This window comes from Necator americanus, chromosome III (genome assembly GCF_031761385.1).
Source record: "Necator americanus strain Aroian chromosome III, whole genome shotgun sequence".
In the NCBI taxonomy this organism is placed as follows: Eukaryota; Metazoa; Nematoda; class Chromadorea; order Rhabditida; family Ancylostomatidae; genus Necator; species Necator americanus.
In genome coordinates, this window is record NC_087373.1 from 35,973,707 (window position 1) to 36,079,216 (window position 105,510).

The window sequence follows — 105,510 nt, forward strand, 5'->3', positions numbered from 1 at the left end:
ATAAATATGTATGAATCATGTGCTTCGAAGACTTTTCTAGGAGGGTTGTCTCGAGTAACGCCTAAGTGTCAGCGGAATAAGTATACGTGATCTCAAAATAGTTCATAATAATAATAATCCATACTGATACAACAGGTTCAACCTAGCAGAAAAGGGTATTCTAAAATAGTAGCTATTGGGCTTGTAATGCTAACGTAAACTACATCCTACATCTACTACAACATATCGAATATTTTCCCGTACAAACTTATCCGATATTTTTTTTTGAATGGTTGGGTTTGTGTAGGGTGGTAGTAAAAGATTTTGCTGTGTTTGCTGCATGATCGATAGTTTGACACGTCCACCTTGATAAATATGTATGAATAATGTGTTTCGAAGACTTTTCTAGGAGGGTTGTCTCGAGTAACGTCTAAGTGTCAGCCAAATAAGTATACGTGATGAACGGTTACACAACACTACAACTAGGAGATGTTGAACGAGTTTGAATTGAAGTTGAATGGATTAGCATAATCCTAAGGGGGACACCTAACCCTCTTTGCACTTAACACCCATCTAATTGCCAAAGAAGAAAGATGAGCTAGTAGATGTTTTCAAAATGGTCATCAATGTTGTTAGCCTAGCCTTTTTAAATCAAAACATTTTCCTCGCGTTTGTTTCCTTCTAAGCCTAACTTTCTCGGGTTCTTTATTCGCTAATATTTCGCACCTATTTTGATGTAACCTGTCGATGTCTTGGGTTACCTGTCGATTAACTCAGATGTCTATGTAAACAACGTTTTCCGAAAGCTTAGACCTGAGAAGAAGTGGGATAGGATGCGAAGATAAATTACCTTTGATCTGCGACGAAAGCAAACTGAGATAAGACAGTGGGTTCTGGAGCATGTGCGCGACCATGTTCAACCAATCCAAATTTTTTGACGGTAAATTGAGTGTGATCACACCCATAGTCTTGAACCCACATCCCTTCCTTCATTCTATTCATGTAGAGATCCCAACATCGTCAGTCAGAAGATTCGATTCTATGAACCTCGGCATAGTAAAATGTTGGATTAACTAATAATTAGTTGTACACTGAGATTATTAAATAAAGGCGATTTTGCAAAAACGTTAACCATAAAACTATTTAACGACGTCGTGTTCAGCTTATTAACAATTAATGCAACATCGTCAACATCACTATGCGCTGCCTTTAAATTTTCTTTTCGAAGGAAATAGATGGAGGTGGGAATACAGCAAGAATGCAAATGTGTGAATAGTTTCCTATGAGTGGAGAATACAAATTTTACATCAAAACTGAGATAGTGTCCATAATATAATCATCAGGATTCCTTCATCTTCTTCCACGAAAATAGCTATTCCCTTTCCCGAAGAACTCGTTTCGTTCCGATCCAAAAAAAAAAACAAAATAACACTTCCATTGTGACTCCCTTACGGTTTATGAACTTTCAATAACTACAGCAATAGTGCAATACAGCTAACGCCAGATCCATTAGAATAAAACGCTCTTGACCCTTCTGTATTTTCCAATTAGGCAATTCTAAGAGGTGTACCAGCAAGCTGTTTTCGACTCGTGAAGAAAGTTCTTTTTTCAAGACAAAAAATCGTCTCAGAAACACAGGCCATCACTTTTTCCGCCGCTGTGAATAACATGAAGTCACTCCGAATTTCATAGCCGAGCAGTGTCTCCAAAAAAAGCCGGCAGATCCACAATGTCAACAACAGCAACCCCTGCGCATGGGATCGAAGGCAAAACAGGATCACATGCTCTCGGTAGCCTTGTTGTTCCCAGTGTTTCAACCAATACCCTATTCAGAGGGCGATATTGCTTTCTAAATTCGTTGCTGGAGGATGGAACATTTAGGGTTTCATCCTCAAGATATTGCCTTGTTATCACTATTCTAGTTCACGTGACAAGACAACAAATTCCCCTCCATTATCCTAACGGAGAACTTGATCTTCCCTGCTGTACAAATATTGCGGATCTCGCGGGGGCCTCAGCGTTCCGCAGTAGAGAGGTTGAAATCTACGTATTTTTTCGAGAACCGCTCCTTAACGGAGTACACTGATGTTGGAAACACTCTAAGTTGTCTACCGTAAGATGGGGGTCCGGTGGTTTATACATCGTACGTGAGAAGGGTATAGAGGGTAAGGATACTCGCTCAGCTATTCTGTTTTCTTGTCTTCGCTCTTCTTTTGCTCTCGGTCGCAACCTATCATGAACTAGTTGGAGGCCGCCACAATCTTGCGTGATACCTCCGAACTTATTGATTGGACAGGCGCGAAACTAGTGCTGAGATCCAAAACGGAAAGCCTATCAGCTGAGATGAGTACATCGCTAATCACAGAAACACAAAATGAACTCTGTGCGCTGTTGTTGTCAACACTAGTGCCTTTGTGGTAGAGGTAGATCTAGCAGACTCACTAACCTTCTGATGTTGTTGATGTTCTACTAATCGTCTGAACTTTTTCTGCAGTCTAGGCTTAGCACAGCGAATACAATCACAAATGGACTTTGACCCACTATTCTCCTCCAAATGCGTTCCAGCACACCTCACACACTCACCTCACAACATTGTTCTTTATACATATACTGCTTGAGCAAAGAGAACATGTGATTTTATTTTGCCTTCAGTCCCATGCGCAGGAGTTGTTCGATATTGTGTATCTGGCAGCTTTCTTTGAAGACATCGCTTACCTCGTGAAGCCATTTCATTAGCTATGATATTCATGTTGTTCACAGCAGCAGAAAAGCTGGATGGTATGTCTTTCTGAGACGATCTTTTGTCTCGAAGAAAGAATTTCCTTCACCAGTCGAATACAGCTTGCTGGTACAGCTCTTAGAATTGCCTATGTTCGACTGTCCTTAAATTTTGGCATAGTGAATACGTAGCTTTTATTACCTGATTTGCTTGAGCTGTGACCAAGATATTAATTTATTGATATTTCTAAAAACAGCTAACGTTTCCACGCTCCCGGCTTTGTTGAATAGACACTTTTTCATTCTAGATTTATAACATTATGGAACAACTTAAGAAAGTCAACAATAAAAAAGTTTCTTTCTAGAGATTACACTCAATCTACGCTTGTGAATTGTCGTGCAGGGCAACAACAAGAGAAAAAGACATAGAACCGTATTTTGGAACTGAGAAGAACTGGACGGTGCTCAAAGTCGAACGCGACGTCCCAAACAGCTCTAGAATTTCGGATACCTAACTGAAGGTTGTTCTTCGTCAGAACCTAATCGAGCTAAAGTTAAGGAGTCCTCGTTTTCCACGTAAGCTGCTCTTCAGGCGTCAGAAGAGTTGCCCACTGCGACGTGATCTGATATCGTCGATGATTCCTCTTAAATGTGGAAGCGACGTCTGTTCAACAAGTCGAAGAGACGGCCACCATTATCCGAGGTGCGCTCCGCTGGATAAAACCACTTATCAAGCACATCGGATTGTTGTTCCTATCTTCGCATTTGCGTCGATTCCAACAATGAGCTCCCACTGGCTGGGTATTTTGGACATCAACGCATTGAGTTCATCGTTGAGGGCGTCCTTACTGTTGCTCTCACCGGTTCTCGTCGGTGCGTGGGCACTTACGATCCAGAGTTTACATCTCTGCAATCCCGCAGTCGTACGGAGGCGCAGGGGTTCACTACATCGTCGATGCTCTTATGAGCTCCCCAAGCCGCTGTTCACCTCGGGGTATAGGTCCTTCCTCTAATTTTCGTTTCCCGACGCAGATAAACGTAGCGAGTGCATTCGGTTGTTAGTTGCGTTAAGCCGTCCTCATAGCCGATCATAGATACTCATAGCATCGATGATCCATCCGTTTCTCATCAACATCGTCTATTGCAGATTTACCTGAAGACCGATGTATCCACATCTTTCGTCGACTATGGCGACAATTTGTTGCGCTTAACTGATGCTAGATGTTATCACAGCGATGTCGCCACCAAATACGTAAATGGTGCAGGCACTGAGCATTGACGTCTTGGTTGTCCAAGGCTTCCATGACCGCTTTCGTCTCAGCCGAGTCGAAGAGCTTCTTTAAGTCAACGAAGGTGAAACATAGCGGTATCTTGTACTCGCCCGATACCTAGATGAGTTTCAGATCATTGGGAATGTGGTTAATCGTGCTGAATCCTTTTCGAAACCTTGCTCGCTCGCTTGGATGTCCTTAATCTAACCCATTTTCAATCCTGCTAAGGAATACTCTTGTAAAGAGCTTGCAGATGACAGACAGTAAGCTGATTGGGCGGTAGCTGCAGATTTCATGCCGATCTTCCTTCTAAGGTGGCCCGGACACGTGATGCGTTTTACGACAACCGTTGGGCCATAACCGTGAGCAACTGGATTCCACGCGGTATCAGGCGCACTTATGCAAGACCGGCTACCCGACGGTCCGATCTCTTCACAAAGTTCTTCGAAGTAGAGTTTGATGATCTTCGTGTTCCACGCGAATGTAAAAACCACTGTCTGACTCTGGCACGCGATCGGAACAAGTGGAAGTATTATTAACGCTCGCTCGAGCTCAGCGAACAACGGGAGACAAGTTGATAAGGATGAAACTCTTACAATGCTTAAACGGTTAAAAGAAACCCGTTAAGCACACTAAGTACCGTACTTTTCTTCCTTCTTAGCTATCCTTCAAATATAGAGGTTTTCTCAAAGTAGAAAACAGAAGAATACAAGAAGCCGGGAAAAATTGGATGTCGATTGATTGCGTATGTTGGTTGCCACAAGACATGTAAACTACATTAATTAATTGTGAAAAATTGCGGCTGCTATACAATTATGAGAAAAATACATGATGTGATTTGAATCTCGATTCACGATTTTAGTCTTTACTAGTGAACATTACCAACCATCACTAGTGCCAACAAATATTCGAATAGTTCCACTTGACTTTTTAACGACACGGGTCAAGTTTGAAACTTGCTTTTTTTGATCTCGAATTGAAAAAAAAGCATACATTGGGGAGCACATCATGAGGGAGAAGGATCATTCCAAATTCTGCGAGAAGAAACAAACTAATTTTTTCTACTGGGCAACTCTGGCACCTTATCGGCACAAATGGAAATATTACTGGCGTCCGCTCGAGCAATTAGACGAACAATGGGAGTCGAGATGAACAGGGAGAAGCTCATACAGTGCTTATTAAATGCACCAACGGTGTTAAACGAAAGTCGATGAGAATCGAATGGTAGGATATAAGAAAACCGATTGACAACGAATTTCGCTTCGTCTAATTTATGGGATTACTACATGACCTTACCCAGAGACCTTACTCACAAAAAAAACCGAGGAGTTCCTCGTCAACCGGAAATGGCATAGCATACGAAGAATGCAGAACGAAATTGAGCCAACGTGTGTCTATTCACGTTGGAGTTTGGACTAGGAAGAAGCATGGCGATGCGGATTCCTTCAGAAAGTGCATTCAGGACGCTGCAAAGGAGACGCTCCCGGTTCTAATGCGGTGGAAGGAGTTTGCCTTCGCATATGTGGAGGCAAGATCCGCGTACAATTCTGAATGTGTCGCCCGCAGTGCCGGTGATTTTAACCAAGAAAAGCATCTGAGCAGGGACACTGGGTAAACTGCAACAAAACCACGATAATGAGTGGATGTCAAGAGCGAAGGAGCTTGAAAAGGACATGGAAAGACAAGAACCCGCGGAAAGCCTACGTTTTACTAAAACAGCATAGGCATAGCATGGCAAAATGAAAAGACGTTCTCTATTCCTCAACACTGCCGAAGGGGTGCCTGTTGGTGAAGCAACCCTTCCAATTTGGAGGGACCACTTCAAGACCTTGCCGAACCGGCAAGCGCCCTCAGTTCCTAGACTCGGGCACGTTCATAGACCGACACATGCGATTAACTAGCAACCAGCGACCGAGTCGGAGGTTCTCTCTGCGTTCGATCCAAAAGACGAAAAGTGGAAAATTTGGTGGAGACAACAGAGTTAGCGCAGATATGGAATAATCCTCCGTCTGGGATTCGTGAGATGACAAAAATCATCCGTTCAATATGAATAGACGAAAGGATACCTGACTAGTGGAGACATGCTATCAAAATTTAAACGAAGTATTTATTTAGTAATTTAGTAAAAATTAGATTTAGCATTGCTTCTCTCCGATTTAGTAAAAATTGCAGAGAAGCAATGCGCGACGAGCAAGCTGGCTTTCGTCCTGGCCGATCTACGATTGACCAGGTGTTCATCGTCAGGAGATTGATCGAAATCTTGCAGCGGTATTCGGAGCCAATGCAATTAGCGTTTCTAGACTTTGAATGAGCTTTCTACTCTCTTCATCGAGGCCGTCTTCTCAACGCACTCCGCCCCGATGGAGTTACCAGGAGAGTTCTTTCGCTTGCTTGATGACATGAATCAACGAGGAACTGCTGCACACACTACCCGGATTTACAACACCGTTTGAGGTGGTAACTGGAATAAGACAAGGGGCAATGGGAAGACCCTTCCTGTTCAACTTCACCATCGACGACATTGTGCGAAGAATTGTAGATCAGCGTCCTGTCATCCTAGCACAATCAGGACGCCCCTTGACCAATCTGGAGTACCCTGACGATGTTGTTATATTCGCGGAAAGCAGTACGAAAACATGTTGTTAACCTTGTAAAAAAGCAGGATGCAGCCTATAGACTAAATGCCTTGATAAATGCGAGCAGATGTGGATATCTTCAAGAGTTCGATCGGGATTCAGTGTGAACGGACAACAGATAGAACTCGTCGACGAGTTTTGTTACCTGTGCTGTATGCTGAAGAACGGCAGCTACGAGAAAGACATTCAGCAAAAATACGCTAATTCCATACCTACATTTAACTCCCTTACGAAATCCATGTGGTTTACCCCTATCGTCAAAGAAGTCAAGGACGACACACCTCGGCAAAGATGTGGGTAATCGCATCAGGCGATGACATCAGCCCACCGCAAGTAAGTCACTATGGATCCGGATTTTCGCGTCGCTAATATCGAGAACCACCAGATCTCGTTTTATGTCATCTTTTGTTTTGTTTTTTTTTTTAATAATGTTTCACTTCTCATGTACTGATGGCACTATGGTATTTTATGGTGAACTATAACTAGATATATACTACAACTAAACGGAATCAGAGTAACGGGCACTTTTTTTTCGCCGGCTTTACCAACTAGAAAGCTTATCAGTCGTTTCCGGTAATCGATCGTAAGCGAACTAAAGAAGGGTGCCATATTTTCCCGAAAATTCTAATAGTTTGTTTCTTGCAGTTTGATACATAGCAAAAAATCTGGACATAATGTATTCCAAAAAAAAAATTATGAAATGACATCATTTATTAACATCTTGTATTAATACAAATGACTATTGGAATAATCACAATTTTCGCAGCAATACCTACTTATATTTTTAATCTCTTCTAAAAAAAACCACATTTCCATCAAAACAAAAGACTGAAAAAATCAGTGTCGAAACAGGAGCATGATCACGCACATGGGAGAACAAATCGATTATCGATTAGGTCAACTTATCATACACAATAATAGACATAGTAGCGCGAAAATATACCAAACATATACCTTTACATATGCATATTTAGATGATGTGACTCGATGATAAAAAGAGAATATAAAAGAAAGTATAGCAAAAAAAAAAAAGAAAAAAACAAGCCAAACAACGATCTTAACGATACTATGAAAACGTGTGGTGACGTGGTGGTACCATACCAAACCCATTCTATGATACATTATACGGAAATATTCCTGAATTTATGCATTCTATCGATGTGTTATATCCATAAATGAATGAACTGAGGAATATCTACGCTCGTCACATTATCGTACATTTGGCGCTACGGTGTGAAACTTGGCACATTTCCACTAAAATGCGCACCCACGCCGACAATACTGCGATACTGCTACACATGTGTAAGTACTAAGGTCGAACCGACGTATTGGAGATCACTAATCAAGGATAAAGTAACGGATGGGTGGCTGATCGATTCGGTGAAAGGATCAGAGATGACGTAGTTGGGCTAGGATTGGGCTACGTGTATCGTGTGACAAACATCTGTTTATTGCGTGTGTGTGTGTGTGTATCGGCCTGTAGATGGGTGGTCGTAGATCATTACGTGACTGATACTGATGGTGGGGTCAGAGAGCTTCGGAAAGGCTCTCATCCAAAAGCAGGATGATCGCATCGCGTCGTTTGGCTGCATTGTGGTCGATCAGCTGATCTCAACTGAATATCGAGATTAGCAAACCGTTCGATAACGCATGTTTTCCACGGGAAATTTGTATGTCCGTGTCAACGCCGACCCGCTTTGTTGACTTTTATCAACAGGATGTCTTAGGTGCCCTATCTTACCACATTCGTTCTGATTTGTGGATAATTTGAATTTGCTGTCTACACGGGACACTATATGCTATGAGGCAATCTAGTAGACCCGGTTTCATGTTACCTACTGTTCAAATACGGTACCTGATCTACTATAAGTATGTATGCCTTATTCGAAAGTGCATTATTCAAAATTCGCCTACCACCGAGCTTCTGAGATTGACCAAACATAACAGTTTAAATGGGTTTAGGGAAAAGCTCGAGGCAGTTTGAACGAACCACACGTGTACGACGTCTTTTTTTTTTTAAACATTACAGTGGACCGTAAGACGATTAAAAAGACCCTGGCTAGACATAGTAAGTTTGTATATATATGTATATAAAACATTCAATCTAAGCGCATAATTCTAACAACAGAACACCTAAGCGACAAGAATAACGTAGGAAAGACAATGGGAAGATAAGCTGTGATGAGTTGTGTGAGTAGTTGTTTTTTTTTTGTGGATGTATAACTAACGGTTTATAGTTGCTCGTCTCCACTTGCCGGTGTCAATTCGTTTGGTGATGTTCGTACAATCATTGGTGGATCCAATGGCGGAAGCTTACGAGGCACATTCTCTTCGTCTAATGGATGTTGTGCACTCACATCCGGACTTGATTTTCGAATTCCGAACCATCGAGCGAACTTTTCCAGACGACCCTCCTGTAAAGAAATGATTTTTTTTAGTCGGCAAAAAGCAACACCTTTTATTACTTTTTTTTGCACTCATAGTAAGAAAAAAGCAAAAGAGGTGATTCTGCAGAGGAAACTGACGATAGAATAACAAGACAAGGAAATTTAAAAACAGGAAACTAAAATAGTGAACCGATATGATGAAGATAGAAAGATATTAGGATCTGCTCATCGGTCATCACTACAGGTTGTTTACAATATAAGTATCGATCGGAATTTATAAGAGGGAAAGAACTCTGAAAGGCAAACGGACGAAACAGGGAGGAGTTAGCTAGAAAGTAAAAAGAGAAGTGCGTAAAGAGAGAAAGGGAGAGGTTCTCGAATGGAATGAAAGTGAGAGAGCGGATTTCTAGCGATGGATTGCAGTTGCCATTTGGAAGAAAAATTCGGTTAATGGCAAGGTGACGACCACGAAAAGAGTAGATACAAGGAAAAGAAAGAAGGGAATGAGAAACAAAATAAAAAAGTTAAGATCCTTCCCAGAATGTTAAAGGAAGAAGTTAGGGTAAGGTGAACAACCAGTTCATTATCGCATTTCACTAATGGAAAAAAGGAGAGGATCCCACAGTAAGAGTAAAATATGGTTCATATTACCTTGAACCTTAGCCAGAAGAAGTAGTTTTAGCTAAAAATAAGAAGAAAAAAAAAACAATAAAGATGAGCAAAACTAAAAGAAGCATCGATAATTCTTGCTTGCCTTCAGTACGTCCATATCAGACAATGTATGCCTTCGAGTTGGATCACGTGGACCAGTTCGACTACGGATTCGAATTTTTTGTTGACATCGAGCTTCCGCTAACACACCTAACACTTGTGGACGTTGACGCGGTGATGCGGACGCATTTCGAGCGCAAGGACTTGGATCGCTGAAGCTAAGATGAGGCAGATCAACAATATCATAACAATGAGCTGTTATTAAATTTACTCTCACCTTGATGCGTAGTCCGATGAAGAGGCAGCGCATGCAACTGCAAGTGGAGCAGTCAGTGGAGCGGAACTGGTCGTAGAGTAATCCGAGGTGCACGATAACGCATCAGTCATATCCTTTGTGGGTGAACCAGTCTGTAAGGAATGTATCCACCATTGGAGAAGATGAACTGCAAAAATAGCCACAAATACCTTGGGAACTTCTGCGGAAGGATTTGGCGGATGAGGTTCCGAATGAGATGTTGGTGCAGGTGGGGCTGATGTCGGCACCGCATGACTAGTATTCGCAACAGGTGACGAAAAAGTAAGTGGTAGCGGATCCATCCAGTTCTGGCGCCGCTGCATTTTGCGAATCTTCTCCCTGGTTTCTTCACTTAGGACCTGGAGAACATTAGATATAGAAAATGACAACAAAAAAAAAACCAAACCATGTTGGAATCACCTCCAATGCCGGACTATTGGCCATATTCAGATGCTGAGTATGATTCGCCAACGCATCAACAGCGCTGCTATCATCAGCTGCAGCAGCTGAGCCAGCGATGAAGATTCGTCGAGCAGAGTAGATGTCCTGAAAAAGCAGGAAAGTTTCGGTACGAGGACTAAAAAACAAGGTGAAGTGATGCCTAGAAATGCAACTACCTGCTGTCTCTTTCGCCTAGCTTGAATATCACCAGTGTCGGACGGTGAGGTTGTAGCACCGGGATCAGTTCGGCTTGTATCCGGAATACTACCGAGGCTGGATTCCACTGATGGGCTCTGTTCTAGGGTGCTTGATGAGGCAACGGCTAGCGGAGAAACGGTTTGTCGTGACATGATTTCCGCATCGATGTCACGTTCCTGGAAAAAAGTTATTCATTATTTATTTACTTATTTATTATTGATGAAACAAACAGATTTAAAATCATAATTTAAAGGATACCAGAGAGCCACGGACCTGATAATTTCCGCAGAACGCACTTTCCACGCTGCTCTGCGCTGTAGGTGAATGCGTTAGTGCTGGTGCCGGTTGGTGGGCAGTGTTGTTGGCGCTCACGGCAGCACCACGTGGATTCACAGCCGCTGGCGCCGTGGATTCAATTTTCAATTTTGATTTCGATTTGTCTCGCCGAGAATTTCGTCGCAAAATATTCTTGATCTAAATTTCATCAATTTTTCTTTTTTTTCACGATTAAAAAACATTTGTGTCAGTTGTCCTTTATGGAAGCGTGCGCTCACCTTGCCCGCTTTTCCTTCATTCATCATTGCTGCCGCTTGATCCTCGTTAGCTTTTCGGATCAAATTATGCATATCGTTAAAGGATGCAGCGGAGACGCCTGTTGGGACACCAACGCCATATTGGGGCGCTTCTAGCGGTGGTCCACCTGAAATATGGAATCGGCTGAAGATTTTCTGCATAATCACACTTGTTGATTTTATTCTTACCTGTTTCCGATGGATGTTGCTCAGGGACACTATCGTCAGCGGTCGAGTTATCATCAAACATCCAAGCATGCTGAAATAAAAGCAATGATTACTGTATGTTTGGTACCCAAATAGCCTTTTTTTTTTTTTGCTTGTTTGTGAATTTGTCAGAAGAAAAGAAACAACAGGAAATAATATTATATAAAATGAAACATTTAAATCTTCCTAGAGATACTATAAAAAGGCAGATTCTTAAGGCAGTTCTAATCGTAGACGGGAAAAAAAGAAAAGATGGAAAAGAAAAAGAAAAATAAACTTTTGAAGAGGAACCTATGAGGACAACACTCACATAATGTATAAGCGTCTCGATTATTTTACATTGATCACTCATATGTGTCACCATGGTGGCCATATTATCATCGGATGGGCGCACAATTGATGGTCCAAACATCAGAGCCAAATTCCGTGTTTCCATCTGTGAAGAAAGGGTAACGTTTAGACAAAAATCAAGAAATCAATCAATCTTTAAGGTTCAGAAATTGTTTGGAATTTTTTAAAAAGTGTTTGAAAGAAAAAAAGAGAAGAATTCAACCAATTTTTAAGATACAAAAATTGTTTTGAGTCACTAGAGAAGATAAAAATATGTTTCCAATTAAAAGTTGATTTCACACATGAGCTAGATGACCCAAATCATCGAATACTAGCTAAACAATGTTTTTTTTTGTAACGATGAATGGAACGCTAATAAAACTTAAAAACTAAAAGTAATAGAAATTGCGAAAAAAAATTGAATTGAAATTTTTTCTGCACTCAGAAGAAGGTTTTGAAATGTTAGGTCACTTCTTATAGGTACAAGAAGATGGTCACAGCCCACAATATGAAGATGAATATGAAGGTGAAAGTTGAAAAAAGGAAAGAAAAAAGAAAACAGTAAAAAAAATAATGTAAACACGTACAAAACCACAAAAATTTTACCTTATTCACTTGACTATTCTTAGTGATCTCCGACAAATGGAATATTATATACTTAAGAGTGGCATAATGATGTCGTGGCAACTTTCGTAGCTGAAACAAACACAGTAAGATTTCTAGGACTACGATCGATATCAATAAATCAATAACTCAAATCAACTAACCAAATTTCTCAGCTTATGTAGCCGATTATGATGATTTGCTATCCGATTCGCGTCAATGAAAAATGGATAAAGTTTATCGGTGAGAAGTGGTTCCGGTAATTTTCTTAAGAACATTTTCAGCAAACTCGATACCACATTCACATCACGCCATCGTGGATCACTCATGTCCAACTGAAATTGAAATTTATACATATATAATATATAAAATGTATTTAGCGAAAATAATGGTGTTACAGGTGATCTTATCTAAAGAGAATGAATACTGCCTATGACATTCTTTTCATTTTTTTTTATTTTCAGCGCTTAGGCATCAATTCTAATATTGCGACGACAGAAAACTAGGATTTTTTCTTTGCTTAAAGGCATCACCCCCACAAATCTGAGGTGGTGCGGGTTTGCGATTATGCCTATAAGAGGTCGTAGATTATGGAGAGGAGGGTGATTTCGTTCATTTTTCCCTAATAGCTGTAAAAAACGGTCCGGAAGATTCGGTGCGTGCACAAGGTTGACGCGCTCCAATCGAACTCGTTGTAGAAAATAGCGCGTCGGAACGCTCGAAGCCGTATTTTCCAGGAAGTTTTTTTTTACAGCAATTAGGAGGAAATAGAAGGGATCATCTTCTTCCCGATAATCTACGACCTCGTATGGGAATAACCCACCTGAAACCCGTACCCCGGAGCCTTTAAAGCCTTTAAAGCACGTTTCCAACTATTCGTACGTACACGTACGGTATTCGTACGTATACAAACTTTAGAAATTTCACTTTCAACTCTAAAACAATTAGAAAAAACTTCATAGTGTTTTTGTTTTCAAACATTTCCATGAAGAAAATGTTAATCTTTGATATAAATATCTAAAAAAAAAACTTTTAAAAAAATGGATTGGAAACGTAAGAAGAGAAATGTGGGGAAAAAAAGAGCAGCTCGTGGTACTACAAACAGAGATTAAGCATTAACCTAAAAAAAAAGGAATTGTGGAAGAACTCGATGGAAAAGATTGCGTTCAGGGTGTACTAATGGAATTTCATATAATAACATGGTTTTTTTTTCTTTAAAAAAATAGAAGAAGCAATTTCTAAGCACCTAGAGTTCCCGTAAATTCCAGTTAACAGATGATACTCACATTTTCCATTGTCATCGTATCCAAACAATGGCTAAGCGTCTCCTTAAGTGCATTCACAGCGGCTGTATTCCCAGGTATACGGTATATACCAACGGTATCCAAACCGTTCGCTTCAACAACACTTACGCAAATCCGTACCAATAAGGGGACGAGCTGTAATCAAGTTATTCACAATATTACATATGATAAAGATTTAATAAACAAGCTAATAAGCACAAGCGAAAGGTATACAATTGTAAATATTATTGTAAATTTATTTCTAGTAGGAGTAGACAGAGTATAGAAATATGAAGTAGAACGTGAAAAAAATTGATAAACTCAGAAAATCCAGAAGAAGAGCTGTAGAGGAAAGAAAAAGAGAAATCGCTGAATTGTGCGGTTACTTGAATTTTCTTCTTTTTTCTTCTCTTTTCATGAAAAGGCAGATCACATCATTGTGGTTTACGTTTACAGAAAACATTCTTTTTTCAAATATTCAAACAATCGATAGTTCCAAGTGAAATGAAATATTCGAGCTCGCCGCTGAATGTGTGTCAGGAAGACAATTAATGCAAAAAAAAAGCATAATTGCAGTCTTGTTTCGATTAGTGCAAGTTCTAACACAAGAAAAAAAAAATCAAAAAACGAAAACGGCAATTAGCAAAGTTCTCTACGAGATTTTTTTGCTTGTTTAAAATGTATGCAAAACTGTGCGATTTGTAGCGGCTCTAAAAAATTTGCCGACCTCTGGAATGGGTGACCAGAAATTGCGGGTGTATAGTAGGATTTTATGAGAAATATACCATTACAGGTACGAATAATTGCGCAGAATTTTTTTTTTCAAAATAACTCAGTTTTTGTTGTGAAGAACTGTGAATCAGCCTTTAGTTTCTTTATATGATAAAATAATTTCCTTTTAATCCAGGTTGCTCGTGGAATAATTTCGAAAATGTGTTTCATGCATAGTGATGAATTTTTTGAGAAGAAAAAGAAAAAGAGAAGGTTAACTGCAAGCTAATGGAGTCCACGCACAAGATCTCCAAGGAATTATAAGCCCAAAAATCTCCTTTCTTATCCGTAACTAGATCAATATTGGTCCTCGTGTAATCACAAGCGCTATGATCTTCGATCTGTGATCATACTATCGGTAAAGGATTACAGCTAAAAGAAACAATTTACTCTGCGGACGTTAAAAAGGGTTCGTTAGTCATTTTGTGAAGTTTTCAACCTTCCGAGAACATCAATATTCAAATTTCTACGATTTCATGAAGACACAAGCATAGGCGCGATAGGGAGGAGCCAGGCCCTCAAGGAAAGGAGGTCTAGCTCAAGTGTTGAGGATCCTTTACCAACCGTCCAAAAGTGAACGGGTCCCTTTGGCAACTGTCCAAAAGTGAAGGAGGTCTGGGAACCGGCTCCAACTATCGCATCTATGCCCACAAGTGAGTTTCTCGGACTTTAATCCATTAAAATTGTTTCAAAAAAATATTTCTTAAGCAGAAACAAGTCAATAACGCTAAGCATTACCCACTGTAACCGCGAAAAAATGTCAAAAATTTGATATATAGAGGCTAAATGTAGAGAGAAAATTATATTCAACTCACATCTTCTGGACCAGACATCGCACAATCCGCAAGTCGAATTCCGAGCACACTTTGTGGTGTTTGTACGCCAGATGCCGAACTGTTAACGTTAGTGTTCGCTGAACTGCTTCCACTTCCACCCGCGCTTCCAGTACCGCCACTACCCTGCTTGCCCGCTTTCGTTTTCTTCCATTTTCGGCCTGATTTTGGCGTGGATGGCTCTTTAATTGCGGTGAACACTACAGCTTCATAGAGCCGAAAAAAATTTCTAGAATAAAAGATACTCAATGAGTTCTATAATACCTCCATTCTCTCCGGAACTACTATCCTTGCTTGTGCCTGGTTGTGCACAGTGCACATCATTTGCCATTGTACGTTTTGCTGATCCTGGTGATTGCAGCTGTGATGATTTCGCTTTGTACCTGAAAAATTTCCATGTGACAGTAAATCCAGCAAGATTATATCCAACTGATTTATTCCAGTTTTTCCACGAATTCTAAAGAATTTCTCGCTTACTTTAGCGCTAATGAAGTAGCAATAATTTTTTTTACTAATTGTTATTCATCCTTTCATTATTTATTTTATTCTTACTTTTTTATTTATTATTATTATATTATTTATTATTCAAGGAATGAAGTATCATAACGAAAACGGTCGGATCTCCCTTGAACTTTTTGGGGTAACAAAATAAACACGTCCATATCTCATTAAATTAAAATAATCTAAGCTTTTTACCATCTTAAAAAATTATAGAATACAGATTTTCAAAAAATTAAAAGTGGTTAAGCCCGGGGTGAATCGTGTCTGCATTAAACGAATCCACCGTATCCGTAACCACGGACACTACGAAGCCTTCCGTTACGAAAAGTGGTTAACATATTCTCTAATCACGTGTAATTACGAGAAAAAAAAAACACGTTCAATCGCGAAAAAAAACAAGTTCGATCACAAAGAAAAAACGTAAAAACGCGTTCGGTCATGAAAAATCTCGTATAGTCACGTAAAAACAACGTAAATTTAGAAAACCACTGGAATTTATGGAACACACCGTAATCGTGTTTATTTATTATGTGTTAAATTTTCCAAGCACTGAAAATCCAACAGCAATAGTGGAAATTTCCTCGTGAATACTCGAATTCTATACGATTCGACTATATTCACCTAAGGACAGTTGAACCAATCATGGAATCATACCTCTACGTCACCTGTGAACGGAACTAAGGGCAAAATAGGTAATTTTAAAGAAAAATATAAACTACTGTTTCTAGTACTACTACTGGTAACGGCATTGATTTTCTACATATCGCATTAGTATTAATCATTAGCTAAAACTTCACTGAAATATTATTAGTATTTGAAGAGCTTAGGATCCCAAAAATGTTCCGATGGGAGATTTTTTAGAGTGAAAATTGTCTCCTGGGCTAAATACGTAGCTCAAATGCTTAGGTAGCCCATTTTTACTGGACGTGCGGGCCTCAACATTTTTTCCACTCATTTCGTTCCCTCGCCATTGTCATCTAGGGTATTCTCAAGTTCCGTGAGTGACGTTGATGAGGTATTTGAGCCGTACCCGACTATGCCTCTCAACTGGTCCATTTATCAGTGCAGTGAATACATCAGCCCATCTCGTCGAGGATCTCCCTCGAAAGCGTTTAGCATCTCTTTAGGTCCACTTTAACGTTCGTTTACTCCATCTATTGTCATCTATCTCCTAATAATGTGATCGGCTAATTTATACACAGGATTTCGATATATATTCCGCTGAGTCGCAAAGACGGTACATCACTCTTAAAGGCAGCATACCACGAATCTGGGGTGGTGCGGATTTTAGGTGGAGTATCCGTATACGGGGTCGTAGATTATGGAGACGAGGGTGGTTCCGCTCATCCTTCCCTGCATCACTGCAAACAACCGCCTCCAGAAAGCTGTTTTGTACGACGCCATCTATTGCAACGCTCCACCCCTTGCGCCGCCTCCGCCCTGCGATTCGTCGAAAATCAATTCGGACTGCCCCGATAGGCAGTAAGGGACGCTAACCGTGCAAGGGTGGCGCGCTACAATAGAAGGCATCGTACAAAACAGCATTCAGGGGCCGGCAGCTTGCAGTGATTCAGGGAGAGATGTGCGGAACCACCCCGATCTCCATGATCTACGACCCCGTATACGGATACTCCACCTGAATTCCGCACCACCTCAGATTCGTGGAATACTGGCTTTAAATGCAGCATACCACGAATCTGATGAGTTGAACAGGATGACAGTCTCCATAAAGAACAATTCAACCATAGTATAGAATTAATTAGTAACTCGTTTCTAAGGTCAACACAATTATCAGCACAGAACTCAAATTTTGACAAAAAAAAATCAATTTTATAACGAAAACTACTTCACTGCGTAGATCATGAGATGTTGACTTTGAATATTTACTCTTTTTCTTTTTAATCCGTCATAGGTGAAGGAAATTACGACAAAGTAGCTAAAAAAAAGCACACAAAATTGTAAGCACTGAGTAAATTTATAAAAATTTAACCGTAAATTAGTGATTATAACTAATTAGTCAGCCGTTAAAACTCCGTAGAACACAGCACAGGAAAAAATTTCCCAAAAATTTAAAAAAATTTTTTTAATTAAATAATTTTTAAAAAAAATTTAAAAAAAAAAAATTTATAATTATTCTTATTATTTTAATAAATTTTTTTTTTTTTTTTTTTTAAAAAAAAAAAAAAATAAAAAAAAAAAAATTTTTTTTTTTTATTTTTTTTTTTTTTTTTTTTTTTTTAAATTTTTTTTTAATCATCGAATAGCATGGAAGTGGTAATGATGAATGATGATCATCTAATAATCCTTAATCTTTGAGAATTCACAGTAGGCTTAGTCCTAGCTTCAATAGAATATACTAAAATTACGTTACTTTAAATTACTTTGAATTTAATTTTAAATTACTTAAAAAAGAAACCAAGGTGTCAATCATTGGTTTCTAAAATTGAAATCAATTACCTTAAAAAAATCTAAATATCTGTCGGGGTCTAGGAATTGCTGGGAATGCTAGAGATTTGTGCACTTGTGACTAAGAGGCTAGTAGGTACCCAGAAGAGTTTTTTCTGCCTTTTAAGAACGCCTCAACTCTTTAGAACTCTTCAGTAATTTTAAGAAATTTAATCTGAGGGTTTTCTTTATTGTGGGCTAATCAGAAAATCCAGAAAATCCTTTAAATGGTTAACCGAATCACCTCTACTATTCCCTCGCAAGAACAATGATCCAAAACTCAATAAAATCTTCCAGAAAAAAATAATAAAAACCAATCACCACCAACCTATGCATAATCAGCTGATTGGTGGCCGACGCTGTATGTCCATTGCGTTCGGATGGTGTCGATGAGGACGAGGCCAGTGAGGCGACCTAAAACTTGTTGTTGAAGTGGATCCAATTATGAAATGGTGAAAGATTTTCGGGATTTCTCGCCGTCTATGATGAACGGGGACGGCGAACGAGAGGACGGGAAGCGAATACAGTAAGAAGTGGAATAAATGAGGTTAACATGAAAGCAAAGTGTTTTGAGGGGAAGAAAAAAAAGCGAAATCAACGCGACGTCACTGTGATGTTTGTCGGAGGATCGGTGGGTGGAGGGCGCAAGCTGGGGAAATTGCGGTACGGATACGGGGAGGGAATCGATGCATAATTGTGAAGGACGTCGGTGAAGTGAAATGCACAGTATTAATATGCATGAGAGGTGCGCAAAACCATCCACAATAGGAGCACATGGATAATGATGATGATGATGATGATGATTGACATTGAACACGAGTAAACATACATACGAATATATGTATGTATAGAGGTTTTGAGTGAATTCTAATCAATAACAACATGGCTACGGTGCGGTGCATAGTTTATCGAATAATTTGTCGAATTATCCGCGAAAATCATGGAAATGTGACGTCATCTTGGCGTCAATCACACACGCACACACGCACACATACGACGTCGTGCCTGCCGTACGTGGATCAACGCTGACATTCGTCTGGGGGAATGATCGGCATCACGCTAAGTCGTAGCACAAACTAATCGTCAAGTAAATGCTGATGCATTAGCCGCGTATTTCAAAGAAAATGAGGCGGAAACGCCGGAGAAAAACAGTTTCGTGTGAAACAACCGGTTCGCTGCTACTATCTTCCCTCACTGGAAAATAGTAAATGTTCAGGCGCCAGAACAAGGAATGTAGAAAACTCACAGGATACCATTTCCGATAAGGAGGAATCCATAGCTCTTTTTTTTCTTTTTAGAAATTTACAACGACGGTCGCATAATTTAAAACCAGCTACACAGCTAAGATGATGTGAAGACGGATTACAGAAAAGTGATATTACTTCAAGAGGATAAGAAAAAAAAAATAAAGAAATGTGATAAAAATCCAGAAAATATATAAAGAGGCAGAATTGAGGGGATGCACTTTTTCGAATCGTCTAAATAGTCTCACATATAATTTTTTTAAACAATTAAAATTTTCTACTCTGACCCCCTTAGCTTGCCGAAATATTCGAATCATGCGGATATTTCAGGGATTCTTCAAAACGACAGCAAATAAAAAATCCCCTGAATCTTGTAATTCTAAGGGAAGAATCCAAAGAGGTGTACTCTTGATGATTTTAGTATAAAATCCCAGTAGATGCCAGTGGGCTGTAAATCTACGACTACGGCAAAAATCACATAAAAATTATTTCTGTAGCTGGCAATCATTGACCACTGTTGCCTGGAAAATACGGAAATAATCCTGAAGATTCTCTAGATTGCAGCAAATAAACGATTGATGCCATCAAAACAATGCATATGCTAGCCATCCTATCAGAGTTCTTCAATAATTCTCAGATTAATTTCCTTCAGCATACTTCTAGGATCGAGAAGCTATTTGAATAGAAAGAAGTTAAAGAAGACAAAGTGCTCCAAGACAAGAAATGCATTTCTAAAAAGATCAGAAGTTTCTAATTCCAGATTTGTTAAACAAAAAAAAGAACACTTAAAAAAAAAACGTGACAGCGTTTCTTAAAGGTTGTCCAGTAATAACGTCAGAGATAGCGTTGTAAAATAAAAAGGAAAATTCAACTGAATTCAACAGCTCTTTTCGAACACTTTGTGACTTCAAAATGTTACACATTTTACGTTTGAATATCCGAATATTCGCTCGAATCATAACACATGACAAAAATCCATTTTAAACGTGAAATTTTTCCAAAAAAATGCAGAAGATGCTGCGCAAATCGATATTTCTCTTCGAATGAGAAATCCAAAAAATTACGAAAATTCTGATGGGATGGTAAAATAAACTGCTTGAGCAATTATTTCTACGAATTATTTAAAAGACAGTAGTGCGAAAATCTAGCAATTAGCATCTAGAAAGACGATTAAAGAAAGAAGAATACAACAAATATGTTCAAAAAAAGAAAAAGAGAAAGTACAAGACTCAAAGAAGTAATCCTTACAATGTCGAATAGAAATCCAGAAAATTCGATGCAGAATTTTGCAGAAAAAAAAAACGAAAACAAGAACTGAACCGGCTTAATTTCCGCAACGTTTTATTTATGCATACTATGCAACCAAATCCCACTAAATAAGTACCGAAACAAGTTTATTATTGTCCCCTACAAAGTAATGCAGTAAAAACTGCTTGATATCCTCGTAAAACATCCAAGAGAAGACGAAAAATGAAAAACAAGGTAATAATGTTAAGAAACGGTGCTGCTGTTGCTGTTGAAGAACTGGATTTGTGAAGTCATATCGGAGAGACCAATTGAATTCATGGAATGTGAAACTGAACAGGACAAAAACGTGAAAGATAATGGTTAACGGAGAGAGTTGTAGACGAACAGAGGAGTCATTTTCAATGAATGAGAAACAGGTAAATGTCAAGGTGAACACGGGACACCATCAACCATCGGCGGTAAACGGCTATGTGCTGCTACCGCCGCTGCTGTCGCTCAATTATCTCACAAAGAGAGCTGACTTGAAGAAAAATGGATGAGAATAGTCTGTCGTCGTCGTCGTCGTCGTCGCCATCAACGATGACGACTGTGTAACACAGGGGGGGGGGAGTAGGTGTAGGGGGAACAACGAACATAACACATCAGAATTACGAGCGATCTGATCGATAAGTGTGTTACTCTTATCAGGATTGTAACAGTAAAGTAGTTAGAAAATCGAGAACGGTGTATGGAAAAATCACGTGGGAAAATTGAAGAAAAAAAAACCGTTCAAACCAGAACTACACCACATAAACTCCGCAAATTGATGGCGCCACTCGAAAATTTGGGGTGCAGAACAAAGGCGCGGGAGGGGAAGAGCCGGATCCTCCTCAGTTGAAGGGAGTCTAGCTCATCGGGTGAACCTCAAGTGATGAGGGTCCCATCGCCAACCGTCCAAAAGTGAAGGGGAGCCAGAGCACAGGCTATGACTATCGCATCCACGGTACAAAAGGACATATATCGCATAGGGCAGGAGCTCGGGGTGCGACATCTCGCCCACGCTAGTCCCAACTGAAAATTTTCAGACAATTTATGACGTCCTTAGAAAAGCGGTCTTCGACTCATAAGACCGGAAAGCCCAAAAGGGTCAGAAAAAACTAGGACACAAACCCATGCACTCAATCTTAGAGCCTTTCGGATTATGCGGAGGTTGTTGAAAAAAGGATTCTCATGGATAAAATAGCATATACTCGGGATTTCTGTATCAATCAATGGATGAATCTGTGTAGGACGGATTGACAAAGAAAAAGAAATATTCAATTTTTTTCCATGTGAAATCGTACAACGTCTCATTACAAACATTATAAACGTCCAAAAATTGAACTTTTTCAAATTTCTCTCAATTTTTGCCATGACCGCCACTTTACTGCTAACAAAAAAATAATAAACAAATAAATAAAGTAACTTCAAAGCTTACAACTTTTGCAAAGGTATTGGGCAAGCAAAAAAAAAACCACTAGCAACCAACTACATATTATTCCAGTGAGGTTTCTCGATTCGGATTTCGGAAGTATGAAAAGAGTGGAAAGGACTGTGCACAAAATGCAATCGCCCCACCCATATACACAGCGTCACTACGGATTTTTGATTTTCAACCTGTAAAAGTAGGTAACTGTGGGAATTCTTTCTCTTTTTTTCCAAAAATGCTCTTAAATACACAGTTGCAAAAAAAAAAAGATATCCCACACCTCCATTTCCACCGTCTTACAGTAGAACATATTCCGAGAAAAAACTTAAACAAAAGAATATTTCTGATTTCAAGTTTCTGATGTCACAATACTCCGGGAACATTTCCTTCATTGCCGAAAAATTTGTTGTGTTCGTTTTTGTTTGAAATTGGAAAAGAGATAGAATGAAGACGAAAGAAATAACAATGTATAAAACCAATTCCATACATTGCGATTAGATTGGGTCCCACAGCGAAATCGCACGTGTAGATCGCAATTTTCTAGCGAGACTTGAATTCCTAGTCAAATTTATTTTTCAAAAGGAAAACAAAATTTTCCAAAAGAAATGAAAACTCAGTGAATTTTTGAATAATCTCATAGATCTCCAGAAAAAGGAACTATTTCATTTTCTGTCCTTTAAAAAATTGGAACTCGACTCGAAACGAACGGTTGATATTTCGAATGACTCAATCAATCATTCAAAATAAGCAAAAAACAATGAGCAAAGTAATTTGAAATTCGGCCATTCGAACACTCGAATAGTGGGAAATATCGATTGTCGACGACAGAGAGTCAAATAGTGAATAGTTCGAAATGTTCGGTACCATTCGAAAAAGAGGTCATTCGAAAAAAATGAGATCTGGATAATGAGTCGAATGAATACCTTATAAACAATGTTATTGGGATAAATAGTATGGAATAGGAAAAACCATCGCGTAAAAATTAATGAACAGCTCTAACGGAACTAAATTAAGGAACCATTTAAGTACATCCAGAAATCGGTAGCGCTAATGATGTGTTTAGCTGGAGGAAATCTTATTATAGGTAAACTCGTTTGGAACACTCTTTTCCTCTTTTTTTCTCTTTTAATCCTTTAAACGTAGAGGATTAAACGCGATGTACGATTATCTAAATAGAAAAGTGAGTCTTCACGAAGTGTCATGTCGTCTGGCGGAAGGAAAATGATCCGGGGATGGGCGGAGCTGATCATGATGATCAATCGATCCGGATCGCGAAATGAAATTAACGCGTAAAAACATCAGGACACAAGTGAACACGGAGTTTTTTTTTCCGGAGATTCTATGGGAACTAAAGGATCGGAGATCAATGAGCAGTGTTCATGGTACGTAATCACGGAATACACATACACATATTACAAGCAACATAATCAACCTCTTACGTTATATTTGAGAAGAATGAGTCGAAGGCTCGAAATTATTACTTATTACCGTTTACTTACCTATTTCCTTTACTTGTTCCTAAACTTACATTGACAACTACCGTATCGGTCCCCAGTAACTGGACCTATTCCACGATCATGAGCCATCTACGTATGTATGTGAGTGGGAGGGGCGTGGTCTTGTTTATTGACACTCACTCAATCACGGCATGTGTGTGTGTGTGTGGTGTGTATGTATGCTCAGGAACTGTTCGTTGGCTCCACTCCGTTCGCTCCGCTCACCTTTCAGTGAAGTTTTCCGGTTTCGAGCCGAAGAATAGAGGGAAGTGAGCGAGGAGATCAAGGAAATATGGCAACTATCTATTCCAGAGGGGTCATATTTCAGCCTTAAAGGCATCACCCCCCTCTCCATAGTCTCCCATCCCGTACACGAATACACCACCTGAAATCCGTACCACCTCAGATTCGTGGAGTGACGCCTTTAAATGAGTTTAACTCTCTCGTATGAATAGGCAATAAAAGGTAGAATTTAGTCCAAGAAAAAGTGATTGGCGAGGGAGCTTAAAAAAAGTGGACGAGTTTGACTGTTAGTGGACGAGTTTGCCTCCAGCGTCCACAGCGTCCAATTTTGTTGTCTTTGGGAGGATAAATATGATGGAAATAAAATCATCGGCGACGTTTTTTTCCCAATCCATGCCATCCATTATTTTATTATTTAATTGATTTCCAGACACATATTCGGTGGAATTGTGGGACTTCGTACAGGATTCAGCCGTTAGTTGGTTAAACATTTCCAATGGTAGAAAGAGCGGATATATATTTCCGGTGCATTTATCCGCGGACAAATTTTTGCACACCAACATATCCATCGGAGGCAGGCGTAGCCATAGCGCATTTATCCACTGGGTCAATGAGATTGGATATGAGCAATGGACAAAACATATCCTAGGCGGAAATCCAAAAACCCTGGAAATACCTCGGAAAAAGAGAGTCAGGAAAAAATAAAACAAAAGAAAAAGAGCGACATTCAAAAAGAAACTAAATAGGACTCGCGGCGAAAAGATATGAAACCCGTCGGGGACTCAAACATTGAGGTGGGCGTGGCGTACAACAATGTGAAGGACGTGCCGTACACGATCATTACACGATTCTGTGCGGCGAGCAACGATCGCACGATCATTAGCGCGCATCGCAGCGAATTTCTCCTGACGGTGCGGGTGGTGTGAATCGAAGAAAGACGAAGATTCTCATGCCCGAACAGGAACTAAAACACTATGCTACAAAAATCTAGCACGGAAATCTCGTCCAAGTTGCACGAAACGTTCCTAACTTCGAAATTCGTTTTAGATGTCATGTCAAAGATGCAAAAAAAAACAACAAGAAATCTCAAAATATAAACAAAAGATTTGTTGCGCGATAAGCGTCTGAACCAACGCTATCAAAAACAAAGGTAACATGAAAAAATGACCATTAAAATAGGATCAAATCCACTCAGCCTTTTGAGGAATATGGACGAGTTTCCCGACGGCAATGTTTGTCGTTCCAACACGTCAATACATGTCCATATAAACAGATTATTTGACTACGGTAATGCTGCAAACTCGTACACTAACTGGACTGACATACGTCCACGAATGAATTTTAGCAAAACTGGAAAAATTTGGTGCCACAGGACCGTTGATGTGAATGTTGTACGTCAGATAACTCGTCCAAATTCATGATAATCTACATGGATCCCATCGTTGATCCAGGATTTAATAGGCTAGGAGTCGTGTTAACTGTGAGAAAATGGAAAACAGTGTCAAGAATGGAAAATAGTGGAAATAAGAGAGAATATCAAGGAATTAGAAATGCAATGATAAAAAGAGTGTGATAATCTATTGATCTATTGATTCATTCCTTTTAATTCAGAAAATCGGAGAGAGATACTTCGAGAATGGATGGAAAAAAGGAGGAAAATAGGAAAACTTGAAGTAGGAAGGAGAATGGACGAGTAAGAGAGAAATACAGGTTCACTCTCTACAAATATTTAGTAAGTATTTATACCTGGAATTCTTGCAAAAGACTCTTTTTAAATATATTTTTGAAAAATCACATTTATCCAAGATAAATAAACAAATAAGTCAATAAATAACAACATTATTATTATGTGTTATTATTATTACCAAGTTATTACTATGAAATCATGTCATATAGTTTAAAGCCTTAAATTTTTAATTCCTTAAAAATTTCTGATTACGAAAACAGTAAACTATATAAACTAACTATTTCATTTACTTCATTTAGAGTAATTTTTACAGAATAAAAACCCTTTTACAAAATTTTGCAGCTTTGCAAAATTGTAGCTTCACAAGTCCATATAAGGAGCCTGAAAATTGCTGATAAGAGCTCGGATGCTGTGTCAATATCACTTTTGGAAGTAGCTACTTACTGAGCTCATGTCCTATTTTAGTAAATTGTGTGCTAAAAGAAAATTAATCCAGAATAGCTGAGGAAGAGAAGAAATGAGCAAAAGAACTTGGTAATGTGATTTTTCTCTATGAATTTCAATTTGATTCCACCCAACACTTCATGAAATGTTCACTGGAAAGGGAAGTATCTGGAAGAAACTATTCAAAAAGATACTACTCATTCAGATCAATCAATAAGATCACTTACATGGATAGAAACTGGGTTCTTCTTTCGTTGGAGGAAAAGGGATTTAACAAAAGCCAACAGACTTCTGTACGAGGAATTTCTAGTATCCTAGGAGTGCACCTAAATGGAGCCGGAGTAGCATTCACCGCTATTAGCGGCATAAAAACCCCCCAAGTGAAGTTGAAATCGCAAAGAGTCGATGGGAGCTGGGGGCTGGATACCAGAGGGATGGTAAATCCTAATCCAGTTACAGCACTAAAAATCCTTCACCAAAACAGGTCAGCCTTTTCCTCAACGATTTCGCCACCATCGTCCGTCATTTTCGGTGAAGTGGTGGGTGTAAATGTTGTGGCGATGTCCACGAAAAACTGTTCCAAAGTGAATCAGCAAAGAGCGGTCCGACTGGAACAGTTAAAATGGAGATTTCAGGGTGACCATATGTGAATTGCAATAGGAAAGATTGTAATGGATCATTGTTACTGTAATTCAATCGCAACTATTCCAGTTATTCAAAAATTCAAGTCGAATTGAAGAGAGAAAAGGACAAAAAATGATTAGAATTTGTACTGGGCACCAGGATTAGAGATCCACGAAGATTTGTTCGGGGATAATCGTCTCCTAATTTCAAAGAATGAAAATTTGTCAAGTTTGCGTTATTTTTCCCGATCTTTCAAACATTTGAATATTCAAAAAGTAACTATTGAGTAAGTCAGCAGAAAAAAAAACGAAACTAGTAGAAAACGTGATGAATAAGAAACTCATACAGCGAGAAATGGATCCGCTCCTTTTTTCGAAAGAAAAAAAGGAGAAAAAAACGAAAGTCAAATAACAGTACCGTGTCACGCGTGGTATTGGAAAAATGTTTCGAGCATTTTTTAAAGAATAGAAAACCGAATTCATAAAGTACGTTTCCAATTGTATTTTTTTTTGGAATCTTAAATAGATAAAAGAATAAGAAAAAGCCAACAGTCAACTACACTCACATAACTGAGCAGCGACTAAAAAAAGTTTATGTAAAGAGTAACTACCTTTAAGAATAAGGGAACGCAGTAAATCCAGGATTCAGATCCATCCAATCCTCGCAATTACCGTAAATCCTTCCTAGCAAGTACAGTAAATTCTTACTAACATTCATACAAAGTCTGTTAACCCCTTTCAAAAATCCTAAAAAATCTCAAAATGTCAAAAATCAATACTATGCAGTATCTCTGCGACTAAACTGCAATATTTTAGCCTCGATTAAATTTTTCACTAAATAACATACAAGAGTTTCCGCCAAGCAGATCTTGTAACTATGGAAATCTTAAAAATATTTACGAGAACCAGACAACACAAACTTAAATGAAGTAAAATTCGCTTTAATTCTAAGTCGTAAGTCTCTAAGCATCCAGCGAAAAAAAATAAACTCTTTTTTTTTAAGTAAACTACGAAAAAAAAAACTGAAATAATCGCAATTTCATGTGAAAATCATGCAAAAAAGTACGTTCAGGTGAGAAAAGCCGTACTCGAATCTGTGAAGCTGTCCGAGTTCCGCAGTTTAATGAAACGTGCCAAAAAATAATCGTAATTTGAATAGCAAAGTCTGCAATACGGTGACACAGCGGAAAAAAAAAACCAAAATAATTGCAACTTGCGCGGTAAAGTCAGTAATTTTATTAGCTATATTAGCATTTAGCTTTTAGCATTTTTTTCAGCTATATTAGTATATTGGCTCATCGTATAAATAGTACATTTATTAAAAGAACAATTTTATTTCTAGAAATTAATATCAGAGGATTTTTTTTGTCAAAAATAACATCCGCCTGTTTATTTGTGATGCGTTTTCCAACTTTTTTTGGGACGGATTCTTCTTCTATTTAAGGATTTTGAAAATCGAAAATAAATAAGTTGTAATTATATAAGATAGTGAGGTAATGCAAGATAATGTAAATAATAATAAGCTGTAATATGATAAATAAGGAATTAAGTCAGGAAGAAATTAAATGCAATCAGAAAACCTTGAAATATGAGGGAAGAGCTATGCATTGAATGGGTTAGCAGCGAATTCCAATAGTTTTATTCAAAATTTATTTAAGGTCAGGATTAATGCTGTGTCACGATCCTACACCTCATCCCAGCACAAAGACAACTACTAGGATAAAGGGGGACATGGGTAGAGGGCATCGATTTCGAGTGAGAGAGAGTTCTGCTGTTGCCCGGATGGCTGGCTGGCTGGCTGGCTCGACTCGACTCGGCTCGGCTCGCGCTAACGCCGACGAGGGGGATAAATAAACCACGGCCGCGACATGATGAAGGAAATTCTAAACAAGATACGGAGGAATGGGATGTCGTACGCCGTGTCGTCGTCAATGCTGGACAACAACGATGCTACTCATTGACGGGCGCGGAGGCGACGGACAACTCGGTCGGTCGGTCGGTCGACCAATGAGCACACTAGTGACGCAGCTGAAGCTCGTCCGTCCGTCATCATAGTGGAGACAATAAAATAAACAATTCGACCAGAAGTAAGGATCAAATGGACATTTCTGGATTAAATACATATCCACCCACTTTGTCCGTCATCGCATATATACATACATCTGTTACACGCGCGTGTGAATGTAATGGAATCATACGCTCTAAGCCAACCGGTCGGTACACCTCCGCCGACCGACCGACCAGCAGCCAGGCAGCTAGTCCTGGACCCCCTCGCACGACGTACTAGTACGTATGTATCGTACGCACTGTATCGGTGGAGAACATAGGTGAACAATGCGGCGGCGGTGGCGGCGGTGGTGGAGGCGGTGATGGTGGCAGCAATTTGAGCTGCACGCGAATCTGGAAATCTATGTTCCTGCGTGGCGCGCAACACCGCAGCTAGTTTGTTACGCGGAAAAACACAGCAATCTGGGAAAGGTTCTATGTTCCGAACATGAACGTCACGAAAAAAAAACAGGGAATGGTGTCATGTTTTTAGCTGAAAATGTGGTGTGGTAAGAGATGTAGTTGATGTCCGAACGATCGTAGTAGAGAACAGGGAACTTGTCCATAATCGATGCTAGGATCTTCTACAAGCACTCATCATCTGAGGAAGAATTAATTTTTTCGTTTTCTTCATTGTTTTTTTTTTCTTTACTTTTTTTTTGTTCTCGGCATAAGAGAGGTGGAAGCGATCCACTCTTGCTAATTTATGTATAATTTTATATTATTCATATTCTAGTATGGAACCGTCCTGATAGGGGTGCCGAAAAAAATTTACAAAAATTTCTATCCAGGCCTTTTCCCTCACCCCAACCCTACATGACCTCTGTCTATGACTTCTCACCAAAAAAATTCGCTAATATGAGATTTTTTCGTTGAAATTCCACCCTCCAGAAATATTACCGGATATCGACCAGCAATAACCAGAACCGTATGTACATTTAGGTGCTTCCTTAAACAATTCTCTAGCGCTAACTACACAAATTTTCCATCTATCCTATGTTCGCCTTCCTAACAATTCCGGACACTTTTTTTCTTTACGAGCAGGTTCGATATTTTACATTATTTTGCTGCAATACATAGCTGCTTCGTCTGAATCCAATGCAGAATCAAAAGGAAAAATAGGATCCGATAAAAAAAAAGAAAAAAATCGGTTGAAAATGATCCAATCGAGTAAAGTGAAGGTTGGAATATAGAAAAAGTATGATTTGAAAGAAAAAAAAAGATGAATTCTAGGAAAAATCCCACTATTGGTCTTATCGTTGAAAAATTCAAAACGAAGTAAAATTCAATCAAAAAAGATGAAATCTTACAATAGCCTCCTGAAGTTATCCTTCAATTTTCTTTTCATATTCATACTTCTTTTTCTTTTCCTTCCATAATCTACCAGTAAATTTTTTCTGAGTAAAACTTCCAGTGAAAAAATATTTGTTGGTATTATTCGAGCTTTTCTTTGAACTGCTTGAAGGCAAAGATTCTATGTTGAAAAAGCTGTTTTCTTATGTTTATCTATCCACAATTTTTCTCCAAAATTTCCTCTAACATGAGTTTTTTTTTTAAATTTTTTTTCTTTTTTTTCTAACGGTATCTCAAAGTTGCATGCACAAATCCCTTTAAAGCAAAAAAAAGGAGCTCCCTCTTGAGGAGGTGTGCGAATTTGTAGTCGGAGCACTAAAACGACAATTATTTCATATTGTGGTATGGCACAAATTTTTGTAGATATACCGTAAACAGTTTTTTTCTCTCTGTCAGAAAAAGTCAGCGATACGATATTTCACAAGCTAGTCACTATTATCAACATCATTTTTCTAGGTCATAGCAATTTTCTCGTCAAAATAAATTTTTCAAACGGAGGTGAAAGTTGTCACCAGTAGCGAGTATCGTTGTGTAAAACAAATGTCATTTTAAAATAAACCAGGAAAAGATACGAGATTTTTTGTGTTAGGACGAGTTATCTCACTACGTTTTCATCAACGAGTGACTGTATGAAATTCATCGCAGCGATCATATTTTGCAGCCGTGTTAACTCGTCCAAAGAATCTTTTAAAAAAATAATTTGGAATTTTGTAGCGAAAAATTCGGAAGACATCCCAGACTGATTTCATTTTGGCATCAGCTGGTAGAAGGATTAGGGCTGAATACCAGAAAATTAAGATTCCAGAAAAAAAGACCCCTCACATCCTGAAAGTGTGCTGTCGTTGGACTCGCCAGACCATTTTCTCTAGCGCGAGAGAAAAAAAAATGCACGTTGACACGAATGTTGTTAAGTTTCGTGGTAGAAAAACACAGCAGTTGTCGAAGGTAGGAGTGAAAATCCAATCCGGGAGCCGGCGGGGGAAAAAAAAAGAAACTCGCAGTGGCACACTCACTCAGTACATCCGAGAAATTCCAACAACGAATGTGGTTCGCGATCGATCCACGGCTGAAGTTAAGCGGATCCATGGCGATGAAAAACTGCGACGAAAAGTTTCGAGGCGCATTTCTACGACAGCAAGTGCATGAGAACGATTCAGTCTTGGATTCCCCGAGTTTCTTCCTCATATAGGTCTTATATACTCCTGGGGCGGAAAAGATCAAAGGGATCACTAATCCTTGTTCGTTCATCAGTGATTAGTATTCTTGGATTTGCACATTCCGACTAACCGTGGGTGAATGGATGAGGGCATCCATTCACCCACGTGCTATCATTGCAGGACAATACAATACCCGTGCATAGAAATATTCCAGAAATAGCTTCTTTTGCAGATAAAGCAGTTATAAGAAATTTCTTTGCAATGGAACATGCATAGAGGAATTAATTTAAAGGGCAACGATATGTGTTCCCGCACAGAACGAAAAAAAAAAACCTGATCGTATTGGACTCAGCTCATTTTAGTCGAGAACTCACTCGACCTCATTTTCAAGAGATTCAATGCGTTTTGTCAAGAATTCGGCCGAAAATGGTAGATATGGAAAAGGTTTTGCACGAAAAATACACATTTACCGCACATAGAAATGAAAACGATACGGTTGGGTCCTGTAAAGAAAGTCAATTTAATTCTAGAGTGTGTATAACATTATGAAAGACAAAAAAAAAGGTTATTGATGAAAATAGGGAACTCAGCCGTAGTAGTTGATTACTTTAAAGGTTTCCACTGCATGTAAACGATTCAAGGAGTATGAATATTCGAATATGAATATTCATAAAAATTTTCCGCTAAAGTTGTATGTGTGTGTGTCCCTGCAACAGGAAAATAAAGGCTGACGAATCTCACATAACAATGACATATAAAAGGACTTTTTTCCCCGGATCTACGGAATAATCGTTGATCGTTGACGTACGACCGAGATCCAGAGGCAATCGTAAGACGGAGTTGATCTACTCCCGATAAGGATCTATTCAGGATAGTTTCAATTTATGAGATAACAAAAAAAATACTTCTTGAATCTTCCAAAAAAAAACAAGGGATACAGTGCTGATTGATCATTTTGGCTTTCGAGTTTCGAAAATCCTAAGGTAGAATACGTTGGTTTCCAGAAGAAAAAATTCCCTAGTGATTTCCCAGAAAATCCTTTAGTTTCTCTTGAAAATCTTCATTAATTGCATATATATCGAACCGTAAGTTTAACCGCATACGACAAACGGGTTACATCCTTTAATTTGTCTTAGAAAAAACAATAAATACGCAGTGTATAAGTGTATAAACTGAGCGCATCATTGATTAGCCTTGGGTCAGCGCATTAACAATGGGTCGCAATTTGTCCTGTTAGCGAGTAATTCCACTTATTCATTGCAGTGCTACAGTAACTGTATATATATTCACGAAGCAGAGGCAGAAGGATAGTGTGCTTAACGAGAATTTCTCGGCTATATTGGGTTTATCGAGAATTTAGGATTTTCATCGCTAACGAGTTGAGGACAACTCGTCCGCGCATAACTTTTCTCAATTCTCTTTTTGCAGGAAGAAAAAACAAGAACTTCTCGTGATAGGTGGGAAAATATCCATAAAATCATGATCGAATTCATTCAAATTCATTTCTAGTTTCCATAAAGGATTCTTTTCAATTCTCTTTCCAACGAAAAAAAAAGACAAATTTTCAAAGAAAAATGATTCAAGTGAACCCGATCAACTCATTTTATACTTTAAAATATCTGGTTTAACGTTGAAAATTAGTTAACGGAACGCGTTCGCAGCACGGTAATCCCTATAAAACCGCTAAACTAATCCAGAACGGGACGGGAAACGCTCCCGCCGGCGCATACATCATCAGCGGTAAATGATAATGTGGCAGCTGGACGTGCTGGACACAATTGCGTGGACATTTCAATCTCATATAAATCCAATGATCTTCTCTCGGATGTTCTCAAATTTGTGGATGATGATGAATTAAACGGTGGTGTATGATTGCACATGCAGAAAATGCACTGGAAGAGAGCAGGAAGTGATAAAATATCCGAGCTGCCGGAATGTAATACATTTAGGCGCACGGCGGGCATGACGAGAACGATGAAAGCGGGAGAGAGGCGCGATGAGAGATCACCACAATCGCCAGCAGCGCACATCTACGACGCTGACCACACGCTGCACACCGACAGACAAACAGACGAACCGAGAAATCTACGTAACGACGCTTTCGGATACCTTAAATGGGCATGTCGTGTGGATATGATCCATGGAGAAAGCGGAGGCGAGCAGGCAGAATTAAGCGAGTCGAATCGATACGCGGCCGGCGGCGGTGGCGGCGGCCGTCGCTCTGCTGCTGCTGTCGCTGCTGCCACCGCTGCCGTCGTCGTCGTCGTCGACGACGACGACGACGACGTTGAGAGCCGAGCCTCACTCGATTGCTGGCCATTGTTCCTCATAGTGTCCACATATATACATAGAAAGCCCATCCATCGACATGCGGACACATAGATATCCGGGCGGAACAACTTCGAGCGTTATGAACGACAGCAGCGAACGTTGCTAGGATGAAACAATACCGCCTATGGAAGGGAATACTAAAGAGTAATGAGTGACCCATGCGGCCATAGATTTTTCCCAGGATTTCCTATGGATCCGATAGGAAAGATGAAAATGTCGGAGAATTCATCACAATTCATTACAAATCCAGAAAATTCCTGTACAACAGATCAAAGAAGATAAACGGAGCTATTTTCTATATCGAGTAAGAGGAGGAACTCGTGGCCCCATTTCTACGCCTGTTCATTTGTAGGATGGTCCAATTAAGAGATTGGTGGGTCATTTGACTCAACAAGTCAAGAAAGACAGTTTCGGAAAAAAGTGAAATACTCTATGATTTTCTTCTAGGATAAAGATAAAAAAGTCACTGGCGTAGGGGGATGCGCCAACGCGTTTTACTGGAATTCATAATCGTTGAGGTTTTTGGACGCGTATTGGCCCATACAATGACTTGCAGGGGCCAGCCGATGATCAAGTCAGTGTTTTTGTCCTCCCAGACAAGTCTGGTACCAATTTATCGACCCCGAAGGGATGGGAGGCTTGGTTTGCACAAGGGCTGTTTCGAACCCTCGACCGTGTGGCTACAAAGGACCTCTAACCGACTGTGCCACACCCGCCCCATAATTTTTTTAAGTGATAAGAACTCATTAACTCCTTAAATACTGAAAGATTGCTTGAAAAGGAAAATATGAGGTTTTTTTTCAGGAAAAAGTTCAAGAAAATTTCTGCCAATAAGTGCGACCAACTTACAGCTTGCAACCACAGCGAGACCACAGAAAAATTTCTAAAAGGTGAGAAAAATCACAAAAATCAGGGAATTTCTGTCATGGGGAAAGAAAACAATCAGAGGAAAAATTCTTTCTCAAAAAGATTCTAACAGATGATAATAATATTCATTTAAGGACCTTAAAAATCCATTAGAAACGTAGAAAAAAAGGTCGAAAAAAAAACAAGAAGAGGAAAAGGTTATAGAACTCAAAACAAAAACTGAAACTGTTCTTGCATTCTTTTTTTCTTCTAAGGGTTGGATTAAGAAAATTGCGCTGGATTTTTTTTTCGTTTTGCACAGCTAGAAAGGCTATAAAATAATTGTGCAGAAAGAATTACTTTTCTATTTTTTTTAATTGTTCAAAAAAAGCTACTTTTCACAAACTGCTTTGAAGCAAATGTAAGGAATAAATCCAGAAAAAAAAATCGTCCAAATCCTGGCATAGAAATAGAATTCAGTATTCCTTTTTTAAAGAAAAAAAAATGACTTGTGGAACTCTCGTATTTTGTGCAGGAAATCCATCTCGTAGAAATTTTCCGTAAATTTCTAACATCCACAGCTTTTCCTATTCTAGCATGATTCTTCAATAGGAATTTGCATGTCTATACGTATATATGTATCGTGGGTATCGCTCGGGTCATGCGGGTAACCTCATTAGGGCGGAGCGTTGAGGGGGGAGGAACTCTCCCCTCCGGTCACGCCCCACAGTGTGTGTGTGCAGAAAAGCGAGGAGAGGAGGAGGATGCGTAGCAGGCGGCGAGTAAATCAAGTGAGTAGCGGAAATTAAGGCTCGCTCCTCGTTAGTCTTGTCATCCTCCTCGTTTCTTCGTAGACGATTTTCGTTCGACAAACATTCGTCTACGACGATGACGACGACGACGGGAAATTTTGGTTCAGGATCATTTTCACGACGTAAGCATGGCTTGTACGATTCTCCTGGCGAATACAATCTACTAGAAGAAGAACTACTGGAAGAACGAAGCGCGGAATGAAAGGACGACAATGTTGATGAGGAGGACGACGAGGAGGAGAAAGAGGAGAAGGAGAAGGAGAAAGAGGAGAAGGAGGATTAGGAGGAGGAGGAGGAGGAAGACAAAATAACACGCAATCATCAGTCAGTCTGCGGCAATTATATTAGGACTGCTGAGGAGGCAGCAATGTCGGCCGGCCGCCTGCAGGCCAGCCGGGCAGCCGAGCACCCATCCGCCGCCGCTGTCGCCTCGGGTCTCCGAATCTCTATTTCCTAAACGAAGAAGGAATCGTCCGCTAGCCTCACTGCAGGGCAACTCCTCAAATAAGTCAATTCCCGGGTTTCGAATCAATCCACAGAGAAAATTTATCCCGAGCACTAGCAATTCTCCCGCACATATCGATCGAAAGTACAAGGATGTGGTGGAGTATCATTAAAGTACACAGCAATAAAAAAAACATATAAGTTGCATATTTCTTCAACATTCCTTCGCATCCAACCACAGAATCCACAGAAATTTCTAGAATTCTCAAAGAATTTCCTGGACTGAAAGTACAATACAGATGGTGAGTCTGCTTAGGCAAATGATCCTCTCAGCCCTGTGGATTAAGATGAACGTCGGATATAAGTAAGCGAACCATTTGACAATAACACTGCACTAAAATCGTGAGCAGATGTTGGTTCGGTGGAGAAAAAAAAACAGAAAGTGCTTAGAAGTGGGCCAGAGTTTATTCTCCAGGAATTTTCTTCAGCATGTGGATGAGAAACGGGGGTCGGGAAACAAAATTTTGGAGAATTGGAACAATTTTCGTGGAAATAAAAAGGTGCGGTCAAATCCATTCCTAAACGTCAATGATAAAATAATAAGAAACACAATTAATGATAATTTTAAAAAAATATCGTTAGCTAGAGAGCTTATGAATGTTAGGTATAGAAATCACGACCTACAGAATTGTGGTCCAAATTTTTCGGGAGCAAAATGACTTCAAAAACATTTCTATGGATCAAAATTAGAACAACTTTGAAGAGGATGAGATAATTTTAAAAATCTTCATAATTGAAAAATCAAATCAAGGAGTCAGTGTTATAAAACAGTTAAAATTCACAAAATTAAAAAAAAAAACAAAATTTTTCATACACTAAACAATAGAGGAAATCAAGCAAAAATACTGTAGAAATAGGAATTTTTAAGGATTCTTGCTTGTTTTGCTGCATTACGGTTCTTTCTGTTTCCATTTGTTTCCAGTTAATTTTAAATAGTTTTTAATTTAATTTGATTTTTCTATTATTTATCTTTTAATTTTTTAAATAATAATTTTACAACAACATGAACTCGGACACAACCGAAACGGAATGTTAAAGGACACGGAAACTGTAACTGCCGTGGATTACGATGGCTGCAGTTAATGAATCTGGTTAGGATTCTTTTCTTTTTGGAGAATTTTTCGCTTAATCCAACAAAAATTGTTTTATATGAAAAAAATCGAGGATAATAAAGAAATATATTGATATTGATACGCTATATTATCATATGTACATAAAATTACTACAAAAATTATGACTAAATCATCCAGGAATTATTTAATTTTTACCTCATTTCAGTACTTCTAAAATAAACTATACTATAAAATATTTTTTTCTGAGCTGCTTAATAAACTATCTATTTTGTCATTCTCGCTGGCTTTTTCAGAACGTTTCAGGAGGATTCTAACCAATTTGTGGTCAGGAAAAATCTTTTCACAATTTGCAGAAGAACGTTGAGTGCTTCAGTGAAAATGAATTAAAATCAAAAGGAAAAGCTAGGTGTAGAAATTCCTACGAATAAAATTTCCTACGGCTAACATGTCTAAATAGCCATATTCATGAAAATAAAGGAAAAAAGTTAGGATATGAACGTAAGAGAACGAATCTGGACATCTAAAAGGCTAATGGAAGCAAGGAAGCGTGTTCCAACAGCGAATAAACATTGTTTCCTGCACTTGCTCTAGGAGAAAAAAAAATTGGAAGAGAAGAGAAGGAGGAAAAAAGTAAAGGAATGACTTGAAAAGGAATGTGGGCCGCGCTGAAAATATTTCTGCAAAAATTTTAATAATTGACGCCGATTCGCTTTTATAGCGAATGAAGAACGCATGTAAATTTCAAGGAAAGCAACTAAAATGAAATGAGTGAAAAGGAAGAGGAGGAATGAGGAAATGAGAAAAAAAAGATCGTATATGGATCGAGGGATGGCAGGATACAGTTTGCCCAGCTTTTCATACTTCACATACATATTGATTGCCTAAGGAGTTCATAAGACTCCATTACTATTTCCAGAAAGAAAAGGTGGAATAGACATCGGGACGGCGAGATATTCCGAAAAAAACTGTCGAAGAAAAATTATGAAGAAAAAAAAATCGAAAAGAAAAAAATACATGAACGAACCGAACAAGAGCTGTGCAATTGTGGTGACATCGTACCTTCGGCACATGATTGTAATGTGGCAATCCATGATAGCATGTCAGCTTCGCTGAAAATCGATAAATCGATAAGGGAACGAAGTTGAAGGCTACTATTGGTCAGCATAATGCAAATTTTCTTTCTTAAATTTTTTACTCTTTTCAAAATTCCTTAGCACATTTCGCAAAGGATGTTTGAGGAAAAAAAACACAAAATAGAACTTAGGTGTAATTAGGTATTTTGAGTATGTCCCTAAAAGAAGAATTTTCTAGGCCGAGAAATGTAGGGAAATTCCCCATCTCTTTAGAAAAACGATAAACTCCGGATGGAACATTAATTTTTGAATCTTCAATTTCTTTTTAATTTTCTACTTCAACGTCTGCTTCATTTGTTTCCCCTCGATTGGAGCCATCAAATCCAGCCATGACGCGACCGTAACGCTTCCCGAGCACTCCCTTACAGTGGTGGTCAGATAACGGGGGAGTATAAACTACAAAGTTGTGGGAAAAGTTTTTTTTTTTAATTTACTCAATAAGAAGGCTGCAAAAGACTCTATAAACCTAAACCCTATAGGGTGTCATGGTGGATAATTATTTATCATATTATGGTAATAAGGCTATATTATTATATTATGCTTGTAATGAGAATGTTTGTTTTGTATTTTTTGTTTACAAACTCTTTCATGTTTTTGAAAAACAACAGCCAAATTTGCCCCGACGACCGTGTGCGTCTGTGGTATCCATGACTGATACCCTCCACCCCTCCGCGAATTCCATCGAACGCGTGTCGCGGTCGTCCAGGTGGACATAGGTACCATGAGTGACTGTAACTGTATTGTTTCTTGAATAAGACTTGAAACATTTCCGTAACTTTCTGATGTTGTTTTTTTTTTCAAATTATTATGCTCCATATAAACGTCTCCGAACAACAAACAAATAAACAAAAGCTGGTAAAAAAAGCAACTCAGTCCTAACCAAGGACGCAGTCAGAGTTAAGGAGAGTTCGATTAATCTGAATCTCTCCGCATAGAAATGTGCTAATCTCTCGGTTGATCGCAAATTCAGTCTTTATTTATTTATTTATTTGTTTATTTGGTACGCTCAACCGCGTGCCAAATTACAGGAAAAAAGCGAAAAAAAGGTGCATAAAAGAAGACAAGCAAGAAAACCAAGGTTAGTTCCAATGTACGATTCCGTTTTGTAAAGCTTTTAATTATGATCCGATTAGATTTTTTGAAGAAATTTGGGTGTTTATGATATTCTGTATGTTGTTATTTGTTTATTTGTAAGAGTTTTGCATTCAAAGCATGAGGAAACCAGATGTTCATTGGCATCCACCCACATCAAACAGCAAAATGCTCTCATTTTTCGTGGTCTTATCCTCGAAATTTCTTCGGGACCTATTCTGGATACTCCATATCTATCGCTATTTTCCTCGCAATGTCTCATTTTGAGAAGGGCGCGGCGATCGCGACGTGGTCGACACTTGAAATGTCGATTACTCGGTAATTGTTGCCGATGAGGTGAAGAGCGGTGGTGGGCGGTTGAGGAGGTGCGAGCGCTTTCATCGAGGACCCCAGCTGAGCGCACAGCGATGAAAGAGCGATGAATGAGCGGGGTCTAACCGTAGGTAATTAGTTCGTAAATTCACAACACGTAGACAACAGGTGACCTTCAACATCGCATCGTCGACACACCGCCATCGTTGACAAGAAGAAGGAGATCAATGACAACTCGGACAGGAAGTCGAGCGGTGCGGGAGCGACCAGAGGGACCAAGGAAAGAAAACAAGGCAGCGGATGCTGATACCGTGCCTTAGGAGATGAGGAAATAGAAATTTCTTATGGAAAGATCCATAAGAAATCCACAAGAATCCAAAAGAAAATGTGGAGTCTTTGCTTTTGTGCTGTGGATGGAAAAAGAAACTTACAATTTCAAGGGAAGACATTAGAAATACTTGCAAAGAAATGGTAAGATTCTTCGAGACACATTTATTTTTATTTTTATTTTTATTTTTATTTTTTTACATTTGACTGATACAATTAAGGGACCGAATGAAACATTTGAAAAAAAAATTGTGGAAAAATAAATTATAGAAAGGTGTGGAACTACACTTATTTTAACACCCTGGTTCTTCTTTTAACATTTACTTCAAAAAAGGTTACTTTTATTTATATTACTTCAACCTGCTTAAAGAGATGCTTTTTTTCCAATAAGATTACAATCAAATCGAAAATTTTCTATTGATGGGACCCTTATATTGAGTACTTTTGGTTGAACATTTCGCGGCAGGACCCAATCCCCGCCCATTGATCCCGATGTGGTAGGCGGAGCAAGTTGCAAAATTGCGCGCAGTTAACGATCCTCGCGTATAAGGTGAAATACGAGACAAGAGTGAGTTGTTTCAGTACCATTAACACATTGTAGGATTTTACTACTCATTTATTTAGAAAAATCAATAAAATCAATAGCCACCCACCTATCCAATTCGAACAGATGTTCAGTTCTTGTTTGTGTCACCAAACGAATCACGTGCTTTGTACGGCTCATCGCCAACCATTCATAGGCGATATCGATAATCGATGAATGTACATCCACTCGGGCACATGGAGGCAAATGAATTAACTAGAAAAAAAAGCAATGAAAACATGTGTTGGTCCTGGAGCGAAAAAAATTGTAGGTTCTGTCGCACTTTTTCGCCAGTATTCTCCGCAGTCGTCGAACGAGGTTCATTTGGACATAGATAGAGGCTTTGGTCAAACAGTACCGCATAGCATTCTTCCCAATGTCGTCGTTTACCGGTCTTGCCCAAGGCAAGTTCCTGAAAACTCGTACCAAATTTATCCCAATTTACTGTCAGCGAGAGCTAGGACCTTCTTAACACACACACACGCACACTAACCTGATGGCGTACCCATCCTTGTCGTACGAGTTTACTTGCTCGTAGTACCGTATCCGGCAGTGGAGTACGTGATGTGGGAAGCGAGGTACGCGATCGTTTCGCTCGTAGTTTCACTGGTGAATTCTGAAAAATGTGTACGTGGTGGCAGGGTTACGGTATTCTTTCTAGGATCAAACTATAGTGAAACATACCTGATGGCTAAATAATGAGATAAATTTTTGCATTCGATGTCCATGCGTATTATGTTGCGCTTGGTTGTTGGTACGAGATGTCCTATCGATTGAGGACAATGATCCGAGCGAGGACAACTCTCTGAACAGAACTTATGCTAAGTAAGTTCGGATGACAACAAAAAAGACGGCATATGTGCTGTGCTGAAGCTGAAAATGACAAACGCGATCGATATTCGTACGAGAAACCGATACCTGCTGTCATCATGACTGAATGACATCGGATGCTCCGTTTCCGGTAAACTGGTGGACGTGGCCAGCACGTAAGATTTCGGTCGAGCTCGTCTCATTTTATTTTGCGCTGAGACTGAAAATTATACGGATTCAGATGTGCGGATGAGAATTATTTAACATCGCAAAACTACAAATATTGTATATTTCAAAAACGAAGAGAATTTGTGATGAAAACTTGATGAAGTTCAGGGAAATCCAGCGCCGATCCAAACGATACGAGAGAAACCTCAAGATTTTATTTGAAAAAAAGTGCCGAGAAATTAATGTGGTCAATTAAGCAGAACAGCTGCAATCGATCAAACAGGTGAGATAAAAGTCGACTGACACAAAAACATTCCTGGTCCGTGGGTTCAACTGCAAGCCCCGCCCATAGTCGTCGTTAGATATTTCAACCGCTACAGATGTGATTGCTACAGAAATCTACTACTACTCAAGGATATTTCTCCATGAAAAAAACAAGAATAAATGCCCGGTAGTCATGGACCATTGCAATATGCAACGATCCATAAGTTTTATGCACTAGTCAGCTGTCAGCCAAACACTTAGCACCTCGTTTTTTTTCGTTTTTCTCACAAAATTGATCGAATATGCAACGCATCTGTTAGGTGCATGGAAAAAAGCAACACGTAAGTCTATTTGGATAGACTGAGAGAAATCAAAATGTTTAAAGATTAATAATTACCATAATAATTATTATTTATGACGTTTATAATTACTATTCTAGTGTTCTCTGCATTTTGCCACGAATAAGACTTTTTTTTTCTGGACCCTAACTTTCAGGGATCTGCTTCTGAATCTTCTGGATCACTGCAGTAGATAAATAAACTAGTAAATAAATATGAATTTTCTTTCTTTTTTGTGCTTTATTTATTTCATTCTAGATAGTACCTCAATACCGTCTAGGATCTAAGCGAGCGGATAAATCTTCTTGCTTAGCATAGAAGAAATCAAAATTTGAAAAATTGCAAGCAAATTTCCAGGAAGAATGAGATCAAAGATCAAACTACAAACAAAACTTTATGTTTATGGTCTGCATAAAAAAAGAATATTGGGTAAGTATAATAAAAATAATTAAAAAGGAAAAGAAAAAGAAAAAAGAGGTGGAAACGCTGGAGGAAATTTAAAAACAGTTCAACCCGTGAACCGTGACTAGCGGATTCGTACTCACCCTCAAGGAACGATTATCTCAGAGCCTGGTTTCCTAATTTCATGGTGATGGTAATTTCGAAAGCAATTATTTTTGTAGGAATTTTCCAAAGTTCAAATTAATCCAGAAAAAGGAAAAAAGGAATCGGTAGAGAGGTATACCTGTAAACCAATGTCTGACGGAAAATACGAGCATGTCAAACGATACGCGTCGTGTATCGCATGTATGTACATCAACGTAGCCAACGGTTCATACATACACAGGTATAATCGGGTTACGGGATGCTGTCGATACATGAGATTTGCATATGATCGTCATCGTTGTCGTCGTCGTCGCCGCCGTCGTCACTTACGGAGAACGATGCGCGATGACTAATATGGGACCCGTGCGTTGAGCTTTATTTGCATTGAAATTGTATTAAGTTGTGCGAAGAGGATCAATATTTGTTCAAATGGATTATAAAGGTGTAAAAGGTTGGGGGTGTAGCGCAGTTGGTAGGAAGGTTCAATGAGTGGGGTCCCACCCGTTTCTGCAATCTACGACCCCTTATAGTTCTGACCATCGGAAATCCATATCACGTCAGTTTCTTGGGGTGATGCCTTTAAGGAATGGGGCAGGTGTGGCACAATCGGTTAGAGGTTCCGCTTTCTGCACAATCGATCGGAGGTTCGAATCCGCCGTAGTGCTCACCAAACCCTTCATCTCTCCAGGGTCGATAAATTGGTACCGGACTTGTCTGGGAGGATAAAAACACTGACCTGACACATCGGCTAACCCCCGTAAGTCATTGTGCGGGCCAGTTACACGTTCGTAAACCTCAGGCGATTCTGGATTGAAGTGAACGTGGTGGCGCATCCCAAACAGATTGATTAATGGGAGACACTATCCTTTGTTTGTGTGAAAAAAAATGAAAAATAGGGGGGGGGGGGGGGGAAGAATCGATCTGGTTACAAAAAAAACTATAAAGCACAGAATAAAACCGAAGGTACGATTATTGTTCTTTTAATTGTTTTTTTCTTACTAAGACCATATATTATTAAGATAAATAGTTATGAATAACAAACCCGTAAATAAGAAACAAAAATCAAAAATAAAAAAATAACAAAAAAAAACAAAAACAGAAGTCAAGATTATTTACTGTTAAGAAAATGAGACAAATATATAAAAAAGTTAAATAGATAAGTAAATCTCAGAATAATGAAGTGAAATTATATTATTTATCTACGTAATAAATATCTACCTAGTATCTATGTAAATTTTTATTTTATTATACTATCAATATTAAAATTTACTCATTTATCTCGTCTATTTATGTACATACTTATTGCAGCTCTTGGATTGATCTTCAATCAATATCTGATCATCGACACAAAATAACTCCAGTGTCGGCACTTCAAAAAGGAATCTCAGGAAAAGGCTGCGCAAACTATATCTGCATAGATCCAGATCTCATATCAGCGGTGGGAAGTCATGGGGGCGGGAACAACCGCCAGCAACGTTAGCTGCGGTAGGTGAGTTCACACTTTTTATTGAGGTCACCTAATAACGTAGGGTAATCAAAGATAACAAATTAAGAAAAATCAAATAAATAAGATAAATAGTTCATCCTCATAAAACCTTTTAAAATGAAGTAATAAAAAATAAATAAATAAGGTTAAACGGGTCTAGACGAGAATAGCATTGTGACTAATGGATTTTTCCATGAAACGCCAAAAGAAAAGTAGGTTGTAACATGAGAAAAAAAGATAAGTCTTAGTTGATCGATTAATCAACTAATTAGCGCATTTTTTTTCTACAAATTTATCCACTAATTTATGGATTATTTCCTTAAAGAATATCCAGAGGAAAAAAAACCAGAGAATAGGAAGAGAAGAAGAGGTGTAAATTGAAGATAATAGATGTGCAATTTGAGGGAAATTAGGTCAGCGAACTTACAGAGACTACACATTTGTAAGTCTAATTCACTATTATTATAGTTATTATTATTATTGTTATTATTACTATTATTATTACTATTATTACTATTAATATTAACTAATACTATTATATTACTACTGTTACTATTATCATTATTATTATCGTTACTATTATTATTGTTACTATTACTATAAATAACAAAAATCCTTTAAAAAAATTGTATTAATGAATAAAATAATACCAACAACTTAATAACCCCATAATTATTTTATAATAGCAAATATAATAGCCCTTAGGCAAAAACAAAGTAGAATAACATAATACAAAAGAAAAAAACTTAAAATAAGGGTAATAATAATTCTGAAAATAGTAACAAATAACAATAATTAATTTAATTTTTACTAATTTAATTTCTAATAATGACAAGAATAATAAGTAATTAAAGTAATAGTAATTAAAACGGAAGTAATTGAAACCAGGATATTCAATTTTAAAGAAGTTTCAATTTACTCTATTTAAACCTCCGAAATTTCACCCGGACGACCTAGGAAGAGGAAAATGAATAGTTTTGTTTGCTAAAGCATGTACGTCCTTCATATTGGCAAGGTCATGTGCGGCGGAAATGAAATGAAATGGAAGAAAAAAAGAGAAAAGAAAAGGAAACGCTTCGATAGTTTTGCAAATAATTTCCAAGTTATATCACAATTTTGAAACCTTACCTACTGATCCATAACGATTGTTTTTCCGTTAAGTATATTTGTTCCTTGAAAGAAAAAAAAAACGATTTAACTTTTTTTAAATGCTCTTTCTAATGGAATTCCCTTTGCCTTAGAGTCTGCTGAGACAGAAATGTTTCTGAAATCTACGGCTGTTTTTCCGGAATCTACAACAAGAGAACTTGTAACTCGTAACTGTACTGTCACTTGTTGTAGATTCCGGAAAATCTAAAAAAAAGAGGAAAAAGCTTATTTTCTTCGTAGATTGAAGACTCCTTAAAGCTATAAGCGTTCCACAGCACTTATCTTTTCGAAATTTGCATTTTTCTTTGCAAATCTAGCTCTATGATTAGTGTAAATAATAATAATAATAATAATAATAAATAATATTCTGACCAATCACAACAGAATGAATTCAGTCAATCATGGGTGGCACGACGGACTGCAAGCGTAGCTATTTTTTTTTTAAGTTTAATTTATTCGTACAGATTTATTTGATATATTATTATCTATTATATTTGGTCGGAAAAAAAGAAACGGATAACATGGACCTTCAGGTCAACCCCCACCCTTAAACCCTCACGCTATCGCAGCACATAATTAGATCGCTAAACAGCAAAAGTTTGTCATGACTTCATTTTGAAAAAAAAGTGGAAATAAAAATAAATAAAAATTAATGAAAAATAAATGGAGAACAAGTGAAAAATATTAGAGGTGTATGGACTGAACCAGACTGTATACAATTGAACAACACACAAATGAGGTCCATGTTCTCAAGTATGCGAAAGTTCACGGACAACTCATACTCGGCCAAGGTTACATAAACAAACTATGGATTGGTCCGTAATTGAGACATACATATATCCTAGAATATGGTGCCGATAAAAATCATGGGAAAAAATACAGGGCAAGGTCTAAATTTCTTGAAATTCTAGCTAAAATTAACAATTAATGATTGACGGACGTTAGTCCGCTAAAAATTTTGGAAAATTCCAGAAAATCTTCGGCATACGGCATGGGTGGTGGAACTGAAATTACTAATAATATCCGATTGTTAATAAGCTCGGAGGATGCTGCGGATCCGCCACCTGAACTGTATGAACATCTGCGGCAGCTTACGGAGGCTTTCAGTGCTTGGCACAGCCGTCCCGTCCTCGGCAACCTTATGATTAACCTCGTTGATTATTGGGTTCATTTACCGAAGGCAGGAGAATATCGATATTAAATATTGGATTGGCTGGGCACATCACCTATCCTGTACGCTTCCGTTTACGGATTACGGATAGATTTGGACAAGGAAAATTCCAGATTGTTCACCATTTCTCTGTGAAAATCCTACATGTCTTTTTCGAAAAAAAAGGAGAAGAAAAGAAGGAGAAAAGATATTTCTTGTGATACTAATTTCTAGAAATTCCAAGACCACTAATCATCCTTTAATCAAACCAGTTTTCGACAATTTCAGTTTTCTCCGGTAAAATTCCAGACATTTTTGTCTTCCTAAAGCCTCTGATTTACGGCGGAGAAAGCAAGAGCCGGTTGTCCGCACATATTTCCTCAAAATAGGATAATTATGCTGGATGAGTGAAAAAAACACATAAAATCCCCTCAAAGCGGTGATTTCGTGAAATTACACAGAAATTACGGAGATTCCACAAGCAATAATAATAATAATAATAATTAATAATAATAACAATAATAATAGTAATAATATTAATAATGGAAATAATAACAATAGCAGTAAATAACCCCAGACAGTTTTTTGTGCCTTTATTTTGCCCCTCAGGACATTGCATTTGTACAGCTGAACTAAAACAAACAGAAAAATAATCACATAAATAAATAGGTAAACAAACAAATAAATGAGTGAATAAGGAAAAAATCTGGCTAGATGATAAGAAAATAAAATGCAGGAAAGGATGCAAATAAATGATAGTATTTAATAAAAATGTAAATGTATCCTGAATCAAATTTAAATTATTACAAAAAAAAATAAAATAAAATTGTTTATGAAATGACCTGTTTACTGTGACGCATTTCGTTTATGCCGATGCGTTCTCTCTGTACCCATAATCCATTGCTACAAATTTCCCTTCGTATAAATAAACAAGGATGAACGCTAAGGAATCAGGCAATATAAACATAGAAATGTTCAAGAGGTTATCCAGAACCTCATAGTAACCTCGTATTTAGGATTGAATAAATAAATAAACAAACAAATAAGTAAACAAATCCAAGGTAAAGTTGATCCTGAGATTTTTTCTTTGGAAAAATTAGCAATTTTGCTAAATTTTTCATGTGGGACCTAAACAAGATGACTAAAATGGAGTCACTAGAGATCTGTGAAGTAGAGGAATTCGTTAATAATTCCCATTCAGGGTAAATTCGCTGATGATTACGGTAAGGGTTAGTGTGGTTAAGGTTAGTGAATTTAATGGTGGCTATAGGAACTGGTAACAAAGGCAAGGTTTCAATTACAACAAAAATACAGTAAAATGAAGTAGTGCAATCGTTTTACTTATTCTTATAAAGTTTAGGCAGACACACACACCACATATGACCGGGTTCCAGAAAAAAAATCCCTTTCCGACTGATAACACTTATCACACACCCGAAATGAGTAATCTTATTTGTCAGAACTGTATTTCTTTGAAATCACCGCCAAAACTGGGACGAGACCGCCTCATTGAACAAGTCATCGAATGAATCATTGAGTGAGGTTCCCAGAACAAAAAAAAACAGCAATCATGGATTTATAGCTCTAAGCTAAAGTTCGATTTTCGGAAATCACGAAAAAAAAAGAACAGGATCTGTGAAAAAGGAATCGGAGGATATCCACGCCACATTCAGACGTGCGCCGAGAATTTCACAAAGTGAATCCGTGTGAAGAAATTCGACACTTTGCTCCGGTTAGCGAAAGCGAGAGGTCAACATGGAATTCTATGGAATCCATGACAACATAGTGGATCACCGAAATATCCGGGATAATAAATGGATCAGGATATAAATATTGTTTTCATCTCTTTTGTGGACCTTTAGAATACGTACATATGTGAGTAAATAAATAAATAATAAGTGAGTAAATAATTAAGGAAATATACGTAAATAAACAAATCAAAAATCGATAAATAACAAGAAATCGTTAACAAAAATATGTATTTGACTATTATTATTTGGAGGTGGTCAAAGTTTAAGAGACTCTATTTTTTATTTGCAGAAATCCTGCTTCACACATGACACAAAAATTGTTTTCTTCTCTCTTACGCACTTTTAGACTACGTACATATGCGAGTAAATAAATAAATAATAAGTGAGTAAATAAATTAGTAAGAAGTGAGTAAATAATTGATAACTGATGAGCAAATAATACACAAACGCCGATCTGGACAGATTTTTTTTTATAAAGAGGAAATATATAAAAAAAAGAAAAGAACTACATAATCTTGTTAATTCCATGATTATATTATCAAAACTTATTAAAATTATCTTGAAAATAGAAAGAAAATTCTAAAAAGTCAAAAATACAACAATATGTCACTATAAAAACTAAAGACATTAACTCACAGACACTATATAGTAACTTTAGTACCTTATACAATATTTAGGGATCCAGAGAATAAATTTCTTCTACCTCAGCGAAATAAGTGAAAATTTAAAACGAAGGCAAGAGAAAGATAACAGTAGAGAAGAACTAAAATTATAATTTCGTTTTTTTTTGTCTAAAATTACTGTAGGGAATTTTTTTGTCTGGAATTACTGTAAGGAAAGAAATCTGAGCAACAAAGAAAACTATTGTCAGACATGATTTACAGTCTCTGGATGGTCTTTTTCCGAAAAAAAAAAGAAAAATGAAGAACAAAACTAAACGCCAACGCATTCTTTAGTGAAAATGATCTCTTAGCCGCTAATGAGCACTTTTATATTAGTACATCTTGAATGCAATCAAACGGGTTTCCACGATACCGATAGAATGGGATTTAAGGGGCTGAAAATTTCTGGGAAGGAAAAAATGGAGAAAAAATTGGGGAAAAAATCACATCATTCTATCGATGTGAATATATGTAATTTAATAAATTTGCATGTGTGTCCTATTGTACACTCGAAAATTGAATGAGGTAATTGCTGATGAGGAAAGAATTGATCGAAAGCGGTTCCCGCAAAGGATCCAGAACTTAAGTTAGAAATAAGAAAAAAAGGTTTGTGGTGCATAAAAACTGAAATATGAAGACCGACAGAGGTAGGATTCAAGAAATGAGAAACGAAAAAGATCCGTATTTTATGACCGAACACGACTCCTTAAATGCGGAACTTTTAATGTGGTAATAAAAGCAATACTGGTTTGAATCTACCATCAACGGGAAGAATTTAAGGATTACTGGAATGTTTCGTTGAATGAGGTTGACGCTGTCTGTAACCACGGTACAGAGAGGGAAAAAAACGAGAATAAATGATATGTGGGCGAACAATGGCCGGCATCAGTAGGCGGAGTTTATTAAGAAAATTGAGAGGAAAAAAGGAAGGAAAAAAGTCAGAGGGAGAGAGAGAGAAAGAGACAAAGCAATTCCTTAACGACATCGTCGCCTCCGTTGTCGTTAACTATCCCAAAATTCCCTGTAATAAGCGGAGAGTCCTTAAGATTATCGATCGGTGCTTAGCTAGCGTTGTTACTCACCTACCTACCTCTACCTCTCTCTACCTTTACCTCATATTAACTTACTCAAGCGTAGCTTATCATCTCACCTCAAGCCATGCATGAGTAATTGGAGAGCACTTGCTCGCTCAGCTCAACTACCTCACCATTAACCCTCAACCCACACCTCACAATTGATTCTCGTCGTAGCTTTAGGCATAAATTGACAGCCTATTAATAGTAATCATAGTCGAGTAGAAGAGCACTGCGTTGTGATTCGGAAGAGACGCAGAGATACGAGACAAAAGGAGATTTGTTGTTGGCTCCATGCCAACCAGCAGAGGACCACGCATCGTCCTCCTTATTGGGACTACGACGAGTACAAAGCTGAGTAATCTCTCTAGGACCATTCCAGCCCTATAACGTGGACTGAAAATCGCCTTCGTCTTGTTCACTCTGTTTCCCCCCTCCCCTTTCACGCAAAAAAATTCTCCTCCCTCTACAAAAGAAAGAAAATTAGAAAAACATAACAGAAAAAAATAGAAAAATGGACGTGGTTTTCCCTCGTTCGAACGTTCGAAGATTCGTTTGAAAACGTGCCACAACAAAAAAAAATCCGAATGCGAAAAAATCCAAGAAAAGTTGAAGAGCTGAATGTCGGGCATAACGTGGTTTTGACCAATCCGTAACTAGTAGTAAACGGATTTTACTGTCAGCAAAATCAAGCAATTTTTTAGCCGAAAAAATTTCCTTATTCCAAAAAATTTGTGCATGAAAGCAATGATGGAATAAATGTAGTAGGTGTCATTCTAATTTCAACCTTTTTTTTTGCCAGAAAAGAAAATCTGAGCAATTCATAATTTGCACGACATCAAAAATGATTTATTTCTTTATCCTCCGAACAAAATGTTTTTTTTTCTTCAAAACAAACTCGTTTTATTGGTTTTATTCCCCTGAAAATTAAAGAATTCCAAACTTTTGAATAGAAATTCAAATTCTCCTTACAATGCTCCAGAAGACAATCGAGATTTCCTCATCCTCCGACAAAATGTTTTTTTTTCTTCAAAACAAACTCATTTTATTGGTTTTATTCCCTTGAAAATCAGTGGATTTCAAACTCCAGAAGACAATCGCGATAATTATGTCGTCCAGAACATATGTACACACCACAACGAGATTCCTACCATATAACCTAATCAATATTAGGAGAAGACGTCGGCATCGTCCTTTCTTAATTCTTAACAATATGAGACCATCATATTGGTCCGAATAATTAAATCGTGTGTCCGTTCCGGACGCCGCCCTGCGTATGCTGTAATGACATCATCAATTATATTTTCCACATATATATAGACCACAGGACAAGATTAGTATATCGCTACAGTAATCCATAGCAATAGTACTGTAGCCTCAAAGATGATGGGCATCGTAGAGTTTCTGTCGACTCTGTTTGTCGAATATGCTGATTTTAAAATCGAATTCCCAAAAAAAAAAGCGCAGGAAAAAACGGAAACGTCTTTAAAGGACACCAACTTGTGCTGTAAAACACGCCTAAACACCTGCGGTACGGAGTGATGGCTTTGAAATTTCGGATTTTTCTTTTTCGGATCGGAGAGCTATTGACAGATCTCTTATATGTGTAGAAATTACTCAATTCCAATTGAGACCTCAATCTTAATTACTTATTTCAAAAAAATTGATGTAAATACAAACAATAATAAGTAAGATTTAGTAGGTTTCATTCTCATTTCAATTTTTTCTTCTTTTTTTTGAGTACTAGAGTCATGCGTGTAGATATGGGCACTTATGTTTGTTCAGTGGACCGCAGCGCGCGTCCGCGTGCGCGTGACAGAATTTTCTGGGTTAATGTGGATGCGACGCTGTCGCACGTGCAAACACAAGCGCTAGTGGTTAGAGTATCACTCAATCAAAGTATATTTTTAAGCATTTTAAAAGAATTTCCCTGACTGCAAGGAATCTGAAAAGCACCTTTGATAAACCTGGATAAAAGCTCTCATGGTCTCTCTCTCCTGGAAGAGAAAAATCTTGAACGAAAAGAAAAGTTAGGAATCAAACCAATACATCAAACACTAACTGGTCATATGTATAACATACGTTATTAGGAAACCGAACATAAAAATGAGGTCGGGCAATTAGAAAGAAGTTCCGCGTATAGCAAATGAAACTGGACGCTACGTATGATGTAGCCGGATTCTAATGGATTTATGTGTATGCCCTACAAAGACATTACTTCGTATGGCGTGTATAGGATTTGATTTGAGGAATTTGAGGGAATTTGAGAGGATTTACAAGGAAGGAGGAGAAAAAACCCAAAAAGTTTGCATAAATTCCGCAATTCCAAAGCAAAAATATTCATGCAGCTTCCAGACGCGAATTATTTACGTTCCTGGAGAATAGTCTTTATTGTTCTATTTAAAAACATAAATCATAGGTCGGTCGTAAACAAAAACAAAAAAAAAACAAAAAAGGAAGACAATTCACTAAAATTTCGACTAAATTATACGAATTATATTATTATGAAGTAAAATTAGTCTGTTTGAACATTCATTTGCTGGTGTTTTTTTTGCGCTAAAATCAATTTTTGTTAAAAACAAAAAAAAAATCCATTTTATAGATCTAAAACTGAAAATAAGTCCGTCAGACGATAGACGCGGTAATCGATAGTGACAGTGACGATTAGATCACTGGCATAGAACAAAAATTATGTAAATAAAATACATAAAATATTAATATAACAACAAAAACATATAAAAAGTAACCTTACTAACCATATAAGTAATAGTACAAACAAAACAAAGCAACATAATGTCATACATATAAAAATATGTGGATCCAAAAAATAAAAAAAACAAAGATTTTGATTCAGTTTGTCGAAAAAAATCGCATTATTTCCTGGGATTTTCATTTGTTTCTGATTGATTATTTTTTATTTATCATTATTAATGATTTTATTTTTCACAATAGTTCCAAAAAGAAGAACTTTGACAGCAGTCTGCTACTAAAAAACGGGGAACTTTGGCCAAATTTTCCAGAAATAACAATATCGCGGGGCCCATATGTCAGACACGGGGAACGGTAAGCGATTTGAAGCGACAGCATATGTACATACATAATCGGAACGGGGAATGAGTTCCTGATAATTTACAGGATACGGTGGCGCCACATAGACATACATACGGAGACTATCTAGACTATAATCGCCGTAACCAACTCGAATTCCAATTTTTTTATAGCTTTTAAAGTAGGTTGAACGATGTAATGAAAACAAACGCATTCACCTGTTTTTTTGCCGAAAAAATACCATCCTAACTCTCATCCAGTTCTTTATATATATACGTATGAAATGTCACAAGTAATTTCCTTCCAGAAATCAGTAGAATATAATTGCATAAGACGACGATGTACACTTTTTCCCCCCTCCCCGCAAAACAATTACATTTGAAATGTTTTGATGCGTTGATCCAGATGTATGTCCAGGTTAAGATTCGTCGGATGACTTCAAACGAAAAGAAAAATGTAAGGATACTGTATCAAATTAGCAACGTTGTTTACACAATTAATGGGTTTGATAATAAAAAGAGAATGATGGGAAAAGAAATGAATGGAGGAAAGAAGAAGATTCGATGAACGTTATTCGTTTCCCTTTGGATGTAACGTTGGGGATGTATTCCTGAAGAAGCAAGTGTTCTTATGTCTATAAATCCTATAGAATAAGGAAAAAGTACAGCAATTCCTTAAAATTGTACTTCTACAAATTTATTAGATATAAATTTTACTTTTGAAAAAAACCACTACAGTCAGAAAAACTTAATTGACGGGAAAAAGTCAAATTTAACAACTAGTTTCGAATTAAGAGCATCGCCATGAGGATAAAATTAGTAGAATTATTAGAAATACAGAATAATAAAGTAGATATAATAAATATAGAATAAAATAATAGAATTAGAAATTAGAAAGTGATTAATCTGCGGAAAAACTTTTCAAAAAAAAAATGAAATTTAACCACTAATTTTGAAGAGCTTTTTCACTATATTTTAGGAGTATATTTCAAGGAAATTATCAAAGTTTTTTATCCGTATATAATCGTATATATCAATTTCATGATATTAAAAAATCAATTATTAATCATCAAGTAAATTAAATCAATCAATCAAACTTAAGTAATCAAATCAAAAGTAATTAATCATTAACACAAAAAAAACCGTTATCTGAAAATTCAAAACCATTTTCTAAAAATCCCTTATTTTTGTTAGTTTTTTCTGATAAAAATCTAGTTTAAGAGTCAAACTTATTTACTGAAGAATTTATTATTTACTGAGGAAATAAAGGATTTTAAGGTGTCGTTGTAGTTGCGTAGTAATTGCCTTAATTTGGAATAAGACAGGAAAAACTAGCAGTTGGCTAAGATGTAAGATGAGCAGCGCATCCGTCTGCCTATATAAGGTCGCCCGAGTCATCCGAGAACCCATGTACTGGGAATCGAGAGGCGGAAAGGAAGCGCTCCCCAGTGATAAATGTGATGGAAGTAATCATCCCTCGTGCTGTCTCGTCGTCCAGGCATCACAATTTTCTCCACACTGATAAATCGAAGGATAATTAACCAACAGGTTTCTCATCAACGATGAATCATCTCAAAGAACATATGAATTCAACGTTGACTAACAATCGAAGGTTGTTCAGTAAAATTAGTAAGTTCTCAGTAAAGTGCTATCCAGTAATTCTGAAAAAAAAAACGTCTAAAGTATCCTTTAATCAAATTTGATAAAACTGATTTGAAAATTACGGAAGATTTACAACTTTTCTTTTCGCGGATGTCTGGACATTTTTCGGGTGAGATGAATCAAAAGTGCCGCCGTAGTGTAGGTTTCACATTTCCTTCACTTCTCCGAGAACGTAACGTTCATCAAACGTTTACATCCGGATTTATGAACCATTCGGATTTATTCAAGGAAAAGTATGTGAGAACGGAGGTGGAGAAAAGCTCCATTCATACACAGAAAAATAATATAATAATAAAAATTAAAATAAATGAAAATAAAGAATAAACAAATAAAAATGAAAAATAATATAATAACAAAAAAAATGATATATAAGGAAATATATACAGAAAAATAGATGTCCATGGTAAAAATAAGTTGATATAATATAATTAATGATAATTTTTAACCGTACCGCATAATATTAATTGAAATAAAATTAGCTATTAAACTGACAATAATGAAACACTGAAGTCAAATTCGAGAAAAGAACACGTTTTCGCTGATAACCTTAAAAAATGTTTGAAAGATGGGTTTTTTCAAAAAATATTTTTTTATTCACTTGATTTGGTTCACATTTAGGATACGATCTGTTTGAAAAAATCCTTTGAAAAACTGTCACAACAACAAGGAATGAGAATGAAAGGACGAAATCATGAAATAATTAGAAAATATGAATATATAATAATACATGAATAAAAAAAATATAATACATAATAATATATAAATGAAGTATAAGATTGAAATTTTGTTGGAACAACTCGAGAACGTCGCGTTACGAATGACCGGGGCATAGATGAAAATGGGCGGGATCAGTTCACAAAGATCCATGTAGGAACGTGGATGTTCACTCCGTGATGACGCACGGATATAACATATACGATAAAAAAACATGATAAACATATAAACAACACAACAAGCGGAAAAAAAAGAAGAAGAACGAAGGAATACTGTTGAAAAAAAGAGGGGAAGAATGAAAAAGAAAGAGAAGGAAAAAGAAAGTGAATGTTAGTGTAGGTGTTAGTGTAAGGATAAATCCAAGAATTTCCAGTACCTGGCTAATAAATAAGATATATATCTAATTAAATAGATAAATAATAAAAAGTAATAGATAAATAATAATAAATAAGAGAAATTCGATTATTGTAGCAATACTCATTCATATAAGTGTATTTCTTTGCTTTCTTTTTTTTTGGGAATAGGTAAAAATAAATAAACAAATAAATAAATAACGACATTTAGAAAACACTTACAGAAAGCATGCAACGTATGAAAAATCCTCATAAAACCGTAAGATCATAAGCTATTATACGTGGTGTCATAAAAGACATTACCATATGGTTGATGCATGTGTTTGTGTGGATATAAGAGCTGCTCTCTAGTCACAATGGATCGATGTAAGGTCATTAAGGCATTTGAGGCGTGTGGACAACGGGGACGGGAAGAAGAAGGCGACGCCGGATCCCGGATGGGTTGCGCAAAATTGCCACAGAAGAACGATCACAACGTCGAACCACAGGAAGTTTTCCTCCTCCTCCTTAACTTCCCCAGGTAGATCGTAGGGAACTTCATGGATTCTGGGCGAATCAGCTCTAATAACGCCTTTCGCGGGCCTAGAAGAATGCAAGAATGCAAATGTCCAAGAAATATCGATCGTTAATGCGTTGACAGTCGGCCTCTCCTTAGTCGGAAGTGGTAATTAACAAATCGCTAATTAACGACGGTTCAGTGATCTCAGCTGCCGCCTGAATCCAACGCGCGTTGACCTCAACTCATTTAGCAACGTCCTAAAATTAGCTACACAGCAGATATTGACCTACTTAATTGAATTAGGCTCAATTAGGCTTAGGTCACCGCAGTCCTCAGGCCATGTTGCTGACGTAGAAGACGGAACTGATCTGAATCTAAGCATGACATGGATGGATTCATCCTACTCGTTTCCTCCTCCTCTCTCCGAGCGCAGTACAACCTCGTCCACTTCCGGATGACCGATAAGAATCCTGTGGGAGCTTTTGGAAGCTACCACCACCACCACCACCTCCCAAACAAGCTCAACCTATTATGAATAATACAAATAATTCCTAAAGGTCGACACGATAAAAAAAAAGAACAAACAATGCGATCCCGACAGAAAATGGATCCATCCGAACAATGATGCCAGAAAACGAGCACAGGTGGTCTCACGATGGCTGGCTGACCTCAACGCGAAAAGCCAGGAGGCTGTTGTTGGACAAAATGTGCAGGCAGACGGTGAGTGTGAACACCTGCACACACACATACACGCACACGTAAACCACATCCTCATCGTCACCGAGGGTAGATCCAGCAATAATTATGGCTAACATAATAGATCGTTAAGGTCATCAGAGGTTAAACGGAACGATTCTTTTATAGTGAAATTTTAAACAAAAGAGATTTGATCTACACGATCGAAGACGTGGAAAAATTAGAGAACTTCTCAATAAAATTAGAACAGAGATCATTATAAATTCTATGCAACGATCTATGGAAAAATAAAGCATAGATTTTTTAAGCTCTTCCTCAGGTCTCTCAAAAAATTTAGTCGTCTCTGAGTTCTGTTTCTATGTTCTGCTTATTCACTCTTTCAATTTACACAATTCACAGTTTAAAATTTGATTTTTTTTAGTAACAATTTAATAATTTAATGATAATAATTAACAGCTACACCTGTCCCAACAATAATTTTTGGAGAAAAAAATTAATAATAACTATTTAATAAATTACAACTTGTATACATTTCCTTTCTCGTTCTTTTATTTTGAGGATGAATTTAAAAAAAAGGAGAGGAATGACTGGATATGCACTTATTTGCTTACTTTCTCTTTAATGCTAAATTTGATATTTTATTCAATTTCTCTTTTATTTCCGTTTATGTTTCCCGTACAGCTGAATAAACATGAAAAAGATCAATTTGCTGGTGTTAAGGTAGCGTGAAAAAAAAAAAACCACAACTCAATAAATCTACAGGTGTAGATCAATTATAGGTGCAGAACTACTATAATAATCATAGATAGTGAATGAAAGAACACCTTGCAAAAAAAAAAGAGAAAAATAAAACCTCCTATCATAAAAAAAGGAAAATTTTTTTTTCTTGAAAAGGGACATGTAGACTCTTCTACCTACACGAGTGTTACTGTTCTGTTCTGTTTGTTACTTGTTATTACTGTTACCGTAAGTCATACAGGGCCCTTTTCACCAGTATTCTTTGGGAAAATACAAAAGTATAAAAGTGTATAACTAAATTCACCTTTTCCTTCCCATAATCCACCATATAAATAATTGAATAAACAAACAAACAAGCAGCTGAACATAAAGATAAAATTATTCTTTTAATTCAAGACTCATCGAAGTTTGAAGAAAAACATCCACAGAAATTTTTAGTTTATGCAGAAAATTCGGAAATTTATCCTCAAAAAATAAAATTTATCGGAAGCAAAATTTTCAGTTTTCTTTTTAAAACTCAAAACATCACTTTATTCACATTTCCCTTCTTAAGGAAAAAATTTCCAGCAAGAAGCAAAAATCATCTCCAAATCGCAAAAAAAAAAACTCGTCACTCAGTAGATAGCAAATCCTTAAACGCCAGAGAAAAAGATTTTTCTGGCTTTTCTTCCAAGAAAAAACGCCAAAACGTTGGTAGATTCGAAGTAAAAATTTGTTAAACCTTTTAAATACATTTGCCGCCTTTTCAAACAAATTCTTTTCGTTTCGAGACCACGCCCCAGGTAGGATTGGCTTCTAATCTTTGCTGAGTGTGTATGTGTTTATTCCCAGCGATCACTTGAAACCCTGCAACGATTCTCTCGTGATTCCGCGCAGGATTAACGTGTCAATTCTACGTTCAGGATGGGCTTCTATGGCAACAGATGTTGTCGATAATCCAGAATAATTAGAGACATGATTATGGTGGATAAAAGCTGTGCCAATGTTTAGGATAAAGCTGAGTGTAAGTAATTTTTAGGCGTGGAGACTCTGGATGATTTTCGAGCGTTTGAATTAGTTGAAATTCAACAAAAAAAGTCGTGGATTGTGGACGATGATGTGACAAAAAATTCTAGGTCCATAAGGAACATGAAATGCTTTTTGAAAGGTTAAAATACAAAGATCAGAAGTTGAAGTGCAACTAAAACCGGTACCTACAAATGGATTTCGCGGAGAAAAACTCGACTCGAGGTTTTTTTTTGAGTTCCAGGAGTTTTCGAAGGCCAAAAATCGATAATTGAAAAGTGATCAGAAGCAAAAATTTAACGTAAATGTAGCTAAGTAGTGGCAACCTTATCGTTTCTATTGTGTCTTTACCAATCAATAATTTCTCTCAGTACAGTACTACAGAGGCCGAAAGAAGACAGAAATCCAACAAACCCAATATGTTGACCGACAGTACCGTATTTCAGCCGAGATCGATCAATACTACTTTGTAAATATTGATAATATATTCTAAACCAAATATCACGAAAAATCATACCGCCGAATGTCACAGCTGTGTAAACAAATGTTCGTACACCGAAAAAGGAACCAATAGTCGAAGCAACGGAAAGAAAAAAAGAAAAATCAATTATTGATCGAGTGCGGGGATTTATATATTTTAAAGAGGAGCTGAAGCTGCCATAGAGATATTCTATGAATATTTTAAGTCTCTATGGGTGTAAAAAGGGTCAAATATTGATATTGGTACTATTCTCTTCTGTTATCGATTAAATTTTTAATATTATTATTTATACAATAGGTGAATAACCAAATATCCAAATACCACTTAAAAATGTCGTAGTTGAGAAAAACTCGATTTTTACAGTAGTATTATTTAATAAAGTTTTATTCGTTTTCATATTTATCACTGCATTCTTCACTCAAAAAAATTTAGTTTGTTAAGCCAGATTTTAAAGTTTTTCTTTAGTTTGAATTCAGCTACAGTAAATAAAACTCCTGAAACCCAAACTTAATCGAACAGTGCTCTAATTGGTCAACACAACTAATCAATGAATTAGTAGCGATCGATCGATGAAGAAAAAACGAAGAAATCGTCGAATTGTTATGAAATAGATGCGCTGCCACGAACGAACACCCGAGCAGCTGGCCGGCGCATCGCGAAACAACTTATTCAATTTAGTGTCTGGAAGTGTGCGTTCTTTGGAAGAAAAAAATTCACCGAAATCCCGTCGTTATTGATTAGTCATCCTCGTCTCAGTATCTTTCTTTTGAATCCTATGGATCATTTATTACCTAACCGCTCCTTTTTTCTCTGCTTCCTTTATACCTACACCTGTTTTTTCCATTTCTTTATCTTCATCCTTCATTAACTCCACTCCTAGAAAATACTTTTACTGCTTTTATCTCTTAGAAGTTATTGCTGAATTTTTCTATCCATTTCTGCATCGTTAGAAGACAAACGACTAATGAAATCCCAATTTCTGTATCATTAATCCATCATTTCTCTTTCTAAGGACTGGATGGGGCTTCAACTAGCATGATTTTCAAGTAGAAGAGAATAAAAAAGGAAAAATAGCCACACTCTGAATATCCAGAGTTTTTTCATTTCCTTGAAATCATGACTTAACGGTGTTGGAAAGGTACGAGTTGGATATTTTCAACTTATTTTCAAATAACTTAAAAAAGATGAAATCAATGGCATTTTTACTGAACATCATCTCATCCAGGAAGAACATTATCTACTTTTATTTGCAAAAATTTTTATATTGATTCAATTAACGACTAAGTAGTATAAGACAATAAGTAGGAAAATAAACGAATAATAATAATAATAATAATAATAATAATAATAATAATAATTACAATAAGTTCGCAAATAAACAAATGAAAAGCTGTAATCTCTTTTTTGTGCTAAAAATTATACTATAAAATGAGTTGAAAGTATGAGATTGGTTTTACTTTCGCTTCCTAACTTTTCTTTTTCCTTTTTTCTTTGCTTACCGCTTAAGGATGAGTAATTTTAAACTGGAAAAAAATTTGAGGAAAATAAAATAGTAGAATAATTGGAAATGACCCATCGGTTGGTTGTGGCGAGGCGTACTTTGACTACATACTTATGTATGTTATTTCGGATAGAAATAAGAAAAATAAGAGAATGACTGAATAAAAACCTAAAAATAACTAGTTATGTTTAATTTAAAGTAGTGTTTAATTAGAGTCTTACAAAGGGATTTATCAAGTATCAATCCCTTTTCTCCTCCTTGCTAACCTCACAAAATCACCATGAGCCACCGCAACCTCTTAACCTCCTTCTAGACCCCTACATAACTATTTCGTGCATCCCTCTAATTCCTGAGTCCTTCTCGAGAACCTCATAACCTCTTAGTATTTCCCATGAACTCATAAAATTCGATATGAATAAAAGGAAATCTCATCGATCATGGTCATAAATCAGTCGAGTCGAGCGCGGCGGAACTCGTTCCACTTCGAGCGGCGCGCGTACGCTCCAACTCTGCGTCGAAGCGTTCGGAGCGACGGATGACGGATCATTATTGGAAATTATTGATGACGATTACGGTTCGAAATATATGTGTGTACGGGCAGTTGGACGGACGAATGCACGGACGGACGGATGGACGGCTAAGGTCAGAAACGTTCGCTGGAAACGATGACGATTCTTGACGATGATGGGACGATGTGTGTGTGTGTGTCCTTCACGGACGATCACAACCACAAATAAAAATACATAGCTGAATTGTGGATTCCTATGGGGTTTATACGGTGGAGGTCATGGACTACTCAATTAGGGTACGCGATACGCTTATAATCAATGAATTTTTGGAAAATCTCATAAATTTCCCGACGAAAAATGATCCCCGCTGCATTGTAAAACTTTTGGAAATACTCAAAAATTTCCTAAGAAATCGAAACAAATTCTATTTTTTCTTTGGGAAGAAAAAGCGTCCAAATTCCAAGCAGACAATGCAAATATGGAACTGTTTGCACAACTTCTTCCTCGTTCACTCCGAACTTTGGACGAGTTTTCCAGGTAAAGGCAAAATTTCGGATACGAGCGATAGAATTTTTGCTTTAAAATTTCAATGGTAAGTGAGTTTGAAATGTCATATCAACATAGCTTAGTCATTTCTTATCTTTCTGGAAAATTCGTCAAAAAACCAAACTAATCTTTGATATCTTTCGCCATCACTCGTATTCGTTGAAAATTATCCAGTAGATCACAATTTTGCGCTCGGATTTCGGAAGAAAAAGTAGGAACATGATTCCTCCTAAATCCTAACTCATGACATTTTAACTAACAAAACACATCAAAAAGCATCAAAAACATTATTTTATGGAAATTTAGATTAACAAAAAAACCCATAAAAAAGCCAAAAGCAGACTTCGGAGGACGAGTTCTGCAGCTTGAATTGGAAGCATCAGAAATTGAAGTTTTTCATTAAAATCAAAATTCCATAGGAAGAGGTCGCAACGTTGCATCATTAACCGCATCCAAAGACTATATTTCTACAATTTCTGAAATTTTTTAAAGGATCAGACCGGCTAGATCCAGTGCTAATCCAAGACTATACTTTACATGCCCTCCACGTTCCTCTTAGTGGAGCTATCAGCAGTGAGAACGCTAGAAATTTGAAAAATGATTTTTTCTTTCCCAGAGAACGTCAGATCTCTCACGAAATCTAGGACCTGTAGCACATCTCTGAATATCTTGCTTATTTACTTATATATTTATTTACTATTACTCATTTGTCAAAGATCGGTATGACTTCCACAAATTTCCTGGTTCTAAACCTTGTCTAAAATTACGAATTAAGGATTTTTTACGCGCCTACCATTTCAAAATTTCAACAATTGGATCTTTGAAGAATCAGCTATGCTAGGTTTTTTTTTCGTAAAGAAAATTTCTGTGGGCGATAATTTGCGGATCCAAAAATAATTTAATAGCAGTAACATTGTTGGAAGATATAATACAATAAAAGAGCTTTCTTGGCTGATGCAGGTATCCTTTTTTCGACGAACAAATTGGATTTCAAAAATTTTCTGGAAGAGTGGCAGGATTCAATTTCTAAGAAATTTTGGACATTTGTGAATGGGAAGTAAAAATAATAAAATTTAGTCGAAAAACATTAAAAAATATTTTTCACACGGAATATCACTGAAGGATATTTTTCTTTAATGTTTCTCATGAGAAGAGAAACATTAAAGAAGAGTGGAGGAGAGAAGTGAGGGCGTGGCTTGTCCGAGTAATTTGAAATTAGTGCAATTAAGAAACTTATACTTCCCTTAATATAGAGCTGTTGGGTGGACACGTCCAGCACAATATTATTGAGAACATGAGAATTTAAAGTAAGTACATCACGAAGTCTGGATCTTTCCAGGAAAGATAAGGTTCGAGATGTAGATGACGAGTATGAGCGTGTTTACTCTGAATTAGCTCTAATCGTGGAGAAAAACAGTCGTGGGAAACGGCCTTCCTGCACGAATTTCCCAACGAGCCAGCTTTTAACGACGCCTCTGTATACAATTCGTTTCCCTCAGCAACCTACACAATACTCTTATTCGAATAAGCCACTAATTATCATCCTTTCTTTCGCAGACGCGTGCACGTCATAAGGGGTCCCGTAGGAAAATTTGTTCAGGCAGGCCGTTTCTCGCGCCGTTTTTCAGCGGCCAATCGTGTCCCAAAGAGATCCAGGCATCGTCAATTTTGCTGCCTTTGAAGTAAGAAATCAGTTTTTACGAATATCAGATTCAAGTTAGAAGATAAAGTATTTTTTAGTATGAGGAAATTAAAAAAATCCAAGCCACTGATATGAAACGATAACATAAACAAGTTCTAAAAAATAAATAACTTAACAAAATGGTTCCATACACCAACCGACAGCGAACATTCCAAAACTAATTGAATAAAAGTTTCAATGCAAAGTTTTTGAATTTTAGTAATTCCCGTCACTTCTGGGATATTTAGTTGTCTGGCGCGCACAACACAATATCACAGCATTCTCAACAAAAACTGTAAAAATCTATATCCATCCAGCCCAAAAAGGACGAAATCGATTTATCAACTGAAAATCTGTTAATGTGCAACTGTTTATTATACTAAACGTATTTTCTATGACGAAAAATGAATTTAAGAGAAAAGAGCTTGCAATGGAAATTTTTCCAAGAAACCCACCGTTATGATTCATGTCACGATGTGATTCATGTCGTGATTGTTTTGAGAAGATTTGGTCGCCTGAAATGAAGACGTATTGAATTTTTCAATGGGACAATCAATAATCGATCGCTACATATACAATTCATGGAAACGCAAATGCATAGAGAAACTGTTTTTTTTTCACCTACAAAAAATGATGGGAAAGTGGGACTTGTTACAGTACAAAAAGGGTCATTTTCGAGGAATCGTTTAGAGAAAGCGGCTGTAAAGTGTCGCAAATAATTTCTGGGATTTTCTGGAGACATATTTTAAATTTTCAACTCCCTTCTTGCCTCCTTCCCAGCGGAATGGAGATACCAAACCATCCAAGGTTAGCTGCCGAAAGGTCTCATACACGGGGCGGCAAACTCTTTAAGGTAGTCGAGGAAAAACTCCTATCTAACGCAAGGCCATTGTCGTAGCCGAAAGATTGGGAACGTTCCTTGTGAACTATAACGACTTTCGGCATGCGAAGAAGTTACGGTACAAGTAGCTATAGCTACTATATTCTAGCCGATACGGTATCCATACACGGTATATGGGAATTTCGTAAGCGTGCACATCCTATATTCTCAAGGATTTCTTAGTATACCTCGGCCTAATTAAAATCGTGCAGGAAATACCTCCTAAAATTAAATTGATTGAAATTAAAACTAAATAAAATCATTAGACTATAATAAACAATAATAAAAAAAGATATTTGCAAACAAGATGTTGTTGTTGATGTAGCCGATGACTTGGCTCAGATAAGAATCCGAGTAAAACAAATTTAATTCACAAGTTCTCACTTACCAATTAAGAACAAAAAAAAAATAAAATAAATTAAACTAAAATAATTAAATTCAAATAAAAATTTTGAATAATAGTTAATCAGCTTTAATGATAATATGTAACTAATTTAACGAAGATCAAAGAGATATTGCGGTAGTTTTAAGAGATATGAAGAGAATGATTTTCTAGAACATCGTAGTAATTAATAAACAAATTTTAGATAAAATTTGAAGAGATTGTCTATTAGAAAAAATATGTTTAAAAAACAGCCAAGATTGTTAACAAAATTTATTACGGCTAACGTTTCGGCGTTGTCGCCAGATCTTGGTGCGCAGCAAGAATATGCCACAAGGGTTGAGTCGAATAAGATCAATTTCTGCCTGCCCTTCATAACCGACGACCTGAGTAAAGCTATACGGGCTAGTCTGGTGAAATGCGGTCTCGAGGACCAAGTGAGAGTTGTGGAAATACCTCCAACAAATCTCAAAAAACAACTAGTTCGAAACAGAATGTACGACCGCTTCTGTCTCACTCCAGACTGTGTAATATGCCCATTCGGGAAGGAAGGGGACTGCATGGTCTCTGGTGTAGTCTATCTATTTTCGTGCAAAACATGTGGGGACCAATACATTGGCGAAACAGGGCGTCCCCTTTGTATTCGCATTAAAGAACATCTAAGAGGGATGAAACAATCGAATGCAGCAACTCCCCTCGGAGTTCACCGCAGACAATGTCATGAAAACGTTCCTTTCTGCGTAGCAGTCACAATTCTATCGTACGAACCCGAAATTATAGCTCGCAGAACTTTAGAAGCGTTTTGGATAAATGCAAAAGGTCCAAAAATGAATAGAAAGGAAGAGTGCTTAGCCGTGACCAACGAGCTGGCTCTGTATCAAGACCTTTGCGGGTTTGATCTACGGGGTCATATGCGGGTCGCATCCTAATTAGTATCAGGGGAGCGATAGCACCACGCGGATATCCGCTAACATCACGGCAACGCGGCTACTAAGGTAGGCACAACGATTTGGGCTTTTTTGGTTTTTTTTCCCGACTGTAGTATCCTAGGGGATGATGACTTGTTCTGGATGAGGCATTTGAGAGGATATATTGCAAATGTTCTTACTTTCCAGGCTCTGACGAAGGAGACAACGCCGAAACGTTTGCCGTAATACATTTTGTTAACAATCTTGGCTGTTGCTTAAATTCGACTATCAACAAGTTGCAATCTCTATGCCAAGATTCAAGGAAAGTCGAACTTTCGCACTATATTTGAAAAAAATCAAAAGCTAGGAGTAAAATCGGAAACTTCATTTTAGAACGGTTTATTACGCCTTGTCTCGCTAAAAATGAGAAACATTTCTCAATGCGAGAAGATAAAGAGGTAAAAGTATAGAGGATGGTGGAAGATGGATGGCTTCCAGACGAGGTAATGAGGAGAAGTGATGACGAGTAGCATGGAGAAAGAACAAAAAAAGTCCTCTAGAAAGAAAAAGTGAAGAAAATGGGATTTCATGGAAATTTTTTCTTTTTTACTTAGTTAATTAATTAGTGGAACTTACTCAGGCTGGAAAATTAGAAATGTATTTCAGGAAAAAAATACTGAACAACATATCATATCCGGAGGAAAAGTTACCATGGAGAAATAATGAAAATGAAGAAAAACGAGGTAGTAGCGGAGCACCGAAAAAGAAAAGGAATCTACAATAATTCAGGATAATTTGTGGAGTTCAGGATTTTTAAAGCAGCAGAATGGATGGAAATTTGTAAAAAAAAGTAATGCTATTATTACTCCAAAATTATTTATTTTTAAAAGGTTCATTCATTTTTTCCTCGTCGATTTATTTCTTTTCTTTGTCCATTTCATATTTCTTTTTTCCTCCGTCATCATTTTTCAAACTTTCTTCAAGATAAGATGAAATTTTGCGACTGTTATTACTTTCAGCTCCCACTGTAAAATTCTCGATTTCCTCTCAGAATAGGATGAGGAAAAATCCAGAAAAATACGAAAAATCATAGTTACACTCATTGACGTCGCAGAGTAACATATGTGGTATGTAAAAAATTCTAAGAGTGTGTTTAAGAATGAGAGAACACTAGAAGTGAAACGAACATCAGGAGAGAAAATTGTAAGAAATGAAACGATACAACGACCACAGGCGCTACACAAAGGATTCATGCTTCATATTCCAGAGAATAATTTGTCACAGCGAAGAACAAGCGCGAAAAATATTTGCTTCGCAAAGAAAAAAAAAGTGGTGCACAGCGACGCAGAACAAGCTCACTAATTCAACGAATACAACGAATGAGGAGAAGAAAACGAAGAATTATTCCGAGAAATGTTGAGAAAATAGCAGAATTATGAATGTATGTAAAGATAAAGGAGTGAGAAAGAGAGAGAGAGAGAGAGAGAGAGAGAGTAGAGGAAACGAGGACGACAAATGAAGAAAGGAAAAGATGTGTAGGCTGGAAATGAAAGGAAGAATAAGAAAGGATGATCCGACTGATTCGACCCAATTTTTGATTTGATTTGAGTCAATTATTATGATAACAAAGACAAAGAAAGTGATCAGTTAGGAGGAAAAGTCAAGAAAAAAAGAAGAGTAAAAGTAAAAGGAATGAAAAAACAACGGTTATTGCCAAGGAGATGTTCAAATTTCTCAAAATACGGTAGGACTTATGAGCCTGTAGTACATATGTAACATTGACTTTATTGGCAGTTGTGCAGATTTTGAACGAAGCAAAAATTTTAGAGGAGGAAGAAAAAAGAGAATGAGAATTCGAAGATGATAAGAACTAGAAGAGTAGATTAACACTGTTAGAATTCTACTTAAAGATCACAGATAGAAAGATGACAAATAATATGAAATGGATAAGAAATGAGGATAATGAGAAACGTGAGGAAAGAATGAAATCAAAAACGAACAAAAACTTAAACTCCGCCATTTTCCGTAATTTCTAGCAATTTCTCAAATGATATCCATGAGTGCATGTTATAGAAAGCTCGATGAAATGAGAACAGATAGAAAAAAGAAAAAAGAGAGAAGAAAAGAAAAGAAAGAAATGTAAATCCCGTCAACAGAAAAGGAGGAAGCGATTAACGAAAACTATGACTATTTTATGCGATTTTACAGTGTTTTCGCGAAATTTCTGCATTCAGCATCAAAACGGAAACGAGACAAGTTGGATACGTAAGCGAAAAAAAGATGATGAGCTGAGAGATGATTAAATAGGAACGGAGGCGAAGGTGCATCAGAAAAAAAAGAAGAGAAAAGGGATGAAGAAAAAAGCCTCAAGCGAATATTAGGAGGTGCCAGAGATCAAGCAGATTCAGTAAGAAGAGCTCTAAAAAAAAAGAGAAACGAATAAAATGAAATTGAACTGAAAAAAATGTTTAGAGGCCAATTTATGTCAATTTTGATCTAGTTTTTATCAATTAATTTATCATATAAATCAAATTATAGATTATTATTAGCTATTTAAATCATTTTACTAGTTATTTGAATGTAAATATAAGTTATTTAAATCATATTATTAGTTATTTAGATATAAAAATTGTTGAAGTCTTACCATATGAAAAATGAAATATGGACAAAATAGGAAGGAAATAAAAGAGGAAGAGAAGGAAAAGAGGAAATGATGAGAAATTGAGAGGGGTGCACCTCATTCTGAGGTATACATGCGATACTTGGAGCCGGCGCTTGGGACCCTTTCGCTTTTGGTGGCTTGGCGATGGGACCCGCTCCACCTTTGGACGGTTGGCGATGGGACCCTTTTCACTCTTGAACGGTTGCGGAAGGGGCCCAGTTCATTTTTGGGTGGTTGGTGAAGGGATCCTCATCTTACTAGAGCTACTCCCCATCCCAGCTAGACCCCCTTTACCTTCACCTGAGGAGGGTCCGGCTCCTCCATATCGCACTGAGGTAGGGAGGAACAGCTGGAAACACCGACCGTTCGTATGTCAATGTAGAGAACGTCGGCACGGCTGAAACCGCAACCCGCGACATTCACGAAAATTGTCGCTATTGACGCTTTGTTCTCATCAATGTGTGTGAGAGTGTAATAGCAGGAAACTGCTGCCTTGCTCCCGTTTCTATCGTTTCTGTTGCTGCTGTTGCTGTTCGGTTTCAACCGGTGCATACAGCAATAACAAGTGAAGTAAGCAGTAAGCGAAGCAAAGCAGAGCGGACGTTTATTGCTTGATTCTGATTCAAAACCCCCGGATACACGGTATTCATAATGATAGATACGCGCAAAACGTTGCCGATCCGATCAATAAAAATGGAAAGAAAATTGTAGAAAATTGCGAAAAATCGGTGCGAATGAATTCCATTTTTTCTTACAAATTTTTGTTATTATTTGTTATTAATATATTCATTGAAAATGCCCAAAACATTCCAACAACGTCTGTAGAACCCAGCTACGGTGGAACGTTCTAGTGCTAAGTTACTTTCCAGCTAGTGTCTAGTGTTACTGACGTTGTCCACAAGTTTCGTAGGACTAATCCAAACTACTGGGATTTTTTTAACTCTTGTAAGAGTTAGGAAACAGCTGCCTATATAGTAATACTAAAATGTGATGGAAAATGAGATTTACAGCTTTTTGTGACAATGTCCATTCCCAGCTTTATATCGATTAGCTCGAAGTGTAGCCAAGATTGGTATTAATATTTATTCATATTTATACATTTATGTTATTATTCATATTCACTCATTTATTTCTTCATTTTTCATTTATATTATGATTCATATTCATTTTATTCATATTTATTCATATCTACGTATCCAACATGTCATGATCCAAAGAGAGTCGAACATGGGGAATATCCAATCGATTTTGTGAGTTTCCCTAACTATCGATCGCTGTGCGTTATGATACGAATGCGGGTGGTGAAGCTTTTAGTCGTGGTTTGCAAACTACAAACTATTAGAATCATGTTTTTATAAGTTCAGGGAATAAACTCTCCCCTCAGAGGATCAAAATTCAGGAACTGATGGGAAGAGCGTTCATTTTGCCCTTTTCCAATCCTCTTTAAACGCACATTTCAGTTAGGAAAGATCCAACGTTCCACGTTCTACAGAATCCAGAGAACGAAAGCACATAGGCGCATAATTTCATTTTCCTTTTCCTTTGATTTTATTAATTCGTTTTTCTTTTTTAATCATTTCTTTTTCTAATCTAATCGTTCTAGTTCTACAGAATCTTCTGGATGCGGCACTGAATATCTGTAAAAATCCATAATTAAATATTATATTGACAAATGGAGGCTTTAGTAATTAGTAAATGGTGGGATGCATAGCAAACATCGCTAGATAGATGAGCAAATAAATAAATAAGAGGGATAAACGAATAAATAAAGGGAGAAAAAAATGTTAAGAGGAAGTAAGAGTGATAATAGTGAGTTATAACTAATAAAGCTATATTTTAGCCATGAATTTGCTATATAAGTTAAAATTAGCTACACATAAAAAAATAATGTCTGATAATTCACGCAGAATCGCTCTATCGTGTGAAATTTCGGGAAAAAATCTAGACAAAGACCGTAAAAAGCATTAAAAACTCTTTTCAACAAATCTATTCACCTTAGTTAGGAAAATCCAAGTTAGGAATGTAGTTACCGAGTCAATAGCTCGCTTACATAACGCCAGTTGAATAAAAAACCAAAAATATTGCGAACGAGCCATCTGAAAGAGGACCCCAATTTGTCGAAAGAGAATTGATTGATTGGCAAATGCTGGACTAATTACTAATTGATTATGATTAATTGATTAATTGATTGAGTTACTAATTGATGCGCAAGTTTGCGAGACGGCAAAAAAATGTGAAAAGAAAAGAAAAACAACAATGAAATATAGGGAACAATCCTCGAAGGATCCTTGAAAAAGGAAAATAAGGAAAAGTTAGGCGCATCCTAATTTTACTAACTATTTTTCTCTTCTGCACTTCAAACGGTTTAAACGGGAGGTACACAATCCAGATTCCGAAATAATTCAATAATTTTTACTATTTGCTTCGAATTTGAAGAAAATAATCAAACCAAAATGAAAAAAATAGATAATAAAGGGTACTATTAAATAATAATTAATAATGGTAACGACAGCGGAATTAAAAACAAAAAATAAAGCATTTTTTACTGACTTATTTCTTTATTTATTTATTTGAAAACGAATCAGAAACACTGAAAGCCCGTTTAAGCTTATTCTGACCAAAAGTTCCACATTAAAATGGTTGTTCTACGATATTACCGTAATTATATGGGTGTAAACCCTATTTTCTACTGTATACTTTCCTGAAATGTAACCCTTATTGCGATCCTCCCAAACACTTCCCAAGAAACCCATCGGTAAATCCCTAATCCGCATCATTTCATCGCTTAAAACTCAATTAATGTTTTATTGTCCCATGAAATGGAATCTTTTAAAGGATCACTATTTAGCCAGAGCTCAAATGTGCTCTAACTACGAAATTTTGCTCAAGTCCTCAATTTTGCTCAAGGGACGGGGATAGATGGTGTTCGGAAGAAAATGCACAGAAATCTCGTAGCCTTTTTTTCCGGGGGAAAAAAATGAGAGGTACACAAAGAGAACCAGACAATCCCAGTTCGACTCAGTAAGAACGTTGCATTTCATTGAGAGTGGACGAGTTTCAAGGAGGAAAAAAAAACATGGGACGAGAACCAGAAGCGAGAAAAAAATACGTTCTTCTCAAAGTTTTGCAGCGGATGCGGACAGATGATGAAAAACATTAAGAACGAGCGATACCACCGACATCGCAAGACTACCATCCCAAAAATTCACAAGAAAAATGCGCATCGACTGGTGATACGCAGCAATTTCGTAGGCAGAGGTCATTTATCATCTACAGTGAATCAGTGAACGTTCTCAACTTCGCATAAAGACTAGAAAAAAAAAACCCAGGATGTATCGCGGGATGTGCAGGCACCCAGAACAAAGTGAACGAATCAATAACTCAATTACTCCGATCAATAAACAGTGAAGTATTATAAGAATAATGAAACGGGAAAAAAATAAAATATTTCGATTTCTTTCATCTCAATAGCTTGTCACCTCTAAGTAATTAGTAAAGTAGTGTTGAAGTAAATAAACAAGTATCCAAATAGGAAAGAGATAAGAAAACCTTGAAAAGATATCTTTGAAGTTTCGTGATATTCGTGATAGGACCCAACAAATTATTAACAATTGTACTCAAAAAATAACTAAATATTATAGAAATTAGGGCACAAAAAATCATCCATGTAAATTCTTTCCAATAAAAATATCTAAATAAATTAGACGAAAAGAATATGAGCGAATTTGTTGTATTATACCCTTTTTTATTTTATAATATTATGGTCCTTTATCAAAATATTTCATTAATTACTGAGTATAATTAAATAGTTGGTCCCAACACGATCATCCCCAAACGACATCTTCGATTACTTCTTACTATATCCTAGAAGAAAACTCACTTAGTTACGGTACGAAGATACGAATACGATTTTTTTCGGTCGCAAAATGTCCAAAATTGCAATATATGGCTGTCGAATCTATGGGGTATGTTGACGAAAAAAAAACACACACCGTCCGGATGATTCACATGCACGACGGCTCCGATATTCGTCACAACATTCACGCGTTTCAATAGCATACATAAAGTGCCCGAAAATATATCGTTTGAAATAAAAAAGAAAAAAAAAACAATACGCTCCTTTCCACTAACACCTAGAAACTATAGAATGATGAAATCAAAAAGAAAAAAATCCGTGAATTTTTTCCAGCGAAAAAAGATTTTTTTTGTAGAAAGATGGGGTGGATTTATTTGAAAGAAGAATGGAGGAACTCAAGTTTTCTCGAGAAAAATTCTCGAAAAATTTCGAATTCTTGAAGCTGGGTTTCAATTTGGAATAGAAAAAAGTATAAAATGAATAAAATAAATGTTTAAAGTGAAAAAAATGACGTGATTTAAGATTATATAAATAATTAAAATATAAAATACAAGTACAAAATAGGAATTTCAGAGGTCAATTCCTACAAAAAGCTGCTACATTTCATTTTTTTTAAAACGTTTTAATCGCTTTTAACGAATTATTTCATTTTTACAGGAAAAGAGTCTGAAAGGAGGACTGCGGCAAAAATTATTATAATTTCAAAGTCTATTTAATAATTTGAAAAAAAGTATAATTCTATAGTACACAGTGAGTAAAAGTGAAAGTAAAAGTTAGCTTTTTTAAGTAAATAATATATGAATAAAAACATTCTCCGCTCTCGTATGGACTCACTTTTGGTGGACTTGTACAAGAAAAAAAAAGGTTATATTCATATTTTTGTCGTAAAGCTCATTTTATTTCATTTATTTGTTCCCCCCTATTTGTTCTCGTTTTGCATGGATAAAAGATATTTGACTCTAAAATAATTCCGCAACCCTACCTAGCCACAGAAATAAATAAGAAGCAGATAAAAAATATTTATATTATAGAAATAATCATCAATAATCAAGTAATAATTAATCAACCTTACCTAGCCAATGAAATAAATAAGAAGCAGATGAAAAAATAAAATAAAATGCCTGTACATATTTTACAAAGAAGAAAAAGAAGTTAGAGTTGAAGTAATGGAAATAACAAGAACAGTGGTGATGTGGCATTCTGTCAGTTCCACTCTCATATTCCCGGCCGCTCTAATCTTCCTCGTTACCCTCGGACTCGCCCCGCACGAAAACAAAATCTCACCTCACGATCACAACATCTTAACGGATTTCAAAGATGTCGATTCACGGAGGACCGGAAAATTTTCCTCTAAGAAGAAAGGGATCCTAATTCTCTGAGGAAAGATATCCTCTAAAAAAAGTTCCTCCGAGGCTATGGTTTAGGGTAATTAAAAGTGGACATTGACGGAAGTTCTCAACGGGAACAAGGAAGTATCACTGGAAAATCAATGTAGGACCCAATTGTCATTATGTTATTAAAATTAGTATTCTATTACAGTACCAGTTAGACCTAATACCTATGTAACCAACATTTATTCCACAATTAATTTAATAATCAAGTGTATTTCACATTAATTAATTCAAGCTCGTTTAATCAAATGTTTTGGAATAAAATAAAAGGCGAAATGTCTTTTTCCTTCATTTTGTCCTAAATACATTTGATTAAATGATAATATGAGCATAATAATAGATAAATATATCTGATTGAATGACTACGTGATTGAAATTTATTAAATCAGATATTTTTAATATAGAGATATAAAGATATTATATTTTAAATTTTAAAAGAGGAAGAAATCCTTTTAGAACTGAATGGCAAAACCTTCTTGAAAGCAACCAGGACAGCTTCAGAATCCGAACAGAATATCGAATAGCGCCATCAACGATCCACGTTTCGCAATTTCTTCGACAGAAATCGTCCAGAAAAAAACAAACGTCTCATGCGAAATTACACCATTAAAGTTAGCGTTTCTGGCAGGGAAAAATGCTAAAAAGGAAGTGAAAAGGCGAGAAAAAGGAAGAAATGCGAAGGACTATGGAAAGATGTTGGTGTGGAGCTCATAGATATGTAGAAAAAGAAAAGAGGAGGTGAAAAGAAGGATAGGGAAGGAAAAAGAGGAGGAAAGGAAGGAAGGGGAAGGAGTGGCTGCGAACCGATGCTGGTGTAGTGTTCAAAGAACGTCCTGGTTGTTTTCAAAAGAAAAAAAAAGAGGTGAAAGGAAGGAGAAGGAAAAGGAGGGTGAAAAGAAGGAAAGGGAAAGAATATAAAAGGATGATGGTTCATAGATACCTACGTTCAGCTGCAGAAAATATGTGGACATGATTTAAAAAATGTATAGATATAAAAATAAAAAATGAGAAGGTTAGAAAAAGGTTAGGAAAAAATATGTAAAAACACATAAAAGTACAGAAAAAATATAAGTGAAAAAATTCAGATCCTTGCTTTTTTATGCTCGTGTTCATCCAGCTGTCCTGTCTCTTTAATCGTCTTTGAAAGAAAGAGAAGAGAGGAAGAAGAAGGAAGTAAAGAAAGGAATATGAGCAGATGTTGAAATGAGTTCCTAAGCAGTCTGGAGTTGCTTTTGAACTCATCGTCGGACGAAATTTAAGCGCGCCGCGTTTGGCGCCAATAGCACGCCGCGAGTCAGCCGTCGGTCGGGCGGCGGGTTCGATTCCGGCTGACACTGACTCCGGAGATTGGGACGTTGGCTGGATGGTTGGATGGCTGGCATCGGCAATGTCGCTTAGCCGACGACAACTGTCGTCAACGACATACGATTCTCAAATACACAAACGCGCTATGAAATTCATTGCATAAATATATATGTTCGTCGTAAGGAAGTGTCGTCGGTTTTCCGGATGAAAATGTCTGGAAAATTTCAGAATAAGCTTAGTTGAGATGCTTTTGAATGACTTCCAGATAGATAAATTTTATCTATTTATGTTAGAATTCAATTTCACTGCGTCAAAACGTACGCTAACACAAAATGACTCGAAAAATTGCGTTGTTTACCAAAAAAAGATCAAATATATATTATTTATCAATAATTATTGTATTAAGTAGTAGTGGTATTAATTTGACTAGCAATTAAATAAGATAAAAAATAAAATAAAATTCAAAAAATAAAAAGGAAAACTTAAATTACAAATTTTAATTTGTTGAGGATCCTAACTCTCATACAACTTCTTGCAGATGTCTCTATCTACGTAGGAAATACATAAAATCGAGCAGATCCTAAAATATTTCACTCATCAACTCAGCGTAGAGGTTGACCGATGTGACGTCGTTGTGACACAAACATCGCGATACGATCGCTACTCGCGCGCGTACGTTCGCATAAATTAGATTAGATCAACGAAAGCGTGACGGAATCAGGTACGTGAGTGCCGGCGAACCAACGAGACCGACTGCTATGCGTTCCGCCGCCGTCGTCGTCGTCGCGTTCGTGTCCGTCCGTCCGTTCGTGCCCGACGATTCGCTCTGAGTATCATATTTCGAAGCTCACCATCACCGATGTTATAATGACACAAGCTCAGCAAATATGATCGCGAACAAATCGCTTGCGATGGCGACAAAGCGGTTCATTCACGTTTGCCGAGAACGAGGTCACGATCGACGTCGCCGCTGCCGCCGCCGCGGCGGCGGCGTATGCGATGATCCGCGACGATTAAATAGAGTGAAATTTGAGGTTACAGGACAACGAGCCAACGATGGCTCAATGGAAATTTTGATGAAACTTTTCAATTAATTTTTAATTAAAGGGAGAATATAACGTTTTTTCGACGTTACACTCGGTATTTCTCGACAGAACTACGGTACAACCGGCACTAATTTTGCATTAGCGCTATAAATAATGAAAACGAAAAAACCCGAAAATCAACCATAAAACAATTTCAATCAGTAATTTTCAAAGGAAATATCTTCAAGTGGGCATCCTACGAGTTTCAAAAAAAAATCTCACTTTTAATTCCTAAAGAGGTCTTTTCCAGAATTTCGAGATAATTTTAACGAAGAGTTGCCCTATTAGGTAGGAAAACCTGTCGTACAGTAGATAAATTACAACAAAAAAATTAACGTTTAAAAATCCACGAAGTTTGAAGGAGTATCTTATTGTGGAACGCTACGAATAAATCAGTTATCTATGAACATCACAGTAACTAGAAGTTATCCGTGATTAGAAATAAGCTAGATTGGGGATGTATTCATGGTTTTTTTTTTGAAATGATCAACTCAAAATCTTCGATCAAAATTGGAGAAAATTCTGGAAAACCCGCGGAAGTTATTCAAATGACCGTCAGTACGAGGAAAAATTAATTTATTGATAACAGGAACCGATAAATAGGAACCCCAGATCACGAAATGAATCGATTCCGATTATGTAAGGGAATGAATCAGCCACCTTAGGATGATCCAAGAGACTTGGATTGCTCATAGTGGAGGAATAAAGCGGATAGGGTCACGCAATTCGTGCGGTGCGACCTTTCAACTGGGTCAACATTACTTTTTTGAGTTTACAAAAAGGTGCCCAGTATTAACAGCGGGAGAACACCATTAACATTAGTAATATATGGGGAGTATACGATAGAAATAGGGGTACTGTAGATGATACTTGAGGTTTATCACGGAGAAGGGTTATATTCATATTGCAAAAGGTTATGGGCTCATCCACATGGTGGATGTTCAAGTGGATTCCTGACCGAAAAGCGCCTGGTGTTCGGTCGGTTGTTCGATTGCTGTTTTTGTTCACAAAGTGGAGATAGTATCGGCTAGCGAGAAAAAAAAGAAGTGTGACAAGATCCATAGAAATCTGGAACAACGGTCGTTGTCATCATTCGTTCGTTCGGTAGAACGATGTGATGTTTTTCTCACAAGGGAAGTGACCGTGGGATACAGTCAAACATCATCGTTCAAAACGTGTGCTACACCCATTATGACAATCTTCGTGTGCGCGATTTGTGGTTGAGGTTGAGGAGGTACTTATCCACTATTCTGAGTAAAAGTAGAGCGCTCCATTTGATGAGTGCATATTTAGAAGTGAAGTGTTGCTAGAAGGGGAAAAAAACAAGACATGGATCTTAATGTAAGAGCGAAAACCACCCAATAGTCAGCCATCAAATCAAAATGGGCATAACTGTGATCACTTGCACGTGCAATGCACGTGCACTGACCACAAACATTAGTTCAAACTGAACGTATTGGTTATTTGCACAGGGAAAAAAAAAAAAAAAAAAAAACTGTTGGAATCAGAAAGCGGTTTTTGTTTTTGCAAGCACATATAAATGTTATGTTGTTATCATATAGTTTAAATTTAAAATTAAAGCTGAAATATATTTAAGCTTAATTAATATAGTATTTGATTAATTTTAATATAGTACTTGATACATATTGTTTAGCTAAACCATACTGTAATATAAAATCTAATGCGTATTACTTTAAAGTATATGTATATATCACTGTGATTTGTTTGAGAACAGGAGCTAATTTTTGAAAATCCCGAAAGTTTGCTCCCTAGAGGACACTGATTTATAGTTGGTCTTCAAAACCGGCCAAACCCATCCAGGGGAAAGAGGGTTACGAGTTAAAATTTTGCGTGAAGGTCGAAGTTGAAGTCACCTGCTGAGCAATAAATGAGCAGAGGACAAAGGATGGATGCGATCGTGCGCACTAAGGACCAGCTTTCAAGTAGAGAGTGACCCAGAAAAAAATGTCAAAGAAAACACATCCGTTGAGGAATGGACACTTAAATCCGATAAAAGTATTATAGCGTACAATGTATAATACTTTTTTTCGCACTTTCAAGGAAAAAAGAGCGATTTTCAAAAGTATTTTTTTCTGGAAAAACAAAGTTTTCAAATGGCAACAAAGTGCATGGAAAAAAGCGTTACATCAATGTATTAGCATTTTCTATGATGTTGCTTTTTTCTCCTTCGAAACAAAGGTTTTTTCCAGATTAAGTCAACCCAACCGTTTGATGATGTTTGGTGCTGACAGAAAAAAAAGACAGAAAAAAAAAAGAAAGACAAACAGATAAGAATCGTGCGACTGGATGGGTGGTCATGCTATTTTTAAACACCTGTAAACGTAGATTTGCTTACTCCTTGAAAGAGATACTGTAGAAATAGCCTCAACTAAGAGCTAATACGTTATTATTTGTGCTTTGTTAACTCTCCTTATTCTCGTTGGTGAAGTTCCAGAAATTTCTGGAGATAGATGGAAAGAAAGAGAAGAGTGTAGTTTAAAAAAATGCAAGTGATCATTCTCACCTCTTTCTTTTTTACAGAGAAAAAAAAGAGGGGAAATGAACTATGAGTGGAAACCAAAACAGAATCAGTTGAGAAGTTTCCATTATTTTCAGGATCAACAGTCAAAACCATGTTTGTTTGTACTACGAGAGCCAAAATACTCCCTGTCATTAGATTTAAAAATGAACCTTACCATTGTTCGCTTCATTAAAAAAAAAAACTATTCGAAAATTCTCCGAACGAGTAAAAGCGACAAAATATAAGATTACTGGAGACCGATCAATATATTGATTTTCGGAATTGACTGCTAATCTGAGGTATTCAAAATAATTGAACTAATTTAGGAGCGCCGTAGCTGACACTCTTCACCTCATTAATCACGTCAACTCCGAAATATACTATTCTCATGCAATGTGCGGCTTAATCTTGAGTTTTTATCTGGGGTTCTAGATAAACGAGGTCACAACATAACTATTGGGGTCCCGAAGGGAACATTAGGTCGAAGAATCGAAGACTACATATAAGAGAAATGTTCGTTCTGAAATACGCATATTAAAATATTCTTTATTCTCATATTTTTCTAAATCGAAGCACGTCAAGGGCCAGTTTCTAGAGCGATAATCTCAATTTCCAGTGTTTCCTGGTCGCCGATCGATATATTGATTTTAAAGGAGGAATTGTCGAATGATGTCGGTTTTACGCGCTATTTTTGTTCGTTGGTTCGGCAAGGGAACAGCTGTCCGCCCATGACTCTGCAGGACAGACGAGGGCAAATGTCTAGCTTCGCATGTATAAACAGCATTGTAACCGAACAGACTAAAAACAAGAGAAGATCAATAATCGATTGTTCGGATGACAGTGATTAGTGCGAGAAGAGTGCGGTAAAATGCTAACTAATAAGAAAACTCGGTACACTTCTTACAAAATCTTCTCGAAAATTCATTAAACTGCAGCGGAAACGTAGGTGAGCACACGGAAAACACTCTGGAGGGTCCTGAGTGGAAAAACAACGAACTCGCTACTGCTGTTGTCGGCGAGCGATAATGAATGCATAGAGAACGAACGTTTCCCGCTGAACTGCTCCAAATGGTCCCCATTTCGTATTTGTCTAGCTGAGTTCCTCGGAAAAGCAGTGTCATGGATCAAAACTGCCCTATTCCCCGAAGACCTATTGATATCATCCCGAAATGGAGAGCTTGAATTTCAGACAAAAACGCAAACGAAATCTTCTCTTTCGAGGAAAGATGTCAGATTTGAGTTGTTGGCAGTAATTTTTCAGAGGATTTGATAGAATAGCTTTTATTATTCAAATGTAACCATATGGAATGCGATGTCAATTTTTTGGTTATAAAAAAATCGAAAAAACCAAGATTCTGTAGAAAAATCTAAAAGAAACAAAATAAATATTCTCTTGGTTGCAAAAATAATATAAAGAGTATTTTTAAAAAGTTTAAACCTTCAAGGAAAAATTTTTTACACAAAATTCATTCACTGCGCTTTTTTTGAGACTGGAACACAAACAACTATAATTTATCATAAACTAATTAATAAAACTTTGTTGTAGTATCTTCTATACTGCCTATAAGTCCTCCTGATCCTTGAAAATTTTGCTAGGACATCTTAGATTACGTATTCAGCTATCTAAGAACATGTTGATAGAGTCTGATTGATAATAAATGGTTGTATTAAAACCGTGATTCGAGGATTTCCGTCCTTTAATTTAAAAAAAAATCCTAGAGGACGGAAATCGTTCTTCTCTTTCATTTAAATTAGAAGTTTATTATTTATCGGAAACGTAATCAAGAGACACTGAAAATTAGCGATAAATGGTCTCCAGTTCCAGTAACACTCTTATTTTTATTATTTTCCTGCATACAGTCTTTCATTCCATCTTTGATGCATATTATTTAGTTTAGTCGATAACGTAACATTTCAGGAATAGAGAGGAAACGAAAGCGAAAAAATCAATAGTAAGAATAGGGAAGCAGATAGAAATAGAGAAAGCGATGACACTGTGGAGAGTAGAAACAACAGCAATGGACATGAAAGAACCGGGGATCAGTTCTCGTTCAACCAAAAAAAATATCCACCGAAAAAACTAATAGATTAGCATAGAAAAGTGGTAGATCATTTAGAATCACGAGCTGAGGACAGTAAAAATGTCTCAAAGCTCGGATTTGAAAATTTCAACTATCGAAATGGGCGTGGCATCCGGACTAGCCTTATCTCCTCTCCTCTTCGCGTTTCGGATAAGCCAGTTTGCATACCGCGAGGCCGCATAAGCCCCAATGTAGACGACGACGTGAAACATGAAATGTATCCAGAATTGACGTGACCACGCCCATTTCCGCCTGTTCCTCAAACATACGACAAATGCCGGGGGCCCGGGGATTGCTACGTTTTGCTGACATCAATCACATGGATCGTCTGCAGTTGTTGGTCGTTTCATTTTACTTCTGTTTTTTTTTTCGGATTTAAATCAACCAATTGAAATCGTAGTCATGAAAATCGTGCCGCATTTGCGATTGCGGCACGTTTATGTCCATCCCACGAGAACTTTGATCATTTGTGGTTTATTGTGACGTTTAATCATGGAAATCATGCCCACTCTGATTTAATAGGACCAGTTTTATTTTAAAAAAAGAAGACCTTTACGAATGTTTTGGTAGTCGCGGCCTACAGTAACCATCTATGGTCAGCTTAACTAAAACAAATACTGATTCAAATGTCCCGCAAAAAGTTGAGCGTAAACGTGACGAAAAATCAATATTATCGCTGTAAAAGTACATATAAGTATACATCTTTACATACACACGCCTTCACACGCATATTTTCTTCTTTCGCTTATTCTTTTCCCTTAAGCTGCAGTGGGATAAGCCTCGCCCCTCAAAACTAACCCTCCCGTCCGGATTACGGTAATAATTTCAATTGATTTAAACAATTAACACAGTTGTAGAAATTGAGCCGAACGTTGTTCGTTGCCCGAGAGATTTCCAAATATAAACTTCCATCAGTCTATTACTATTTAATCAGGCAATCGATCAATCAACCATTGGTTCATTCGACCATTCAATCATTCGTTCATTCGACCATTCAATCATTCATTCAATCGCTCATCCCTTCGTAGTAGATTATATTCGTAAAACTAATCACTACCACATGTAGACGTTCGTCCTTTGCTACCGTACAAATCAATTATTTTCAATTCATTTCACAAAGGGTTTTTCCGTCGAGACAATTTCCATTGACCTTGCGGTAGCTCCGCCCACACGCGATCGAAGGTCATGTCAACATCATGCAACGAAAAATATGTCGTTAGCAGCGTACTTTTTCTCTGGCAAGGAAAAAATATTCTGGAGAAAACTAGACTAAGTGAAAATACTAGAAAAAATGAATAAAACAGAGATAAATTAACTAATAATATAGAACAGTAATATATAATAATAAAGAATAATAAATAATAAAATATTGAAGAAATAAATTGTATTGGATACAAGGTATAAGTGAAATCTAAATAAATAACAAAACAAATAAAAAATACTCCAGATCCCTGTTTTCACTAATATTGAGCGGTTCAGTTCAGTTTTTTCTTTCAGTTTTGTACGTATGTACAAACTGAAGAAGTACAAAAAACACACAACAGATTAAACCTTAAGGATTACGGTATATGTTTCATCTAAACCAACATTGGGATAGAAGTCGAATAGGGGCTAAAATTTCAGAAATTTGCAAATTGGCAAATTTGCTTTCTTTGAAACATTTTTCCTCGGAAATTAAATGTTTCACTGATCATCCATGTGACTCAATTTCGAGACAGAAACCAAAAAACGTTCTGGAAAGAAATTGAGAATGACGACTTAGTCTTGCAAAATTGTTTTGACCTTTTCAGGATTTCAGGAGGGTCAATCTGAAAAGAAAAAAGAAAGAAAACGATAATCGTACTAAGGATATCTATCTATCTATGGTTTCCGTCTGTAATATACCGTAATCTGTGAGTTTTGTTAATGTACATATGTCTGATTGTATGTATAATTCCAATAAAAAGAGCGGAATCAATCAACGCATACACGTTCATAAAGTTCAAACGATTTTGAATAATTGAAATTATTGATTATTTGAATGACTGATTGGTTGAATAATTCAATTGAAAATTCATACGAGCGAAACAGATATCGATATTTTAGTAAGTGTATTTTTACGTAAAGGTGCGGATGTAGCGCAGTCAGAAAGAGGTTCATCTGCACGGTCGATGTCTCAGTATCGTTCTGGACCCAATTGAACCAGGATCAAAGATCAGGGTTAAAGAATTTGGCTATGAGGACAAAAAACCTTTCAAAATTTGAAACATCTACTGGATACTGCTAGTCATCGAATATTCCGCATACGTTTATCAAGTTCAAGCGGTATTCAATGATTGAAATGGTTGAATAATTCGATTCGAATCGAAGGTCGAATGTCTTGCCGCATCCCAAGAAGGACTGATCAAATCCAAACTCATTTTATCTTTATTCTTTTATTTTTACGTGCACCTTACAAAACGAATCAGGGAAAATGGGAAAATATCCACCTTCCCCGATCGATATTAATCAATTCCACACAGCGACTGATCTTCATTCCAGTACCTGACGGAACGACCCTCGAGTAATTCTAGGAGCAGGCGCCGAAATTAAATCCATTAATTGTCCGCAAATAAATTGCTATGTGTGAATAGCTAAGCTTTTTCACCGCCGGTGGCACCACGGGGTCCTCTTATTTTCATTAAATTTCGGTACTTTGATCTATTGATTCCTAGCACTATTTTGATCTACTAGGAACGGATGCACTACGGCTGTGTGTAGGTTTAATGGAAAATCGATTGTGTTCGCTAGGTGTTAGGCTCTACTTTTCCTGGTAAAAGAAGAACTATTAAAGGAATTTGATTGTGTACTACTTTTTAAGCAGAATCAAGATTGCTATTGATCCTGGTTCTGCTAAAAAAGTAGCACCCAATCAAACTCTATGATGCCAAGATTCAAAGGTCGAACTTGGAACTTATTAAAGGAATATATAGTATAGAAATATTCTAATTATTCCTCATAAAAAAATTTAGTTAGTACTATCGCCTAATAATTTTCCCACGCAATCTATTCGGTTCTAAACGCCACTCAATGCTCCTAAGCGAGCGCAAAATCATGAATATTCAATTTGTTGAGGAATCAATCGAGAATCGCTACGTTGGCGTTGTGATTCTATGATTCCATACGAAAAATATCGGAAATATGTCCTGTATCCAAGAAGTAGGAAACAAAATGAAGAGAATGAATGAGAAAAAAATATAGTTTAAAAAATTTCCCCAAGAAAAATTAAAAATACTCAGACACACACAAACTTTCACTGCTTCTGACTACGGTACACATTTTATTAATTTCAATTCAAAGAGGATACGTGATGAGGGTTGAGGAGAAATTCTACAAATGTAGGTAAGAAATAATTTTACGGAAATCTCTGTGTAATTTTTTCTCTTCCAGAACATTTCCAGGGTTTTGAAAAGACCAAATTTTTGAAACGTTAAGCTAGTAATGAAGTTTCACCAAAACCTCGTTGACATATCCGTAAAAAAAACATAAATGTAGGAAAACATATAATAAACAAAACATATAGCACAAAACATATAATATAGAAAACATAAATATTTTCCAGAACTGTTACACAACCTTGATGGAGAACCGTAGTGATTAAATGATCTACTTCCGGATAAGTCACAGTCACATTTCATTAGATATGGAATAATAATAATAATAATAATAATAATAATAATAATAATAATAATAATAATAATAACAAAAATAATAATAATAATAATAATAATAATAATAATAATAATAATAATAGTAATAATAATAGTAATAATAATAATAATAATGAAGATGGTAGTGTTGGAAAAATTTTCTGACGTAAAGAAATTTTAAAAAATTCGCTAGAAATTTCCGAAAAACGTTGTGAAGTCAACTAACCTTGTTTGATCCATGGAATTAACGAATAGAACTGTAACAATTTCCCACTCAAACACACCATGGCGATCTATGGTTGATGATGCGAAATGGGGAGGAGGTACGACGAAATGACGGGTGAAGGTGATGGCGTTTTTCCCTGTCCACACCTACACACAACGACACGACTAACGTTCGTGTCGCCCGTGTACGCTCGTCCCGAACAGAGGCACTATCGAATAAACATGGGCCGAGCCGGCCGATAACGGTGTCGTCCGACGACGACGACGATGAGGATGACGATGACAAAAGGACGACCCCCCACATCAATGATGATCAAATCGTTTAGAACCCAATTCTCCCCATGTAGGGATGGTGGAGGAGGTGAACAGTGTTGAGGGGAATGAGGTAGAGAGAGAGAGGGAATTCGACAGCTTATACCTAGAAGGACTACTGGACAACGAAGAACAGCAGAAATACCCGGAATCACTTTACTTCCGTCGAAAATCCCCAGAAAAAAAGAAGTGTAGTATAGTAATATGGAAGTATGATCGGGAACTAAACCTATACAATCCGGAACATCCTGAAGCAATAGAAAAACTAACAGAACCATCGGAAAAACAACACACAAAAAAAAAGTTTCTAAGAGACTGGACGGATTCTACAGGAACCTGTTCAAGGGGTAGCAAAGAAAAAAAAAAGAAAGAAAAAGCAAAAAAGCAAAGAAAGTTCAAGTAAAATGATCATGAAAAGGTTCCCGTCTGAAAAAAACAACATTACGACCATCAAATAGAGACCGGAAAGTGTAACATACTCGGAGTGAATCGGCCATTCCACGTAGACACAGAAAAACTGCTTCTTCTCCAAGGACATGTCTCTTTACACGTGGAAAAACAATAAAAGAGGTGTAAAGAATGAATTAAAGGCGGGAAAAAAGATTGAGAAAGCAAGAAAAGGAATAGAAGATCAGCTATTAATGATAGAGAGAATGTATAACAAAAAGATAAAAAGATTTTAGAAAAGAAAAAAAAGGAAACATGTTCCGGAATCGAATGAAGCGCAATGAACCAGAAAAAAAAATGGCAAAGGAATAATAGAGATGAACGTAGGACAGAAAATATTAAAAATATATAAAAATGTAAAATTTAATATTAAAAATAAATAATGTAGATAAATAAAAATAATATAATACTGAAAACGAAATATTGTAAAATACACAAAAATACAGACACGATGGGACAGAAAATGTCCAGAATCTTCTATAGTTTCGAATCATGGCCCTGTTCACAAATAAAAAAGACTAATGTTTGGGCGTTGGTGTTAACATGTCATCCATAATTCGGTTGGCGATCCATCAGGATGATACGGAAGTGTTTGAAGAAACTAATATGTTCATGTTGGTTCAATTAAAAGTCAGAGGTACACAGTTAGTTTAGAACTAAATAACAGATTTACTGTTGTAAAAAAATTGTGTGAGGATAGAAGATACCATAACAAAATCGCGCAAAAAAAAGAAAAATTATTCAAGTATCGTGCGAGAACTGTTCCCCGAGCTACGTCTAAGCACGCTCCGAGAGGATATGTGAATGAAAGATACCCAGAAAGATAGAACAAAGCAGTGAATGACAGACGTATGAGAGAGTATAGAAAAAGAAAAGAAGGAAACGGGAAGAGAACAAGCGAATAAAAGAGAAGTAGGATGCAAAAGAAAAAAGAAACAATGAGATGGCGGGGAACTATTCTCGTCTGGATACTTGACCCACACAATGATGGAGATGGGGTATTTTTCAGAACACTGCTACTACCAACACTCATGAACGAATCAGCAAACAACATGTTGTGCCTGAGGCGAAAACTACTCTCCTATGAGTGAAAATAAACACTTATGTGGTACTTGAGGGCAAAATTCAACGCACTTGACAAAAATTTTTAAATTTTCACAATATCTATCTCTGAGTGGGAGATACAATTCCAGGAAATTGTATATACTTCAGGATAGTGGAAAAATAAATAGATACTGACTAATAAATAAATAAATAAACACTTGTAACTAGAATAACTAGAAAACCAAAACTAAAAAAATGTAACTAAAATAAAAAATATTACAAATTATAATTACCAAAGGAAAGTAGTAAGAATAGTACTAGAAATAATTATAAAATAAAAAAAAATATTTTCTGAATATAAGATATCACAATAGTAAAATAAATAGATATTACCCTGAGAAGGCAACAATTCACAGAAAATCGTTGGAAAATCCAGAAAAGAAAAAAATATGTCAAGTCTAGTCAAACCAGCCATAGGCAAGAATTCTGTAACATTCTATTCTGCAAATTGATTTTTTAAAATTAATGAACTTTTGATAAATTTTTCTTTTTCTCCGAAAAATCCCTACATTATCCCTGAGGACACAAAGGATTCTTGATTCCCAGGGAAACATCCATTAAGGGCGCTCTTTTTACGGGTTTAGCGACTAGAATAACAGCGCAACCAAAAGCAAACATAGGACCTCGTAATACGATCTCTTTGTATGTACGAATTCACACATTCATCGCACCTACGTGACTTAGATGGAATGAAATGCTCCGTGGAGTAGATCAAATTGATCAATCAATAAACGTGCGCAAGTGCAGGACTATGAACTCACATATTCATACGTTCACATTCGCACTTAGGTCCCATAGATGGAATAAAATACTTTTTAGAGTAGATCAAACTGATTAATTTATAAATATGCTCAAGCGAAACATTATGAACTAACATATTTGGACATACATATTTGTGTCTACGCCCCATAGATGGAATGAAATGCTCAATAGAGTAGATCAAATTGATCAATCAATAAACATGCGCAAGTGTAGGACTATGAACTCACATATCCCCCCACATTCACATTCGCATCTAGATGCGTCGTAGACGGACGGAAGAAATGTGCTCTTTAAAGTAGATCAAATCGAAAATCAATCAATAGCGGTTGAACTCACCATAGATAGTCGTACGTCGATTTTCTCTTGCAATCGTAACACTATCATTGGGATTTTTTCTGAACTCCTTACGTCGTAACACTTGTGGAGTTGTTTGTTCCTGTACGCAACAGCGCATCGCTGTTAACGTCTCTGAAAAAAAAATTCTAGTTAAATAAATGTGTGGATGAACGAAGTTGATTTTTTTTTTCTGTTCACAAAATTTTATTGTGTAAGGTCCGCAAATGTAGAGAATTCAATAAAAATCGTCGGGGACGTGCGGTGCGTAAGAAAATTGCGATGGCGTAATACGACGAGTGTTCAGTGTGGAATGTTGAAGGTGTAGTTGTTCTTTCTTTCGTAGAAAGTCGATGATGGGTGTGGATGGGTTGCTGGTGGTTCTGCGTCTATGTGATTTGATGTGTCGTCTCCTCTATATGTGTGTGTATGGATATGTGTGTATGTATGTATGTATGTGACATTGAATGAACACAGCGGGAACGGAACTAACCAGATCTTAAAGTAACTAGTTTTGAGACGTATGATTGATGTTATTTGAAAGTTACAGACACATTATATGAAGAGTAGAAGATCATTTGGGAATGAAGAAGTATGAATGAGTTCCTGATTTTTTTTCTTTCAAATAACTAACGATGTCATCCGGGAGCATATGGGAATATAAGGATAAAAAAAAGATAAAGTTTCTGGCGTTAATCAGTCCGCTTGGGATGCGCCCCCACGTTCACTTCAATTCAGAATCGTTTGAGGATTAGGAACGTGTAACTGGCCTTTACAGTGACTTGCGGTGGCTAACCGATCTGTGAAGTCAGTGGTTTTATCCTCCCAGACAAGGCTGGTACCAATTTATCGACCGTGGAGAGATGAAAGGCCTTGGTTGGCACTAGGGCGGATTCGAACCTCCGACCGATCGTGCAGGAAGTGGAACCTCTAACCGCTACACTACACCCGTACCCTATATGGGAATAAGTAATACAAATTTACACTATAAAAAATTACCAGTACATGCATACTATTACTATTTAGTTATTTACAGTGAAAAGTTGTAGATCTGTGCCCTTTAATAAGCATACTTTGGGTAGGACAAGTTTAGCTACCCCTTCTCTCTCCTCCTCCTCCTCCTTCCCCTCTAAACCTCACAACTCCCTCCGTGTTTACTCATTCTGAATACTGAACGGTGAGAATGAAAATACATAGGACAATAAATAAATAAATACATACATACATAAATAAATAGCTAAATAGTAATGTATGTATGTACTAGTAATTTTTTATAGTGTATATTTGTGTTATTTGCTCTTATATGCTCCGTTCATATACATATTTATACTGTAACGTATCATATAATCAATAAATAAATATATAATCAATAATATATAACCATGTAATCAATGAACAAATATATAATCAATAATATATAACCATGCAATCAACAAATAAATAAATGTCCAAATAAATACATAAGTAAACAAATTAGCGTCACCATCCCGAGGCCGAGGTAAATTCACTGATGACCCCGCCCGCCGCTTCTTCCCTTCGATATTGCATTTATTGAAATTCCAACCGCTTCTAACCCATTCTAACTTTTTGATACGGTAATTCACATGGAAAACTACGCAATGCTACACAGAAAATCGAAAGGTGGCCAGTTTTGCTCTGCTATGCTTGGTTACTCGTTCATAAATCTCAATCCTAGATCGCGTATCCATACTTCACTTAAGTACCACAAAGAAAATTACTGAAAGCTTTCCCGTACCCATTTCTATCAGCACATTAGTCAAGCTGATTTCCCGAAGCTGGCTTCTTTTAATTGGGTCATTTTCTGGGAACAAATCCAAGATGTTTTAATGGTTTGATCGAAGAATCAAAAATATATAGAAGTGGCTGGTATGCGCCTTAAAAATCGATCAAAACACAACAATCGATCAATAATCGCTCGGAAAAAAGGTGTACCATTTGCAGGAGAAGCATTTTAGAGTGGGACTTTTTTGGCGCACAAGAAATTCGCTTACAACTACTCACGGATGTGAATTATACAGCAAAGAATAGGAGAATTTTTCACTTAATTTTAATTTTTTTAAAATTGCATTTAATTTTTTTTTCAGTTGCAAAAACAGTTGAATGATGTTCAATGAATTTTATATGAAAGTTCGATTGTTAATGAGATGTGAAATTAAACTCCAGAATACAAATTAAGTCAGGAAAGGTCACAGAAAAAAACTCCCATAACTAAAGTTTTCTTCTAGTTGGAAAAAATTTTTACATATTTTGGAAGAAACGCTCTGCATAGCAATGAAATATACACATTTAATATTCTGGAAAAAAATCCCATTTCAAATCAATCATATAGTCAGCGTAAAAGAGAAGGCACATCCCGAAAATCTCACAACAAATTTTTTCCCTAATTTGGAATAAGTTCGCATCAAATTTAAAAAGAATACTATGTATAGAAGTGAAATATATACATATTCTGAGGAAAAGATCTTAATTTAAGGATATAGCTAAGTTTTAACGGAATAAAGTAAGCAGAGATTAAATTCAACACTAAAGCACGGCACGGATGACACGGCATATGGTACTGGACTGAATATCTGGTCGTTTTCACCCCGAGGCGCGGAAGCATACATACACATTCCCATATCTTTTCCCCGGATATGCCAACGATTCTTCTCGTCAGCATGTTTTTACAACTTTCGATGGATAGGATAGTTTTCGAAGAAAAAAAAACTACATTTTCGAACGAGAGTGACTGAAAAATATTGTTCGACAAGAGAGATATGGACTTCTTTACGAAAAGCGCAGACAAATTCAGAGACTGAGTCAAACGTCGTATGAACTACACTTTTCTCTCGAATTTTTTTTATTTTTGTAATTTTTACTTTATTTCAGCTATTATAGCAAAATTTACTAATTTTTACAGAATTGCTTGAGATTGCTCTGAGTGTATAGGCGTTCATTTAAGAGAAAAAAAAACTTAGAATAGCCAAAAACGCAGAAATAAGTTATGATTCGATGTGAAATTGTGAAAAATACTACTTACTTTATTATTATATTAATTACTAATAAAATGAAAATCTTAACTTATAACCTATTGAAATTAAAGCTATTGAATACTTGCCGAAAAAGAATTGTATTTTTTTAAAACGACGATTCGATTTTTTCCTGGTACTGCAGATAAAGACCGAAATAGCCAAAAAAAAATTAAAGTAAATTCCTAGTCAAAAATTAAATTCTTTATAAAAAAAAAACGCATTCACTCAAGATCGGAGCTCACCAGAGTAATCATCAATGATCATTAATCAATCAGTCAATGACTAATAAAGCAATCAGTAATGGAATCCGATTACGGTTAGCCCACAGTAACCACCTAGAACACACAGAGTGAATGGTTGTTTTTGTGCAGCCTAGTGTTAGAAAATCCAGAGAAAAGCGCACATGCATAGAATTTTAGAGCATTTTTTTGTCGAAACTTTAAAGCTTCACTTTGCAGGTAACTCGGAGGCAAATGTTGTTTCACGTATTTGAAGTGTGCTATTGGCGTGACACATTAAATATAACATGAATTTTTTACCTTCATAGAAAATGGACATAGTAAATGCGGTCTATTGCAAAAAATTTCAATTACAATACGACAATAAATGAGAGGAGATAGAATCGAATCTAAATGACACGCATGGATGTAAAAACAGCAAAGTATTAAGAAATGTGGACATTTCGACAACGTTAATCGCATTTTCTAGGCCGAACTCAAAAGAAGTATTGATATGTTAAAAATCATGGAACTAACCTGAGCGGGACAGAAAAAATACAGTTAGATGAGCGTGTGAACTCTGAGTTCAACTGCTTAGACTCAGCCGATCAGGGTCTTATTAATGATTGAAAAGAAAAGTTTCGTGAAATTTTCTCATCTTCAAACAAGATTTTCTTGAATCAATTGAATCGGTAATTAATTTATTTTATTAATTGTTTATTTTATTTATTCATTTTAATTGTTTATGTTTTGATTATTTACTTATTTTAATTGTATTTTATTTAAAAAAAAAGAAAACATAAATTCACATCCCAGGGCAGGTGTGGCGCAGTCGGTTAGAGGTCCGTTGTAACCACACGGTCGAGGGTTCGAAGCCGAAAACCAAGCCTTTCATCCATCCGGGGTCGATAAATTGGTACCAGAGTTGTCTGGGAGGATAAAAACACTGACTTGATCATCTGCCGGCCCCCGCAAGTCATTGCATAGGACAACACGCGTGCCAAAAACTTCAACGATTACGAATTCCAGTAAAACGCGTTGGCGCATCCCGAGTGGATTGATACGCCAGTGACTATTTACTTTAAATTCACTTCCCTATGCCGACTTGAAGATTGTTGAGTCGGAAATGTCATTTAAAAAATTGAAAAAACAAAATAAAAATTGAAATTAAAGAAAAAAGGCGCACAAAGCGTAACAAAAAGTTAGGAGGTACACCCACAAATTCAATAAGCACAAAATTTTCGCAGTTCAATGGTTCCGACGATTTTGACGAAAAAAAATTGAAAAAGATTCAACATTCTTTCAATGGACAAATGAAGAGCACTATGTGGCTACCTCTCTTCAAATTCAATTTTGCAAATCAATTTGAATCGGTGATGTCAGTACTTTGAAGAAGATAGGTCCAGACACAAAAAAAAACAACTCAATATTTTCAAGACGTTGCTATCTAAACGCTGCACGTTTGTGTTGTAGCAAATTCAACAATTCAGAAAATCTACAGATTACAAGTTTTATTTGAACTTTTATCTCTCAGTCTCAATATTACAGCACGACATTTTTTCATCCTGAAAATAACGATATTCCTGGCATAACAAAACACCTGGTGGTTCACCTCAAATTTTACATCTCAGTCAATGATCGATTTCCTTTTTTTATTTCCAATCTTTTTAAAACTTTCATGTACTCCGTTGAGAAAAATCCAGGGATAATTTATTAGTTTATTTCAACTTTTTACTGCATATTATGTACCAATATGGTTTGATGTGCGATTTCAGGCGAAGCAATATCCAGGAGAAATTTGATACTCAATACTTTCACTCATTGAGTTCACTACAAGGATGAAATTGCGAGTACGTTTGAAATTTTCCAAGCAAAAAAAAATCCCACAAATTGAACCTTTTTTTACTTTTACTTCAATTCTTCTACCTAACCAACTTTTAACTCCTTTTTTCCAGATTTTCGCTTATTTTTTCTGTTACGAAAAAAAAAATTAAACTGGTCCTGTTTTGTTTGTTTTGTTGAAGTTCGAAGAAAAAATCTTCATGAAATTAAAAATTCTATTAATTTCACAACTACAACTATAAAAACGACCATTACTGTATGTATTTGAATTTCAACAGCAAACACATCATAGAGCTGAACAAATCAAAAGCTAATAAAAAGAAATAAAACAAATAACCTGTCAGTTTTTCGGATATATTAATAAAATATTAAGAATGATGAAAATTTGAAGATGTAGGAGAGCTGAGAACGTCCAATGACACTTTCAATACTGGGCAAAGAATGACATCTGTTGTCATATGCGAAAGTCTCTTGGGCGTTCAGCGAGAGAAACAAAAAATCGACGCCTTCTCAAAAATATCCCAATTTTATAGGCGAAATAAGGAAAAACGAGCAGAACGAACATCAGGACTATAAACGCTAGAAACATTCGCGGAATTCCATCTTGGAAAGAAAATCTATTCAAATTTACGACCTTTCAACCTAACGCTACGGATGCGTCCGATTCAGGTAGCGTACAGTTTTTACCCGTAAAAAGTTGTACGGGAAAATTGCGGGCAATTTCCCCCTACAGCGCTCAACTTGGAAAGCACTAACAGGAAAATTTGTATCGAACCAAACGCTGCAAACGGCGTTAACGTGGTCGCTTTTTCTGGAACGTTTCCGCCAAATTTGACTGACACGGCACGATTTTCGGAATGAAAGTCATCGCACGAAATCTGTGCCTTCGGCGCCGAACCCATTCCAGATTCTCTCATCGATAACGTCTGTCGAGTAATTCACGCTGTTATCGGATCCGTAGTCCGTTCTATATGAGGATGAGCTCTTACCATATCTTTCCGTGAATCTTTCCAGCAATCAATACGTACAACATTACAAAAATAAAATAAAAATATAAACAATACAAGGAATACTAAATTCTAATGAGCACTGCTCTTTCTTGTTTCTGTTTTATGGCACAATTACGGGCGTTTTTTCAAATGAATAACTAAACACAGTAAAAAATTAACATAACAACATTAGATACAGTAATATTAGTGAAAAATTATGTATAGATGTCCTCGCTTGAAAATTGCCTATAATTGCTGTCGAATTTTTACCGTAAACCGAAGCGCAATTATTCACCTTTGTGGTGGTGCAATTGGATTCCGTTTTTGATAAATTCCCTTACCCATATCTATAAAGTTTACAGAATGATTTTCTTCTCAGAAAAGCGATAGTTCTTAGGCTAACGATCGTCGAAATTTCTCTCAACGAGAATGGGCTCCACCAAAAAACAAAAAGATTCCGAAAATAAGCCCTTCGAAAATGAATCAACAATAATAAAAAAAAAGAAATTCAAAAATAGAAATTAAAGGATAAAGTCTCCGACGTTTCACTCCAGTATGGATGTGCCTACTCCGGATTTTACTGCAACTCGTAGTCGTTGAGATTTTGGAAGGCGTTTTGGGCCATACAATGACTTGCGGGGGCCAACCAATGATCAAACCCGTATTTTTATCCTCCTAGACAAGTCTGGTACCAATTTATGGACCCGGAGGGATTGAAGGCTTGGTTTTCGGTTTTGAACCATCGACCACAGTGTGGCCACAGCTGAGCCTTTACCGATTGCGCTACACCCGCCATAAAGTGAAAATATAAAGAAATTTAAGAAATTAGTATATGAAAGATATAAAATAAATAGACCAGAAAACAACAATAGATTAAACGAATGAAAATAAACCGAATAGAAAGAAACACTTATCAAGTCTTCATAAATTTTCGAGAAACTTTATGACTTTCTTCGAGAATTGTCCTCCTACTCTCGGAGAACCACGAATATATAGGACAATTTTTCATAACATTAGCAAATTTATTTAAACAAGCTCTAGTAAATGTATTTAAACATCAATAAGCAAATAAAAATACTAATAATAGAATGATGGCAGCGATTTATTGCTTTCAATGAGTGATAGGATAATCGTACTACGTCAGCTGTTCTTCTTTTTTTTTCGGCAAACTTTTTTCTCAAACGTTTTTTTTTTTCGCTCAACGAAAAGTGCACAAGTGGAAAAAGGATTAAAATTATAAAAATGAATTATTTTGATGTTAGCTTACATTCAAACATCTGCAATGATAAAGAATAAAGGATTTAGCATTGAACAATCCCCTTAAGACGACACTGCTGTCGCATTCAACTTCACCTTTTTTTCTTCAAAGCCGCTCTAGCGGAAAAATTGAGGCGAAACGTCAAAAAAATCTCTAGAACTTCAACGAAAAAGTGACTATTTTGCGACCAAAAAAAAAAAAGCGAGGAAAAACTGGAGGAAACGTAAGGTAGGTAATGACCAAAAAGGTAAAAATTACTAATTTTGCAAAAAGTGATTAGACGTCTACGAGGAACATATGACAGAAATCAACCAATAAAACAAATAAATAAATAAAAGAAATAGTAAGGAAAACAAATATGTGACAGTAGAAAGCAAGCTAAATGATTTGTTAGAGATTTCTCATGAGAATCCCGTATGAGAATATTTGTGAAGATCCCGAGAAATTTGATCCATGAGAGATGGATTGAGAGGCTGGACGTTCTGGCTACATACACACCTCCAAGCGCCTACCTCTATACTAATGTGTACTATAACATTTTGCAAGCTTTACACAATTCCGCGAGGGGATTTTTCAAAACTTCGCACATTGTTTTGTAGTCTCGTTATGAGAAGTTTTAATGAGTTCGAATGACGGAAGTTTTTCAGTGTTTACAGATTTTCGCCACCTACAGCTGGTAGTGGGACACGGAGGAGCGGCACCGACCGGAACAGAGAAGTTAAAAAAAAAATGAAAAAATATACATAGTCCTTAGAATCCTACCATACATAACTGTGTAACAAGCAAAAGAAACTACAAAGACTACAGTTTGCTGAAATTTTTCAAAACAATTGTTGACATGGAATCGCTGTACGGAGAAGTTACGGATATTTATAGATTGATTAAAGGAAAAATCACAAATGAATCCAGAGGAAAACCTTTGTATAAAGACAAAAGAGAAAGCGTCTAATTCCAGCGTCTAACTAAAAAAAACCTATCTCAGCCATCCTGAGTCTATCCAAATGAATCCCGAACGGAAAAGGCTGAAGCCCACACAAAAACACTAAATCACTCCCCACAACGACGGCCCCAGCATCAACGATCCTCGCATATTTTATTGGTCACCGCCGCCAACGCCGACGCCGCCACTGCCCATCAAATCCTTAGGGGGCATCAATTTTTGGAAAATGGTAGGGGAAAAAGGAATCCTTCAAATGACGTTGACATTATTTAAATGGATGGTGAATCCAGCGCAAAAATTGCGTATTAGAAATAATGTTAGGGAAAAGTTCATCCGCGCTATCAACCCGTTTCACCTCAGTCAGTAAACAATAAATCAAACGTAAACAGTATTCAGGTAAATATAAACAACACTAGGGTCACAGTCACTAGTGACGCTACTTAGTAGAACAACAAAAACTATTAGATAAACCCTAGGATCGTCCCACTCCAGAAAAAAAAGAAGCCGTTTAGGCTTAAATTTTTTTTTAAATGGAAATACCGCAATGAGCGAGACTACGCATTTCAGCGGGAACTGCAATGGAAAACGTACTAAGTGGCGAAAAGTATCGATGAGATCCTGAGTAGAAAAACAAATCAAATTTAAGTGTAAGACGGGAAGTTGACTTCTATCGCAACGATAGAGAAAGCAAACCGTGAAAAGTTCCGGGAATTTTCATATTTTTTACGTATACCCGAAAATTCGATCCGAATAAATTTTCTTGAACTTTCTCGAGAACAAGGATTTCTAGAAACTTCGGAGAATTCTCTACCCGACATACCTTCGTTCTCGCATAATGCTTGTCGGCTCATCGCTGCCATGAAACTTGCTTGCCGTGGAGCATTTCTTGGCGTTAGAGCACCATTTTCGGAAGAACTATCAGGAAGTGAAAAAGTTGATGTTAAAACGTCAGGAGTTGACGGTTTTTGGATCTTCTGAACAAAAAAAAAAGAGAGAGGGAATTATGCGGAAGAGAATTGGAAAAACAGAGAATAGCTAGATCGACAGGTACCTCGGGTACTGTATGTACACTTTTTCTGTGAGAGTCGGAAGGCGACACTGGAGGAGGGTATGCGTTACCACGGCGTCTATCGTAGGGAATCAGGTACGGATTCTGGAAATGAAGTGTTAGAGAGATACAAAAAAAAAAAACAAAAACAAAAAGAGAATGGTGAAAAATGCATGAACGAATGATCGAATGAGTGGATGGATGAAACGGTGAGTGATCGAATGAATGAGTGAACGAATGAATCAATGACTGAATGAATGAGTGATCGAATAAATGAATGAATAGATGAATGAATGGAAGGATTGTTAGTCGAAACGTGAAAACCAGTGAAAATAGTTTACAACTGAATACCAGGTCGTATGTAACTGTGTCATCCATAGTTGTTGTTTAGAATAGAAAAGTGATGATGGGTGTATGAATAAATGAGCAAATGGATGAAATAATGAATAAATGAGAGGATCTTTATTTAAAAATGAAAACAAGTAAAAAAAACAAGCAAAACGAACAGTTATCAATTAAAGAACAGATAATACATGATAATATAGATATATGAACGAATGAATGATTAGATAAAATAATAAATCTCTTTTTTTGTTTTTACAACTGTAGATATTATTGATACATATAATATAACAGTTAAAGGTGATAAGATGATGACTTAGAGGAAAAATCGTAGAAAAAAAACATAAAAACGAGTAAAACACTTGAAATGAAAAGTTAAGTGTTAAAGACCATATCATATGTGACAACATCTGTAGTTGTTAGAACAACGAGAAAATAAGAAAGTTGACGAAAAATTCTGGGATAAAGATATGAAAAGCGAGAAAAAGACCATAAAAACTGATTATTTCGAAGTGTTTGACAAAAACCAATCAGTAAACGTAAGCAAATTTCTTACCGTCATCGGTTTCGGATTTATAGCCCACGTTGAGAGTACTTTAGGTTTTGACGATAGCGCCGTTTCACGATCCACATTCCATGATGATTGAGCCGAACGTATAAACAATTGACTGAAAAATTCATCACAAATCAGAAAAAGAAAGAAAAATTCATCAAAAAATGAAAAAGTGTTTCTTTAAACATCACTACATACACATTGAAAATAGAAGTAGATCAATCCAACCAGTGAGATATTTCTAGGAAAAAACTACAAACATGAAAAATAAATAACATAGAGAGGAGGCGAGGACTGTGGACCCCGTGCTTTAATTAAGAAACGTGCAGGCGAAAAAAAAATAATAGGAAGAAAATCAAAACCAGTTCCGACCTATTTCCCATTGCTTTACGCATCATTCCCCTATGAAATTTGAGGAGGTATTTACACACATGTTTGTACATGTCTACTACGTGCATAAACAAACAAACAAAGCTGTATAAAACATGTACATCTCACATCCTACAGCAAAAAACAAGTTCGGACATGTATACGACGCGGGCGTATGTATTTCCCGCACAGAATACGACTGGTTTATGTGCTTGCCTTGTTTACATTCTCCCTGTTTATTTACATATTTACACTGAGAGAGGAAGAAGCAATTACGATATGCTAACTATAAAGCAACTACAATACGCTGATGTTGTCCTGACTGTTCGCTCCGCGACCCCTAAGGAAGACAGCGACACGTTTCAGTTTGGTCCCCACACGATTCCTACTGTTGTGTCGTTTTGTTCTTTTTCGTCTGATGGTACAAGAGCCACCAGCTGACGATCGTGCCAATTTCACGCGTTCGGCGCATGGGACCCAAGGGATTCTGGATTGTCAGAGGCATATCACTAGGCGGTTTACTGGGGTCCCATGGGACCAACCAAACCCGTCTCTCTGTTTTCGTTTATTTTCTGGGAAATATAAGCATTTTTCTTTGCACACTAGGACTAGGGGATAATAGAGTACGCACTCAACTTATGGTATCCCAACCAAATTTTTCCCGATGGAAGTCTATAGGGGTTTTCGACCCCGCCAATAACGGATCCGGAGAGGACCGCTCTAACTGCTGGAAATCAATGCTACGTACTGATAGGGATGGGGGTGAACTATGGTTTCGGAGTGATTGTGACGATGGATTAAGGTATACTTCCTCAGGGACGTCCTCTATGTTCCACAAGCCACGTAACAGACATCGGCCAGGAACAGCTCAGTTCACATGGACTCTGCCTTGAAGAGTAATTCTCGTCAAGTGGGGAAGGGTCAGGAATACGGTAGCCCGCAATTTTGCACATAAGATTCCCTATTGCGGAATAGTCATGGCTAGGCTTCATCAGCTTCCTTTTCAAGTTTCAGGAAGTGGATGGAAGGGCGGTGGCAAACCTACCTTGACCCTCCCTCCTCAATTTCCTCCGCGCGTTTCCCTCCCCTGAAGCAAACAGCGCCTCTCTTTGCTCTTTTTCGTCATTGGGGTCAAAAACTCGCAGTGTTTTTTGGGACCCAGTCAATTTTGGCTGCGTGGACTGTTCCAGTCATCGTCCTAACATCAACAGAGAGGAATCCTGCTAAGCTACGCTGATCAACGACACTATCCATCGTTCCTGCAGATGTCGAGCCACTGTTGCGTACGGTAGTGAACTTTCGAGAAAGATTTGGATATCTCTGTCAATCCAACACGCTGATAACCTCCTCTTCTCTGGTAAATTATTTTTAGAAAAAAAATTGAAAAAATCTTATCTGCATGCTCAGTCATATATAACGAATCAAGCCAGCGGCGCCCGAATCTTTGTGTTCTTCGCCAGTTTTCAGCAAAATTTCTGATACAAATTAGGCTAAGACTGGATTAGCCACGATTACTCGAACTCGATTTTTATTCGTGATAAGGTCAGGGCCGATATTTGTGACGCGAAAGATCAGATTTAAAGGCATCACCCCACGAATCTGAGGTGGTGCGGGTTTCAGGTGGAGAGTTCCTATACGGGGTCGTAGATTATCGGAGGAGTGTGATTCCGTCCTCTTCTTCTTAATTACCGTGAAGAATGGCCCGGAAGATGCGGCGCGTGCACAAGGCTGGCGCGCTCCAATCAAACTCGTTGTAGAAAATAGCGCCCCGGAACGCTCAAAGCCGCATCTTCCGGCCCGTTTTTACGGCAATTAGGAAGAAATTGACGGAATCACCTTCCTCCCCATAATCTACGACCTCGTATAGGCATAACCCACCTGAAACCCGTACCACTTCAGATTCGTGGGGCGATCCCTTTAACAGATTTTTTCCTGTGAAAAATTGAAGGTTAGTTTTGGAAATTTGGAAACATTCGTATGAAGTGGATCATTAATTATGGAGAATAATGCTCTATATATGCTAAATTTTTTCGAAATTAAGATAAACAACTTTTTTTGGACTGAGAAATATTCTTTCTTTTTTTTTACACAGTTCTCTCCAGTCTTTCTGATAGAAGTTTAATAGTCACTTCCAACATTCGCTTGACGAAAAACTATCTTTCAGTCAATTAAAAAAAAAACTGTATTATTTATTGGAACCAATATTTATTTGTTTGAAGGCAGCGCATCGCGAATTTGACTGTGTTGGGTCCCACCGGGAATAGATAGGGTCACGTGTGTAGTCCACGATCATGGGAGTAATCACGTTCAATTCTCCTTAGCAAACCGGGAAAAGGACAGTGATCCTGTCTCTCCAACGATGCAACTTGCTACGCAGTGGAACGCAGACCACTTTGTTGTTGTCTAACCTCCGCAATGTAACTTATACAGTTCATATAAGCAGAAGAGTCTGTCCTATCGGCACAAACGTGGACGCGTTGCAGACTGCCTGCGTCCTACAAGCCGTACTAAGTTGCATCGTTGAGGAGACTGAGTCACACGGTTTCACACGTTTTTCTGAGTTACTAGAGAGAAAATGAGTGTCTATCTATTCGTGGAGCGATCATAACATCTTCAGTTTCGTGATACACTGCCGTTAAAGTAGGATGGCACGTTCTAGTACTCGCCTATAAGGTGGAGGAGCAGTTTTTGGTGGAAAAATGACGTCGTAACCGGGCGGAGACGGCGAAACATCATCATCGGACACTCTTAACGGTCGAGTAGTCGATAGGGTCGGACGCATCTCTTTCAGTAACGCGTCGATTCTAGCTTCCTTAACATAATAATCAACGTTGGATAAACTTCTGGAGCTATTTCATCAAGTAACCCGAGAAAAAAAAAACCCAATGGTGACAATAAAAAAGAAAACAAAAAAAGTAAAAAAGAAAAGAAAAAGAGAAGGAACAACAATGAACCTGTGTTAGAGCATGTTCACTTCGTGATCCTCGTAAACGACGTGTCGTACAGTAATCCATTGTTCAATAACCTAGCCTCCTTAATAATCTGAAGAGTTGAAAAATAAACAGAATTGTATTCGGATCCAAATAAAAGCATCCATAGTACAATGAGAGAAACCAGAGTATATCCCGAAGTTTGTAATCCGATTACGATAGGAATCGGAATTACCGATCGCTTAAAATTCCACAAAATCTATTCCGGGACTCCAACGCACATAAATCGTCCCGATTTGCACGTAAATACTCCCGTGGATCCCGCGTAATATACAGTACGATCAGAAATTCGCGGCGGGACCTTCGCGTAAATCTTTCTTTGGATTGTGCACTGCAGTCATTTGCAGCGCTACAATGATGTTCGCAGTTATTTGTGAGTGGTTGAGAGAGCCGTGCCGCCTAGTACGTAACCACTCACGTGATTTTGCACCATAAACCAAAACTTTTCAACCAGACTATAACCAGGTTTTCTAATCGCATTGTAATGAATACCAGCCAGTATACTAGGGATTTTTTTTTCTGGAATCATCACTTCGCATAAAAATACATTCTTTATCAATAGTGCAATTTAAGCAACAGCCAAGATTGTTAACAAACTTTAAAAGGATAAAAAGGATAAAGTCACTGGCGGTACCAATCCACGTGGGATGCGCTAACGCGTTTTACTGGAATTCGTAATTGTTGAGGTTTTGGAGCGCGTTTTGGCCTATACAATGACTGGGCGGGGGCCAGCCGATGATCAAGCCAGTGTTTTTATCTTGCAGACATGTCTGGTACCAATCTATCGATCCCGGAGGGATTAAAGGGTTGGTTTGCACTAGGGCGGTTTCGAACCCTCGACAGTGTGGCTACAATGGACCTCTAACCGACTGCGCCACACCCGCCCCAGCAAATTTTACTACTGCTTAAATTGGACTATCGACAAGTTGCAATCTCTATGTTATGATTCAAGGAAAGTCGAACTTTCGCACTTTATTTATCAATTTTTTTGGTCTTTCTGACTTAATTTTTTTTCATTTACTACTGCTGCCGTAACATTGCTTCCAATGATTTTTTTTTAAATCAATTCCAAACAGAGAGATCATTTTGCGCAGACGGTCACTATCACTTTAATCGGAACTGCGATGAAAAAAACCTCCGAACGCAAGTTTTTTCCAAATACCAAAACAAACTTTTGCACGAAAAAAATCGATAAAATTGTTCCTTCACTCAAAACGATTAACGATTGTCTCTAATCCGCTTATACGAGAACTTTGGCGAGGTTTATTCGGTCCTGGCCAGAAATGCACGAGAAATCATGGAACCAAAATCGATCAAACCAATCAGGTCGATGTTCTCAGGAAACGGTAAACATATTCTTTATGAGCAAACGCGGTGTACGGAAGGTCATATTGAGCCTAAGAAAGAATTAGGTAAAAATCAATAGATCGATAGTTTTGGGGTTATCGTGGTAATGTGAGGAAATGATAGAATGAGTTTAAAGGAATAGAGAATTTTTTGATGGGACCTTTTTGATAACCTCAACTAACTCTGCTTTAAACTAGTATATTTAGGATTTATGGTCGGGATAGAAAGGAGCTCAATAAATTGTTCTAGAGTCATCCAAAATTAACTCCAACGATTAACTGACGGAAATCAAAATAGGGTAAAATTCTTCCTGGATAATCCAAGAAGATCTTCCTAAACTACAGTTCTAAGATTTAAGAAAACCATGTTTAATTCTCTCGGGATCCAGGAAAGCGAAAATCGATTTAAATCACATGGAGGAGCTGCAAAGGACTGCAAGATCTACCGTACAGTTTTACGAGAGGCGAACGATCGGAATCGTTGAATCGCTTCTTTTTTTCCTGGATCTATGACTATGATACATGACGGCACGGAATGATGACGATTGATGGATGATGCGTATGAAGACATCGACATAACAACGATGAGAAAATCAAAGAAAAGAAAAAAATTCTTAACGGACATCGAAATAAAATCCAGGAGAATATTCATAGAGCAAAAGCCAGAAAACGGAAGCGCCATGGCTCTTTCTATCTACCCGTCGACGTTTAGAACTGTTTCAGACATTCTGAATGCACCGACTTCTTCCAGAAACGTATAGGTTTGTATTGACGTTCATAGTTACAAGAGTTTTCTCATCAAAACGAATCCAGAACGAATGTGTCCAGAAATTTTGTGGACATGCGCAGGCAAATGCTTAAAGAGGAAAATGAAAATGGAAAAAGAATGAAACTGAAATGATGATGAACGAACGACGAACGAAAAAGAAACCAATGGTTCCGTCAATTCTGCGCACCTATGTATAGTATACGATGGGCTCGCGATGTCGAGTCAGGACCAATCCAGTTCTGAATCCCGAAACGAACCATTCAAATTAGCCGTTATTATTGACTATTTGAAAAATCACATCGAAATAGAGATAAATTCGGGATTTCGACCGCTCGAAAAACTAGGGACAGGATCCGTTTCTTTTTCGTTAAACATGTTGCTCTAGACCCTGTATTTTCAGGGTTTGACACGAACGAAGAGTGAAAATAAGCCGGAATTTGAGTGTTTTAAACAACCACAATTAGAAAACAACTAGGTAGGAAAAACACGAATTATCAGGAATATGCCCAACGGTTAAGACGAAGAAGTGTTTACTTTTCCAGAAAAAAAAACGCTTGCTCGAATTCAGTATTTAAACTATAATTGGAATAGGAAAGAGAAGAAAGATTCCTAATTGACCAATCCTTCGGAAAAACTCTGAGCGAAATTTTATGATTTTGAAATTCCGATTTTGTAAAATTTGATTTTTTTTAACGAGAACCATAAGGGTGACAGGGATAGAAAACGGTCTTCCTAGATGGATTATATGTAACTGAATGAATTTTATGTAAATCAAGGAGGTTCACAGATAATTCACTTTATAATGAATCCAGAAATTTTTCTTATACAAATGCAATGGGACATATATACGTGAAAGAAGTTTTCGGGAAGAACAAAGCAAAATTTCCTCAAAATTTTTGGGAAAATAAACAGTTTCAAGCTGATTTATCGCACTTCAATTATAAACTAACTAGACTTCTTGCCAAGATAAAAAATAATAGAAGGAAGAGTGACCAAAAACTAGTAAAAATGAGGAAAACCCACGTAGAAAAGAAAATCCAGGAAGAGAAAAAAGGAAAAGAAAAGAAAAAAGCTTAAAGAGAATAAAAAAAGTAATGAGGATCACGAAAGTAGAAAAGAGTTTGAAAATCCTCAGAGTACTGTATAATTACAAAAATAATTCAGCAGACTAAAATAAATAATTAAATTATTTCAATGGTCCACTATGTATAATATCCCGTCAATGATGTTACGACTCGACGATCAAAGATTACTGTAAACAGGGTTTATTGACGAAAACAGCTAATTTTTATTGCGGTACGGTAATTATTCCATGTATCATCATCCATATCTATGTAATATAAGATCTGACTCACCGATAACAACTGTCAAGAGATCTGTGACCGAACAGGCGGCGGTGGCGGCGGTGCCTCAATGTCGTCGTCAACGGCTCGACGTTTTTGTCGTGAAGGTCATCCGCTTGTAATGCTAGTCAATATTACACGATCCTTAAAAAAAATACATAACAGCAGCTACGGGGCAAATTCCTACCAAAACAAACGAAATTCTCAAAAAAAATATACGAATAAAATAAGAAAAACACTGTGAATACACTTATAACGATGTGACGATGTTGATGGCTGTATGTATGTATGAAAAGAACAGATATATCCAACAACTTCAAATCCGGTTGGATTAACGATGTATCCGAACCAGCAATAAAATCCAGGGAAAAACGATATCAATGGATGTTGAGTGTTGGAGAAAATAGGTGAGACTTGATCCGATTACTGTGGTCTATTAAATGTGTAAAGAAAGATGTGCGATTCGTACAACTTTGTCAGAAAAAAATGCGAGCGCGGCGAGAGAAAGAGGACGAAGAAAAGGTCTATGGAGCATTTGGGAGATTCAAGAAAATCATAGAATGACCTAGATCTTTCTCCTTAACCAGTTCGACAAAAAAAAACACGCAAGATATTGTAAGTACGGGGAAAAATGGAAGGAATCGATATAGTATTTACTGAAAAAAGTTTAAATTCCACATTTTTTAAGGGTCGGAGCAATCGCATACATAGTTCATGCCAAAATTTTTGTCCTCCCGGTGGGCGTGGTAGCCGCCCAATAGTCAGCTGCGCGCGCTGTAGACGCGTCGCTCCTAAAGTTCTTCTGTAAAAAGAGCCTTCACGAAACGCCGAACATAGAAAATAGGAAAACGGAGTTTCCCATCGCACCTGGACGAGATTGCCACCAAGGACGAGTTAGCCCCTAACTTATCCCGTCATATGCGTTAGATAACATTAATGTATACGATTATGGTGATGTTGCAGCAAAAGAAACTCGTACAACTGGTAGAACTAAGAAAAATGCTCCATATCCTAGATTTTTGGAATATTTCCTTCCTCTACTCAGAATGAATTATGTTTGAAGGTTCGAAATACACGAAAATATCAGAAGTACGAAAACGTGATGAAACTCCTGAACTCTGGATGATAGGGCGGACAACTCGTCCACTATACAAAAATAATAAAAACGTTTTTTTTCCTGACTTCTTGATCCTGAGCCGTTGTTTTCTTTCTTTCTAGGAAAAAAAAAATCCTGCATTTTCACTTCCATTTTTAATTTCCATTATCCAACCAAAGAAAACTCACTCAAACCGCATAACTCGTCCTCTACTTTATGATTTATAAATATTTTGTGGTTATCTGTTTCATACGTAGATAAGACGGCACCTTCTTTCATTTCGGATGCCAGAAAAATGAGCGAAAAAGAACTGAGCCTGAAAATCCCCAGATAAGTCGTGCAAATATGACCACACTATTGAAAAAATCAATACCGCGTTCAGGTGAGAAAGATCTACTACAAAATTTGGACTTCAGCGACAGGACAGAAATTTTCAAGATGA

General features: G+C 37.0%; 3 protein-coding genes across 5 annotated transcripts; 1 reads left to right on the top strand and 2 right to left on the bottom strand.

Moving 5' to 3' along the window:
• Window positions 1-3,914: 3,914 nt before the first annotated feature.
• Window positions 3,915-7,314, bottom strand: RB195_012052 (uncharacterized protein; the record flags this gene model as incomplete). The annotated part of the gene is made up of 2 exons (XM_064193729.1): window positions 3,915-4,085; window positions 7,276-7,314. The coding sequence occupies 2 exons, from the start codon at window positions 7,312-7,314 to the stop codon at window positions 3,915-3,917; spliced, it is 210 nt and encodes a 69-aa protein (XP_064051312.1).
• On the top strand, window positions 5,242-6,421 carry RB195_012053 (uncharacterized protein; the record flags this gene model as incomplete). The annotated part of the gene is made up of 3 exons (XM_064193730.1): window positions 5,242-5,579; window positions 6,141-6,198; window positions 6,269-6,421. The coding sequence occupies 3 exons, from the start codon at window positions 5,242-5,244 to the stop codon at window positions 6,419-6,421; spliced, it is 549 nt and encodes a 182-aa protein (XP_064051313.1).
• Window positions 7,315-8,835: 1,521 nt separating the features above from the next.
• On the bottom strand, window positions 8,836-100,538 carry RB195_012054 (uncharacterized protein; the record flags this gene model as incomplete). Of its 3 annotated transcripts, none has more annotated exons than XM_064193733.1 (29): window positions 8,836-9,018; window positions 9,746-9,920; window positions 9,980-10,110; window positions 10,168-10,356; window positions 10,418-10,543; window positions 10,615-10,812; window positions 10,910-11,110; window positions 11,191-11,336; window positions 11,398-11,467; window positions 11,726-11,851; window positions 12,352-12,441; window positions 12,513-12,683; window positions 13,635-13,787; window positions 15,218-15,396; window positions 15,500-15,618; window positions 18,510-18,595; window positions 37,760-37,844; window positions 40,253-40,398; window positions 40,466-40,594; window positions 40,676-40,798; window positions 40,867-40,987; window positions 41,101-41,212; window positions 63,467-63,526; window positions 86,937-87,068; window positions 96,033-96,186; window positions 96,264-96,365; window positions 97,159-97,270; window positions 100,191-100,336; window positions 100,479-100,538. In XM_064193733.1, the coding sequence occupies 29 exons, from the start codon at window positions 100,536-100,538 to the stop codon at window positions 8,836-8,838; spliced, it is 3,825 nt and encodes a 1,274-aa protein (XP_064051314.1). The 3 variants fall into 3 exon arrangements, with proteins under 3 accessions (XP_064051314.1, XP_064051315.1, XP_064051316.1); XM_064193732.1 differs by having other exon boundaries at window positions 9,746-9,914; window positions 15,218-15,417; XM_064193731.1 differs by having other exon boundaries at window positions 15,218-15,417.
• Window positions 100,539-105,510: the final 4,972 nt, after the last annotated feature.